General features: G+C 40.6%; 1 protein-coding gene across 4 annotated transcripts; it reads right to left on the bottom strand.

Moving 5' to 3' along the window:
* Positions 1-28652: 28652 nt before the first annotated feature.
* Positions 28653-143136, bottom strand: acyp2 (acylphosphatase 2, muscle type). 4 transcript variants are annotated; one of them, XM_043695951.2, is made up of 5 exons: positions 142950-143136; positions 137146-137162; positions 123764-123873; positions 83006-83068; positions 28653-29269 (listed from the first exon to the last, which is right to left on the bottom strand). In XM_043695951.2, the coding sequence occupies exons 1-5, from the start codon at positions 143065-143067 to the stop codon at positions 29155-29157; spliced, it is 423 nt and encodes a 140-aa protein (XP_043551886.1). In that variant the 5' UTR covers positions 143068-143136; the 3' UTR covers positions 28653-29154. The 4 variants fall into 4 exon arrangements, with proteins under 4 accessions (XP_043551886.1, XP_043551887.1, XP_043551888.1 ...); XM_043695952.2 differs by lacking the exon at positions 83006-83068 and having other exon boundaries at positions 142950-143130; XM_043695953.2 differs by lacking the exon at positions 137146-137162 and having other exon boundaries at positions 142950-143088.
* Positions 143137-144179: the final 1043 nt, after the last annotated feature.

Genomic DNA, 144179 nt, shown 5'->3' with positions numbered 1-144179 from the left:
AACTAGTCCCACTTGCTCGCATTTGGCCCATATCCCTCTAAACTTTTCCTATTCATATAACTGTCCAAATGTCTTATAAATGTTGTAACTGTACCTGCATCTACACTTCCACGTATGAATCACCCTCTGTGTTAAAAAGATGGCCCTTTGGTCCCTTTGCAATCTTTCCCCTCTCACCTTAAAAATGTGACCCTTAGTTTTGAACTCCCCCAACTGAGGGAAAAGACTTTTGTGATTCATCTTATCTATGCCATGTGTATATATGTGTGTGTAATAATATATACTATATAAGATATATAATTATAGCTTATCATTACAGTTTTCAGTTAATCCTAACTGGGATGCATGGGCTTTGGAGGAATCTTCCAAATGAAATTTTCTTGATGATCCTCAAAGAAGGAGGAAAAATAATGCTATCAACAAGTTATTGTTAAATATATAATGTAAAAATATTTTAAGATATTGTCAATCTTATTGTCATTGGCAGAGGGAAAGGAGAAATAAAAGCTGCAATTTGTGTTCTCTGGAAGCACCTTTGGAATGCAGTTACCAGATTTTCTCCTAGTCAGCAGTCATTCAAGGATATCCTATCTACTTAACTATCTTGCACTTGAAACCTCAAGCAATTTCAGAACAGTCCCCACCCTTTGTAATGTTCACGTGGTGTTTGCTGACTTACCCCATGCAGTAGTTCACACTGTAGCATTACATCTGATATGTCAGTACGTTACACAAGCAGCCTGTGCAAAAGCATCCCTGCATTACCAAGTCTGCTCTATTTCTGTTGTTACATTTGGAAGATCTGTCACCTTTTAAAACGGTTGAAGTGCATCATATTTCAGAAACGCCTCTGTGGAAGCTGTTTGATTTGCTTTGCAGAAGTTGTACAATATACAATATACAATATACAGAATATTAAAAGATATTCTGATAATATCATCACCATATCATGTCATGTTACCTAATGGTATAAAGCTCAGTCTCCACCTTACTGAGCTGTTTCCTCTTACAGCATGACATACAGAGAAGCTTGCTTCAGTAAATTTGAATTACTTTGCTTGAGCTCAGCTACACAAGTGCCTGTGATTGTCATGTCCACATATACAGATCTGTAATAAAAGTTCATGGGATTAGAATCAAAGACATCTACAGCACAGAAAAAGGCTTTTTGGTGCGTCACATCTTTGCCAGTCAAAAAAAATACATAACTATTCTTATCCCACTTTCTAGCACTTGGCCCACTGGCTTGTATGCTTTGGCATTTCAAGAGCACATCCATATACTTATTGAATCATATGAGGGTTTCTACCTCCATCTTTACGGATAGTAAGTTCCAGATTCCAAAACCCCACGGGTGAAATCTGTTAAGTCCTGATACCTTAAGGGACCGGTGGACTTGTACACCAAGGTCACTCTGATCCTTAGTACTTCCAAGGTCCTATGTTTTATTATATATTACCTTTCCTTGTTTATCCTGGTCAGGTCCATGATCTCACAATTATCTGGATTGATTTCCATTTGCCACTGATCAGCCATTCTGACCAGCCTGTCCATATACTCCTATAATCTAGGATATCCTCCTTCCAATTTACCACCTCACCAATTATTTTTATCAACTGCAAACTTACTGATCAATCCTCCTACATGCAAATCTAAATAATTTATATAAAGCACAAACATCAAGGGTCCCACTATTGACCCCATTGGACCCCATTGGACATAGATGTCCCGTAGGAGAAATATCCCTGAACCATCACTTTCTGCTTCCTGCCACTCAGCTAATTGTGAATTCAGTTTGCTAATTTACTTAGATCCCATGGTTCTTCCCTGTATTTTCAGTCTTCCATGTAGGACCTTATCAAAAGCTTTGCTGAAGTCCAAGTAGATTACATCAAGAGCATTGCCTTCATCTATACAAATGGTCACCTCTTCTAAAATTCAATCAAGGCCGGAGAACTATAGGCCGGTGGGCCTGACCTCGGTGGTGGGCAAGTTGTTGAAGGGAATCCTGAGGGACAGGATGTACATGTATTTGAAAAGGCAAGGACTGATTCGGGATAGTCAACATGGCTTTGTGTGTGGGAAATCATGTCTCAAAAACTTGATTGAGTTTTTTGAAGAAGTAACAAAGAAGATTGATGAGGGCAGAGCAGTAGATGTGATCTATATGGACTTCAGTAAGGCATTCGATAAGGTTCCTTGTCAATTAGCAAGGTTAGATCTCAGGAATACAATGAGAACTAGCCATTTGGATACAGAACTGGCTCAAAGGTAGAAGACAGAGGGTGGTGGTAGAGGGTTGTTTTTCGGACTGGAGGCCTGTGACCTGTGGAGTGCCACAAGGATCGGTTCTGGGCCCTCTACGTTTTGTCATTTACATAAATGATTTGGATGCGAGCATAAGAGGTACAGTTAGTAAGTTTGCAGATGACACCAAAATTGGAGGTGTAATGGACAGCGAAGAGGGTTACCTCAGATTACAACAGCATCTGGATCAGTTGGGCCAATGGGCTGAGAAGTGGCAGATGTAGTTTAATTCAGATAAATGCGAGGTGCTGCATTTTGGGAAAGCAAATCTTAGCAGGACTTATACACTTAATGGCAAGGTCCTAGGGAGTGTTGCTGAACAAAGAGACCTTGGCGTCCAGGTTCATAGCTCTTTGAAAGTGGAGTCGTAGGCAGATAGGATAGAGAAGATGGCGTTTGGTATGCTTTCAGTTATTGGTCAGAGTATTGAGTACAGGAGTTGGGAGGTCATAGTGCGGCTGTACAGGACATTGGTTAGGCCACTGTTGGAATATTGTATGCAATTCTGGTCTCCTTCATATCGGAAATATGTTGTGAAACTTGAAAGGGTTCAGAAAAGATTTACAAGGATGTTGCCAGGGTTGGAGGATATGAGCTATAGGGAGAGGCTGAACAGGCTGGGGCTGTTTTTCCTGGAGCATCGGAGGCTGAGGGGTGACCTTATAGAGGTTTACAAAAGTATGAGGGGCATGGATAGGATAGATGGACAATGTCTTTTCCCTGGGGTGGGGGAGTCCATAACTAGAGGGCATAGGTTTAGGGTGAGAGAGGAAAGATATAAAAGAGACCTAAGGGGCAACGTTTTCGCGCAGAGGGTGGTACATGTATGGAATGAGCTGCCAGAGGATGTGGTGGAGGCTGGTACAATTCCAACATTTAAGAGGCATTTGGATGGGTATATGAATAGGAAGGGTTTGGAGGGATATGGGCTGGGTGCTGGCAGGTGGGATTGGATTGGGTTGGCATGGTCGGCATGGACAGGTTGGACCGAAGAGTCTGTTTCCATGCTGTACATCTCTATGACTCTAAGTTGGCCTGACATGACATGCTCTTAACAAAATCATACTGACTGCTCTTGATTAATCCCTGCTTCACCAAGTGCAGATGAATTCTGTCCCTCAAAATTGCTTCCAACAATTTCCCACCACTGAGGTGGGGCTGACTGGCCTGTGGTTTCATGGTTTATTCAATGCCTCTTTCTTGAATAATGACTACCCATCTAACAACTGCCATAGATCCAGAGAGCTAACTAACCATCTAACAACTGTTGTAAATCCAGAGAGCTAATTGCACATCTAACAATTGCCAATGATCCAGAGAGCTGTCCTCCAGTCCTCTGGCACCTCACCTGTGGCCATTGAGAAATTGAAAGTTTTACAAGCATCCCCCTGCTATTTTCTCCCTTGCCTCACTCAAACCTGGGTAATATTCCATCTGGGTAAAAACAATGACTGCAGATGCTGGAAACCAGATTCTGGATCAGTGGTGCTGGAAGAGCACAGCAATTCAGGCAGCATCCGAGGACAGGCAAAATCGACGTTTCGGGCAAAAGCCCTTCATCAGGAATAAAGGCAGAGAGCCTGAAGCATGGAGAGATAAGCTAGTGGAGGGTGGGGGTGGGGAGAGAGTGGCATAGAGTACAATAGGTCAGTGGGGAAGGAGATGAAGGTGATAGGTCAGGGAGGAGAGGGTGGAGTGGATAGGTGGAAAAGGAGCGGGGCAGGTCGGACAAGTCCGGACAGGTCAGGGGATCGAGTTGCTGGAGGTTAGAAGCTAGGATGAGGTGGGGGAAGGGGAAATGAGGAAACTGTTGAAATCCACATTGATGCCCTGGGGTTGAAGTGTTCCGAGGCGGAAGATGAGGCGTTCTTCCTCCAGGCGTCTGGTGGTGAGGGAGCGGCGGTGGAGGAGGCCCAGCACCTCCATATCCTCGGCAGAGTGGGAGGGGGAGTTGAAATGTTGAGCCACTGGGCGATTTGGTTGATTGGTGCGGGTGTCTCGGAGATGTTCCCTAAAGCGCTCTGCTAGGAGGCGCCCAGTCTCCCCAATGTAGAGGAGACCGCATCGGGGGCAACGGATACAATTGATGATATTAGTGGATGTGCAGGTAAAACTTTGATGGATGTGGAAAGCTCCTTTGGGGCCTTGGATAGAGGTGAGGGAGGAGGTGTGGGCGCAGGTTTTACAGTTCCTGTGGTGGCAGGGGAAAGTGCCAGGATGGGAGGGTGGGTCGTAGGGGGGCGTGGACCTGACCAGGTAGTCACGGAGGGAACGGTCTTTGCGGAAGGCGGATTACACCTCTTCCCACCCTACCTCTTGCAAAAATGCCATCCCGTATTCCCAATTCCTCCGCCTCCGCCGTATCTGCTCCCAGGAGGAGCGGTTCCACCATAGAACACACCAGATGGCCTCCTTCTTTAGAGACCGCAATTTCCCTTCCCACGTGGTTAAAGATGCCCTCCAACGCATCTCATCCACATCCCACACCTCCGCCCTCAGACCCAACCCTTCCAACCGCAACAAGGACAGAACGCCCCTGGTGCTCACCTTCCACCCTACCAACCTTCGCATAAACCAAATCATCCGCCGACATTTCCGCCACCTCCGAACAGACCCCACCACCAGGGATATATTTCCCTCCCCACCCCTCTCCGCCTTCCGCAAAGACCGTTCCCTCCGTGACTACCTGGTCAGGTCCACGCCCCCCTACGACCCACCCTCCCATCCTGGCACTTTCCCCTGCCACCGCAGGAACTGTAAAACCTGCGCCCACACCTCCTCCCTCACCTCTATCCAAGGCCCCAAAGGAGCTTTCCACATCCATCAAAGTTTTACCTGCACATCCACTAATATCATCTATTGTATCCGTTGCTCCCGATGCGGTCTCCTCTACATTGGGGAGACTGGGCGCCTCCTAGCAGAGCGCTTTAGGGAACATCTCCGAGACACCCGCACCAATCAACCAAATCGCCCAGTGGCTCAACATTTCAACTCTCCCTCCCACTCTGCCGAGGATATGGAGGTGCTGGGCCTCCTCCACCGCCGCTCCCTCACCACCAGACGCCTGGAGGAAGAACGCCTCATCTTCCGCCTCGGAACACTTCAACCCCAGGGCATCAATGTGGATTTCAACAGTTTCCTCATTTCCCCTTCCCCCACCTCATCCTAGCTTCTAACCTCCAGCAACTCGATCCCCTGACCTGTCCGGACTTGTCCGACCTGCCCCGTTCCTTTTCCACCTATCCACTCCACCCTCTCCTCCCTGACCTATCACCTTCATCTCCTTCCCCACTGACCTATTGTACTCTATGCCACTCTCTCCCCACCCCCACCCTCCACTAGCTTATCTCTCCACGCTTCAGGCTCTCTGCCTGTATTCCTGATGAAGGGCTTTTGCCCGAAACGTCGATTTTGCCCGTCCTCGGATGCTGCCTGAATTGCTGTGCTCTTCCAGCACCACTGATCCAGAATATTCCATCTGGCCCTGGAATATGTATCCATTTTAAAGCCGACCAGAACCTCCTCTCTGTCTATGTTAACTTCTTTAATTTTATCACATATTTTCTCCCTGATTTCCATACCCATATTGTCTCTCTCTCACTAGTAAAAACCGACATAAACTATTCATTTGAACCTTACCTAAATCCAATGGCTCTACATGTACTGTTGTACTCCTTAATGGGCCCTACTCTTTCCGTTATTATCCTTTTACCCTTAATGTACCTGTAAAACAGTTTAGGATTTCCTTTATTTTACCAGCTCTCCTAATCTCCTTTTTAAGTTCCTTCTTGCACATTATATCCTTCTCTTGGACTTCTGCTGTTCTGAGCCCTTGCTATCTGACCTCCCTTTTTCTCTTAATCAAATGCTCTACATCCCTCGATATCTAGGGTTTACAGGATTTGATGGCCTCACCTTTTGTTTTTATTGGAACATGTTGGCCCTTTACTCTTCATTTTTCCTTCTTGAATGTATCCCACTGTTCTAAGACACCTGGAAGTATCTGTTCCCAGTCCACTCTGGCCAAATCATGTCTGATCTATTAAAGTTATCTTTGCCCAGTTGAGAACTTCAATTTCAAGTCCATCCTTGTCCTTTTCCATGTTGAAGTCTTCAGAACTATGTGACCAATGCCTCGTGTTTATATTATAGGAGCTAACATAAATATCATAGTGATAGTTCCAGGTCATTGCCTATCACACCTTATCATCATGTCATGGTTGTCAAGCAAAGATAAGTATCATTAGTTGCTTATAAAACTTTGCTTTTTCCCACAGATACTGCCAAGTCTATTAAGTGTCTCCACTAATTTCTGTTTTTGTTCTATATTCCCAGCATCCACAGTTCTTTTTTTAAAAGTTTTAACTCACAGTATCATCGCTTTCAGGTATACCCACTTTGAAGAGGTTTTATACCTCTCTCCGATAGGATTTCCATTCTAATCTTTTTTCCTGTTCATCATCATTACTTTTGTAGTTGCTCCTAGTGTTTGACAAGATACTTGCTAAAGCTCACTTCCACAGCCACATCTCATTCCTCAGTGACTGCTTCCATTTCAAACTCACCCCACGTGTATTCCAACTGAAGTTTTATCCTTTATGTCATGAATGAAAATTAGACAAAAGTAAAATTAACAGCCAAAAGGCTTTCTACAGATTCAAAGTGAACAGTGTTAAAGCATAACGTCAGTTTTACTATACAGCCCTTTTGTTTGAAATACATGATATTTTAAGCACTAAGGAGTGATTTTCTAATCTAGAGAGTCGATGTGCAGTGGCCAGTTAGTTTTGCTATTTTGTTTCCTTCAATGCAGCGCCAAAGCTGCTGCGATGTCATCAGCCATTATTTGGTATTCCTTTATCTCTTTATCTCTTAAAGGCACAGAAACATGTTTGGCAAACATTCCTAAAGAGGTGACAACAAGGAGAACTAAAGTAAAGCAAAAGGCGGCAATATTAAAGGACTGAACCAAGTAAAAGAAAGGAATAAACAAACTGATCAATAAAACAAAAAGGTATAGATCATCAGTAAGAAATGGAAGGCAAACATTTGGTTATGGATTGGGCTGCAAATGACACCTTCATCGAATTAAGGCTATTTTAGCTTTACTTTATAGAGCAAACCATAAGTGATCCCAAGAAGAAATCCATTAAAATATTACTTACTATCATGTAGGAAAGGCTTTGCAGAATAAGTATATCTAGTCTTCCTGAAGATCTAAAATACAGCCAGAGAAGATCTAAGAATATTGAAGGACCAAGTTCAAGGAACAAATTAACTTCCAAGTCAACAAATTCCAACACATCTTATACAGAGAGAAACCCCAAGAGTCTATTAATGACTTTGCCACCCAATTCCACAGCAAAGAGAATGAATGTGTTTCTCTGAAGAAGAACTCACACAGAGGCCAATCATGTTAGAAATCACCTCTACTCTGATACCTCCTTCTATAAAGATCTTCTGGACAAGAAAAAAGGACATATCATTGACATCTTGCTGGATGATGGAGACCAGTATGAAATAATTGCAGTTGTTCAACATCAGTTATAACTTTGGCTGCAGGCAACATAATTGCTGCAGTCAGCAAAGCATATCAAACGAGCAAGATGTATCCTAGATGAGGATTTTCATACCTCCTCAGATATTGTCCTGTGATTCTTCACATCTGCAAATCATGTGGCACCAAAGGACATTGGACACATATATATAGAAAATATGGTATCAAAATCAAAAGCAGACATGGGCTGTTTTCATTGTTGGCAACCCATTATCACTTATGGTCTTTATTATTAGCTTTTCTTTCTCTATGGCTCACTATTGTCCATCCCTTTGTCTGTATAACTGCTGTTTTCTCTCTCTCTCTCTGGGCTCCATCTGTACTTATCATGTACTCCTTTACCCCACCTCACCCTCCTGTCTTCTGCATATATACCGCCTTTTCCTAGCTCCCACTGGATGTGAATAAAGGTCACTGGACCTAAAATGTTAACTTTGCTTTTTCCCACAGATACTGCCAAGTCTATTAAGTGTCTCCACTAATTTCTGTTTTTGTTCTATATTCCCAGCATCCACAGTTCTTTTTTTAAAAGTTTTAACTCACAGTATCATCGCTTTCAGGTATACCCACTTTGAAGAGGTTTTATACCTCTCTCCGATAGGATTTCCATTCTAATCTTTTTTCCTGTTCATCATCATTACTTTTGTAGTTGCTCCTAGTGTTTGACAAGATACTTGCTAAAGCTCACTTCCACAGCCACATCTCATTCCTCAGTGACTGCTTCCATTTCAAACTCACCCCACTTGTATTCCAACTGAAGTTTTATCCTTTATGTTTCAGATCCTAGCTCATTGCACTCCTCTCATTAAAAGTGACCCAAGTGTGTGATCATTGTTCCAGTAGAGGAGATGCCAGATGTAGTCAGATGCATCATTCTTGGACACAGATAAGAATCAGGTAGGAGAAAATGAGGACTGCAAATTTGGCGACCAGAGCCAAAAACTGTGGTGCTAGAAAAGCGTAGCCTGTCAGACAGCATCTGAGGAGCAGGAGAGATGACGTTTCAAGCATTAGCTCTTCATCAGGAATGTGGGACGGGGCCAAGGGAGCTGAGATAAATGGGATGGAGTTGGGGTTGGGGGCGAGGTAGCTAGGAATGCGATAGGTAGATGAAGTTTGGCAGTAATAGTGATAGGTCAGAGTGGAGGATGGAGTGGATAGGTGAGAAGGGAGATGGACAGATAGGACGGTCCAAGATGGCGGTACCGAGTTGAAGGGTTGGATCTGGGATAAAGTGGGAGGAGGGGAGATAAGGAAACTGGTGAAATCAACATTGAGTCTGTGTGGTTGGAGGGTCCCAAGGCATCGGGTGACTAGGATTTGGCAGTGGAGGAGGCCCAGGACTTGGTGGAGTGGGAGGGGGAGTTGAAGCGATTGGCCACAGGGTGGTGGGGATGTTTAGTGCATTTGTCCCAGAGATGTTCTCCGAAACGTTCCACAAGTTGGCATCCAGTCTCCTCAATGTAGAGGAGACCACATCGAGAGCACCTTCCCTTGCCACCGCAAGTGGTGTAAAACCTGCACTCACATCTCCCTTCTCATCTCCATCCAAGGCCCCAAAGGATCCTTCTGGCAGAAATTTTCCTGCACGTCCAAACACCTCATTATTGTGTCCATTCCTCTTGATATGCCTCCTCTACATTGGGGAGACAGGACGCCAAAGTGCAAATTTTTCATAGAACACCTTGGGGACACATGCACTAAAACACCCAAATGCCCTGTGGCTGATCACTTCAACATCCTCTCCTACTCCGCCAAGGACATGCAAGTCCTGGGCCGCTTCCACCGTCAAATTTTAGTCACCCGACGCCTGGAGGAAGAACACCTCATCTTCCACGTTGGGACCCTCCAACCACAAGGAATCAATGTCGATTTCACCAGTTTCCTTATCTCCCTCTCCCACTTTATCCCAGATCCAACCCTCCAACTCAGCACCGCCCTCTTGAACTACCTGTCCATCTTCTTTCCTACCTATCCGCTCCACCCTCCATTCTGACCTATCACCATCACCCCCCCCACCTTCATCCACCTATCGCATTCCTAGCTGTCTTCCCCTGCCCCACTCCCCTCCCATTTATCTATCAGCTCCCTTGCCCCAATCCCCCACACCCCACATTCCTGATGAAGAGCTTATGTTCGAAACATCGACTCTGTTGCTCCTCAGGTGCTGCTTGACCAGCTGTGCTTTTCCAGCGCCACACATTTTGACACAGATAAAAATCAGGCTGTTCAGTTACCAAACTAAAATGCACTGCTGTCTAAAGCCATCAGAAATCACTAGCTTTTGGCAAGAGGCACTCATTTGAACAACAGGTCTCCATTTGGGACCACTAATGGTTTCTTGACCAAGGTGTAACTCCGTTAGAGGGTCTGAAAGAAAGAATTACATTTATATGATACCTGCCATCATCCTCAAGTGATTAACAGCCAATGAAGTGCTTTTAAAATGTCATTATTGTTGCAAGGTAGAAATGCAGCAGTTAATTTACACACAGCAAGAAATAGTGGATGTAGAAAATTTGAAACAAAAACAGAAATTGCTGGAGAAACTCAGCAGGTCTGACAGCATCAATGGAGGTAAAGCAGAATTAATGTTCCAAAACCAGTGACCCTTCATCGGGTCAGACCTCTATTTGTGGCTGGATTCTGACTCGCTAGCATTCCAGCAGTGACGTCAGCGAGTCGGGAAAGCATTCAACCACAATACAGACAATAAACCAGGAAGGAAACTCCTTTGAATCCCTTCACTATTAATTTTATATTTTACAGATGGTGAAATAAATGATTGGGATATATACATGGAATTAAAGGAGAAGCTAAAACATCAAAAACAAACACTTATTTACATTTGTGGAATCTATCATAATGGAGAGATCTGACATTAAGCAAATATGAAATTACTTTCTGAGCCAGTGAGGCGGATTAGCAGTAGCTATGAATTTGATATACTGTTAAAAACCCAATTACCCATCATTCAACAATGTGTAATTTTTCAAAAGTTTTTTTTACAGCATAGAAGCAGAAGTTCTCATTGATTCCGAAATGAGTACAGTCAGTTGGGACATTTCATCCACATTAATAGGTAAAATGTTCTATGACTTAATTTCACATACATGTCTGGCATGCAAAAGGAAGCTAATTGCAAAATCTCAGGCAGACTCCTTTTAGATTTCCATCCATTGATTTAAATGGGAAAATAATGGTGGGCAATATAAGTGGGATATCATAAAGTATTGTCCTTAAGTTTCTTCATTGAAGAGAAAGGTTGTTATGTTATTGCCAGAGACCAGTTAAAAAAGGTACTTTCTGTAAGAATTTAATGCACTTCAGATAATATTTGTTCATCAGAAGCAAAGCCTGATTAATTCCTTTTTATGCCACCTCAGCTACATATCTATGATAGTTGACAAATAAAAAAATCATTACCATTAGCAGCATTTTGGATTTTAAAATAAACAACCTGGTCTGTGCTGGGCAACAGTTTCAGTGGTATTGTAGCAAGCTGGGAAATGCATTAGGCAACTATAATACTGCATTAGTGCCAACATCTTGCCTGTCAAATTTTCCAAACTCACTTCTGTCTGAAATCTTAAAATGAACAGCTGTTAAATAAGGTGCAAATGACATAAAGACTTAAATGCCTCATTTTCTATCATTATTGCTCCAGTTTCACTGATGTTGATATATAACTAGTGTCAATGTTCACTGTACAGGAATGAAAAGGTAAAAAGTATATTAGTTTAATTGTTTAGTTGTCATAAAATAATTCATTGCAAGGTTTTAAAAATGCTCTTGTTTCATTCTTGCTGCTGAGAATTCCTGCACCATTAATTGTGTCCATTTTTCTGAGGTTCTCCTGTTTTAGTCGCAGCCTCTCCCATACACTTAAGATGGAGATAAGTAGGAATTTCCTCTCTCAGAGGGCGCTGGCCTTTGGAATTCTGTTCACAGTGGAAGCTGATCTATTAAAAATATCCAATCAGAGTGCAATAGATTTTTCATTGACAAGGGAGCCATGGGTTATGGAGTGGAAGGGATAGGGAGAGGCAGGAAAGTGGATTTAAAGTAACAATAAAATCAGTCATGACCTTATTGAATTGTGGGATACACTTTCGGGGCCTCTTTTGTTTTCCTTTTCGTAAATAGTTTATGAATATTATTTAATGTGACAAGAAAAAGAAAAAGATTGCTAAATTGTTCTGATACTAAAGGAGGCATCACCATATACAGATTGAATTCTACTTGACAAGGATTAGAGACTTTGCAGTTCACAGTTCATTGCAGAATTTTTTTTATTTAATCATGGAACATGGACATAGATGGCTGGCCAGCATTTATTACTTGTCCCTAGTTGCCCTTGAGAATGTGGTGGTAAGCAGCCTTCTTGAACCACTGCTGTCCACATGCTGTAGCTTGAGCCACAATGCCCTTAGGGAAGGAATTCCAGTATTTTGACCCAGTGAAGGAATGGTGATATATTTCCAAGTCAGGATAAAGGCATTCAGACTGCCAGTTAATAACTGAAAGAACTATGCTGCCTGATTTCATTCTTTAAATAAAAGCCTTTATCGTACAAGAGTCAAGCACAGTAAGAACCACTAATTTAACACTATATTAGATAAACACCTAATCTAAGTCCAAATGTCTCAGCAAGACAATTCATTTATTTCACCCAAGAGGAACTCCATTGTTCCTTAATCACCTTACGTGGGAAACCCCAAAACAAAAGGATATCTCCCTATATAGTTTATTTCATAGCAAGATGGTACAGCTCAGATATTCTAGATAGAAAATTTAAACCAATTATCTCCAACCCTCCCAACCTTCCCTTTGATCTGAAAAATAGATGAATTCTTTAAAAGATTCCTTATTTTATCAATTGCTTTCAAAAATTTCTATGATCTGTAGAAATGATATGGCTAATGCAAATGTAAACCTTAATGGGGGCAATTTTATCTGTCTCACTGGCTCCATTACAAAGTCAAGAGAGGATTAATTTTTAATACACCTCTAACTCTAATCCCTTTAAGTAAATAATGGACCACCACTGAGTTGTAGCTATCTTAGAAGTACTCACTAGGTTCCCAAATCCAGATTTTCCCATTTATCATATCTTTAAAATCTAATTTCCAAACATTATTTTCCCCAAACATATGAGTCACGAAATTACACATTCATAACACTTGCTAAATCCAATATCCATCCTATCCTGATTATATGCACTGCTCCACAAGTATCTGCAAATGTCTTGTCACCCATAAATTTTATGTTAGATATGGAATACTGGTGGATATTCACTGGAAATTCACTGGACAAACAGACACATCAAAGGAGTCACAAATGCTGTTGTATGCCAGTTCACATACTTTCCCATGGACTACTGGCAGCAGGTTGACAAAACAATGTAATTTTACCAAGTGGCAGTATTCCCCAAGATTCAGTAAGCCATAGATTGCACCCATAAGACCATCCATAATCTTTTGATCAGTCCCAGTGCCTAAATCAACAGGAAAATAAAAACCAAAAGAATTATGGATGCTGTAAATTAGAAACAAAAACAGAAATTGCTCCACAGATGCTGCCAGACCTGCTGAGCTTTTCCAGCAATTTCTGTTTTTGCCAACAGGAAAATACTTCACTTTCCAACAGATCATTTATGACCATCAGCACAATCTCACACACCTAGCAGTGACTGAATTAGATTTATATCATCAAATGATCTCAGTCTGGTCTGTGATGGTGATGAAGCATTATGTCAGATCTCATTTTATGTTTAAAATTTCAAGTGAATGAGAAAATTAAGAGGCACATAGCAAACAATATGATTATATATTGGGTGGCATGGTAGCTCAGTGGTGCTTCATAGTGCTAAGGACTCAGGTTCAATTCTAGCCTTGAGTGACTGTCTGTGTGGAGTTTACATGTTTGCTGTGTGTCTGTGTGGGTTTCCACTGGACACTCCAGATTCCTTCCAAAGTGCAGGTTAGCTGGATTGGCCATGATAAATGTGCGGCTATAGGTTAGAGCTTGGGTTTGGATGGGATGATGTTTGGAGGGTTGGTGCAGATTTGATGGGCCAAATGGCCTCTTTCCAAACTGTAGGAACTTTATGATGTGGTTAGCTGTTAAAATATATCTGAGTTCTCATGGAACTTTCCAACATAACCTTAATTTAAATAGACCAGTATATATTTTTTATTGTTGGGACTTTATGGATTTGAATTACCAATTCCAAAATGAAATCTTCGTCAAATTGAAACTGAAGCAATTACCCAACTCTGTGTAAGTTAACAATATCTCAGGCTATAACCAATTAATTTGGTAATACTGCATCAGGAACATTATTCATTATGGAGTGATACTTGGAAGTTAAACTCGATATGTTTATGATGGGTTTAAAGGAATAGCTACCAAAGCAACATTGGACAATGAAAAGAAATGGAGGCCTAATTGGTGCAATGTGTTAGGACAATGTTTCTAGCCTCTACATTTACAAATTAGATTTTTTTAAAATTCAAACAAGAACTTAGAATTATAGAATCCCTCAATGTGGAAAGAGGTCATTCAGCCCATCAAGATTACACTAACCCTCCAAAGTGCATCCCACCAAGACCCAATCCCAATATCCTGCATTTACCACGGCTAATTCACCTATCATGCACATTCCTGGACATTACAGTCAATTTTCCACAACCACATCTTTGGACTGCGGGAGGAAACCAGAGCATCCAGCAGAAATCCATGCAGACACAGGAGAACATGTAACTTCACACAGACAGCCATCTCAGGCTGGAATTGAACCCAGGTCCCCAAATCTATGAGGCAACAATGTTAATCACTGAGCCACTGTGTTGCCCAAATCAAATCATTTAATCATTTGGAACAATTTTAATCTATGTTGCAGTGAAAAAATAATCCAATACTAATTTCTCATTCTAATTTTGAGAGGCCATTATAATAGTTCAAACAATTCCATTAGTAGGAGTTATTTTCTGAAGATTTTCTAGGCAGTGACAGGGGACACTGTTGACTGTACCTCTCAGTGTGAAGACTAGCGCCATGTAATACCAGATGTCTTAGTTATCAATCACTTGTCACATTTCCTTGCTGCTTTTCGTGAAATTCAGAATCATGGGATTTACTCATGTTGTAGGATCACAAGCCATTGAATTACTTGTGACTGCAACATGCCATGTGACCATCCCATGGCTGCTGACCTCATCTATGACCTCCTGCCATGCCTTCTTGGTGAGGTTTAAAGGCCTCTTCTTTTCCCTGCCAGAGAAAAGCATTTTACATTGTGCCATTTCTGTTTAGAGGCATCATAAATCTGGCTGACATTCTTCCTCTAACTGCAGCCATTCCTTGAAATCAGCTCTTGTATATGTTACCTTTTGGCTACTGCTATTTGTGATGACTTTAAAGTGCTGCTGTTCTTTAAATATGGCAGCTCTATTTCAGCTGCCAGGATACCTGCTTAGCCATCACCCCTTCTGATTGGCCTTCACATCTGCCAGGTGCAGGCACCAAAATCCACTTCATGTCCTGCCTGAGAGGCCACACAATGTAGTTTGGGTCCTAACACCAGGACATTCTTTTTTCAAGAAAAATTCAGCCTTTTGTCTCTCAGAAGAAATATGGAATTAATATTTCACCTACATGGACAATGGGTGTTGTAAAGATTCTGCCTCCCAACCCCCCTCACCTCTACAAGGAAGTATAAGGGGCTCATGGATTTCTTCGTCACTCAGATTGAGACCATTCTTTAAGCTGCTCCTGCTGTTTTCCTCCCCTCCACTTGCCCAAACATCCTACAGTGTTCCCCTTGACTTTACCCACGTTTCTTTAGTTTCTCTCTTAAGTGCCCTCATGGCCTTTGAGCTCATGTTTCCTTCAGGCAAGTAGAAGGAAAGGAAGGCGAATAGAATTTTGGCAATTTTTTTGCAAGAGTAATAGAGTATAAAAGTAGAGAAGTTTTGGTACAACTGTACAGTGCATTAATGAGACCACTTCTGAAGTTTTGCATACAATTTTATTACTCTTACCTGTGGAGAGATGTAGTTGCATTGGATTCAGTTCAGAGGAAGTTTCTCTTGGTTGATTTCACATATGAGGATTTTTCTTTTATGAAGAGAGATTGAGCAATTTAGGCCAATAATATTTGGAGTTTAGAAGATTGAGAGGAGATCCAACTGAGGTATATAAGTTTCTAAAGGGGATTGACAAAGTAGACATAAAGAGGATGCTTCCTTGTATGGGCTAATCTGGAAGAAGAGGTCATAGTTTTAGGACAAGTGGTGGCTGATTTAAAACAGAGATGAAAACGAATTACTTCTCACAAAGGTTCATGAATCTGTGGAATTTCATTATGCCAGAACACAGTGGATGCCAGGATATTGAGTAAAATTTAGGAAGAGGTGGACAAATGTTTAATTATAAAGGGTTGAAGAATTATGGAGAGGAGGCAGGAAAGTGGAGCTGAGACTGTGATGAGATCAACCCTGATTACATTAAATAGTAGAGCAGGCTCACAGTAAAGCAGGCTCAAGGGACTGAACTATCTACTCCTGTTCTTAGTCCTTACAGCCTTATAGTTCTGCTAAATTGATCCCCCATTATTTCCTCCTGGCCTCAATCTTAGTTCATGTTGTAAATGGTTCTCTCTATTCATGTGTTATCCCTCACTCCTTTAAATCTGCTATTATAGTCTGTCTTCTCAAAAAACCAAACCTTAATTGTCTCACTGTTTTTGCAACCTAACATCCCAACTTTTATCGAGGTCACAAATATCATTCCACATAACTATTTCATCATTTAATTATTCCTTGGAGGCTACTTCTTTGACCAAGGTTTTAGTCATCTGATGTAAAATTAGCAAGAATAAAAATGGCTGAATTTTCCTGCTGTTTCACTGGAGAAAATAATGATACATTTTGAAGTGGCAGATTGACAGCATCACGACATGAAGAAGCTGAAAGAGGTCAAGCTGAGTGACATCAGGGTGAATCTGGACATTGTTATTGCCAGACAGTAGCTTGAGGGTGACAAAGTAACAACAACCACAGATAAACTAGAAGTTAAAACATCATTAGAGCTGCTGAGATTACAATTGATGAAGCAAGAGCAATGACCTCTCTGATATCTTTGGTTGTACTATCTATTCACAAGTTTTGCAAACCTTTATTTTGTTTTGCACAGCTGTGCACAAGCACAATCTTAAAGGGGATGACTTTGACCAGCCTGTGCTGTAACTCTTGGGTTGTTTCATGGTTGTGAGTACTTGTAGTTTTTAGGGAATATTGGGTAAGATGGAAAACATGCCATGTCAGGTCCTGCCCTGTGGGGCAATGGAAAACAGCCTTTGGAGAAGGGTTATGCAGTTGATTGTATCAGAAGTTACCGAGAACAGTTGACAGGAGGAAGAATGCACCCTCGTCCTCATTGAGAATATTATTTGTGGTCTTGATTAGACCTAGTTTAGTGGAGTAGGTGGCGTGGAAGGCTGAAGAGAGTGATCCTAACAGAAAAGAAACAATCTCTACACATCAGTTTTTATGAAAGTTAGAGCAAATGTTTGTCAAGCTACTAGTAAACCCATTTTAAAGTTTTTTGGAGAAAGTGAGGACTGCAGATGCTGGAGAGTCAGAGTCCAAACGTGTGGCACTAGAAAAAGCAAAGCAGGTCAGGCAGCATCTGAGGAGCAGCATCTGAGGAGCAGCATCTGAGGAGCAGGAGAGTCGATATTTCGGGCATAAGCCCTTTCTGTCGATCAGTTGTATTTAAAATACATTTTTACTTTAAATTAAACACTTTAAGTTGCTATATTTAAATTACATTAGTGTTTTGGTGAACATTTATCCACCAACCAATGTCACTAATAACAGACTAACTCTCAGGCCATTATCTTTTTGTTATTTGTGGGGCTTTGGTATGTGCAAATTGACTGCTATGTTTCCGACATTATAAAGTGATAAGGTCACATTGGCTGCAAAACGCTTTAGGCTAAGATAAAGATATCAAGGATACAATATAAAAGGCAAGTTGTTTCTATCATATAAGTCCATGTTATTGGGGTTTTAACTGCTTTTGATATCCTTTTGAAATAAGTATAAGCTGTCATATCAATATTTTTCTTCTAGTAGTAATTGGTCTAATCTCTGGCCCTCAGTTTACCTGATGCTCCATGAATCTGTGAGCTATTACTTTTATAATTCATTACCCTTTCAATAAATTTCAACATTCTAATTACCTCCCTAATCACTTGCTGTGTCTGCATAGTAATATCTTTGTGATGCAGATATCAGGACACCTGATCTCTCTGTGCAACGGAGTTCACCAATTTGTTTGCATTTAAATAGTAAACTGCTTTGCTACTCTTTCTGCAAACATGAACAAGTTCATATTTCCCCACATAATATTCCATCTGTCAAATTTTTATTTACTCACTTAACCTGCCAAATCCCTTTGCAGAATCTTTGATACTACTGACAACTTACTTTTCTACCTATTTTGGTGTAATTGGTAAATCTGCCAACCAGGCAAAAATGAGGACTGCAGATGCTGGAAATCAGAGTCGAGATTAGAGTGGTGCTGGAAAAGCACAGCAGGTCAGGCAGCATCCAAGGAGTAGGAAAATCAACGTTTCAGGCAAAAGCCCTTCATCAAGACTGAAGGCCTTCAGTCCTGATGAAGGGCTTTTGCCAGAAACATTGATTTTCCTACTCCTTGGATGCTGCCTGACCTGCTGTGCTTTTCCAGCACCACTCTAACCTAAATCTACCAACCATACATTTAGTCTCTTTATCCAAGTTATTGATATAGATTGTGAATCCTAAGGTCCTGATCCCTGCGGCACTCCATTAGACCCAGCTTGACAACCCAAAAAATACCCATTTACACCTCTTCTATACTTCTTGTTAACCAATTAATCTTTTACCTGTTATTTTTATCCATATTAATAAATGTATAAATATCTGTTATTTTTCAATACAACTTGTTGGAGCCATTTGACCAAATCCCTTTTAAATAATCGTGATCTTTAGGTAAGAAATTGCTTAGGATTGTGACTTTCTATAATTGCAGTCAATTATCTAAAAAAGTGTTGAATTTATATGCATAGCATTCACACACTCAAAACCATCTGTCAAAACTGAAGTGAAGAAAACTGTTTTCTGAGTACCCCATTAAGGTCTTTGCATTGAAGCAAATCAATCAGTGCATATTAAAGATGAATAAGGGTTAAAAGCTACAAACAGCAATCTCACAACTAGATCCAGTCATTCACAAGAAGCCTTTCACAAGAAGAGTGACCAAGATTCATCAGCAGCTCTGGGGAATGTGATGGGGAGAAGCAGTGTGGAATTAAGGTACAATCAGCTGATCAAGACCATTCACAGGCCCATTCTTATGAAAGTTAATGGCATGGGGAAGGAAATGTTATGGAAGCAATGTGCAAGGGTTACATCATTGATGGTAATGAAGGACAACAAGAATCATATTGTGCAAATTACTACATGCATGGAAAGCAATGATAAAGCAAACAAATATTGTGCACATGGAAGCATTAGGAAAGAGAAAAAAACACTCAAGGTTTATGGAGAGTTAATGGGGTGTACCTCTCCATGAACCAGTGGCAGTAGGAGCAGCATGGCTCCCCATCACAATACTAATGTCACTCAACCAGTAATCCCAAACCTCAGGTTAACATTTTGGGTACATGGGTTTGAATCCCACCATGGCAGATTATTTTTATTCATTTGTGGGATGTGAGTATCACTGGTTGGCCAGCATTTATTACCCATCCCTAGTTGCCATTAATGGTAACATTTGGATTCAACTAAAAAAACCTGATGCAATGATCAATCCAAAAATCCAGTGATGACCATGTTATCATTGCTGACTGTTGTGAAAACCCATCTGATTCATGAACGTTTTATAGGGAAGGAAATCTGCCATGCTTACCCGGTCTGGCTTTTCTGATCACAGAGCCATAACAATGTGGTTGACACTAAATTGCCCTCTGGATAATTATGAATGGACAATAAATACTGATCTAGCCAGTGATGCCCATACCCCAGAATGATAAGGGCCCAAACGTGAAGTGACTGTGTCAAGACCTTAAATGGAAAGCATCCTACCATTTTGTTACAGATCAGTACCTCCATTCCAGAGGCTAGAATTATTGAAACCAGCAGTAGTTTTAGCATTGTTGAGACTAAGAAGATAAAGAGAAAAAAGGAAGTGCTATGACAGTAGAATTGGAAACTTGAGGTGTAGGAGGCTTCAGCTGTGAATGGGGAAGTTGTGCATGAGGAGGGGAGCCAGTCTCTTAAGCATTGCAGAACAGACGACAGAGAAAGTCACGTGTACAGAGGCACTGTAGTTACCTTCAGATGTGTGAACAACAGTGTAGGAGATATCTTTGTATGATGACAGCAGCTTTTCTTTTGCCATTGGTGAAAACTGCTGCAGCAACCTCCATTCAAGTCACCTTGGTGATTCAGGATGACCTCGTGTTGCTAGCCCTGGGAAACACCACTTTCCTTGTTTCGTAGATGCCCTGCGGGAGAACACCTGAAGTGTGCAGCATTCTTCTTTTGTGTGTGTCTAAAATCACAAGGATGCATGGCAGTGGGGAGCTGAGGTCCATTGATGATCCTGGATTGCAGACCGTGAAGTGCTATCTCAGTGCCAATATAATGGCTGAAAGATCCCTGTGGACTTCAGAAATTCCTACCTGCTTGCCAGGCATTTTGCCTAAGTACAAATATATTAATAAGCTTGTATGAACCTAATTGTATGAGAAATCCATCTTGCCCCCAAGTGGAAATCCCTCCTGTTTTTTGATCTGCCTCCATACTGAGCCTCAGAATGAAAATTCCACACAATACATTTTATTACAAGTAAACATCTGATTCCTCCTTCTGTTATATTGTTTAATGTTCAGAATGTTCTATTTTATGATTGATGGGATGTCAGGATCGCTGACAAGGCCAACATTTAATCCATAATCTGAATTAGCCTTGAGAACTTGGCTGTAAGCCAGCTTCTTCAACCGTTATCGTTCTTATGATGTAGGTACACCCACAATGCTATAGGGTGGGATTTCCAAGATTGTGACCGAGCAGCAATGAAGAAGTGCCAATATATTTCCAGGATGGTGTGTTATTGGAATAAAGAACCAGGTGGTGGTGTTCCTAAATATCTATGTACATGTTCCTTTTGATGATAGTTCCTGCAGAGTTCAAAGGTACTTTGAGAAGAGCCTGAGTGAATTGCTGCATGGCATTTTGTAAATGGTATGCATGGTTAGTACTGTGGACAATGGTGCTGGAGGGGTTGAATGTTTTAGGTGGTGTATGGCATTAAGCAGACTGCTTTAGTCGAGATGGTATTGAGCCTCTTGAGTGCCGTTGGAATGGTATTTATCCAGGCAAGTGGGGAGTATTCCATTGTACTTCTCATTTCTTTGAGGAGAAAGTGAGGTCTGCAGATGCTGGAGATCAGAGCTGAAAATGTGTTGCTGGAAAAGCGCAGCAGGTCAGGCAGCATCCAGGGAACAGGAGAATCGACGTTTCGGGCATAAGCCGAAAGAAGGGCTGAAGAAGGGCTTATGCCCGAAACGTCGATTCTCCTGTTCCCTGGATGCTGCCTGACCTGCTGCGCTTTTCCAGCAACACATTTTCAGCTACTTCTCATTTCTGTCCTTTACATGGTAGAGAGAATTTGGGAAATCAAGAGGTGAATTACTCACCACAGAATTCCCAATCTTTGAACTGCATTTACAGCCACAATATTTATATAGCTGGTCCAGTTACGTTTGATAACTCCCACTCAGTTGATAGCAAGGGATTCAATGATGGTAGTGGCTATTAAACAATATAAATAAATCATACTTGTTTGTAACTGGTCTGGATTTTGCAGTCAGCAGTTAAGGAATGGCATGTCCAGATTTTGCAATTCTTGAGTGGCAGCTTGTTATCAGCACGCAGCTAATTCAACACCATATCATTTACAGGACATCTGTGGCATAGATAAAGTGGGAAAATAGCAGAATTGGTCTTCAAAATAGCAGACTGATTATTTCTCAATTGAAATACTCAAAGGATAAGTCAGGATGTGTGATTCATTACAAAATCGTACACACAAACATAAAAACATTGAAAATAGACGCATAAGTAGGTCATTCAACTCTTCAAGCCTGTTTCACCATTCAATATGATCATGGCTGATCGTTCCCACTCAGATGTAACCAGCTACTAAGTAATATATATCAAACCTGTTTATTGTTTATCTAGATTGAGCCTAGACCTTGCTGAAGACTTTGTATGGACATCCTCCCCACGTGTTATCGGTTGCTTAGACTAGTACCAGCAGTTGATTGCTGGAAGGAAAACCACACAAAGCTTCTCACTTCCATCATTACAATACAAACCACTTCAATACCCTGTACTTTTCACTGTTTATCTGTGCTCATAGTGAATGATTCTTCAACACTGCAGCCAAGTGCTTTTTGAATTAGTACACTGTTATATTACAAAATTTACATGATTATTTCAAAATTTACTTGAATGAAGTAAAATACCTTTAATGTACAGAATCAGCCTGAACTGATTTTAGACAAGCAGTGTTCTGTATTCCCAAGGTGGCAGTCTGGGACATTAGCAATCACTTAAATTAATTTTAATAGTTCTGTGATTATAAACAGACTTGAAAATATTTTAACTTTTTTGAATATTAGCAGAGATCTGATTGCCTTGTCAGTTCCTTTGATCATTAAAATGTAACTACTATTTGGCTGCACATTCCTGAGAAAATGAAGTGGATCCAGGAATATTAGCTGCATTTTACCTTATTCCATACAGGCAATGGTTTCGAGGAGAATGATGATATCTTTATTATTTTGAGCAAACGATTTGCTTGGGTTGGATTCTAAATTGAATACAGTTAAGCATTTATAATCAAAAAAGTTTCCATTTAGCCACATAGCTGTGCTTGATTATAATTAAAGACAGTGGATGGAACATAGAAATTGTGTTATAGATCTAGTAATCCAGAAAAGTGGACTGATAATCTAATGAACAGGAGAGTTGACATTTCAGGCATAAGCCCTTCATCAGGAATGTGGCTTCTGTCTGAAAAGTCAACTCTCCTGCTCCTTGGATGCTGCCTGACCAGCTCTGCTTTTCCAGCACCACAGTCTCGACTCTGATCTCCAGCATCTGCAGTCCTCATTTCCTCCTAATAATCCAGTGACATGAGTTCAAAATTCACAATGGCAACTGAGCAATTTAAATGCTGTTAATTAAATAAATCTTGAATTATAAAATTAATATCAGTAATGTGGATTTAAAGCCACCATATTTCGATAAAAATCCATTTGTTTCACTAATCTTCTTTAGGGTAAGACCTTCCCGTTTTCACCTGTTCTGGTCTTCGACTAAAATATGATTGAATTTTACATTCAGATTGAAAGGGAGAAGAATGTTTCTAAGATTAGTATATTAAACATGAAAGCTGAGTTATCTGAAGTGCACTGGACCACTATCAACAGAGATACATTTAAGAGATATTTCACAAAACTCTTATATTCCTACAATAACATAAAGAAATTAAGGAAAGCATCAAAAAAGAAAAAAAAAATTATTTCAGGTCAGTGACAAGTCAAATGATTTGCCAAAATATAAAGAATGGCAGAGAATGACTAAAAGGTTATTCAGGAAATTAGAATAGTAGAGCAAATTAGCCAGAAATGTAAAAAATGGGTAGCAAGAGTTTCTACAGGTATTTAAAAATAGAAAAGGGATAAATAAAATTAGCATTGGTTCTCTAACAATAGGAATGCAGTGTTCACAATAGATGATATGGAAATGACACATGAAATTAACAAATACTTTGCTTTTGTTTTCATTATAGAGGATACAAAACATATACCAGTAATAGCTATAAACTAGGATGTGGAAGACAGACAGAAACTTGGTGGAATTGTAATCACTAGGAATGTGGTACTGAGCAAACTAATGGAACTACAGACTGACAAGTCCCCAGGTCCTGATGGACTTCAATGAGGTAGCAATGTATTGGTATTAAACTTCCAAAATTCCCTCAATTCAGGACTGAAAGTAGGAAATATAATGCCTCTATTATTGAAGTGAGACAGACAGAAAATAAGGTAAATACAGGCCAGTTTGCTTGATGTCTGAAATAAAAGGTGTTGAATTGACCATGAAGGAGGCTATAGCTGGGTCCTTTAAAAATTCAAAGTATTCAATAAACACCAGAATACATTTGTGAAACTGTAATCATGTTTTAACAATTTTTTGGAACCTTCTGAAGGAGTAATATGTTATGTGGATAAGGGGGAGCCAATGTAAGTACACATAGACAATACTTTATCTGAAATCTGAAAAGCTCCGAAATCCAAAGTGCTTTTCGTGAAGTTTTTTTCTGCATAACAAGGTTATTTGGCGTACAAACAGTTAACCCAACTCCACAGTCACTCGACCCACATCACTCAGATGTAACGTGGCAGTGTGGCCCAGCACTGGTAGGTGTCAATCGTGTCTCAGTGCTCCTAGTAGACACACTTGTATCTGCTGCTCAGTAAGATTTTTTTAATTTCACTGTGAAAATGTCATTTATTCCAAAACCCGAAAAATTTCGAATTCTGAAAAACAGCTGGCCATGAGGATTTCAGATAAAGGATTGTGTAACCTTTCGAAGATACATTTTACATGGTGAAAAGTAAATGGTGTGCAGTATTAGGCAAGATATTAGCATGGATGGAAGGTTGACTGGCTGGCAGAAAACAGAGTATACATGAGTAGGTATTTTTCTGACTGGTAGCATTTGATGAGGATTATCCTGTATAGAGGTCTGCGTTGGGGCGTCAGTTTTTCACAAAGGCATGGTGAAGGCATGGTAGTTAAATTTGTAGACTACACAAAGATAGGTGGGAAAGTATTGTGAAGAGGATATAATAAGGTTACAGATGCATATAGATAGATTGAGCAAGTGGACAAAAATCTGGCAGAGTATAATGTGAAATTGTTCACTTTGGCAAGGCAAATAAAAAGCATTACTTAGATGGAGAGTAACAGCAGAATTTCAAGGAGCAAAGGGATCTAGTTGTTCCAGTAGATGAGTCATAGAAAGTTAGTATGTAGTTACAGCAAGTAATTAAGAAGGCACATGGAATACTATCTTACAGATTATGTACACTGCTTTGTCCTGGATACCACTGAGGTTTTGGCATGTTGTTGGAGGTGTACTTGAAGCAGAGTACATTCTGTCACATTCCTGACTTGTGCCTTGTAGATGAATGACAGAATTTGTGGAGTTAGCAGGTGAGTTACTCGCTGCAGAAATCCAAGGCTCTGACCTATTTTTGTAACCACTGTATTTTTTATGACCAATGCATTTAAATTTCTTGTCAATGTTAACTCCCAAGTTGTTGATATTGGGGATTTCAATAATGGTAATACTGTGGAATGTAAAGGGGGAGATAGTTTAATTTTCACTTTGTGATGTGCATATTACTTGCCACTTACCAGCCCAAGCCTGAATATTTTCCAGGTCTTCCCACATTTGGATACAGATTGCTTCAGTATCTGAAGGAAATGCAAATGACACTGAACCTTGTTCAATCATGAGCAAACATTCCCTTATGATGAAGGGATGCAGGGTCATGATAAGGTTAGAAAACAACCCTGAGCAACTCCTGCATTAGTGCCTGGGGCTGACGTGATGGACCTCTAATAGCAACAAGCATTTATTTTGTGCAAGATCTGAATCCAGCCAGTGGAAAATTTTCCCTTATTCCTACTGATTTCAACTTTCCAGAGCTCCTTGACCCCACTCTTGGTCATTTCAGTCATTCTCCCATCTCCTCTGGAATTTTCTTTTGTCTGAGTTTGGACCAAAGCTGTGATGAGGTCAAAGCCAAATGGCACTGATGGAACCCAGGTTAAGCATCAGTGAGCAATTGCTGAGTAACTACTGCCTTTATAATGCTGTTAATGACATGTTCCATCACTCTACATAAGACTGAGAAGCATACTGATGGTATAGTTACTCAACACCAGATTATAGTCTAACAGGTTTAATTGGAAGCACTGGCTTTCGGAGCGCTGCTCCTTCATCAGTTGGCTGTGTCCACAACCACCTGATGAAAGAGCGGCACTCCGAAAGCTAGTGCTTCCAATTAAACCTGTTGGACTATAACCTAGTGTTGTGTGATTTTTAACTTTGTACACTCTAGTCCAACACAGACATCGCCATATCAGGGATAGTTACTGGTTGATTTCAAAGCCAATTTCCTGGTAGCTGAGGTAAATGGCTGAAACTAAATGATAGAATCTCCTGCTGTGACTTAGCACAGGCATTTTTAAATAGGGGTCTATGGCCCCTGTACGACCATTAGAAGTTTCAAATGGATAGCCAAAAATACACTGTACTCTATCTGCACTTTAACCTTTCGAACAGTAATTTGTCTTCCTCTTCAGCTGCTGTTGCTGACAAACTCCAACTGTATATCTGGTATTTCTTTCATATTTGTCTTATTTTGTTCAACATGTTCTTGGATTGGCTATACATGCAAAGTGGTCACAGAACAGCTCCACATTCACATGAATTTAGCTCTTTGTGTTCATGAATGCACCATCATTGTGTAACGTGCATATAGTCAAATATGTCTCGTACTCCGTGGAACATGACAGGAGTGGAAAATTTAATCCTATGTCAGTTGTTTTCCAAAGGGAAACAGTTAATTTTATTGGCCCTGGCTAAAATACATCCCTGATTTGTGTGATACAATTGTGGACGGAATTTTAAAAATGTGACAGAGGTCTCCAAAGGTTGCCTATAAAGACCCTTCTGTAAAAATATTCAATGCAGCTGTAACCTTCAAAGACAGAGAGAGCAATCTCTCGAGGCAAATCTCAAGTCTGGCTGCAAAAGTATGCATAGCTCTGTTATGGTTTCTCTCAAGAATGTAATGGGTTAATTTCCATTTTGGATATGGGCAGAAAACTCACAGCTGCAGATCAATGAATATAATGGAAAGGAAAATCGAGTGGTATGTATGACAGACACATAGCTAATCTACAATCACCAACTTTCCTACCCTGGCCAAAGTGAGTTACCCTTTTAGTCTTCCCTGGCAACTGGTCTTCAGACTTATCCACATACAAGATCCTGGCATGGATCATATATGTGGCATTGAAAAGTAAAATCTAAAGAAGCTCTTGAAATATATTGCTAACTATGTGCAATGTCTTCTGTGATCAGAATGTGCAAATTAAATATTATGCTTATGTGGATAACTACAGACTTTCATAAATTCAGCGCACTCATTTTGCTGTAGAGACCAACTCAAATGAGAGATACTTTACAATTTCAAAAAATGTTCAACTTCAAGAAGTTTATTTATCAACAGTAATGTAGCAATGAAATAATTATACAGACAACTTCACCAGAAACAATATTGCACCTTACAGAAAAAAATACAATTGAAAGCAAGAAGCCCTTCTTGCATTGTCAGTTTGCTATACTAACAACTGGCTCTTCCAGCTTGTCCCCTTAAACTGTACTGTCTACTTCATAATATATACATCTACACCATCTCATTTCATCCAAAAGCCATGTGAGCGTCAAAAGAAAGATAAGCACCCAGTCCAATTAGGGAAGAAAAGATCTGGAAAACCACTTTCTGAATTCCTTAGGTGATAGAAACCAGTTCAAAAGACCATTCCAGCTGTAATTATGTAAATAGACACTTTGCACATGGAATGCTATTCAGGTACTCTAATCACAAAACAGGCATTCTGCATGTTCTATGTTTGAGTCTATTTGCAAGTTGATTTGTATGCAAGTTGGAACACAATACAGCACAAAATAAAATAGCCATTCATGAGTATGAGGAAATGTTCACATCAGATCTTTAAAATTAATATTAATATACCTCTGGATCGCATTTCTAACTACAAGCATTCATAAGTCAGTCATTTGTAAACTGCGAATCGCCTGTATATGTGCTTGCCTTCATTTACATGAAAACTGGGCTTTCAGGAACTTAGTACACAACTGGTGCACAGCCTGTGTACATATAAGCTGCTACTGGAACACAGGTTATATAAGGTGCTCCATTGTTTCAGTGATCTTAAATGTGTAATACGAATGTTAAAGGTTGTGTTGTTGAAACTTATTAGAGTAATGTTTAAAAATTGCACTGCTGATAGAAGCCTTATCCACCAGACATAGGTGTGGTTTCATTTGGTGATAACATTGCAATGTCAATTACATGCTGGTGGATGAGATTCTCTCCTAAGACCATAATTTTATAAAATCAGTTATCATAGGCTTTGATGCAGTTAATTAAAGACCACAGTTTAATTTTAAACTTAAACATATTATACTATTTACATTCCAATGCATCTTCCATGGTTCAGTCATTTATTGGTTTCTAAAAAATATGCTTTGCTGAGATGGTGTAACAGGTAAGGACAACCATTCATGAAAGTGAAGTATGATGACAAAACTAGCCTTGAATGAAATTCTGGAAAAGGAAAGTTGACAGACTGCTGTCACACAAGCTAAGAATGCACACACACATCTGTTCTTGATCTGCACTCAGTCAATTACTCCACTGCTGAGGGGATGGCACATACGGTGGTATGTTCAATTAAAATAGCAAATGTAATGCCTTTTGATAATGTATAAACATATGAAAAGTCCTGCAAGTTTAAAATGTTTTTGCTACTTGACCATTAGAAAGAATACTAAACACATATTGGTTTTAGTGAGTTAGAGGAATTTTTATTGCTTAAAACTCAGTTCAATGCACAATAATTTAAAAATGACTTGAATACCACAGTTGAAATTTATTTATTTTTATTTCTATTTTCTTATTTATATACTTCAATTGCACAACCAATTGGCTCATATTTTTAAAATAAACATTCTCAAATGTTTTCGAAAGACAGCATAGCACCATACCTCCATGCAAGTTTTATTTTTAATTTAAGTAAGAACTATTTAACAGAGAAAACTGAAAGAAAATTCGTCCTAAGTTTACATCTCTACAGGGAAATATCATTTTGTATATTAGTGCAATCTTTCTTATGTCACTTCTTTTCAGCAAAAAGTATTGTTTGTTTTGATAGTAAAGAGAAAACCTTTTCCGTAAGCAGCAATCACGCAAGTAAAGGCATTGGGGTGAAAATGAACATTGCTAACATAATTTCAACTGGTTGTTTCAGCTGTTAGCTGGGGAGCAATGTAAGATCATGCTATTAGTATCTGGTGGTGAAATTACTGAATTCCATTTTGGAGATCTCCTTCTCATTTGAAAAGTGTGCTCTGTCAATGCGAGAGCTTGGACTTCCCACTTTGCTTAACCAATTCTTCCTGCGGAGAGAAGGAAAGAAAAAGTATACCATTATTTAAGTGAATTCCCACCCACCCCTTTATTTATACACCTCTGCTCCATTCTGTAGATATTGATGTGAGTAGGTTCAGTCCCTCGGGCTGTGCAAATGTTGATGTAACCAAATGCTGGAAATTCATAACACCAGTTGGATTAACTTGATCATATCTTCCATCTCTCTTGACTATGTAAGAGTTTCATCATGCTTTAATCTGTTCAATTTTACAAGTGAAACTAAACAATTAATACATCACACAATACATGTCAATGATGTGACAGGGACTACCGATTTGGCTTCTATACCTGAAATGTATGAACTCAATCATCCAAATCTCTGCACTTCCACAGGTTTTACTTAAGAGAATGTTCTAATTGGTCTTTGATCGAAAGTGGATGACTTCATGGTACAATTGCAACAGTTAAAAGGCTTTTGGATGGGTGTATGAATTGGAAGGGTTTAGAGGCATATGGGCTAAATTTATTGAAGATATCTGGTCAGCATGGACGAGTTGGACTGAAGGGTCTGTTTCCGCGCTGTACATCTTTAAGACATTGAATCCATCTATTTGACCTTGGGGGCATACACAATGTCATAGTGTTAATATCACTATCCAGAGCTCCAGGTTAATGTTCTGAGAAAATGGCTTTGAATCCCACCATGGCAGATGGTAAAATTTGAAGTCATTAAAAATCTAAAGTAAAACGCTAGCCTATTGGCAACCATGTAACCACTGTGAATTGTTGTTAAAAATAATGATCAGGGAAGGAAATCTGCCATCTTTACTTACATGTACCTCCTTTAGACTCTATGACTCTAAATGTTGTTGACACTTAACTACTCACCAGGCAATTAAAGTTGGGCAATAAATATTGGCCTAGCCAGAGACACCCACACACATGATCAAACAAACCAAAATTGTTAACATTTTCCTCACTAATTTAATCTGTGATTTAAGTTGAAATTGCTTTGAATGTAAAATCCTGATCCTATCTGAACAACTTTCAGTTTTTCAAATTGGGTGCCATCGCAAACTTCAATGTACAATTCTCTATTCTTCACTTAATCATCAATGTGATCAAATACTGGGGCCCAAGTACAGATCCCTGAAACATCACTTGTCACATTCTACTAATCTGAGAATGAATACTTGACTCCTATAGTTTCACTGCTACAATTGTGACCTGTCTGTATCACAACGAATGGGTGTAGGTTCGTCATTAATCAGGCTCCTGTTGCCTGTTTACTAGCCTTACCTAACTTGTCTATGAGGGTATCAATAAAAAGTTTTTAATGACTACATATCTTGCTCATAGTATTTCCTGCAAGCATTAAGGAGTTGTTTCTAGTAACCTGCCATTTTCTAATTATTGGTTTTGATTGACAAAGGGGGCTAGAAAGGTCTTGTCCAAAATTTCCCAATTGACCTTCTTGGGTTGTATGTAATGACAGATTAATATTCTCATTCTGAATGGGGTTAACAATAGCCACATAACCTGTTCCCAGCATATTTTTTGAGAGATCGATATTGGTCAGGACACTGGGGATAATCCCCAGCTCTTCTTTAAAGTAGTGATATAAGATCTTTTACATCCATTGAGCAGGCAAATGGAGCCTCCATTTACAGTTTAGTTGAAAGTTGACACCCCCAGAATTACAGTGCTCCCTTAGTACAGGCACACAATCCTTTATCCGAAACCCTCGGAACCAGCTGGTTTTCAGAATTTTTCAGATTTTAGAATAAGTGACGATTTAATGGTGAAATGTTCAAAAATCTTACTGAACAGCAGACACACCTGTGAGTATTACGGGCCCTGAGACAGAATTGATGCCTGCCAGTGCTGACGTAAAGTGGGTCAAGTGGGTGTGGAGTTGTGTTAACTGTTTGCACGCCAAACAACCTTGCTAATGAGAAAAAAATCTTCATGAAAAGAATGGATTTCGGAGCGTTTTGGATTAAGTATTGTCTACCTTTACAGCCTGGTTTTTCTGCATTCAAGCAGGGAAGTGGGACTGGGATGATGACCTTCCAGTTCAGCTAATCTGGCAGTTGGAGAAGAATTCAGTCTGGACACTCCTATAAACAAACTATTAATGAAGAAACTCAACCAGGTTTTATTTTAAGGCCAATATAATGGTGAGCTCATTAGTGCTCAATATTAGTGTCTAAACTACCCTATAACTTGTGCTGAGGACAAAATACTCTGAAGTTTGCAAAGCCACAATTTACTGTGTAATTTGCACCATCAATCTGACTTAATAGGAGCCTCACACAATAGTTTTCCACCAGTTTCAAGCATTTGCCATATTACCTATTTAATTGCCATTAAATTTGTCATTCAAATTTAGGACTGTTAACCTGACATCTTAAATACCTTCCTCATGGCAGTTCAGAAAAAGAACAACTTAAACTATGGAGTCTCATTCCTACAGGCAGCAAAATGTTAGAAATTTAAAAAATGTTAAAATAGGGTCATAGAGTCCCGACAGTATGGAAACAGGCCCTTCGGCCCAACAAGTTCACATTGACCTCCGACAAGTAACCCACCCACACCCATTCTTCTATCCTATATTTACCCCTGACTAATGCACCTAATATCCCTGAACACTGTGGGCAATTTAGCACGGCTAATTCACCTAAGTTGCAGATCTTTGGATTGTGGGAGAAAACCGGAGCACCTGGAAGAAACCCACACAGACAGGGTGGCATTGTCAGCAAACTTGAAAATTGGAGTTGGTGCAGAATTTAGCAAAATAGTGGTGTTTGTATGATGAGTACAGTAGGGGGCTGAGTGTGCAGCCTTGCAGGGCACTAGTGTTGAGGATTATAGTGGAGGAGATGTTAGTGCCTGTCCTTCCTGTCTGCAGTCTGTTGGTCAGGAAGTCGAGAATCTGATTACAAAGCGGGGAGCAGAGACCTAGGTCCTCGAGTTTGGAGATAAGTTTGCTTGGAATTATGGTGTTGAAGGTGGAGGTGTAGTCAGTAAGTAGGGGCCTGATGTATATAGCCTTGTTGCCCAGATGTTCCAGGGATGTAGGGCATGAGATGCATTACTTCAGTAAAATCTAGAGACATTAGCAGTTTACACAACAACAGCAATGCCTGCCAAACTAAGTAAATATTGTTGCATGTTCAACTTGGAAAATAGGCATGCCAGTATAGTAGAAAAAATGTCCATCAATTGCTTTCTATTTTTCTGAAGGTTTTTTTGTTTCCCATGAAGTTGGAATATGTTGTTGCATTCATGTGCTTCAAATAGTTTTTCGCTTGAGAGCTTTTCCTTTTGAAATAAAAATGAAATGTATGTGCAAATACCACTTTTCCATGCATTGCATAAACAAAAGTGTTCAAGCCAGGTCGGACAACTTAGTTGGGAATAAACATATTGCTGTAGAAATGATTTCTTTGAACTAGGAATAGTTCCCTTAATTTGTTCTCATTCATTTTTCTGAAGGTTTCCTCCCTGTTTAGTTATACATTTATTTTTTCACTTGGAGGCTGTAAATGGTGAATGTTGTTGTTTTTATTCTCCCCAATTTTCTATTGTATGTTGTGGCAGAATCATGAAAACCTAAAATTTTCAGAATTTTGAGGCTCTTTGTCTAAAGTTAGTCCAGATAGGTGGGAGAATTCCTATAGAAATTCACCCTCTCCTCTTAATGACGTTAATGGTAAATCAATTAGATAAAGGAATTTTATGGCAGTGTCTAGTCCAATACTGCCTTTAAATATTCAACAAGGCCTAAAATGAGGGGTCATCCAGACAATTTCCACAGATTCTGGCACAGAGACACATATTTGGTTGATATATTTAAATCTTTGATTTGGGGCTCCAGTGATAGCTCAGTGGAACTAATAAATAGATCTGAAATAACTCCATGAAGACCAGTATCCCATCACCAAGTCACCAGCTATTTACACCTGCATTGTACTGACTCTGCTAGCTCAGAGCTGGCTCCTAGAGTTAGCAGAACCTCTGACATTCCTGTTTATATCTGTTAGCCAGGACTCTCTGATAGCGTCAGGTTAACAGCCCCAATCAGGGAACTCATATTTTATGAGGTACACCTGCTGATCTTGTTCCAGTCACTACAGGGTCAGAAAGTCCAGGAAATAGATGATCGATTTTGATTTGAGTACCTTGATCATAATCAGGCCAGCTGATGGAAACACTAACTGCACTCAATATCCTCATCAAAGGAAGGGAAAGATAAGGTATGTTTGTTACTTCTAATTCCTAGCAAATAGTTAAAGTGGGAACAAAACCACATGTGCTGTTGCATGAGGATGAAATCAGGCTTGGATATAATAGCCTGTTAACATTTACTTGGTGAACATGAGTACTGCAGATGCTGGAGATCAGAGTCAAGATTAGAGTGGTGCTGGAAAAGCACAGCAGGTCAGGCAGTATCCAAGGAGCAGGAAAATCAATGTTTTGGGCAAAAAACAGTCGTTGACAAAGAATGCTAATTAGGGTAAAGTATTTTTAAACAATTACAAATGTCCGAGGAGTCATACATCAGGAAGAGGCTACACCTTTTCTGTCAAATTTTCAAATTTACTTTCCAGTTTGTCACCGTGTGGAACAAGCCATAGTGCATATGGATATTGATTACTTGCATAGCACGAATAATTATCTACTCTTATCAAGGAGTCTTGGTTTTTGTCCTAAAAAGACACTTCAGCCATTTAAAAATAAATATTGCCTCCCCACGAAATGAAATACAATTGTCACATCTCAATTGTCACACAGAATTGTCTAACACATAATCCAGAACACTAATTTATTTTTGTTTTAAATTCATTCATTGATCTGAGTGTCACTGGTTATGCAAGTATTTATTGCCCATCTGTAATCCTGTCAAGAAGGAGGTGGTGGTGAGCTGACCTCTTGAATGGCTGCAATTTTTGGGATGTTGGTACACCCACAATGCTTTTAGGAAGGAAGTTCCAAGACCCAGTCGCAACGAAAGAACAGTGATATTGCTTTCAATTCTGGATGGCTTAAAGGAAAATGTGCAAGTGCTGGTATTCCCATGCACCTGCTGCCCTTGTCTCCCTAGATGGTAGAGGTTGCAAGTTTGGAATAGAACAGAATCCATATAGAAAGCAGGATGCCACAATTGTGACCATCATACTTCATGCATTTCTTCCCTCACCTCTTCCACTCTCTTTCAGAACCATAATAGGATGTTTGTCATGACCTACCATCCCACTAACACCTGTATTCAATAGATCATCCACTTCCATTTCTGTCACCTCCAATGTGAAACCACCATAAAACATATCATCCTCTTGCGGCATGGTGAAGAGACCATTTTTTAATAACTCATGCTGGATCAGTACTTATTGCCCATCAATTGTCGCTCTTGAGAAGGTGGTTTTGAGCTGCCTTCTTGAACTGCCAGATTTTATTAGTTATGGTTAGATCCAAAACCCTTTAGGGAGGGAGTTCCAGGATTTTGACCAATCAAACTGGCCACGTTGTCCTGGATGGTGTCAAGCTTCTGGAATGTTGTTGGAGTCGCACTCATCCAGGCAAGCGGACAATATGCCATCACAATAATGACTTATGCCTTGTAGATGGTGGACAGTCTTTGGGGAGACAGGAGGTGAGTTATGCCATTGAATGTTAAAGGATGATGGTTAGAGTGACTCTTGTTAGAGATGGTCATTGCTTGCCACTTGTGTGAACGTTACTTGCCAATTGTCAGCCCAAACCCGGACATTGTCCATGTTTTGCTGCATTTGGGTATGGACTGCTTCGTAGATGATGCTGAACATTACATAATCATCAGCAAACATCCCCACTTCTGGTCTTATAATGAAAGGTATTTCATTGATGAAGCAACTGATGATGGTTGGGCCTGGGACACTAACCTAAGGAATCCTTGTAAGATATCCTCTCAAAGTTGAGATGGCTGACTTCCAACAGCACAAACATCTTCTCTTGTGCCTGGTATGACTGAAGCCAATGGAGAGTTTTCCCCTAGTTCCCATTGTCTCTAGTTTTGCTCATACTCCTTTCTGCTGGTTAAGTAATCCTCAAGGAGAAAGTGAGGTCTGCAGATGCTGGAGATCCAAGTTGAAACTTTATTGCTGGAACAGCACAGCAGGTCAGGCAGCATTCAGGGAACAGGAGATTCGACGTTTCGGGCACAGGCCCTTCTTCAGGAATGAGCAGAGAGTGTTCAGCAGGAGAAGATAAAAGGTAGGGAGGAGGGACTTGGAGGAGGGGCGTTGGAAATGTGATAGGTGGAAAGAGGTCAAGGTGAGGGTGATAGGTCGGAGTAGGATGGAGGCGGAGAGGTCAAGAAGAAGACTGCAGGTCAGGAAGGCGGTGCCGGGCTGGAGGGATCCGGCTGAGACAAGGTGGGGGGAGGGGGGATGAAGAAACTGGTGAAGTCCAAGTTCATCCCCTGCGGTTGGAGGGTTCCCAGTCGGAAGATAAGACGCTCCTCCTCCGACCGTCGGGTTGTTGTGGTTTGGCGGTGGATGAGTCCAATGACCTGCATATCCTCGGTGGAGTGGGAGGGGGAGTTGAAATGCTGTGCTACAGGTTGGTTGGGTTGGTTCGTCCGGGTGGCCCAGAGGTGCTCTCTGAATCGCTCCGCAAGTAGGCGGCCTGTCTCCCCAATATAGAGGAGGCCACACCGGCTGCAGCGGATGCAGTAGATGATGTGGGTGGAGGTGCAGGTGAATCTGTGGCGGATATGGAAGTTTCCTTTGGGGCCTTGGAGAGAAGTGAGGGGGGAGGTGTGGGCGCAAGTGTTGCACCTCCTGCGGTTGCAAGGGAAGGTGCCGGGAGTGGAGGTTGGGTCGGTGGGGGGTGTGGATCTGACAAGGGAGTCGCGGAGGGAGTGGTCTCTACGGAAAGCTGATAGGGGAGGGGAGGGAAATATATCCTTGGTGCTGGGGTCTGTTTGGAGGTGGCGGAAGTGACGGCGGATGATGCGCTGTACATGGAGATTGGTGGGGTGGTAGGTGAGGACCAGTGGGGTTCTGTCCTGGTGGCGGTTGGAGGGGCGGGGCTCAAGGGCGGAGGAGCGGGAAGTGGAGGAGATGCGGTGGAGGGCACCGTCGACCACGTCGGGGGGAAATTGCGGTCCTTGAAGAAGGAGGCCATCTGTGTTGTACGTATTTTGAACTGGTCCTCCTGGGAGCAGATACGGCGGAGACGAAGGAATTGGGAGAATGGGATGGCGTTTTTACAGGGGGCAGGATGGGAGGAGGTGTAGTCCAGGTAGCTGTGGGAGTCGGTTGGTTTGTAGTAGATGTCCGTGTTGATTCGGTCGCCTGAGATAGAAACAGAAAGGTCTAGGAAGGGGAGGGAGGAGTCCGAGACTGTCCAGGTGAATTTGAGGTCGGGGTGGAAGGTGTTAGTGTAGTGGATGAACTGTTCAACCTCCTCGTGGGAGCACGAGGTAGCGCCGATACAGTCATCAATGTAGCGAAGGAAAAGATGGGGGGTGGGGCCAGTGTAGTTGCGGAAGATGGATTGTTCCACATACCCTACGAAGAGGCAGGCATAGCTGGGGCCCATGCGGGTGCCCATGGCTACTCCTTTTGTTTGGAGAAAGTGGGAGGATTGGAAAGAAAAGTTGTTCAGGGTGAGGACCAGTTCGGTCAGTCGAAGGAGGGTGTCGGTGGAAGGGTACTGGGTGGTACGGCGGGAAAGGAAGAAGCGGAGTGCTTTGAGTCCTTCGTGATGGGGGATGGAGGTGTACAGGGACTGGATGTCCATGGTGAAGATGAGGCGTTGGGGACCGGGGAAGCGGAAATAGTTAGTCCAAGAACTCCCCACCTACGTTCGTGACACCACCCACGCCCTCCACCTCCTCCAGGATTTCCGCTTCCCCGGTCCCCAACGCTTTGTCTCAGCCGGATCCCTCCAGCCCGGCACCGCCTTCCTGACCTGCAGTCTTCTTCTTGACCTCTCCGCCTCCATCCTACTCCGACCTATCACCCTCACCTTGACCTCTTTCCACCTATCACATTTCCAACGCCCCTCCTCCAAGTCCCTCCTCCCTACCTTTTATCTTCTCCTGCTGAACACTCTCTGCTCATTCCTGAAGAAGGGCCTGTGCCCGAAACGTCGAATCTCCTGTTCCCTGGATGCTGCCTGACCTGCTGTGCTGTTCCAGCAATAAAGTTTCAACTTAAGTAATCCTCAATCCATGCTACTTTTAAAAACTTTTTTTTTAGATTAGATTCCCTACAGTGTGGAAACAGGCCCTTTGGCCCAACCAGTCCACACCGACCCTCCAAGGAGTAACCCATCCAGACCCATTTAACTCTGAATAATGCACCTAACACTATGGGCAATTTAGCATGGCCAATTCACCTGACCTGCACATCTTTGGACTGTGGGAGGAAACCGGAGCACCCGGAAGAAACCCACACAGACACAGGGAGAATGTGCAAACTCCACACAGACAGTCACCCGAGGCTGGAATCGAACCTGGGACCCTGGTGCTGTGAGGCTGCAGTGCTAACCACTGAGCCTAATATATTCTAGTACTTTTCCTTCTACAATCATGAGGCTAACAGGTCTGTAGTTCTATCCTTTCTCAAGTAGAAGGTTATATTCTCAACACTGAAGTGTTTTAATGAAGTTCAACATAAATTTGAGGAACAACAGCTTATCTTCCAACTGGACATTTCTCCACTTAACAATTTTAGATCATAATTACCTCCCATCTTGTTTCATTATTCTTCTCTTGTATCTTTCTAAGTTTCTTTACTGTGTCTTTGGATGGTTGTTGTTCTTCCATTCACATCACCACAACACATAACTTTTGTTTCTTTCCTTGTCCTATCACCCCTTCCTTTGGCTTTGCACTATGAAACCTTTTGTCATTCAATCTGTCTGGCCCTCCCAAGCCATCACAGACATTTCCTTTTGGTCTTTCCACACTCCATCCTTTCATGTGCTTAAAACCTGTTCAATTTCCATCTTAGCTTAGTTTTGATGCAAGTTCACAGACCTGAAACGTAACTACATTTTTCTTTCTCCATAGCTGGGAAGAGTTTCTAGCATTTTTCTATTATCCACAGTTGTATTGCCCTTGAGGGAATTATGTTACCAGGAACCAAATCAAAAACCAAACCAGCCATCAAGTCATCCTGTCCTTTTAGCAGAAGGTCAGGAGATATTCTCCTATTGCACTGTCTAAACCCAGCAGAAAGCACTAGGTGGCCACTGGTTTGCAGTGAGATACTGGTAGCAAACACTGCAGTGAAGGAACAATCACCAACACTTGGGTAGGAAGGAGTGCTGGCAAGGCATTATGGTTGAAGCACAACACCTGGGGTTGCAAGGTCCAGTTTTTCTGGATGACTATACCTAAAGCTTCTTACAACTTTTCCTACAACTTCCAATTTCCTACAACTCTTCTGATGAAGAGTCACTGCACTTGAAATGTTAACTCTGCTTTCTTCCTACAGATACTGTCAAACCTGCTGAATTTCTCCAGAAACTTCTGTCTTTGTTTCAGATTTTCAACATCCGCAGTTCTTTGTTTTATTATGGATAAAACTCCTGTTCCTCCAGGCCAACAAGAAAGCAAATAAAATAAAACTCAGCTACCCTGTGGGTCATCTCCCCTTCACAGCTAGGTCCTGAGGACCTGGTTGGAGCCTGACCTACAATATTAAATGAATGGACCTGCTCCCTTTTAGCAGCTATTCAGAAGAGGAGGATAAAACTGCATAAAAGCAAAATACTGCAGATTCAAAAAATATAAAATAAAAACAGAAAATGTTGAAGAAAGTTAGTAAGGTCTGGCAGCATCTGTGGTGAGACAAAGAGAGTTAACATTTCAGGTGTGATATAATTCTTTTTCAGAACTGCTAAATAAAATTCCTGTGAGAAGGTAACAGAGTTGGAGAGACTAAGCCAGCACAATTATTTTAATAGCATGTCCAATTTCCAGCAGATGAGCAAGGTTAAAACCATCAGGATTGATAACAGGATTTTTATGATCTATATTGCTCAGTGCCCTATTATTTTGGGCACTTACTCAAAGCTATTGGGGTACTTTCTCTCTTGAAAGTATCTCCTCGTATGTCTCTGTGCACAGTTTGACTGCACTGTCAGAATAATGCTTTATCGCTACACGAGAAATAAGTGACCTTGCTCCTGAAGGAACATGTATTGTCTCACGAGCAGGAAAGAATGTTTCAATTATTTATCGATTGCCAGGTCTTCCGTCCATACATCTGCCCCAGTCATGCTTAGATACTGAGTACTGCGGAGCAATGATTACATTTTTATCTATATCTCAAATCTCTGAAAATAATTTTTAATGATGTCAAAATATTTTAATGATTCTACTTTCACACAAGTTTAAAATGCGTAGCAACAATTATTCATTTTGCTTAGTTTCTCTACATGTCACAAAAGAAGGAAGCAGGATACCTATACAATAAAAGCATTTACCAATGTAATCTCTTATTATTGCTGCCAATTATTGACATCTTTTAAATTCCCACTGCAGAAAATAAAGTGATAAATCAAGAATAGTTTTGAAATATCTCACATTCACAATATTCATTCCCAGTTTTAAATACTACACTATATCACGTGTTATGACTGCAGCTACAGAATCTGGCTGTGCATTTTTGGGGGGAGAAAGGCAGTATGAGAAGAAAACTTTCAGGATTGCAAGTATTTACCCCCTTCCATCCTTTGATGTTTTAAAATTTTCTTAAATCTGGTCTCTGAGATCTTAGTTGCACAGGTAATTTTCATGACATATTTACTATGTGAACTAAGAAAATCATTCCACAATGCCCAGTTGGGGCAGGAAAGCTGCTTGTGATGACCTGTCAGATTGCTGTGTTCTTAGCTATTTAGGAACTGGAATCTAATGCTTTGAAACGTGTACTGAGCAGAACTGGAATTTTAGTGAAAGTGCAGTAGGCACTTTAAAGCAAGTAAAGTTGGCTTATGGAAATTGGCTTATAATGTATCATTTTTATATTTCTTGGGTTGGGATACATTAAGCAGCAGAGAGGAGTGAGACAGCATCAGCCCTCTGAACAAGAGCGGAGAGGTCTTACTATTGTCGATGGGTCTGAAAAATGAATATTGAGAAGCACCATAGTGCCACATACTATGATAATGTCATATAAATTTGCATAGACTAGCTTAAGATCTTAAAGGAGTGAGACCTAACATTTGGTTCTCTCAAAGTCTGTGTAACAATGACTATTATATCAATGTAGCCTGTAACTAGTTACTAACCTGCAATAATCTATATCTCATTAACTGCAAGAGACTATAACAAGACCAGGAAGTGGCTTTCCTCCTCATACTAACAACTATCTGTAGTTTCCTATGCTTAAAAAGATGGATGGCAACCATCTTCATCATGAGCAGCAGCTCATATAATGTAACAAGCTGTCATGTCCATGCAAACCTTACTGGCTTCTTGAGTGAATTATGAGAATAGAAAACAGCATCAAGCATGAGAGCAGAGGGAGGAAGCAAAGGTGAGAAACTCAATCTCGAAAGGCTTCAGGCTGGTAGCACTAATAGAAACAGCACCATTGCACCTCTCACACACAATCTAACAGCCGGTAGAACCAGGAGTGAACTGAGTCATGTGGAAAAAATGAGTCAATCTGAGCTCAAATATGTGATAAAAATAGGAAGCTTATGCATTTCAGAAATGCCTTACAGATAGGTATGATGAAAATTGTGTAATGGAAGAAGTGAAACATGGAAATGTCGCATTAATAGGTCGTGTGAACGCATCCTTGAATACGAATATTAAAACATTTAGGAAACCTTTGCAAGAAAAAGCAATCCTGCGATCTCAGTATAGAACTTAGGATACAGTTTAAAGAACTGGTATTAATTTGCAATTCCATATCTGGTCATCATTACCTTTGATTGAGGCTTCCACCTTAGAACTCAGGATTATTGCAATTTCCCTAATGTTTTGTGATTTAAATCAGATACAGCTCGTTCTCCTATAATGCGTGTTTCATCAAAGCAATTAGGCTGTTTGCGATTGGTGAATTGGGGAATTATTTTTTACAACACCAAATCCGCAGGCTATTATGCGATTCCATTCATGGTCATCTGAAGTCCATCAAGGTGTTTACTTCCATAATCTCCCATGGCTCTAAACTATTCCTCACTGTGAAACCACCTCCAGTCCCCACAACCCTTCCTATCCGTGTATCTGGTGACCTCCAGATCCACATGAGTGACCAGAGTTCATCTCATCAAAGCCTTAGTTTGGAATTGTTTTTCTCATTATTTTTAAGTGGCACTTTGTGAGATGCAGGAATTGGTTTCCCAGTGGCAAGAATGAAACCTTTATCATTAACCCTGAACCATGCAGTGAAGTTTCATGGATTCTCTACAGACAGTTACTCAGAGGATTGTATAACCAGGGAATCTGAATGCAGACTGGTAGGACCTGTATTGTAACTCAGCAAACTCAGAAAGCCCATTAAAGTGTTAAATTTATTGTACTGTTTCATTAAAATATATTTTTTTAACATTTAGTTAGACTGTGCTATCATTTGGTTCAGGCTAACTATTAATTTTGTTTTGATATTTACTAATATTTTTGATGGTTCGCCCCAACCCTGTTTTTTCCCAAAGGCCCTGTTACTTCTGTTGCACGATTTTCTATAACATGAGGTCACACAAGAACGCAACTACAGCATTGTAGCAGAACAGACTGTAGGTGTGTCCAAGTGTAGCCTGATTGGATTTTAATGATGAGTTTCAACAGTTCTTTTTGAAAACACCTTTAAATATTATATTTTTAGGAAGCTGTTTGTGGTGGAAATAGCATAGTGCATATGATATTTACAGAAAAGAAATAGGCTATTGTTCCTGCAGGTCCTTGAAAGCACTTACGTTTTACATATTAGACTGGAACCAACAAGGGACTATAATAATTTGTACGATACCTCCACCAACAATTTAGTTATCCTTACTTTACAACAATTATACCTTTGAAGTCCCATCTCAACTTGATAACTTCACACCAGTAATGAGATATGGAAACAATGGATAAAGTATAGTAGGCAAAATAAAGTTCCTTCAGAGAAGCAAGTGATATTTAATTGTTTGTCTTTAAATCCAAATAATTGGTAGTTAATTACAAAGCAAGAAACATAACAAAATAAAGATATTCTAAAGAGCTCTAAAGATCTGCATATCTTAAGATGACAGATACATAAGCTGCATAAAACATAATTCAGTGGGAAATGTTTTACTTTCCCTTGATACAATACTATTTTGTGCTACTGTAAATATTTTAAGCGTAAACCAATTGCACATAGGAGGAATAATCAGAATTATGTTCTTCCCATATTCCTGAAGGATACTTCATTATGTTATGTCACAGTAATTTTTAAAGAAGTATTCCAACTATTGCAGATTGACTTCTTCAATATTTTGTTGTCATTGGAGGTGAGTGCAGATTTTCTTGTACTTGGCTTCAGTATCTGATATAAATTCTGTTCCAGGAGATACAATTAGAAGGTTCATCAGTGATAAGCCACCTTTTTATAGAGCAACATTTTATAGAGAGGGAATGGGTCTTAATTGTGCAGATGTCATGAAGCTTCTGCAATGTGATGGTATTAGTTTGCATAAAGTTAGATCTCCTGTGATTTGAGGGAGGTGGGATTAGAAATGTTTATTAGTTCTTTGTATGGCTCTTATATGACAGGAGGGCATATTTTAAGTATTTGAGGCAGCTGTTGGAAATGTTGGAATACCTTTGAAGAATTTTGAGTCTAGTAATCTAGGCCGTCCTGTAATTGACACCTCAGTTGCAAGAAGCAAGCCTGATGTTCTCAAAACATTTTGCTAGGTGTCTCAAAGCATTTCAAAGTTGTGTATGCAATGCCACTGGCAACATAGCTCAACTTGGGTTCTAGCCATTACTTCTTTATTTGCAAGTTAACAACAAAAGATTTTGTGTGAGTTAGACCTGCTGGACTGGGCATTCATATATTTGTATTGTTTTAAAATCAAACAATGGGATGTGGGCATCACTGTCTAGGCCAGTATTTATTGTACAACCCTAATTAACCAGAGTGCAGTTAAGAGTCAACCACATTGCTGTCTGAGTTCTGCTCCTTCATCAGGTTGGTTGTGGAGTATAAGATCATAGGACACAATGTAGCAAACGTTTACAGTGTTATGTAACTGACATTATATATTGAAAAATACCTGGACTGTTTGTTAAGTCATTAGTCGAACCGTTGGGTTTTTCCAACAACTGACAATGGTTTTATGGTTTATTAATTCTATTTTTTTTATTGCATTCAAATTCTATCATTTGCCATGGTAGAGATTTGAAGCCAGGTCCCCAGAATATTACCTGGGTCACCTCACATGTTCCAGTATGAAGACTGTTCTATCATCTAGAGTTAGGTAGAATCAGGCCGTCTCCTGGATAAAAGTGACAAGCTTAATTTCAGATTTTCAGGACTATCAAAGATACAGACGTTATTGCACTAGTCACTGAGATTTTTTTTGTCTATTTCATGGTCAGTCGAAATGCCTTTTTAGTTTGCACTGATAGAGTTATCTTGTCAGCTTATAGGTTCTATATTCAGTGTTCTGCTCCATTGTGTACAAACCTGTTTGCCGGCTCCATGGTGTGCTGTTTTAGATGGCTGAGCATCTATTCTTTCATGGCCATGGTCACTGGATGTTAAAGCTCATACCATAAGCAATTCTCCAAATATTAAGGTCAATGATCAGCCTTTCTATTTAAGCAGGTGATGTTGTGCTCCTGGTTTATTAGTCTCTAAGGGGGAAAGTGACATAATTATGCTCTTGACTCAGACAATCTGAACTGTTGCAATACCAGGACTGCAACTCTTTGTTGTCATTCACAACATGACATTTCAGAGATAACATAGTCCAATCCCTCTGGAGGGTTCCTAGTCTACGCTGTACCTGAACTTCCAGCTAGAGTGACAGCAAGAGGCAGGCAAATTCAGTGATTAAAATGGTTAGTATGCAGAGATTTCAGCCAGTCCTTAAATTCTACTGATTGAAATTTTACTTTATAGCAGCAGCAGATAAATCTGATCCTGCTGGCCAAATTATTGTAAACTAACGTGAAGTAAATCACAAATCACACAACACCAGGTTATAGTCCAACAGGTTTATTTGGAAGCACTAGCTTTCAGAGCACTGTTCCTTCATCAGGTGGTTGTGGAGTATACGATCGTAGGACACAGAATGTAGCAAAAGTTTACAGTGTTATGTAATTGAAATTATATATTAAAAAAGACCTGGATTGTTTGTTAAGTTTCTCATCTTTTAGAATGGGAATGTTGCTTTCAGTTCTTTAATTTCAGCACCTCTAAAAAGTGAAATGAGGACTTCATACTTAATTCATACTCAACATCTCTAATTGCAAATGATTTGGTGGAGGCTGGAAAAAAATTTGAGTGGAGCCATTGTAGTCATCGGACTGAAAAAAAAGAGAGAATCTTTGAGTCAGGAAATAAGGAGAGCTTGGGAAATGTACTTACTTCCATTTGAACTGGGAGAAGTTTTGCTGGGGAGTGCTGCACTTCTTGGTTCTCCATGATTATTTGGGTTACGTGAGGCATTTTTGGGGAGAAATCAATATCCAAGCCCATTATTCTCACTCTAGTCAGCTTGATAGGCTATGATACCATAAATTCTCCATCACACTTCAAAGTGTTTTTGCCTTTCATAAGCCTCATTAGAGATGGTCAGAAAAGCACAGATTTAACTTAAAAATACCAGCAGGGATATTCCAGTTTGAATTTGATTACAACTGGAGGTCAAAGTTGAACTCTGAAGTATTGTATATGAACTTACAAAGCATGCAAGCGTAAACCATGTAAACTATCACTTTTTTACAACCTGATAATGTTCCAGGTTTCATGGTTTTCTTTGGCACTCCTATGATATGTGACAAAAGAGCAAACCTAACTGCCAATTAGTTTCCAGTTCAGCTCTCAGTAAAACTGTTCACCACACTGTATCAAGGTGAAATATTTGTGCTGTAATGGCTGTAAAGTTTATTTTTTTTTATAAATGCAATTCAATCTAGTTGCCTTTGATTAACCAAAAATACAAACATTGCACAAGTTGAAAAGCTCTCCGTGTCTTAATTTAAACCTGTAGTTATGTTATGACATAAAAATGGCACTATAACTTTAGAGATAGATAGATAGGAAGGAAATTCATTTTGGGCAAAGTCTTCCAATTTGATGGAGAAGTTTTCACTCTCCATAAACTTAAGTTGAACCAAAATCCTGCTGCCCTATCCTATCTTAATATTAATTCTCATTCATCCATCACAATATTTCCTCGAAGGTGTGTGGCTACACAGCAACCCCAAACATTTCCATGCAGGCCACACAAAGGTAGATCCATTTAATTTACTCTATATGCACAGTTGAATTTAATATGCTTATACAAGATGCCTTCCTGAACAACTTAAAAGAATGGGTGGCTTGCCATCACCCTTTGCTTTCAGATCTAGCAATCCTGCAATGCCCTAAACTTAAAATTCTCGTCATTGGGTTCAAATCTGTCCATAGCCTCAGCCTTCCAATCTCTGTGACCTCCTTTAGCCCTATAACTGTTCTGGAAATCTGTATTTCTCCTTTCTAATCTCTTCTGCATTACTAATTTCCTTTACTCCACCAGTGGTATTTTCTGCTGTTTATGATATTTCAGTTTCTGGATTCTTCAAAACTCTGTGCCAGATAAGGTGAGTTTTAAGGAATGTCTTGAAGAGAGGAACAAAGTATGACAAAATATTTAAGAGTACATAAACATGCCATTTGGCCCAACAAGTCCCGGCTGGTACTTACGTTCTGCACAAACTTCCTTCCACCTTTCTTCAGCAAACCTATCAATATATCCTTCTATTCCTTTCTCTTTTATGAGGTCATCTACCTTTTTTTAACCTGAAATACGATGACAGTTCCACTTAGTTATCGTTAAGAGATTCCTCCTGAAGTCCTTATTGAATTACAGAAACTTGGTTCAGAGAAGGGCAGGCCTGGGAGAGTGGCATTACTGATTCAGGAGAACGTCACAGTTGCACTAAGAAAGGACATTTTGGAAGGCTCCTCCAGTGAGTACATAAGGTTAGAACTCAGGAATAAGAAAAGTGGAACCACTATGATGGGTTTAAACAATGTCTCCCACGAGCTATTGGGAGGCCTAGAGATTTATGTCGGTAGATTAGGGAAAGATGTAAAAATAACAGGTGATTTTAACTTCCCTGATATTGACTGGGACTCTCTTAATGTCAGGGGCTTAGATGGGGCAGAATTTGTTTACAGCATCCAGGGGGGTTTCTTGAAATAATATGTAGATAATCCAACTAGGGAAGGGACTATACTAAACCTTGTATTGGAAAATGAGTCTGGCCAGGTGATTGGAGCATTTTGGGAACATTACATGTCAGTGAGCCTTACATTAGTGGGAGAAATTATTGGAGGATATTGTCAGGGACAGTATTTACTCATTCACATTTGGAAAAGAATGAACTTATTAGAGATAGTCAGCATGGCTTTGTGTGGGTGACGTCTTGTCTCACAATTTGATTAAACTTTTTGTGCAAGTGATGAAGATGATTGATGAAAGTAGGGAAGTGGAAGTTATCTACATGGACTTTACTAATTAGTCTACTGTTGGAAATTAGTAAAGTTAGATCAGGGTGAGCTTGCCAACTGGATACAAAATTGGCTTGACAGTAGCAGACAAAAGATGGTGATGGAAGGTTGTTTTTTTGGATGGAGATCTATGGCCAGCAGTGCTCTACAGAATCGCTACTGGGGCACAGAGTATTAAAGTTGGCAGCAGCAGAAAACTTTAGTTGGGCCATATATGGAGTATTATGTGCAGTTTTCACCATCACATTATAGGAAGGATGTGTAGGCTTTGGAGAGGGTGCAAAAGATGTTTGCAGGATGTTACCTGAATTGGAGTATATTAGCTATGAGGAGGGGTTGGACAAACTTGGACTGATTTTACTACAGCATCAGAGGCTGAGAGGGGATTTGATGGAAGCAAATGAAATTATGAGAGGCATGAATAGAGTGGATAGTCTGAGACTTTTTCCCAGGATGGAAATATCAAATATGAGGGAGCAGAGGCTAAAGTGAGAGGGGGAAAGTTTAAAGATGTGTCAGGCAAGTTTTTTACACAGAGGATGGTAGGTGCTTGGAAAGTGCTGTCAGGAGAGGAGGTAGCAGCAGACACAATAGCAACATTTAAGAGGCATTTACATAGACACATGAACAGGCAGGGAATAAAGGGATATGGATCATCTGCAGGCAGATGGAATTAGTTTAAAATGGCATCATGGTTGACTCAGACATGATGGGCCAAAGGATTCTTCCTGTGCTGTACTGTTCTATGTCTTTAATGTGTAAGTGACTATCTTATGCTTGTGTCTGTACTTCTGGAGTTGCCCATCTTGTCTACTACGTCTATCATATTCTTTCACAATTTCAAAGAATTTTTCTTTTCTCTTTCCTAGAGATCCAGGTTGTTCAAACTTTCCTGGCTTGATGATACAAAGGCTAACTCCTGTGGAACAAAATAATCATGGCTGTTATGATCAGAGTGGGCATTCACTGACAGGGTTTTCAGGGCATGGCCATAAGCAAACTGAATGTTGATAAGATGGTAGCCTTCTCAGTTATGGAATGTGAGGCCCTAAGAGCCATGTTGCAACAATCATTTCACTTTGCATCAGCGGGAATGCTGCCAGCTTAACAAATCCATTTACCCTTTTGTTTCCCTCATTTTGCTGGTCAGTGAAAAGTTGAAAAGTATGGCACTGGGAAAGCACAGCAGGTCAGGCTGCATCCAAGGAGCAGCAGCGTTGACGTTTCAGGCATGAACCCTTCATCAATTGTAAGATATTGCACACAAATACATTTCTTCCCTTTTTTAAACAGATTTGTCACCCAGCATCATATTCACGTTGGGATTGCTGTGGTGTTTAAACATGATTTGGAGGAGCTGGCATTGGACTGGGGTGGATAAAGTTAAAAATCACACAACACCAGGTTATAGTCCAACAGGTTTATTTAGAAGCACTAATTTTCAGAACGCTGCTATTTCATCAGAAGCAGGACCATAAGACACAGTATTTATAGCAAAAGATTACAGTGCATGCAACTGAAATGATATGTTGAACAAACCTAGATTGCTGTTAAGTCTTTGACCTTTTAGAATGAGTTGCAGGTTTTGGTTCATTATTATGTAAATCCCAGAACTTCTTTTAAGCCACATTTTCAAGATAACATGAGATTTTATAAAAAAAGGTGACATCTCAGCTCAATGTATTAAAGGTGTGAGGTTAGAGTCTGTCTGTATCCCAATCTTGAGTCAGACTGGTTTGATTTCTATAGTGGAATTTACAAAATATTACATGGATTGACTGCATGCATTAACTGCCTGCAGGTTGTGCATTTTTTGAGCAAAACAAAATGTATCTGTAAATATAATTCTGTAAATACAAATTCACCCCATAGACTTATATGTGTTTACACATGCAGGAGAGAGAGAGAGAGAGAGAGAGAGAGAGAGAGAGAAAGAGAGAGAGTATGTGCACGCATGTGAGTGTGTGCATGAGAGTGAGAGTGTTTTTGCATGTGGAAGCTTGGCAAAGTGTGTGTGTGAGTGTGAAAAGGGTATAAGCCTATGAGAGGGTTCATGTGTGGGTGTGAGTGTGTGGATATGTATGTGTGTGTGTGTGTGTTTCAGAGAGAGCGTGTGTATGACAGAGGGTCTGCTTGAGTGTGCGAGTATGCAATAGTGTGTGTGAATAGGAGTGTATACTGTAATGGGGTCACCTGTAGTGTGACATGAACCCAAGGTCCCAGTTGAGGGGTCATCCCCATGGGGTACCGAACTTGGCTATCAGCCTCTGCTCGGCCACTTTGTGTTGTTGCCTGTTCCAAAGTCTGCCTTGGAGGACGGTCACCCAAAGATCCGAGGCCAAGTGTCCCTGACCGCTGAAGTGTTCCCCGACTGGGAGGGAACACCCCTGTCAGGTGATTGCTGCGTGATGTCCATTCATCTGTTGTTGTAGTGTCTGCTTGGTCTTGCCAATGTATCATGCCTCAGGGCATTCTTGCCTGCTGCCTGAGATAGACAAAGTAGGCGGAGTCACATGAGTACCTGCCGTGTACATGGTGGGTGGTGTCCCCACATGTAATGGTGGTATCTGTGTCGACATTCTGACACGTCTTGCAGTGGTTGCCATGACAGGGTTGTACAGTGTTGTGACCGACGTTGTCCTGAAGGCTGCGCAGTTTGCTGTTAACAATGATCTGTTTAAGGTTTGCTGGTTGTTAAGTGACGAGAAATGGAGGTGTCGGGAAGATCTTGGTGAGGTGCTCATCACCGATAATGTGTTGCAGGCTGCGAAGAACAAGGCTCCTGGGAAGTACTGGACAACGAAGGGTACCGTGTCTGCCTCCTGAAGAGGTCATTACGGTTTCTCACTGTGGCACATCGAAACTGGTAATTGATGAGTTGAGCATCGTACCCTGTTCTTATGAGGGCATCCTTGAGCACCTTCATGTGTCCCAGTTGGGGAACACTTCAGCAGTCGGGGACATTTGGCCTCGGATCTTTGGGTGACCGTCCTCCAAGGCGGACTTCGGGACAGGCAACAACGCAAAGTGGCCGAGCAGAGGCTGGTAGCCAAGTTCAGTGACCAAGAGGATGGCCTCAACCAGAACCTTGGATTTATGTCATACTACAGGTGACCCAACGACACTATACACTCTCTCATATACACCAACACTCTTCCATACTCACGCAGACCCTCTCTCATACACATTCTCTCAGATATACACACACACATACACATTCTCTCAGATATACACACACACATACACACCCCACACTCACACATGCACGCTCTCACAAACTTGTACCCCATCACACTCACACACAGTTTACCAAGTTTGCACACACGCAAACACTCACTCTCTTACGTGCATTCACATTCTCATGCACACACTCTCTCTCTCCTGCATGTGCATCTTCTGGTCCTGCTTCACCACTACCTGACGAAGGAGCAGTGCTTCGAAAATTAGTGCTTCCAAATAAACCTGTTGGGCTATAACCTGGTGTTGTGTGATTTTGAACATGGTTTTTAACTTAATTTATGTTCAAGTAACTGTCAAAAACATTCTGAAAATCTAGATCTATCAAGAGACAGAATTTATCTGTCTCAAAGACATTAGACAGGAGGTATTTTTAATCTAACTGTTCAGAAGGTGTTCTGACACGTCTCTTGAGCAGGCGGGACATAAACCTGGGCCAGAGGTAGGGGCATTACCACTGCACCACAATAGCCTAGAAGTCAGTAAAGATGAGCTCCACCTAAATCACGGCAGCTGTTTCTTTTTAATTGTTCCTATGTAGATAGTCCTCTAGTTCAGAATAGAATACCTTATTTTAGTAGCTATTGATTTTAAATTGAGGGCCCATTGGATTTAAAATTTAAATTTGCCTGATATTTCATTAACCTCATTTCAGTTCTGTAGCACATCACCAATGACTCCCCTCTGACAAAGTCAGTCTCCAATACATTTTATCCTTTGATCCTGGAGCTTCCTAAGACACACATTCATTGGCCCCTAAGATTTGTTAGCTTCTCCTACCTTTTGTTTTCCTAACTGATCAAATACTATATTGACCTTAAAATCCTGGATAAACTACTGATGTTAGATAATAAATGAATACTTCTACAAAATTTTAATCCAATAGTCTATTTTGTGTTCAAAATGGCTTTTATCATTTCAAGTTCTGCCTTTCCCTCTCATAGTAATGGTACTGTAAGAATCTTTTAGTACTGTGTTTAACACACTAGTCAAAGTAATTCCTGGAGTCAAACAAAAACTTCAGAAGCCGGAAACCTGTAACCAAAACAGAAAATGCTGGAATCATTCAGCAGGTCAAGTAACATTAGTGGAAAGAACAAATGAGTTAATGTTTTGGGCAGAGATGCTTTATCCAAGCAAAATGGTCAACGCCCATAATATTACTTCATGTATTCTCTCCAAAAGAGCTGTCTGAACTCATGAACGTTTCCAGCATTTTCTGTTTTTGTTCCATTTCTGGTGGGGATCCGACTTTTATTGTTTTATTCCTATCAGAACGTTCTCTTTATTTTTCTCTTTAACAACATCTGAAATACTTGCCTTTGTTCTTCTTAATGTTCATCATAAATGATCCATTGGTTTTAAAGTCTTGCATATTTATTTGTCAAGGGCAGAAGTTTAGGATCATAGATTTTTAAATTTGATCCATCCACTTAGACTTATTCTATTGCCCTTTCATTTTTAAACATATACCTACGTTCATTTTAAAAATGATCATACACTGTGCACTAAACTTATTTCTGTAGGACATTCCATATCCTAACAACATCCTTTGCTTTGTTTTGGTGACTGTAAATTTGTGTCCTTCAGTTATTGGCAATACAATGGAATTAGATCTTTCTCTGAATAACCTCATCACAGTGCCCTCTGGGTTGCCAACTGTCAGATTGATTCCAAGAGGTAACATTTGGAACCTTTGACTGTATAAGAAAAAGAAATGTGAATACTGAGTCTATCACTTACAGATGTATTTTAAAAAGAAATTCTATTCACAGGCAACTCACGTGATGACATAAAGGGGATGGGAAATCTCCTCCATGATCTTCTCACTATACTAACGTAACTCAACCCAGTGTTCTTAGGAGGTTTGGTGTTATTCACCAAAGCTGACCGCACATAACCACAACTTGTAGCTACAGCATATAGTGTCATAAAACAATTTAATGCAAATTTACTGAACATGCAAGTATTGGGCTGAATCTTAACTCCTAAAATAGGGCTGGTATCAAGTCTTGGTAAAAGGCAATCAAATCTGGAGCAGGAAATGAATTTACTACTACCAGTTTTGACACAAGTGGGATGAGGGCAGAGGCAAACATGATCATAGGAGCTTTGTTACGCATTCTACCATTATAACAAGACAGCGTGCCTTCAAATTACATTTAGTTTATTTTTAATGTGAGCTTCGGGAACTTGACAACTTAAAGGAAGAAGAGGCTGGACTCATGAAGCAAAAGAAGATGCTTGTATTTGTATAATACTTTTCAGGATCATTGGCTCTTTCCAGGGCTTTCTAGCTAAATAAGTACCTTTGAAGTTAATCATCCCTGCAATGCAGAAAATAAGACAGCTACTTCTGCACACAATAAGCCCCTCTGAACAGCACGGCGATAATGACCAGACGATCTGTTTTTGAGATGTCAACTGGAGGATAACTATTGGTCAGGACATTAGGGATAAGCCCCCTGCTATTCTTTAAAATAGTCATGTCCTTTTGTCCATTTGAGAGGGCTGACAGGACTGCAATTTAACTTCACATCTGAAGGATGACACCTCTGATAGCACAATGCTCACTTAGCGCTGCATGAGAGTGTCAGCCTTGATTACGTGCTGACATTTTGCAATAGGACCTGAATGTATAACCTTCAGACTCAAAGGCAAGAGTGCCATTAACTATACCACAGTTAAGACACACAACCTATTTTGTGTAGTAGAAGTAGAAATGTTTCCTGCAGGGTCAGTAAGCAACATAGTAAATCCCCTCCTCAGATGACCTTAGCTCCCCAATGACTATCATTCAAACTCACAAGCACCACTTTTGACTGTTGTCTAATCCTTTCCCAAAGACTAGAGGCCTTATTGTTCCCATCCAATTCCTCAATCTACTTAACTCCGCTTGTAGATTTTAGCCAATGATGTTGACCTCCAGCCCGTCATTTATGCTGCCTGTGGGTTACAATCTTAAAGAAAACAGTTTGAATAGCCTGCAGTTACATTCGGAAAACCTGCTTTTCTGGCTTTCTTGACCTCATAGCAGAATTTTTCAGTCCAGCTGCAACACTTTGGGGAGGTATGGTGGCTCAGTGGTCAGCACTGCTGCCTCACAGCGCCAAAGACCCGGGTTCAATTTCTTTCTCAGGCAACTGTCTGTGTGGAGTTTGTACATTCTCCCCATGTCTGCGTGGGTTTTCTCCGGGGCTCTAGTTTCTTCCCACAGTCTAAACAATGTGCAGGTTAGGTGAATTGGTTATGCTAAATTGCCCGTAGTGTTAGGTGGATTAGTCGGGGTAAATGTAGGGGAAAGGGTCTGGATGGGTTGCTCTTCGGAGGGTCAGTGTGGACTTGTTGGGCTGAAGGGCCTGTTTCCACACTGTACGGAATCTAATCTCTAATCTAACCAACATTCCCCACTCCTGAAGAAATCAGACAAATCTCATTGTTGTAATGAAGCAGTTTAAATAATCTGCAGATGGTGTATGCTGTGGTCTGAGGTATGCTGTGATGTATTCTGATCTCAGTAGTCATGTGAGAGAGTATCAATTGGAAGGATGGAACTGGAGCGGTCTAGGGCAGCGAGCTCTGTGGCACAATCATTACGTGTTTCATTATAATATATACTCTTCAAACAAATATCTTGAAGTTTGGCCTGATCTTACCTCCCAGAAGGAAAAATCGGTTAAACTGGGAATTGATGGACCTGGTTCAAACTGGGGTTCAGTTTTCAGGTATATGAGATGCATTCGGACCAATATCATTATTTCCAAGTCTACTGGTCATTTACTGTGTTTCTCCTTACTCACACTGAAACAATCTCCAGTCTAAAATCAATGGTTTCATTATCAAAGTTTATGTATCCATTAGCAGGCTGGAATTACAGGACTACCTGCTAAAAATAGTTATTTGGTAATACAGAACTTGAGTAATTGCTTGAAAAAAACACATTTTATTGAAGCTCGTTTGTCTTGCACTCGTCAGGACAATTTGTAAGAATACCAATTCAATGAGAGAACCTTGCAAACAAGACCTGAATCATTTATTCATTCTGCGAAACTGAGATTGAAACAGGACATATCAGAGCCATCCTGTGGCATAATGGCTACCTGGATTCAATAATCTCTCACTGCATATTATATAAGCTCTTTAAAAGTCTGCAGAGGTTTCTCTTGGTCACGAAAAGTACATGGAAGGGTATGGTATCTCAGAAGCTTGAGCGACAGATTAAGCCAGCTGTTTCGTACTTCTAATACACAGTAGAAACACCAGTGAAATTCATTGCCGCTAGGATGCTGCCATTAAGCCAAAAGATGTTCTGCCTGCTACATAAGTAAGTAATGTGGTCTATGAGTTTCAATGCCAATGAGATGCTAGGTATGTATAACCTACATTCCAAATTCTGATGGATGGTATCAAACAGCATATCTTTCGCTGTACTCAATAAACAAGGTACTGACTGTACCCAACAAGCCCATGCTTGAAAACTTCACAACTTATTGTCCAACATTAGATGTGATTCATCAATTGAACATTTGCTACATCATCCTAAGTGCAAAGAATTACTCTGACAAATAATTTAGGATTGTCAGTCTGGCTCAGAGTGTGCTGCTCACAGTATGCACTGGAAACTACATGTATTAATTGCAGGAAAGTGTTCTCTACAGAAGAAAGGTCATATGCTTGTTTGAATTCAACCAATAAATGATCGCAATTTGCTAATTTTTTTCTCAGGGCAATGTCCTGCCCAATCAAATTGGTTTAAATTTTAAACAAAGCCTGGTGGTTATCTGTCAATCATTATTAACTGATGCATTTCCGTGACAATCCCACTATCAAAATCCATTTGCCAACCAATCAGCACTCTCCTCTCATGCAGTATAAATAGTAGCATTTCCCTTGAATTGGCAGATTATAAATTTTCCTAATTAGTGCAACATAAATGTGTCTTTTGTCAAGAAATATATGTTGGCAATCAATGTCTAGGAAGGGACTTCAGCAGTGATTGCAGCAGTATTTTGAAATTGTGCAATTATCCTTCTGCTTTCAACAGATTCTGAAAATCTGCATCATAAAAGAGTCCTGAATGGAAAAGGGATCCTGTACTACAATGTTTCCTATTTTCACAGTTCCCATTTGAACTTCTTTCGTCTGTTCCTCCATACAATGGTTTAGTGTAATCTTCTCAACTCATCTTGCCAGTAGAATAAGATACCTTGCCTCTCAAAAACAACGTCTGAAGGAAACACGAATTCTCAGATTTCAGAAGCTACCTGATGGTTAGCCCATTAAATCAGAAACAGAAGGCAAGCCAACAGTACAGTAAATAATAGTTACAAAGAGGAGGAGGAAAATGAAGAGACTGACAGTGAATATCAGATCCTAAAGTTCTGAAGGAGGCTCACAGATGTGGACTTTGGACTAGATTTTCAAATGTCCTTCTGTTTGACCTTGGGTATAGATGCACTTCAAAAATAGACTTCCTGAATAGCATGTCAGTCTTCCAACATCTCTAGACTGCAACATTACATTCAAAGCAAGAATACTTGAGAGGTGTGGTGGACGGGGATGCTGGCACCTCCCATTAATGTCCTGCTGAACTCCTCAAAAAGCTTTTTAATGGGCTGCAAAGGCAGAAGAGGTTTTTAAAATTGTATGTCAGGAAAAGTGAATGTGCTGTTTTACACAAGAGGTAATTTGACATGAGCAAAGAGTAGGACCATTTGGTAATGTGCCTGATAAATAAAATGCAATGGAAAAATAGCAGGATTCAACCAGAGTGCATTAAGTGCGTTGGATTAACCATTTGGCCATCTGTATGACCTGTGATACTGCTGGCCCTGTGATCTCCTAAGGCTTCCCTGTCATGGCTGCCATGTGTCTATGAGCATTGCAATCTAGAGCAATACCCACCTGCACACAGCACCTGCCACCAGAATTGGGTGCCATGGCTCATTTTTGGCCCAATTAATAGCTGAACATTTCAAAGTAGTATTGGATTCCCTACCTAGGACTGAAAATCAAACCCATTAACTTTGTTTCTCTAACAAGATATGATGCCTGACTTACTGACAATTTTCAGATTTATCTGTTCATGTCCCATAGCTGTGACCTTATGAGTCAGAGTCAAGAGTGTGGTGCTGGAAAAGCACAGCAGGTCAGACAGCCCCTAAGCAGTAGAAGAATCGACATTTCAGGCATAAGCACTTTCACCTTATGAATCAGCTCAAAGTGTGGCTTGCTAACATATAGATTTCATATTTGTAGAGGCATTATTTCAAAAATCTCAATTTTATATTACATACATTATCAGCGGCTTGGAGAATAAATTAAATCACTAATATTCTCTTATATCTATATTTCTGTGCTGTATGGAAGGAATAATACATTGCTGGACACGCCATCTCTTAGATATGGTGTTAAGCTGCAAACAAGATAGGTGGCGCTGGTGGCGCTGCGTCCAAGCTCCTCGCCCGGCACATCATCTGCTTTATTTGTTTCTTTTTTGCTTTTGCTTTTTTCCTCCTTGAAGGCCTTTTTTTGGCATCTTTGGCAGGGTAAGAGAAGGCCTGGCCTCCAGAGCATTGGTGGCAGCAGCAGTGGGAATCAGCTCCTTGAGGAGAGCAAGCCCTTAGAGAGCTAATGGCTGCAGTGAGTGTGGACCCAGCGGTGATGGATGGTGCCGGAGCTTCGTGATTTTGATGTTCGTAGGTACAGCGCAGGACTTGAGATAGTGGTGGTGGCACCAGCTTTCAAGATGGCAGCAATGGCAAGGTGGCCTCTGCAGTCAGCGGAGAAGGCAGCATCTACAGCTGGTGTCAGTCAGCTGCGGCGGCAATGCGGTAGGCCAATCGGTACTCTTGGTCATTTTATTTATGTTTTGTATTAAATATAGGCTTGGGTGGTTCTAAGGTGATTTTCCCCTATTCATATTTGAACTAACGCCACAGAATCTATTACATTCACCTGAGAGGCCATTGAGGAATTGATTTATTGAACTGAATTGAATGATTATTGTCACTCGAGGCACTTCCGGATAACAGGACTGCTGAGGCTTAACAGTCGAAGAAATCATTACCTAATCTTCCCTCTTATCAGAGAAATCCAGAAACATGAAGCACGAGGATTCAACAGAATTAAGGAATTTTGCCCGGTCCAGGAAGCAAGTAACTGCACAATGTAGCAATGCAAATCTCTCCTTTAAACTGGAATGAGGAGCAGGAAAGAATTCCATTCTATAAATGTACAGTGTTTCTGCAGCCAACAGTACATCATGAAGTACATACTTTCAAAGATCCAGGATGGCTGTGGAGTAGGATGGTCCAGCCGGAGCTCTTTTTTTCCCCACTTAGTGTTTTTCTTCTTCTCTCGATGAGTCTTGGCTTCCAGCTTTGACAACTTCCAGCCTCAGATGATGACTTCCAGCCTTGGATAACCCCCTGTCTCCAGCGGCGACTGCTGGCCTCCAGCGACTCCCAGCCTGCCGCGGCGGCCTGCCTGCATGGCTCAGCGATCATCCTGACCTAGCGCAGAGACCTCCCTGCATGGCTCAATGATTTGCCTGGCCTGGTGCAGTAGCCTCCCCGTGTAGCTCAGTGATCCTCCCAATGCAGAGGCCTCCCTGCATGGTGTGGTGTAAAATTATGTCCCAATACATGTGTGAATCATAATGTAACACATGTATTGGGCCAAGCAGTGGAATGTGGTGTAAAATTATGTCCCAATACATGTGTCAATCATAATGTAACACATGTATTGGGCCAAGCAGTGGAATGTGGTGAAACGGTTAAAAATTATGTCCCAATACATGTGTGAATCTAACCGGAATGGAGGTGTTGCTTAGTCCCGTGTGAATCTTATTACACACCTCCCCGTGTGAATCTTCTTATCTGTATGTAACCAGAATGGAATGTGTTTTTTAGCCTTGCTCTGCTGTTCACATGAATGTTTATATCTGGAAAAGAGTATATCAGCTGGAAAAGTCTCCAGTTCGGTGAGTCTGCTCCGGGGTTACGTTTAACCGCCGAGCGTGGGTTGTTGGCAACCGCTCTACGAGAACTGACAGCTCCCAGTTCCGGTAACATGTAGAGTGAGTATAAGCCAGACCCGTTGTAAGTATGAGACCTGGTTGTGGCGACGCTGCGGGGAATAAAATGCTCATATTCTAGCAGACTCGCCTCTTGGTCGTTTGTTCTGTGTCAGACTACTCTCCTACGAACCTGACCTTGAGAATTTTTTAAAACACATGGCTCAGTGATCCTCCCAGCCTGGGGCAGAGGCCACCCCGCATGGCTCAGTGATCCTCCCAGCCGGGCGCAGAGGCCTCGCTGCGTGGCTCAGTGATCCTCCCAATGCAGAGACCTCCCTGTGTGGCTCGGTGATCCTCCCGGCCGGGCGCAGAGGCCTCCCAGCTGGGCGTGGTGAAGTACATGCATGGCATAGTGGTCTCCCCGTCTATTGTAGCGGCCTCCTGGCATGGTGTTCTCTCAGCCCAGCGTGGCGGTCTGAAGCAGTCTTGCAGCCTCATGATCCTCAAGGTGAAGCCCGGTGCTGTCTGGAGCCAGCACCCAGAAAGCTGGTGCCAGCGTGGTTTGTTGTTCTGAATTTTAATTTCTGCAACACTGGACACAACTTTATTTCTCGATTGTCTAAGATCTCGAAATTAAAGAAGCTGTACCTCGGTACCTTTGTACTGAAGATGGTGCTGTATAAACTTTTCATTATCCTTATTGAGTATATTTGTCAATAAAGGCTAATTCTAATTATAATTCCAATTTTTATCCAAGGATCTGTTTACAGCAAAGTCATCTGTCAAAGAAATCTCTGAGCCACAAGGCAATTGCTAAGTGAACAGAACAGCTGGCCAGGATTATCTAGTTCAGAATCGGCAAAGACTATACTTTTTCTCTTCCACATTTACAATCCTGTTTTCATGTGAGGCTCCATACCCTACTCAAATTAGATACTCATTTCAACCACTGAACCACTTATCCAAACAATAGAATGAGGCAATTTCTGGGCCAAAAATATATTTGCAGTGGTAGCTAACAACTGTGCAGTAACAAACAAAGGAACCAACAGTATGTCATTATCCAATGCAATTCAAATGATGAAAGAAGCAACAAAGCAACAAAAAATGGAAATGGGGAACCTAGAGTCAGATTAGATACATCAAAGAAACAAAGGGATAAAAAGTTTACATCTAACAGAAAGAAAAAAGACAGAAAACAAAAGTAACACAAAATATTAAGCTTCAAATTTGAAATACCTCTTAGTACAACCTCTTGTAGGGAGGAGGCTTAACTGTTTCAACTATACCAAGTTCGACCTCAACAAACCTCAATACTAAAAGGGCCCTTATATCACTGAACACAAGACCTAACTTATTGCGTCATGGTTAAGTTGTCTAAGTGTAAAATGCAACAACATCGTGAAACTGAAAGGGATGTTGACGTGAGCTCCAGATTTGACAATGTGGGATGGTTCATGGCAAATCTCTGTCACCAAAAAAATTTAATTTTCTTTACACACTGTTTTCAGTTTAGGTATTAAACATCATTATTTTCCCAGCAAATTCTAGACCTTCATCTCAGTTTTATCATCAAATAAAGAGGAAAAAGATATTTAATTTACTTTGCTGAAATAATTTTAAAATAATCTGGTTGTACTTGATCTTTTCTGAAATAATATTGCTTTTTCCATAATTTTGCAATCAAGTTAAGATCACATACATGGGGAGAGAGCATTTGCTTTGATTTTAAGAACACGTTAAGTTTAATGCAACTAAAACATTTAATAGATAATAGATTATTATTATTAGAAACAATGAAAACATTGTAACTGTGAAATACAGTCTGTACCTGCTATGCCTTACATTACTAAAACAAGACTATAGCTTGAACACTCCTTTCATTCCATATCTATTGTTTGACCTCCCAACCTCACAAAATATTGGCAAGAGCTCAGCAAAATCTGAACTTCGCCTCACACTGTTTCAACTTAAGTTCACAAAACAAAATCATGCGATATATATTTACTTGGAGCACCATACATTGTACATTTTAAATCAGTTTTTTTTAGAATCTAAAACAGCTGCATAAAATTAATAAGAAAACAAGGGTGTGCAATATGTAACAGAACTTTGGGAATAGGAAATAGAGCTTACTGCACTTCCATTAAATAAATTCAATGTTGTTTGCAATATAATTTACAGACCCATCTGGATTCTTTTTAGAGGGTGGTGACTGATAGTTGAGTTCCAACAGTGGTATGTAAAGCATTTCAACAAGGTCATAACATTGACACATAAACCCTTACTAATTACACCTAAACTTGTCCCACAACAACATTAAGTTATTTTTTTTTGTTTACTGCTTCCTATATAAATTTATCATGGTGCAACATTTTCTGTTTCATTTCTTATTTTCACTTTATCCTGGTGTATTGCAGAATCAAGTGAATTTGCACTGTTGACGTTAAACTACAGCGGATAGTCAAAACAAAGTTAATTGAAAACAGGCTTATATCAAGTATCTAAGCCAGTTGGATGCATGCGCACCATGAAGTAATTTGTTCAGCACCATACTGTAGCTCTGACTTACATGTGGCCCAAAAAATATATAATTCTGGAATAAAAAAATTCGTTTTGTAATTAGACATACATGAACAAGATGAAGCACTTAAACTTTTAGATTTCCCTTTATAAAATCTTATGCTTTCCAGGAAGGAAATGGCCACCTAGCAGATGCTTCATGCCAACTTTTGTAATGAGGTTCTTCTTAAATGCGGTTTCAAAATCTATAAAATAAATACTGTGGTAATTGAAGGGCTCTACATTGTGGTAAATGCGGATCTCCACTGAAATGATTCCATAGAGGCCTGTATCTCGTCACCAAGTCATACGTAGAGAGTCCTTTACTCATACATAGAGAGTCCTTGATAGTAATCCAACTCCCATGGAGCCAGCTCCCAGAGTAAACAAGATGTCTGACACTCCTATTCTTTTTCTCGCGTTTTCCTTTTTTCTCTTTTTTTTAATCAAAAGTAAACGTCTACCTGAAACAAGGGGGAGAGAATAAAGAAAACTCTCCTCCTCAGTCGGAAACCCAACAGCAGTAATAACACACTGACTATGTGGTCCAGGCAGTACAGAAGTCACTCCTCCTACTCAATACAAAATGGAGAGTCCTTCACAGTGGTCCAGCTCCATCAGAGACAGCTCCCAGGGTAAACAGGATGTCTGACACTCCTGTTTTTTTTTAAGACAAAAGGTGTATAAATCTTTATTCAATTTCCACCACCAGGAAGAAAAGAAACACCCAGGTAGCCAGTGACAAGCAGTGCCCTTCACATCAAAGGGCAATGCTGTGTGATCAAACAGTAAAGGCAGGGCAGGGATTAAATCAAAATAGAGTTGGAGGGAGAAATAATACACTCCACTCCCTGCGGTGCCCACCTCTCCCTGAACAGCTCAAGGGTGTTGGTGGAGACCTCGTACTCCTTCTCCAGAGACACCCGGGCTCTAACGTAACCGCGGAAGAGGGGCAGGCAGTCGGCCCTAACGATCCCTCCACGGCCTGCTGCCTGGACCTGTTTATGGCCAGTTTGGCCAGACCCAGGAGCAGACCCACGAGGAGGTCCTCAGATCTGCCCTCCTTCCTCCGTACCGGGTGCCCAAAGATCAGGAGCGTGGGACTGAAGTGCAACCAAAAGCAGAGGAGGAGGTTTTTCAGAAAATCAAAAAGGGAGTGCAAACGCCCACACCCAATATACACGTGGTCCACGGAGTCCACAGCACCACAGAACAAGCAGTTGGGCTGGGAGTCCGTGAACCACCGCAATCTGCGGTTGCAGGGGACTGCTGCGTGCAGCACCCTCCACCCCAGATCCCCGAGAGAAAGGGGGAGGACTCCCGCGTAGAGAGCCCTCCACTGGGGATCCCCACCGCCCGGTGGCAAATGGGCACGCCAAAGCGTGTCCGGACGGTGGATGAGGGAGAAGAGGTGGACGGAGTGCAGCAGCAGTCGATACAGGGCCTGCTGTTTTATGTCCCTAAAAGGGACAAAACTAAAATTCTGGAGGCAGCTCAGGTTGTGGGACACAGGTTCCCGAGGAAAGTACGGGATGGGGTAATACTCCTGTTCTTAAGTGTTAGCCAGGGCTCCCTGATTGGATCAACTAAGCAGCCCCGTCAGAGAACTCATTTTCTATATGAGTCCACTTGGCTAACCTTGTTACAATCACTACATCACTGAGTCTGAGTACATTGGCTGATACTTTTTTTTGTAGCTTCTCCTGGGGCATTTTAGCACCTCCGACTCTGTCTCTGACATGGATGCTGTGTAATACACAGTAGCTTGCCTCTTGCACCCGGAGCATTTTGGAAGAAATTCATTCATGTCTTCAGGAGCAAAGGTGACAATATCTGCTGTGCCCATCTCAGATTCCAAGGTATCTTCAACATTTGACAAAGAGAGAATTCATGGGATCCAGAATAGTTGGAAAAGCTTTTGAGGAGCCAGGCATGTTTTGCTCTTGCACTATTTGCAGCTTTCATATGGTCCACATGCTTATTCAAAACCGTCAAACTTTATTGTCACTGGACCTGACCTCGTGATGACTTGTGCCCCTTACTTATGCAGGGCCTTTCCTGTAGTTCCTACACCAAACTTCACCCCCTGAAGTAAACTGTCTCTCTTGGTTAGCGGAGTCTGATGCCATTTCACCCTCACCTCCAGGTCTGGGAAGTTCAAATTTAACCTGGTGCAATATTTTCTCCCCATTAGCAACATTGCTGGAGCTACTCCTGTAGTTGCAAGAGAGCAAATAGGAACCTGGACAGTTTGGTGTTTAGTAAAGCTGTAGGCTGTTTCTTTAACCTTGTCTTCAAAGTTTGGACTGCTCTTTCTTCCAGACCATTGGATGATGCATGATATGGACCTGTCCTTATTAGTTGAATACCATTCAACTTTCGGTAATACTCAAATGCACTGCTGATGAATGATGGCCTATTATCTGGGACATGCACTTCTGGGAGTCTGTGTATTACAAGAGATTCTTGCAGCTTTTCTATTCGTCATTCCTGTGTTTGACAAATGAACTCTATGCATGTCCAGCCACTTTGAGTGGGCATCCACAATGACTAAGGACGTTGAGTCCATGAAAGGACCTGCACAGTCGATTTATAACCGAGTCCAGGGTATACCAGACCATTCCGACGAATATGTGGGAGCTGCTGAACATAATTTGTGTCCTTTGAAATTCTAAATACTGCCCACCAACATGGCCATGTCGACATCCAATCCTGACTGTTAGACATCGTCAACATCTTCATTTTGGAAATCCCTCGATGACCCTGGTGGAGTTTAGTCAGTATGTGGCAGCAACCTTTGCTCGCAACAATTACTCTTGCTCCCCATAATAGGCAGTCCTCTGCTGTAATCCAGTTTCTCTGGTTCAAACAAGTTTTGATTCTGCTTGCGACAGCCCTTTGGTTTCCCCATCATCGCCAGCTGTTTCTGTTTTGCCTGGAACAGATTTTTCTGCCCTCAAAGTCTGATATTGTCAGCTGTGACTGGAAATGTTTCTAGAAAATTTAAATCCGTCACTGACTTTTCTAGTGGCAGTACCACTGGTGGTGTATCTGCCAGCGGGAGGTGGCTCAGTGCTTCCACATTTGCTATTTGGCCTCCTGGACTATGTTCCAAGTTGTAACTTTACACACGTGCTATTAGAGCTCACTGCTGAATTCAACCTGAAGCTATGGGCAGCGCTGCCTTGTCCTCTTTATTTAGACCTAGTAGGGGTTTGTGGGTCATTATTATTACAAGTGTAGGTCCATAAAGGTATTGGTGGAACCTTTCTTCTCTAACTGAATGTATTTATGCTCTGCATTAGCCAGAATCCTTAATATATACATTACTGAGCATTTCTCTCCTTTGGGCCACCTATGAGTTAATATCAGCCCAATGCCGTATGGGGAGGCATCACATGCCAAACTAGATCTTGCTTGGACTCATAGTGTGCCAACGCTTTAGAGGATGATAGCTGTTTCTTCACTTCCCTGAAAGCTATGGCTTGGCTATGCAACCATTTCCAAGGCTGACCCTTTTTAAGAGTTGATGCAAAGGTGCCAGGATGGACGCCAGGTTATGTATGAACTTTCCATGGTAATTAAATAGTCCAAGGAAAGACCTAAGCTCCAATACAAACACGGGAGCCAGGGATCGCCCTCACTTACCTTCCAACAGGTGTAATCCGGTCTTGTCAATTCTGTAGCCTAAACAAATCGCGGAGTACTTGGAACACACATTTCTCCCTTCTAATGTGTACGCCTACCTGAGAAAAATGTCTAAGAACTATGTCTAAGATCTCTAAGTTCTCCTTATTGGTCATCTTTCTAATTAGCAGGTCAACTTGATAAATAGGGACCTGGGTTGTCCACCTTATTAAATGTTCCCTATGAAAAACTGCACAGGCTGCCAATATTCCAAGCTGGCAGTCTCATATACTTGTACAAACCCTTATGGGTATTAAGTGTAGCATACTTCTGGGAATCCTCATTAACCACAATTGCAACACATGGCTCATTTCCAGTCCTCCTGCCAGCATTGTGTATAAATCCTCTATGCAAAGGACTGGGTAAAAAAAATCTGCAAAAAGCAGTTTACCATTTGTTTAAAATTCCAACAAAGGCTAACTGACTTCAGGCTTCACAATCGGTATGACCAGTGCTGCCCATTCCGCAGACTGGACTGGTTTAATGAGTCCTTCACTTTCCAGCTTTCTGATTTCTGCCTCTAGATAAGGCTGATCGTTCAGCTTTCAAACACACTCACCACCAGGACCCTCTGAGGACCATCGGAGGGATAGCTCAGAGTGAAGACGACTCAGACACCAGCAAGGCCACAGGACAGGCAAGGGACCACCTACTGCATTGACTCAGCAAAGAAGGATACAGAGGGGACACTAAAAACCCCCAATACGTGTAGTGGAGTCTATACCTTGGAGAAAGTGCAGAGTCCATGTCGTAACCATCTGTCGATGTCCAAATAGCAATGTCAATGCAACATTGCAAAGGACAAACGTGTATTAAGTCTAAAATAACCCAAGTATATCTGGGTATTTTCCTAACTTATCAGACCACAAGCTACCTATGGTCTACAAAGACCTTGACAGTTCTGTAGCTGTCTTGTACCTCAAGGACCTGGCTTACTGATTGGCTTTTGCTCAATTGCAGAATATTCTTCTGTCACTGGCTACTGGAGATGTCAGGTCCAGGGGCAAAAGGGCTGAGAAGCTATGGGCAGTACTCAGGGAGGCCTCTGCAAGGGGCCCCTAGATTTAGAAGGCTGATTCTCTCCCTCTCTCGTAGCATATATGAAGCATGATGAGCATCTGGAGGAGACTACAAATGAGTCAAAACCTTCTCCTCTTACCACTGCTGCATAGAGCTCAATGACAAGACAAATTAATGTTAAAAATCAAAACAAAAAGTAATGGAAAAGCTCAGCATCTGTGGAGAGAAAACAGAGTTTTGGATGTCAATCATTTCTGTTCCAGGACATCTCTGCCAGAATTCCTTTAACGACTGTGTTAGACCCTTCGGCCGCTTCATCAATGACCTTCCCTCCATCATAAGGACAGAACTGGAGATGTTCACTGATGATTGCACAATATTCAGCACTATTTGCGGCTCCTCAGATACTGAAGCAGCTTGAGTTTATCATGCAGCAAGATGCATAGAACATTCAGGTTCAGGCTGACAAGTGACAATTAACATTGATATCACACAAGTACCAGAACTCTCCCTAACAGCACTGTGAGTGACCCCAAAGATTGCAGTGGTTCAAGGCAGCAATTCACCATCGCCTTTTTGAGGGTAATTAGGGGTGGGTAATAAATGTTGTCTTAGAGATATTAATATCCCATTTTAAACTCCAGAGGATACAGGCCTTTGCTGGTATTAGTCCAGTAAACTCTCTCTGAACTCAATGCAAGAGGCCTAACAGGAACGGTATGGTGGCTCATTGGTTAGAACAGTTGCCTCACAGCGCCAGGCATCCGTGTTCGATTCCAGCCTCAGTCTGAGTGGAGTTTGTACATTCTCCCCGTGTCTGTGTGGATTTCCTCCAGGTGCTCCGGTTTCCTCCCACCGTCCAAAGATGAGCAGGTTAGGTAAATTGGCCACTGTGTTCCGGGATGTGTAGTCAGGTGAAATGTAGAGTAGTAAGGTCGGGAATGGGACTGGGTGGGTTACTCTTCAGAGGGTCGGTGTGGACTTGCTGGGCCAATGTGCCTGTTTCACCACTGTAGGAATTCTATGATTCTGTGAGTGAACATGTTTTTAAAATTCACACTGTGATGATTGTTGATAAGGGTAAGGTCCACAAGGATCTGTCTGTTGGATTGGGCCACAGGCTCTGGAAAAAATATTTCTGAAATTGAAAGACAAATTAAAATGCCAGTATTGGAGAGAGTGAGAAAAGCCAGTCTCAATAGTTCATTGTACATGAATGTAGGTAATAGCCTGCACTCAGATTGAAATGACCAAAGTCAATTTGAAATGGAGTCAGAAAATTCATCTAACTTGCATCTAACTTCCCTCCAGGGAAAACTTTTACCGAGAGACAGTTCTGTGCTTAATAGTTAGCTGTCTAAGAAAGGAAAAGCACGGAAACAAACCTTTGGGAGTTCAGAATCACTTCAAACTGATTCAAGATAGAGCCATTGTGAAACAAAAGGAAATAAAATGTTAGAAATATGCAGCAGTCAGCATTTTGAAAGGACAGATTAATCCTTCTTACATAAACCATTAAAACTAATGTATATAAGACAACCACAACAGACTGAAGAAAAAGAAACAAAATGAGTGGAGAAGAGAAGAAATATTGATTGAGATTTTTGGAATCTAGCAGGAATGCAGAGGCAGAACTACAAGCTGGGGCCAAGGCCCTCTTACTCTGACCTGTCATGGTGTAGTCCCACATTAGCTGGCATATTAACAACCAGTTACTGGAACTGTCAATAACTCAGCTTCTGGAGGTGGGCAGCCACATTGTCTCCTGATGTAGAAGGCAGTGCTGGCAACGTGAGCCATGAGCACTGGGCCCTGATTTAAACAAAGACCTGACATTAGCTGGCAGCCAGTAACCTGTCAAACCACCAACAATATGTGAGCCTTCCCCACAACACTATAGTAAGTTACACTGCCCTCCTGATCCCAAAAACAACCAGCAACCTGTGAACCTTTCCCCAACTCTCTGAACAGCCAGCAAAACTCATTCTGCAACAGCCAACAACTCCGACCACGTCTCTTTCCACCTCCAATCATCCAGGAGCTACTAACCACACAAAATCGTCAAGACGAAGCCATAGTAGAAATGCACTCATGGACAAGGTGAAGCAAGGTCCCAGGAGGCCTACATATACTTCAATGTCAACTTCTTGCATGTTCTACTTCAGACTATTCAGGCCAGGAAGGGAGTCCTCTCCCCGAAAGACTGAGGGAGAAGACCTCGTGCCTTAGCAAGCACTTGGATGGCAGCCATTCAGGAAGTCATGAATACTCAGGGAGGGTGTGGGCATCTTCTGGAGCACCAAGCTATTTGCAAGGGGGTCACTGACCTTGTCTGCTTTATAATGGTTAGTGATAAACCTCAATTTTCTTTCGGGGGCAGCAAATGAGCAAACAGGAAGTTAGGAATGGAGGTGAGCATAATTGTTGGTGGAAATGAATGAAGTTTACACCAGCTCCTTGAAAGCGAAGGGCTGTTGTCAGGAATGCAAGCCGAGCACTGTGGACAAATACAATTGCCTGTAAGTGGCTCAGTGCCACAAACATGCCATTGGCCACAAGTTACCTCAGGAAAGATGTATTGGCCCTTGAGCAGGTTCCGAGGAGGTTAATGAGAATTATCCCAGGAATGAAAGGCTTAACATATGAGGAATATTTGAGGACTCTGGCACTATACTTAATAGAGGTTAGAAGGATGAGGGGGTGGGGCTGACTGAAACTTTCAGGATACTATACGGCCTCGGCAGAGTGGCCATTGGGAAGATGTTTCCATTGGCAGGAAAGATGATGACCCGAGGGCACAGCCTAAAGGGAAGACCTTTTAGAATGGAAATAAGGAGAAACTCCTTTCGAGAGAGTGTGGTGAATCTGTGGAATTCATTGCCACAGAAGATTGTGGAGGCTAGGTCATTAAGAATATTTAAAACAGGGATAGATAGGTTCTTGATTACCAAAGGGATCGAAGGTTACAGGGAGAAAGTGGGAAAATGGGGTTGAAAAACCTGTCAGCCATGATTGAGTAGCGGAGCAGACTCAATGGGCCGAATGGCCTAATTTCTGCTCTTATGTCTTATGGTCTTATACTGCAGTAAGCTGGCAAAGTGGCTATACATTGCGTTTGCTGGAGTATTGGCTTTAACATTATACTCCTGTATTCCTACAAGGGAATAAGGTGTAAGAATCCAAAGACAGGGTTCAGACCAGCCTTATGTAAGAGGAGACTTTGAAGCTGACAGGGCATGAGAATGACTGATTTGTTGTGGATGGTGAGGCTGGCATTCAGTCACAGAAAACAGAGTCAACTCATCAGCAGACGTGAAAACTTCATCGGACAAGTAGAGGGGCAGAGATCACCTGTCCTCCAATGTACAGACGTCTGTGAACTGCAACCAATTCTGAGGGTTCCCATGGAAGTGAGAGAACTATTGATAGCTGTGTTTTTCCTCACAGTTTCAGAGAGCTGCCATTTCCATGAGACCTCTGAGGAGGAGAATGCAGTATTACATCATTCCCTTACATTCTCCATCAGTGCCGAAATTTTTATCTCAGTGATTATACGACTGTGATTAGATTTTGGGTCACAATGTCATTTTAGCATTACATGCACAACTGACTGGTAGTTGGAGATTATGAAAGAAGAGGCCTCTGTCAGTCTGAGGACAGTGAGAGGGAAGAAGAGAAATACTGATTGTGATTTTTGGAACCTAGCAGGGATGCAGAGGTAGAACTAGAAGCAGAGGTGAAGGCCCTTTTGCTCCGAGGATGCTTTCTCTGCTTTTCCTCACAGGGTTCTTCACCTGTGACAACTTTGACTTCATCCTACAATGGAGTTGTTTTTTCAGGCTTTCTTGTCTAAATCCTTCTTGGAACTATGGGTTGTCAAACGCACACAATTTTTGACTACTGTTTTGAAGTAAATGCTCAGTTTGTTCAATTTCAGGACATTGCAAATTTTTCTTCCACTTTATTTTGGGTATGTTTGCAATAAGCCTTTACCCTATTGCAGGACAGATTTAAATGTTACCTCCGAAGTACTCTTGGGAATGTTACAAACTTGCCATTTTCATGAACGCTGGCATTCAGTATGATGAATGCTTACAAAAAGAAGCATTTATCACAGATCATTATTAGGGCATAAAACAAGAAGCAGCTTTCATTCAAACCAAATATCTAGTGATGATGATGCCATTGCTGAATTAGTAATTCAATGATGAAATCATCCTGTGACACAAGGTTTGGCTTTGCATACAAAGCATTAAAGCAAACTGAACAATACTCGGCACAGATTCAGAAACAGTGTCTGCCTACTGTGTTTAATTATGAGCATTTTACTCAGGACCTGTCTGGAAGAAACTATGTGACAGTACAGTCTGACCACAAGTCACCTTAAAACAGATTTCTCAAACCATTTTCATCTGTTGCAAAGAATGTTACCTCATTTGCAGAGATATAATTTAAAAGTGGCATACAAGCAAGGAATGCAGATGCACAATGTCCATATGTTGTTGACAGCAGCATTCCCTTTGAAAGAAGTTGAGGATGCTAACATTGTGTGAAATCTTCCAGATTCAATGAGGAGCAATAGCATGACATGAACTGGAAGTCATTAACCTTTCAGACCCTAAATCTGAAAGACAAACATCTTATTCAGATCAAGCAAACAAGACACAATTTTCCAAGTGCTGAAGGAAGTAGTGATAAAAGGATTGCCTGAAACCATCAAGAACAGACCTGTTGCTATAAGACAGTTTTAGGCACGCAGAGATAAAAAGGATTCCTCAAGATTGCATCCTTCATAAAGGAAACAGAGTCATTATCCCAATGGAGATGTGAGAGGACATACTGAAGCACATCCATGGAAGCCAGCAAGGTGCTGAATCTAGTTTGAGGAAGACAAGAGGAATGCTCCACTAGCCAAACATGTGTAATGCGATTAAGAGCCGGTGTCAGCCAGTGCAATGCCTGTAACGAATACCAAGTTAAACATGCTAAAGAGTCACTCATGACATCCCAGATAGTGCACAGATAAAATTTGAAGTAGACCTCTTTATTCTCACAAGAACTGATTATTTTGTCATCATCAGTTAGAATCCTGACTACTAGGAGTTATATCAGCTGATGCCAACAACTAGAAGTAGCCTTGTAGAATACCTGCAAGCATACTATAGCCATTATGGCATTCCAATTTAGCAATGAGTCACAATAGCTTTAATTCACAAATGAAGAATTCAGCAGCTTTGTAAAAGAAATGGAAATTCAGTAGCACACACCATTTCCACACAATCTCCATTCAGATGGAAAGATTGAAGCCACTGTGAAAATTGTCAAAGAAATCATTAAAATATTGAGCAAATCCAGTCCAGATGTTTACAAGGCAGTCAGTGGAATAACACACCTTCTGAAAATAGTCCGGCCCAGCTACTAATATGCTGCTACTAATCTTCAAATGGCCAATAAAAAAATCTGCAGTAAGACCTACAACAAAAGTGAGTGATAAAATCAAAATAAAATGACAAAAGACACTTCACGTTGACAAAAGTGCCAAATTGTTGTTACAGTTGAGCACTGGTGAGCCAGTCAGGTGCAAACATTCATTTATCTCCACAAAAATCCGTCCACTTAGCAACTTGGATCTTTGAAGATAGAAGTTGTCATTTTGATTGGTCATAGTGAACGTAAACAAGCAGCTATATCATTAAAATTGCTGCTGTATACATACAACTGGAGAAGATGCTCCTTTATGACAGATGGCTGATGAAGAGGACGTGCTGCCACCAACTGCATAGAATACAGGCAGTCATCAGTCCCAGTGGTTAACCATTTCTCATCAAGGGCAATGGAACAGTAACAACAGTTACCACGTAATACTTACCACTAGAGTGACATTCCCTGGACAGGGAACAGCACCTCAAGATTGAGCAGATACCAGACTAACAGCCAACAACAATGCACCACAAAACATTATAAGACCTGAAATCTTTTAGGATTATGTATGCAGAGACTGATAAAAGTGGGACAGACTGCAATAAATAGCTTTTATTTTTGAGTAGTAAGTTTCTTTACAGACCAAATATACTGGATAGCTTGCGGCTGCAAATGAGTTGTCTTCTCACTTTAAGACTGAATGTGTTGCTGAAATAGCTGCTGAGAGATTTTACCTTCTGTCCAAGGTAGCCAAGGTTTCAAGCCCAGGTGTAACTAGATTTGATGTATTCCCATGTACCATACTGAACATCTATAACATTTCTTTTCCCGAACACATATGGTCAAAACCTTCAAATTATATGTAATCAGAGAATGATGGTTAGGAATCAGCAGGTTTGGCAGTATCTGTTAAGAGAGAAATGTTTCAATAGATGACTTCGCTAGTGTTCTGTTGCAAGAGCACAGATCCAAAACATTTGCCAGACTTCGGTGTTCTTGGGGAAGGAGCTCCTGGTAATCAGATGAAGATTCCTGTGAAAATCCTACATTGCTTTCGTCTGGGAGGCCTGACACAATTACAAGGTAAGCAGTTACTTACCTGTCTATGGTATGACCTCATGCCAGATTAAGTTCTCAACAAGGCAGAAACTCACCCCAAAATCTGGAAGCCAATGAGGAGCCGACAGCTTTCCATTACCAGAAACAGGGCCATGGCTGTAAACATACTGGGGCCTTCACCAGGGATCACTGCTGGATGAAAGGAAAGATAAATGGGTGGGAAAGAATCACAAGGGGATGGTTTGGTGATGAGAAAGGTGTCAGATGCAAGGGGAGAGGGATGGACCTCAGAAGATCCGTTCCCCCACTTGATGATGCTCGACTGCTTAGGTAGGCATCAAGTGCTTGTGAATGAAGGATTCTCTGTGTAGACCATTGGTAAACCCAACAAAGTTTGTTGAGAAGCTTTCTGTAGGGATGAAAGACCCATGCGTACCTCTGATAATCCTAAAGCCACCATGAAATCCCGGTGGGCTCAAAGATAATTAGTTTAAGTGGCTCCATAATGAGTCTAATTGCCTTTCTGTTGTTAGCAGATAGATTTCCCACATCAGCCCTTTCTGCCAATTACTAAGTGAGGGATAGTTTTCCTTTCTGGAGGTTGGGCGCATGACGTCTTATGTGATTCTTCTATTGCATCTGCTTTCCTGTCTGCTCCAGATGAACTCCACTAATTTCTAGTACAGTTGACTCACAGCACCATCGATCCCGGTATGATTCCAGCCTTGGGTGACTGTTCTCCCCAATGTCCATGTGGGTTTCCTCTAGGTGCTCTGGTTTCCTCCCACAGTCCAAAGACATGCAGGTTAGGCGGAGTGGCCTTGCTAAATTGCCTTGTAGTATCCATGGGTGCGCAGAGTAGGTGGATTAGCTATGAAAAATGTGGGGTTATGAGGATAGAGTGGGGTGGTGTGTCTGGGTAGAATGTTCTTTGGATGGTCAGTGCAAACACAATGGGCCGAATGATCTCTATCTGCACTGTAGGGAATTCTATGATTCTATCCGTTAACTCTGTTTTTCTCTCAAATGCTGCCGGACCTGCTCAGCATTTCCAACATCTTCATATTTCAAATTATCAGGAACTGCAATAATCTGCTTTTTCCAGACTTAATAAATATGTTGGTTACAGTGACCTCAACAACCAGATTAACACCTATGTTCCTTCAGTAATTGCCTTTCATTTTCTTCTTTCCCTTCTATTCATTGTCCATAGCTGGTAATGCAATTTTGAGCATCAGGTTTTGATTTATTAAATCCAAACAGTCACCTCCAATCTATTTTTCCTTGGAAGTTGAGCATTTATGAATTACCATCTGGACTTGCTCTTATGGTGTTGGGCACAATTGTAAGGATTGACATGACTGCCAATTTCCACCTTTGGGGATTCTGAGGCACCCAAAAGCTAAGATAAAAAAACCCAGAAAACATCTGTGATACTTTTTCCTTCTACTTCAAAATATAAATTAGAAAAATATTATTGCTGTTAGAACAAATTTCCAAATAGATAAACTTATTAGTAAATTCCATATTTTTTGGCAGCAGATCTGCTTCCCTCAATGTAAACATTAATCGATCCTTCTTATTCCTTAATTCTGGCACCATTTTATCAATTCTTGCCTGAGCAAGGTCTCTGCATCATCCACTTTGAGTTTTGTAGCTTTTTAATATCTACAAGCTGTTTCAGACACAACCCAGTTTGCATGAAAGAGAGATTTCATTAAGCCATTACTGTTGACAGGAGTCAAAGGCCTCTAAGGTTGACTAGGAGTTTATCTTCATATATTTCCACCGTTAACTTATTAATTTGTCATAAAATGTAGTAGGCTGTGTCAGGGACCACCTCTACTACCTATTCTATTTAACAAACTTGCCATGACGATAACATTTGGTAGAGAACAAGCAGCAACTTCCATCACAATTCCAGTTCATGTTACTTCTTCATCCATCTCTTCACTCCACCTCTCTTGTCGTTTCCATTTCACTTGCATCTACCCTTGTTTTCTCTCGATCCTTTTTAACTTCCTTATTCTCACTGACACAATTCTTTAATTTCTGCCTTAATGCCCTCCACCTTTGGCCTCTTACCATTCTTATTTCTTTTTGAGCCAACTTCTTTCTCTGCCCATTCCATTTCTTCTTAAAGTTATTAATACGAATGCAGTGTTTTAAATGTTTTTTGTCATTCTGGTAAAATCTTCAGATGATCAATTGCTTTGTTTCTTGAAATAATCATATATTCTGAAATATCGAATTTATAATCCAAACATAATAAAATATTGATTTAAAAAGAGCATATTCAAGCCTAATTACCTGAGGATATATGTTTCCTCTGTTCTAAATACCTTCTAGCTGTTTTTCCTTGTATGGTTTTTCATTGGTGACAATTTTGGTTCAATTTTATATTGGAGTTGTTTTTCTCAGGCTTTCTTGCCTAAATCCTTCTTTGAACTATGGATTATCAAACATGCACAGCTGCTGACTGAATATATCTGCCCAAGTACATAACATCTTAATTTATTTAATTTCCAGACATTGCAGATTTTTCTTCTACTTGATTTTGGGTGTGTTTCTTGCTTATTACTGTCACAACCATGTACCAGGCATTTCCTTAGAGTGGTCTTTGAACTAAGCAATGGTATATGCTTATAATAATTTTTTAATGTTTCAATTTAAAAATTATCAGAAGCACAGAGTTATGTTTCAAACAAGTTTAAAGGTTATTTTATTACATAACCACTGGAGTCATGGAAATATACAGCACGGAAATAGATTCTTCTGTCCAGCTTGTCCATGCCGACCAAATATCCCACATAAATCTAGTTCCACTTGCCAGCATTTGGCCCATATCCATCTAAAGCTTTCCCCTTTATATAGCCATCCAGGTGCTTTTTAAATACTGTAGTTGTACCAGCCTCCACCACTTCCTCTGGCAGCTCATTCCATATCATTCACTCTTCATGACAAAGTTGCCTCTGAGGTACCTTTTATATCTTTCCCCATTCACCTTAAAACTATGCTCTCTAGTTTTGGACTTCCCCAACCCAGGGAAAAGACCTTGCCTATTTACCCTATCCATGCTCCTCATGATTTTATAAATCTCCATAAGGTCACCCCTCAGCCTCTGACACACCAGAGAAAACAGCCCCAGCCTATTCAGCCTCTCCCTATAGCTCTACCGAAAAGTATTTAAGTAAATTATGTAGGATATTAGATAAAGTAAGTATACAAAGATTTAAAGTGAGACTAAAAGTGACATATGAAGATGAAAATGAAATCCGTCTTTAACATATTGTTGTAGGCCTGGCCGGTTTCAAGATTTTCTTTCTGAAGAAAAGGGTTTGAAATGCGAAGTCAGATTCAGCATCTGCAATGGGTTCTATTGGTAAATAGTTGGAGTTGCTCTGATAAGACGATTCAGTAAGCACAGTTAGTTTTAGGCTCCTTTGTTTCACTTCTACCTTTCTAGGTGTTGTGGCTCTTAGTAGCCTGGTACAACATAGCAGACTTCTAATTGTCTTCTTTTCATCCCACATCCTTCCCCTATCTTACTGTTGCAAACAGATTTTGTTTTAAGGTGACTTTCTCGTGGTGATCAGATGATTTGCCTCTAAATGGCAGCTCTCAACCATTTTTACCAAAATTAATCTAAATGGATGCAAGATGTTAACACTGAGAAATCAATGTTCCACAAAGCTCAATTATGCTAGAATTCCTTGTGATTTCCATCATCTGTCTCCTGTTCAACACAACCAAAAGTCTCATTCTTCACATCTTTCTGAGAGTTCATGTCCTGGAATCTTTGAATTATTTAAATACTTTGTGATTGTGAGCCAGCTCAATGCTTCAGCAGCAAGTAGATCCATAAGAGAAGTCATGCAACTTGGAGGAGCCATGTTTAAAAGCTCCCTGACAACCAATTTTAAAAAGCGAGTATAGTTTGTTACAAAACCTTTAACTGGATGTTTATGACATTACTGAAAAATTGAACAGTATTCTGCATTTTGTTGGAATTTCTAATGTAGTTTTCATTCAATCTTGTACAATAAGGTCATCCTGGATTTTTATTTATAAGATGCTCAACTCCCTCTAAATCTGAACATGAGGTCATGAATCCCATAGCTGATGTGTCCACCATTGGAAAACACTATTATTAACACTGTTATACTATTTTCAGATTTGTGATATAATGTTCTCCTGGTTTACCTGACAGTCTAGGTTTCTCTAAAGCATAATAATGGGCAAAAATTGCACTTTAAATAATTTATACTTTTAAAAGGAACAGGAAATGGTTTTAAATTACAGAGCCAAAGTACAGATCCTCTTCTTTATAATAAACAATAACTGCCTAGTTTTCAAAATGTTTATTCTGTTTCTGTATTTATCCAGCAACACAGTCACTTTTGTTTTTAAACTGATATATGAAAATTTAATTAATTATACAAAGTCCTGGTCTTAGAAAAAAAGTCTTTCATCCAACTTACTATTAGCCACAGGGTTTGAAAAGGTAATTTTTAACTATTCTAGGTCATGCGTTCATATCCTTCCTTAACAAGTTGTAAAAATGAACTCAGAAAATGTTGTTTGGGCTAACACCAAATGAAACCAACTCAGTTAATCTACCTTGTGTTTTTTAATACCGAGTCAACTAGCAATGGTCAATAAATGCTGTCTTGCCTGTGTCACTAACAATCAAGAACAAATTGCTTTTCACAAAATCAATAATTCATAACTTACAAGAATATCAGCTAGTATTAAATGAGATTTAAATATTTCAAATTACTTTGGACCTTGAATGATTAATTCATGTAAAACTACTTTAAGAATCCTGTACTTCAAATTCACCTGATAAATCGAAACCTCAAAATCCCTTTGGGGGGTGGGGTCGGGAAATGTTCATGAAATGAAAACTAAAATGAACAAACTCTTCCTTCTGTCCAAATACTGCCATGCATTGATTTTAATACTGGGCAGTTTAAACACTCACTTGATTAAGGCTGATGCCTCATTAACTTACATGAGATCTGTTGTTCGGATAGATTCTGCAGCAATTAACTAACTTGTGGGACATGGGATTGTTGTGGTTGCTCTATCCAGTGAAATTTGCAGCAGAGGTCCCAGAGTGAAAGAACAGTCATTTGTGAAGGCACAAGAAATGTAGATGTTCCACCACACCCATCTCAACTGAGTTCTAAACTTGGAAACTCTGTCAAATTTGCCCCTGCTCAAAAAAAGAATTGCCAGCAGACAGTCTTTGTGTTCTCTGATCTTTACCTTTTTGGCAGCCAGCCAACTGCCTCTTTCCGTCAATTTCCAACTGGCAGCTGCCTGGCAGACAGTTAATGAGGCCTGGCTGTTAAAATCTCTTCGTTGAGTTAAAACCTGTGGTCTGTGCTTCATACTTCATTGATGTTGGTAAAAATAAATCAAGTGCATTCATTAAGACTATGAGAAAACATTAACAGCAATTTGCATTCTTCGTATATCTAAACCCTGCACTTTATGTTACTTCTTAATCAGGGCACACGTTGTTGCCCATTCACTGCAGAATTTTCAAGTCCATCACCTTTGCTTCCTATTCAAAACTATTCTGGTACAGTTCACTGCCCTACTTTTTGTAACCTTCTTTTCAAAGTTGATGTGTGAGATTACTGAACCAACATAACACCAAAAGTGAAGGAACTTTGACAATAACTGCTCGACATATCAAACCAACTGGAAAATCTTTCTTGGCAAAATCAAGCTGAGTCTTTTAAAAAGTAGATTCAAAAATGTTAAAGCACACTAAATTTTTTATCCAATATTAAATCCCAGTCCTGTCCCCTGGAGCTAACTTTTATAGAAAACAGGACAAGTTGAAAATTGCTAAGTACAATTTGAGTGTGGGCTTTATGAAATGCTCTTCATTGAGGAGATTTTGCGAAAGGTCAGCTCTGCATGAGAGGAAGTTTGACAAATGGGCAATGTGCTGATCTTTTACTCACAGCATAGCATCAGAATTTTTAATCTTGCAACAGTGAATCAAATTACCAATTAAAGAAACAGGCTTTCATCTTTAAAATCAAAGACAAATTTAAACCTGGAGCAGCCACATGAGTTTCTGACTAAAAATAGCAACACAAATACTTCTCAGTATTTTCACTGGTTCACTCTTTTTCAAATTAATAGCTGTAAATAATAGTATATGTAAATTATATGTTATATTACTAAAAATGCTCCATCAGAAAAATCACCCTTTTAGTTTCTGCAAACAACAATTTGCCAAAACTATCGACAAAATTGTTTTCTTTCATCTCCATCTGGACTGCTTTTTTCATGCTGCTGAAACATGGGAATTTTACTGGTCCCCCAGAAGGTAGATTAGTTCCTTGGTTGGGTCCAAGCCAGAGAATCTTACTGATGACAGGAGTGGGATTGATCAGGTTGCTCAACCCAAGGTGACAAATGGCTAACTTGAATGCACAAAGATATTTTAAAGTATCACCTTGATCAGGCAGTCAGTATTTTTGTGATGCTGGATTGATCTCCTTCCCACGGAAAGGCTGCCAGACAAACAGAAGTGGCAGGAGAGGTAGTCCTTGCAATTCCCTTCGAAGGATTTCCCCTTCATGATTACAACTTAAAAAGAATTTCTTCAGCCTACTTTCTGCCTGCAGGGCCTCAGCAGTGTCTAACACTCTGAGTGATGCTACTGAGCCTCCAAAGCTACCAGCCCTCTGATTGGGCCAAAGGCTCCTGCAGATGGGCTGCTGCCACCACACCATTGCTACTGCTAGTAAACTGAAGAGGAAGTGCCCCTCAGGTATCAAATGGTCCATCCCATTGGCATGATTCTGCCCAATGCCTTTATTCGGTCAAAGTTGAATAGTGCACGGTTCTCCTTGGGAGCCTCCCAAATTCTACATCAAACAGAATGCACTCATTACCATACTTAAAGTTTCATCCCCATTATGCTTATAATTATCAAAATCCAGTGATCCATAGTATTCCAAAAGATGCTACCTTCAATTCTCACAATAGCCTAAGCTCTACATATTTCTAAATCTTCTCAAGTTATGCCCTATGCACACTCTATACTTTCTTTGAAATTGGCCTATAATTGTCTGTTCCTTCTCCCCCACATTTGGTGATCCCTTCAGACAAATTTTCTCTTAATCTGAAAAGCTTGGCCGGACAATCTTTGTCTTACCAGATTCCTCCCAAAGAATATTCTCTTTAACTGTGCTTTGGCTATTTTTACTTGGCCCTGTCTCTTTGGGGTTCAGATCACAATTAATTGCCTTATAACTCTGACCTCTCACTGTCAAAACTGAGTGTTGTGGATAGGTAAACAGTCTTATCAAGAATGTATTATTTAACAAAAATTGCTACAGCTTAATTGCATCTATTAAGAAATCTATAACAGTAGATTTTCCAGATGCATCGAGAGGAATCTTAAACTCATGGCAAAAATTGGATGGGCCGAGGGATCCTCTGATTTCCCACTCTAATCTTGCCAATTGCAATTTTAAATTGTAAGTATTCTGGATACCTAACCAAAGCTGCCAGGGTACCTGCTTGAAAAGTACAACCAGTACTCTGGCACTACAGTTTTCTACTTGATCTGAAGTAAAGCTCTTTTCAAAGCACTCATTCACAATGAGAGTGATGATAAAATGGATGACTAAGCAATGATAAACATTAAGTGTAAAAAACTGAAAACAGTTTCCTTCCCCTGAAAGGGAATAATAGTACGAGAGGTTGAGATTTTTAAATTCCAGACTGACCTAGTTGTCACTGTATTACCAAGTTAACTGAACTGTTAAGTTAAATTGTTGCTTGTTTTTCAGATGAAATACAAGAAAAGAAATTGCTTGAGATACAGAATTCATGTTTCGAGCCCAGTGATTCTTCTTCTGTTCAAGGGTCACTAAACTTGAAACATTTACTTAGTTTTCTCACTACAATGCTGCCAGACCTGCTGAGTTTCTCCAATAATTTTTGTTTTTGTTTCAGATTTCTAGCATCCCCAGTATTTTGTTTTATTATCAGATATACTCTGATATATATCTTGAAAACTTTGTACTCTCAGGCTCAGAGTTTTAATTATTTCTACATTTCACACTGTTAACAGAACTCTACCAGTGCTAATTATTTTAAGAGTACAAAGGTAAACTTCATAAAGGTTGATATTTTGTTCAGAAATAAGCTACAATAACCATGCAATTCCGCTCAATAAAAATGCTGAATTATGAAATTATTCACAAATGTTTTGACCTATCTTTGTAACAGATTGTTGCGCAAAACTCAAGTAACAAAGCGACTTTAAGAAACATTTCAAATGGGACGTTTGACAGCTAATGAAATCTGATAATTCTGTCATGTCCCAGCTGGTGACATTCTTGCCTCCAACTCAAGAGGTTTGGGGTTCAAGTTTCACGGCAAGTACTGAACAGAAAAATTAAAGCTGCACTGTTGGATGCACAATGTTCACATGAGGTATACAATCTAGGGTTCCCCGCTTCTTCACGCAGTTGCAGATCAAAGATCTCATGGCACTATTTGAAAATGAGTAGAGTGATACCCCAATATCTAGGTCCATATTTGCTCCGCAATCAAGGTCACACAAAACAAGTTATCTGATATGGAAGCTTGTTGTGAATGAGTCGCTGTTTCCCATATTACAACAGTGACCAGCCTTTCCAAAATACTTATCTGGCTTATTACAATCAGGTGAAGAGGGTTGACTGTCTCCCCTCTTTTTTTTAAACTCCTTCCCAGTTGGTCATAACAAGCAGCAGGTATCATACTTCAAGTAAAATTTGGGGGAACCTAGATCCAAATGAAGAAGGCAATTCCAAGCTTTTCTTGAGTGGAAGAATGAGCAATTTCTACTCCCCAGCAAATAATTAAAATGTGGCCTTAAACACAGTACAGGTAATAAGCTTGAAAGGGGATTCTTTATACAGACAGCAAGATTAGATTAGATTAGATTACAGTGTGGAAACAGGCCCTTCAGCCCAACAAGTCCACACCGACCCACCGAAGCGAAACCCACCCATACCCCTACATTTACCCCTTACCGAACACTACGGGAAATTTAGCTTCGCCAATTCACCTGGCCCTGCACATCTTTGGACTGTGGGAGGAAACCGGAGCACCCGGAGGAAACCCACGCAGACACGGGAAGAACGTGCAAACTCCACACAGTCAGTCGCCTGAGGCGGGAATTGAACCCGGGTCTCTGGCGCTGTGAGGCAGCAGTGCTAACCACTGTGCCACCGTGCCGCCCACAGATAAAGACATTGAAGTTTGAAGTATCCTTAAGATGCTGGATTTTAAGACTGAGCCCAGACTACTGCCTTGTTTCATCAGCACTGGCATGGTTTGTAGATCTTGAATTCTCACTGAACAGTTGCTTCAAGTTGGTAAAAACAAAGACTGCAGATGCTGGAAACCAGATTCTGGATTAGTGGTGCTGGAAGAGCACAGCAGTTCAAGCAGCGTCCGAGGAGCAGTAAAATCAACGTTTCGTGCAAAAGCCGATTCCTGATGAAGGGCTTTTGCCCAAAACGTCAATTTTACTGCTCCTCGGATGCTGCCTGAACTGCTGTGCTCTTCCAGCACCACTAATCCAAAAGTTGCTTCAAGTTACCTATTCACTGTGTGTGTTTTTTTTTTGTGAGGTTCAGATAAGGATAGAAGAGCTTTCTTATTCTTACCATTATGATTCCACAATGTTGTCTCTCATCCTTTGCTGCTGAAAGGCCTCTGTTGATAAACAGTTCTATTGTGGATTTCAAGCTGGTAGGTACAGGCAAACTTTCATCAGTCATTATATGCATCATAGAAGTGTGAGGAAAACAAGCAACGTGATCTTTTTGATGCCTCACTGAGTCTCAGGACTTCTTGGCTAAAATGGTAAATTTTGATGCAGCCTGTGTTGTATATTTCCATGTGGGTTGCCTAGACTTGTCAGGTGATCACTGCAGCCATTATATGTCATAATTGCCCTTTTCAAAATCACTTTTAGTTCATCAAAGTCTCAGGTTTTAAAATCAAATAATGACAGTTGAATATTGATTGGACATTTTCACCACTTTCAAGAAGGTTGGGGATATGTTTTATTTGTGAAAGCTGCTGTATAAATGCAAGTCTTCCCTTTTTCAAAAATGTAAATTAAAATCTATTGCCAAGATGTAAAACTCCTAAATATGCAAGTTTTCTGTAGACCTTAGTCACTTTCACTAAGGGTAAAGAGAAATGTTTTGCTTGCTTTTCATCCAGTGTTTTCCTCACGGGACATCCTGCTTCAGCATGATTTCCTGCAGCTGGAAGGGTGGAGTGCCTGTAGCTGCAAACAACTCCACATCACACTAAGGTCCTACTGCATCAATCATCAGCAACCAGATGAAATGAATGATGTCAAAGATGTTGTGTTGAGAAACCTTAGTTGCATTCAGTGATATGAAACTGTTAGTACATGTTGCTCATCAAGAAGCTGTAGTGGCTTTACAGTACTCTGAAAAAAGAACATTTTGTCCACAATATTCAATACGGCCAAAGGTTTTCTTTAAAATAGAACATGAAACCAACTGAAGTGAGAGACAGTGTTAACACATAAGCTTAGAAATAAGGGTATGCAGGATACAATCACTGATTTAAACGGTAACATTCAAAGTGCACCCCATATTAGATCTCTGGTCTCGTTATCAACATGACCAGCTAGTCTGAAGTGAAAGGCTTTGTGGGCAAAGATCCAAGATAGAACCCATGGCTCTTGAGGTGAGCAAACATATCACTGGCTTCAGGAATGTTTGGGGCAAATGGCCGGTCATTAGCTGGGTAGATTGTTGGGTGGTGGTGATAGCATGAATGGCAAACTAATATTCAGAGACCTGACTGTAAAATATGGCTCCATAGTGAACAGAATCTATGCAATATATGTAGGTACCACGCTGGAGAAAGTTAGCTAGGGTGTAAAACAGGAGGTCCATGATGATATATTAGGTGGAGATGTCCTCTGAAGATGTATTTACTGAGCTTGAAAGTTAGTAAACTTCTTGTGATGCTCATACCAGGTCCTGGAGGTCAGACTCTGGAAGTTGATCACCTTGGTCACCTGTTCCAGGCTTCCTGACCTGAAAAAAAAATAGTTCCTTACCACCTGTTCAGCTCCACAACCAAAGCATCCAGTTCCACAGTCATGAATCTCTCTGTCTTGGTGCTCCATGATCCTAATCTGCAATTGCGGCACAATCAATCAGCAACAGTCTCCTTTCAATTAATGTAGCTTCCATTTAAGAATGAAGTTGGCCTTTATAAGCTGGAGGCCAGTTGAAGACTCATGGAATCATAAAATTCTTATAGTGTAGAAGCAGGCCATTCAGCCTATGAAACTCACACCAACTCTCCAAAGAGCATCCTAACCAAACCCATATACCTGTAACCCTGCATTTCCCATGGGTAGCTGAAAATGTGTTGCTGGAAAAGTGCAGCAGGTCAGGCAGCATCCAAGGAGCAGGAAAATCGACGTTTTGGGCATGAGCCCTTCTTCAGGAATCCCATGGGTAATCCACCTATCCTGCACATCCCTGGACACTATGGGCAATTAGCATGGCCAATCCATCTAACCTGCAAACCTTTAGGCTGTGAGTGGAAACCAGAGCATCCGGAAGAAACCCACCCAGACACAGGGAGCATGTACAAATTCCACACAGAAAGTTGCCTGAGGCTGGAATCGATCCCGGGTCCCTGGCAACAGTGAAAACCATTGAGCCACTGTGTCACATCACTGGAAAGTGCCAGCCTTAAAACTCTTTAACCCCCTTTTGAGCATGCCGTCAAGCAAGGGGTGTGGGTCATGTTGGAATTATACAAAAGACAAGTCAGATGAAGTCTGTCCTTGACTTACTGTAATAGGAATTGCCACAGGCAGACCAAAGTCATAGCCGTGTACCTGAGAATGGGTGTCAATGAATTTTAAACTCTAACCATTTTCCTCTTTTACCTGTCTCCTCAGTTATATCATAAAATCAACAACTAAATACTGCCTACTACCAGATTGCCGATCTGTAATAGCTAGACATGACATTAGAATTCTCACTGATTTTTTTATTATTTGCATTTTTACATTTTTAATTAATTTTGGTTTAGAGCTGTGAACTACAAACGGCGAACTTAGAGGAAACCTTTGGATTATGAGCAGCATTTGTGTTAAGAGAACAAACAAGCTATTAATTGCTTTTGAAGCCAGGTTGAAAGTTAATTACAGATTGTTCTTGATTAAAAATCCATAGACTCTTCGACTGTGGAGTGATAGTATGCTTAAACAGACAGTAGATGTTTGGCCACTAATGAGGTGAAAATCTGGAAATTGGTTTCAGTAAGTCTGGGAGAGAACATGATGATCAAACAGAGAGCAGGGCCAGAGATTTTTTGAAGTGCTTGAACTGAGGAGGGGGGGCATTTTGCAAGAAGTTTGGTTATTGTTACAGCATGAAGATTTGAAAGTTCCCTATCTATCCTCCAATTGTCAGCTATTGGAATTTCAGAAAATAGAAACTAAGTTAAAAGTGTTACTGAATCTCCAGAGTGAACGGGAAAGGTGGCACTGATTGATGTCTTCAGAAAACCTATACACCCATGAATCAGTATAGCGTGTAAACTGCTTCAGTAATCTAACCAGTTTTATAGAACATTACAGCGCAGTACAGGCCCTTCGGCCCTCGATGTTGCGCTGATCTGTGAAACCAATCTGAAGCCCATCTAACCTACACTATTCCATTATTATCCATATGTTTATCAAGTTTTGTTATTTTTCTTTTAATTTATCTCTCAACTGTATTTGTTTCTCTGCCAGCTTTTTGTGTGAATGGGGCTGACAACAAAGGTTATTGGGTTCACATTGTAGACATTAATTAGATTACCTTATTGTTTCACTTTGCTCTGTTATTATTAATAAGTTGTTACATCTTTTTTTTAAAGCTGTAAACTTGGTGTCTAATGTCGATTATTCACAAAGTCTGGCACTGGTTATTTAGAAAAATTCTGCTCAGGAACAATTTTGGGGTCAACATGGAGGCTCACTGAATATTCTAATTTTTCTATGTTGCGAATACAGAGGTAGGAAGGCTGATTCGATTTGGCTGTCTGTTTCTGAATTGTAACAATGGTTAAACAAAAAGGTCTTGAATCCAAGATCAATATTTCCCATTCTAGCAATGAATAGTTTGAGTCACTAACTTCCATTCCACAGTGAAAGCCCTGTTACATCATAAGCACATCAGGTCATTGCACCATTCTTCTTGCAGTGTTTTGAATAATTCACACGTGATATTCCAACCACCTCAAATAATTTATCTACCATACAATAAAAATTTAAAAGTAAATGATAGAAAAAATAAGAAATTCAATAAGAAATTATACTTTTCCTAAAAATAGTTCCTATCAACTTTAAAATTATTATTTTCTTTATTTTGGTACAATTGTACAGGTCGCACGGTGGCTCAGTGGTTAGCATTGCTGTCTCACAGCGCCAGGGATTCGGGTTCGAATCCAGCCTCGGACAACTGTCTGCGTGGAGTTTGCACATTCTTCCTGTGTCTGCGTGGGTTTCCTCCGGGTGCGCCGGTTTCCTCCCACAATCCAAAGATGTGCAGGTCAAGTGAATTGGCCATGCTAAATTGCCCGTAGTGTTAGGTGCATTAGTAGGGGAATGGGTCATGGGTGGGTTACTCTTCGGAGGGTCAGTGTGGACTTGTTGGGCTGAAGGGCCTGTTTCCATACTGTAGGGAATCGAATCTAATTGTACAGGTCATTATTGTGACCACATCTGGAGCATTGAGCATAGGTTTGGTCTCCTTATTTAAAAAAAAGATACAAATGCATTAGAAAATATTCAGAGAAGGTTTACTCAACTGATACTTGGGATTGAGGGATTAGGAGTTTATTTTATGAGGAAAGTTTGGACAGACTGGACTGTCTGCATAATATTGTGGTGTTGCAGTTCCTGTATCCTTTGAGATTTAGAAGAATAAGAGATAATCTTATTAAGATATATAAGGTCCTGAGAATCATCTAAGATCCTGAATGCATCAAGGATGTTTACTCTTGTAGGAGGGACGAGAACTAAGGGACATATATTGTTTAAAAATAAGGGATTTTCTACCATTGTGATGAGGAGAAGATCTTTTGCATACATGGTTGAGAGTCTTTGGTACTCTCTTTCCCAGAGAATGATGGAGACAGAGTCATTGAATATTTTTAAGGTAGAAGTAGATAGATTCTTGACTACCAAGAGAATCAAAGGTTATTGATGAGAATGTGGAGTTTAGCTGCAATCAGATTAGTTATGATCTTATTCAAAGGTGGAGTAGGCTCCACGGATTCCTACTCCCGCTCTTAGTCTGTATCTTCCTATGTCCATTGATGTCAGATTATGAGGAAGAATAAAAAGTATATTTAAAAATAAACCACTGGTTTTGGAGTTACTGCTTTTATTTACTTCATAAATTATGAATTATTTTATACAATGCGTAAATACGTGCCCTTCTTGTTTTATTTTCTTATTATTCCTTTCTGTAGGATCCATTTACATTTACAGGTTACAGGTACCATTCATTCCCTTAGTATGTGATCATCTTCATGTGTAAGCAATAAAGGCTGGTGAGCTATTCAAATATGAAACATCACTCTTGGCTATAATTCGGTTCCCAACCAATATCTATCAAAGTGTTTTACACAACAGGTGCAGCAGACGGACGTTGCTGCACAATCTTCCGATGTAGCGGTCCTTGTAAATTTTATCCATTGAAGCACAGAGTTACTGAAGATAAGTGTATTGTCTGAACTGCTGCTTTCATCTGAGCTAACTCAGAGAAAACACTAATCAAGAAATTCAAAAATCTGATCAAATTTCAATAGCCTCAATGATAACTTCCCAGCGAGCTGTAATGACAATATCAGAAGGCCCAGCATGAGAACATTTTAAATTCAGTCACAATACTCTGTTACTAACCTGCAACTGTTGTTTTGCTGGATAATCTGCCATTTGTTTCAAAATGCAGTGCAGTAATTACTGAACTTGTTTAAACAGGAAAAGCATTGTAACCTTTCAATAATTTCATTGAAGTACCATTTCTAAACAAAAGTTTTCTAACATTTCAACAGTCTCTAATGAAATCAATTCCTGTTCTACTTGGAAACTTAATTGGATTTTAAAAAATAAAACACCTATGCTTGAATTCGTTAGAATACATCTGGGATTTCTCAACACTGGAAAGAATGATGTCACAAATGTATCAGCTCAGAGACTAACTGGCTGAAGTTTGTCAATAGACAGCGAGAACATGTTTTGTTCCCAGCTGAATGACAAAGGGAAACAATGAGATTTTGTTTGAATACTTGGATCTTGGCATTTGGGAAACACTGACAATGCCCGATTCATTGCCTAGTATTACTGAACGGAGAAAGTGATGACTGTCCTTCTCTTTGCAAAGCTCCACATTCTCAAGAGTAATTAGAGTTGGGCAACAAATGCTAGCTCTCCCCATGAAAGAATAAGAAATATTCTTGCGCTGGCAGTGCTCTCACAATGGAATATAGGATAGCAACTTAACAAGAGCAAAGGGATGGAAGTAAAGTCTGAATGATGAGTAACTCAGAAGCAAAGTTATTTCCATGACACTGTTACTCTTCCCCCTGCAAGAGATTTTGGTAGGTGGGGGAAGGGGGCTTGAAATTAAGCTGTGTCAAAGTAACCTGAGTGATTTGTTTCAGTGCATGCTGTAAATTGTACATACTGCATTGGCACTGCATCAGTGAAAGAGTGGATGGATATAAGTAAGCATTTTTCCATTAATCTTATACTCCATCTGCTAATTTATTACCTTGCATTTTCTAACACTTAAGCAGCTTTTGTTAGTTGTTACACAGATGACTTGTACGTTAATGACGTTCACTGACCATTGCTCCAGTGATTAAACAGCCTTGCTTAAATATAAATTCATATTTAATCTAATATTTCCTTCTCTCTTTTTGGAGAAGGAAATAAAAGCAAGAATGACTGCAAAGTCCATGTGTGATAGATTCCTAGAATCCAAAGGGAATTTTTGATCTCCATTCTGAGCAACGGCAAATGTGGAGATGGGTTCAGGCAAGCCTGCTGAGTCTGATATGTGTTTGGAATACAAAACATTCTGAGTAACAAATATTCCAGGAGTCCAAATTGGCTTCAATCTTAGTACAATATAAAAGAGCATTATTAAACTCTGGAGATTTGTGGACATAACCAGATGGAGCAACATGCATTCCAGAAGTCCCCCAGTATAATCACAATGCCAGCAGCTGCTAGTTTCTGGGTGTGACCAGGAGCTTTCAGAACCAAATGTCACATACGTAAGACACAAGCAGCTGCTCTTCGTGTTTAAGATGATTGATCTTGTTTTCTTACTATCAGCCTTATTTTCCAATCATCATTATCATTCCTACACTTGAAGCTTTGACTTTAAAAGTGTCAGGTGTCTTCAACAGTCACACAGCTTTTGACACTTCGTGAAAATAACTTAGATATCTCTGGACAGAGAACAGATATAAAGGCCTAACGCAGCACTAATAGGAATTCTAAGCACTAACTGAAGTATATTTTATTGATTAGGTCAAGTACAGACTAATAGCTGTCCAAAGTTAATGGGCCAAAGGCACAGTGGATTGAATATTAAACTATGAAGTTTCAATTTCTGGTTACAGAAAATAGCTTGGTTTTTACTCTGTCATTACATGGACTTAAAAATGAAAGATTCTTTACCATTTCAATGAATATGAATCTGAGAGAAGAACCTGAAGCTGTGGAAATTGTATAAGTTAACCTACCTGTATATTATATACTAGCTGAAAAATCAGGAAGGCAGTCAAAAAAGGTGATTTGAACATCTAATTATCCAATGCAATTAAAATGCACATTTAGTGCAGAGAAGGTACCTTTACTGCAGTGATTTTGTTAAAACAAACAGCATCTTTTTGCCCCTCTGGCGATATCACCTAAATGTCAGTTCAGAAATAACAATGAGGTATGCCTACAAGGAAGTCACCTGCCTACCCCTTCAACCATGGTATTGGTATGGGTGCAAAATATGAAATAATCTACCAAAATCATCTTGAACATGCTACGTCAGGAGCTTCAAAAATTAATGTCTCATATGTCAGTTTGGCCATCTATTAATTTAAATGCTGTCCTCGTTCAAACCCCTGCATACATTGTCCCTCCATATTTTTTAAACTCCTTCTGTCCAGAGTTCTCCAAGATCTCTGTAATTTAGAGAAGATGGTGCTGGACTGAGGTGCACAAAGTTAAAAATCACACAACACCAGGTTATAGCCCAATAGATTTTTTTGGAAGCACTAGTTTTCACAGCGTTGCCTGATGAAGGAGCAGTGCTCCAAAAGCTAGTGCTTCCACATAAACCTGCTGGACTATAACCTAATGTTATGTGATTTTTAAGATCTCTGTGATCCTCCAACTGCTGCCTTTTGCACATCCCCATAATATTGCCCATCATTGGTGGCCATACTTTCAGCCGACTAGGTGCTAACTCTGCATTTCTTTCCTAAAGCTCACTGTCGCACTTCTCCTTTAAAGTGCCTCTTAAAACCCACATGTTTGGCCCTTCTTTTAATTAGTTAATAATTCTTTATATGCTTTTTGTATCAAAGATGTCTGATCTTGGGTCCTGTAAAGCATCGGAGGACAAAGCTGACTGATTAGTGCCCCATCCATCACCTTACTATTCACTTCCTTATCACCAACGAACTATGGTTGCACGGAGTACCATCTACAAATTGCACTACAGTAATTCACCAAGGTTCCTTTGATAGCACCTTCTAAACCTGTCACATCTATTATATAAACAATGCAAAGTACACATGCAAACATTTTAATTAGAAGCAGAAGTGTGCTCTGCAACTCAATAAGATCATAGTTCATCTGGTTACACCTAGGAGAAAGTGAAGACTGCAGATGCTAGAGATCAGAGCTGAAAATGTGTTGCTGGAAAAGCGCAGCAGGTCAGGCAGCATCCAAGGAGCAAGAGAATCGACGTTTCGGGCATGAGCCCTTCTTCATTCCTGAAGAAGGGCTCATGCCCAAAACATCGATTCTCCTACTCCTTGGATGCTGCCTGACCTGCTGCGCTTTTCCAGCAACACATTTTCATCTGGTTACACCATCTTCTTGCCTATCTTCACTAACATTTCACCTCTTTGCTCATCCACAATCTACCTCTGCCTTAAAAATATTCAAAGACTCTGCTTCTACCACCTTGCACTTCTTTTGGGGAACAGAGTAACAGACCGACGACATTCTGGGAGAAATAAATTTTGCTTATTCCTGTCTTAAATGGGTGTCCCATAATTCTTAAACAGTGATTCCTGGTTCTAGATGCTCCTACAAGAGGAAGCATTTTTTCAAAATTCTGAAGATGTATCATTTTGAACTCAAACATTAACTATATTTCTCTGTCCATATGTGTTGTCATGCATGCCGAGCTTCTCCAGCACTTCCTGTTTTATTACTATGTAGTCCTTATCCAGGCAATCTTTGCCCATCTGTATGTAGATTAACAAATAATTATCACTGTTTCTTTCTGACAAGCTCTCTTTATTCCTTCATGTTCCATCTTACATTGTGATGACTCTTAGGGGGCCTGTACCTCATTCCTACATGTGACTTTTCTTGATAATTTTTCATCTTGATCCAAACTGCTTCCAAATCCTGATTTCCCAAACTTAGGTCATCCCTGTCAATTGTACTAATACCATGATTAATCAACACAGTCAACCTTCTAGCTTTTACAACATCTCCTTTCTGTGTCCTGTACCATTCAATATTTAGATTTTGATCTAGATCATCCTGTATCTATACCTCTGCAATGACTATCAGATGATAATTATTTATTTCTATTTATGCTATCAGTTTATCGGTTTTGTTCCAAATGCTGTATGCACTCAGACACAGAACATTTAGTTTTGTTCCATTATTATCTTGTGTAATTTGCAGCTTTTGGTTCACTTATGTACTCCTATCCAGTCACTGTCTCTTTGTTATTTCCCATAGTCATACATTTCTCACCTGCCTTTTCTCTACTCTTAGATTTACTATATCTTCTTAATTTTAATCCCTTGAACTCATTATTTAACTTAACCCTCTCTACTCCCTGACTTATGTGGCCTATCACAACACTGGCTCCAATGCATTTTAAGTATAAACTATCCCAATGGTACAGATTCCACTTTTCCCAATACTGGTGCCAATGCCCCTATGAATCAGTACCCACTTCTCCCAGGTTAGTCTTTGAGCCACACATTTACTTCTCTAATCATATTTCCCTGTGTCAATTTGCTTGTGGCTTAGGTAAAAATCCAGAGATTTCTACTTTTGAGGTTCTGCTTTTTAATTTGGTGCCCAGCTCCTCATACTTAGAAGGTAGAACCACTTTCCTTGTCTTATGATGTCATCAATATCTACATGGAGTACAACGGATCTTTACTTCCCATTGCTGGTACCTTTTGATTCATTGATATTGCAAACACTGACACTAGGAAGCATCACAGCTAAAATAACTCCGCAAAGGCCAGTATCTGTCCCCAGGTTCTCCTAGAGTCCTTGACACTGATCAGCTCCCTCAGAGCCAGCTCTCAGAGTGAACAGGTTGTCTGACATTCCTGTTCTGATCTGTCAGCCTGAGTGGCCAGATCAGCCTCAATCAGGAAACACATATTCTATGAGGCCCACCTGACTGACCTTGTCACAATCACTGCATTCTTCCACCTCTGACTCTGAGGACAGAGGCCAGACCCTTTTTTTTGTAGCTCCTCCTGGGGCAATTTAGCATTGGGTCTGCCTCTGATACAGGGAATGTGGAATGCATGGTAGCTTGCCTCTTGCGTCCGGAATGTCTTGCAAGAAATTCATTCCCTTCTTCAGGCGGCAAAGCACTGAGGCGACAACATCCTAACATATCCATCTCAGTTTCCAAGGTATCTAAATGCTTGACTGAGAAGGAGAACCAATAGGCTCCAGAACAGCCAGAGAGGCTGTTGAGGAGTCGGATACGTTTTGCTCCCGCATCATTTGAGAGTCCGCTGCTTTCATACGGTCCATGTACTTGTTCAGGATCGTTGCACCTTCCAAACTTTATATATCACTGGACATAACCTCGCATCAACCATGCCTCTTACCTATGCAGGGTCTTCCCCATGGCTCCTACACCAACCTTTTTCCCCTGACTATCTCTCTCGCTTAGCGGAGTCTTATGTAAAACACTGGCTCTCCTGATGCTGTTTCACCCTCCCCCATATGTGAGACCAAATTTAACCTGCTGCAGCATATTCTCCCATTAGCAACTCTGCATGACCTATCCCTGTCATTTCATGAGGAGGTGGTCCTATGATCAAAAAAGAACCTGGAAAGTTTGGTATTTGGTGAAGCTGTAGACTGTATCTTGAAACCTGCCTTTGAAGTTTAGACTGGTCGTTCTGCCAGAACATTGGACGATGAATGGTATAGAGCTGTCCATATATGTCAAATGCCATTCAATTTTAGGAGATACTCAAATTTCCTGCTGGTAAACGATGGCCTGTTATCTGTGACCAACACTTCCAAGAGTCCTTGTATTGTAAAAGATGTGCGCAGTTTTTCTATCGTTGTCCCCGTATTTGACGAAAGAACTTCATGCATGTTCAGCCACTTTGAATGGACATACACAATGATTAAAAATGTTGAGCACACGAAAGGGCCAGCATAGTCAATGTGTACCTGAGTCCAGGGTTTATCCAGCACTTCCATGATTGTGGGGGAGCTTCTGGCGGTAATTTTTGTCCTTATTGGCGGTCTAAGCACGACACTGCCAACACAGCTATGTCTGCATCCAATCCCGGCCACCAGACATACATTCTCACCAATATATTCATTTTGGAAACTCCTGGATGACCCTGGTGGAGTTCATCCAGTTTCTGGCAGTGACCTTTGCTTGAACAAGCGCTCTTGGTCCCCATAACAATATGGGGACGGTGGCACAGTGGTTAGTACTGCAGCTTCACAGCGCCAGAGACCCAGGTTCAATTCCCGCCTCAGGCAACTGTCTGTGTGGAGTTTGCACATTCTCCCAGTGTCTGCATGGGTTTCCTCCGGGTGCTCCGGTTTCCTCCCACAGTCAAAAAATGTGCAGGTTAGGTGAATTGGCCATGCTAAATTGCCCGTAGTGTTAGGTGTAGGGGAATGGGTTTGGTTGGGCTGCTCTTCAGAGGGTCGGTGTGGACTTGTTGGGCCGAAGGGCCTGCTTCCACACTGTAAGTAATCTAATATGCTGTCTGCTATTGTGATTTGGGTCTCTGTGGGTCCAAAAACATTTCAATTCTGGTTAGAACATAGAACAATACAGCACAGAACAGGCCCTTCGGCCCACGATGTTGTGCCGAACATTTGTCCTAGCTTAAGCACCCATCCATGTACCTATCCAATTGCCGTTTAAAAGTCGCCAATGATTCTGACTCTGCCACTCCCACAGGCAGTGCATTCCATGCCCCCACCACTCTCTGGGTAAAGAACCTTCCCCTGAAATCCCCCCTATACCTTCCACCCTTCACCTTAAATTTATGTCCCCTTGTAACACTCTGTTGTACCCGGGGAAAAAGTTTCTGACTGTCTACTCTATCTATTCCTCTGATCATCTTATAAACCTCTATCAAGTCACCCCTCATCCTTCGCCGTTCCAATGAGAAAAGGCCTAGCACTCTCAACCTATCCTCGTATGACCTATTCTCCATTCCAGGCAACATCCTGGTAAATCTTCTCTGCACCCTCTCCAAAGCTTCCACATCCTTCCTAAAGTGAGGCGACCAGAACTGCACACAGTACTCCAAATGTCGCCTAACCAAGGTCCTGTACAGCTGCAACATCACTTCACGACTCTTGAATTCAATCCCTCTGCTAATGAACGCTAACACACCATAGGCCTTCTTACAAGCTCTATCCACCTGAGTGGCAACTTTCAAAGATCTAAGAACGTGGGCCCCAAGATCCCTCTGCTCCTCCACCTTACTAAGAACACTACCGTTAACCCTGTATTCCGCATTCTTATTTGTCCTTCCAAAATGGACAACCTCACACTTGACAGGGTTGAACTCCATCTGCCACTCCTCAGCCCAGCTCTGCATCATATCTAAGTCCCTTTGCAGCCGACAACAGGCCTCCTCACCATCCACAACTCCACCAATCTTCGTATCATCTGCAAATTTACTGACCCACCCTTCAACTCCCTCTTCCGAGTCATTAATAAAAATTACAAACAGCAGAGGACCCAGAACTGATCCGTGCGGAACTCCACTTGTAACTGGGCTCCAGGCTGAATCTTTACCATCTACCACCACTCTCTGACTTCGACCGGTTAGCCAGTTTTCTATCCAACTGGCCAAATTTCCCTCTATCCCATGCCTCCTGACTTTCCGCATAAGTCTAACATGGGGAACCTTATCAAATGCCTTACTAAAATCCATGTACACTACATCCACTGCTCTACCCTCATCTACATGCTTGGTCACCTCCTCAAAGAATTCAGTAAGACTTGTAAGGCAAGACCTACCCTTCACAAATCTGTGCTGGCTGTCCCTAATCAAGCAGTGTCTTTCCAGATACTCATAAATCCTATCCCTCAGTACCCTTTCCATTACTTTGCCGACCACCGAAGTAAGACTAACTGGCCTGTAATTCCCGGGGTTATCCCTATTCCCTTTTTTTAACAGGGGCACAACATTCGCCACTCTCCAGTCCCCTGGTACCACCCCCGTTGACAGTGAAGACGAAAAGATCATTGCCAACGGTTCTGCAATTTCCTCTCTTGCTTCCCACATAATCCTAGGATATATCCCGTCAGGCCCGGGGGACTTGTCTATCCTCAAGTTGTTCAAAATGTCCAACATATCTTCCTTCCTAACAAGTATCTCTTCTAGCTTACCAGTCCGTTTCACACTCTCCTCTTCAACAATATGGTCCCTCTCTTTTGTAAATACTGAAGAAAAGTACTCATTCAAGACCTCTTCTATCTCTTCCGACTCAATACACAGTCTCCCACTACTGTCCTTGATCGGACCTACCCTCGTTCTCGTCATTCTCATGTTTCTCACATACACATAAAATGCCTTGGGGTTATCCTTGATCCTATCCGCCAAAGATTTTTCATGCCCTCTCTTAGCTCTCCTAATCCCTTTCTTCAGCTCCCTTCTGGCTATCCTGTATCCCTCCAATGCTCTGTCTGAACCTGGTTTCCTCAACCTTACGTAAGCCTTCTTCTTCCTCTTTACAAGACATTCAACCTCCCTCGTCAACCAAGGTTCCCTCACACGACCATCTCTTTCCTGCCTGACAGGTACATACATATCAAGGACACGTCGTATCTGTTCCTTGAAAAAGTTCCACATTTCCACGACATCCTTCCCTGGCAGCCTATGCTCCTCAGATCCTGTCTTACAGCATCGTATTTACCCTTCCCCCAATTGTAAAACCTACCCTGTTGCACGCACCTATCTCTCTCCATAACCAAGGTGAAAGTCACAGAATTGTGGTCACTATCACCAAAATGTTCACCCACTAACAAGCCCATCGCTTGTCCCGGTTCGTTACCAAGTACCAAATCCAATATGGCCTCCCCTCTGGTCGGACAATCTACATACTGAGTTAGAAAAGCTTCCTGGACACACTGCGCAAACACCGCCCCATCCAATCTACTTGATCTAAAGAGTTTCCAATCAATATTTGGGAAGTTGAAATCGCCCATGACTACTACCCTGTGGCTTCTGCACCTTTCCAAAATCTGTTTCCCAATCTGTTTCTCCACATCTCTGCGGCTATTGGGGGGCCTATAGTAAACACCTAACAAGGTGACTGCTCCTTTCCTATTTCTGACTTCAGCCCATACTACCTCCAAAGGCAGATCCCCCTCGAACTGCCTTTCTGTAGCCGTTATACCATTTCTAATTAGCAACGCCACCCCCCCTCCTTTTTTACCACCCTCCCTAATCTTACTGAAACATCTGTAACCAGGAACCTCCAACAACCAGTCCTGTCCCTCTTCTATCCATGTTTCCGTGATGGCCACAACATTGTAGTCCCAGGTTGTGATAGCCCTTTGGTTTCCTCCATGACCACTAGCTTTTTCAGTTTTGCCAGGAAGTCTGATATTATCAGCTGTGACTGAAAGTGTAGCCAGAAAATTTAAAAACATTATGGACTCTTCCAGTAGCCATACCATCTGTGGTGCATCTGCTATGTTGCTTCCCAGATGGTGCTCCAACTTGTAATTAAAAGTATTTGGAGTGAGAGCCCATCGCTGAATTCAGCCTTTCCTCTTTAAGGAGATCTAGTAGGGGTTTGTGATTAGTAATTATTACAAATTTATATCTATAAAAGGTACTGGTGGAACTTCCGGATTCCAAATATGACCACCAAACCTTCCCTCTCTGTCTAGACATATTTACACTCGGCATCGGCTGAAGTTCTGGATGCACATACTATTGGGCATTTCTCTCCATTGGGCCATCCATGAGCTAATACTACCCCAATGCTGTAAGGGGAAACTTGCATGTCAATATCAGATCACACTTAGGATCATAGTGTCCCAATACTTTAGAGGATGATAGCTGTTTCTTTACTTCCTGAAAGCTATGGCTTGTCTATGCAACCATTTCCAAGGCTGACTTTTTTTTAAGAGTTGATGCAAAGGTGTCAGGATAGAGGCAAGGTTATGTATGAAACTTCCATAATAATTCACCATCCAAAGGGAAACCTTAGCTTTAGTACAGACATGGGAAGGACGGCACTTTTGTTATAACACGGGGTTAACTCTCTTAATTTAAACCAGCAACACAGAAAAAAATTATCCCGTGCAGTAATCTGTGAAAATTTGAGAGGCCAAGAACTATTTAAAGTAAAAATGAACAACTTTATTTCTTAAAGTATAACAGAGAATAATTAACTGACAACTATTTACAACTCCGTCCTCTAACCTATCTTTTACCTTCTCCTTCTGCAATATTAGTCCGATAAATCACCTGATTAAAATTTACTAAAAATTAAAGTTTTCAAAACTAGTCAGATGTTGAATCTTCTCTTCCTCAGTCTTTTCTTTTTCTTAGGAATTTCTGCTTCACAGGTTACTGATTGATAAAGGTACCATTAAGAGAGCTATTCTCCGGGCAGTCTGCAGATGCTGGTGGCTTGGCAGTTCTCCTTCAACTGTTGTGGTTTTCTGTGGTCTTACACCCCCAAAGTTTCGGATTGTGTCATTGGCTTTTAAGATTGTCAATATACTAAATTCAAATTTGATTGGAGTTTGGTATTTTTGGGGGTATAATTTAAACTGTTTGGCTGAATTTGCATTTGTTTTATCATCTCAGGCAACCCAGCTAATCTAACTTTTGACCAAGTGTTACAATGTTATCTTATTCAGAATACTTGGTGCTGTATCAGGTAGTTCTGCTGGCTTTTAACTCTCTTAAAGGTACAGTTCATCTGCAGCTTCATAACCCTTTTGATCACTCTCACTTATCTTCCAATGGGTGTAACCTGGTCTTGTTAATTCTGTAGCCCAAGTAAGTCACTTGGGATGCCTGGAATACACATTTTTCCCTTCTAAGGTATATGCCCACCTGAGAGAAAAGTCCAAATTCTCTAAGTGTTCCTTATCTGTTTTCTCATCACCTAAATAAATGGCGATCTGGGGTAGACCTTGTAAAATTATCCCTATTATCCGCTGAGCAATTGAGCAGGCTGACAATACCCCAAATGGCAGTCTTGTGTATTGGTATAAACCATTATACGTACTAATTGTAGCATATTTCTGGGAACCCTCAACTCACCGCAATTGCAAGCTCATGTCCAGTTTCATGAAGGACAGCGCCCCCTGCACGTTTTGCGTATAAAGCCATTATGTGAGGGATTGGGTCTTTAACCAGTTGTGAAAAGGAGTTTACTGTTTGTTTAAAATTCTCACAAAGGCGAAACAACCCATCGAGCTTCACAATCTGTACACCAGTGCTGCCCATTCTGCAAACTGGACTTGTCTGATGATTCCTTTGCTTTCCAGCTTCCTGATTTCTGCCTCTATTTTTGGCCATAAGGCAAATGGCACTGAGTGGGCCTTCTAGAATCATGGAAATTTTTCCTAGTCAACATGCAAGGTGCCTTGGCTCCTTTGATAGTTCCTAGATCTTCCTGAAAAAAAAAACTCCAGGGTTTTAAATAGAACTTCACTCAAGCAGCCATTTTCTAATCGAAAAATATGGAGCCAATTTAGGTAAATCTCTCTCATCCAATTTTGCTCCATCAAGCTTAGGTCCAAGTCCTTTACCACAATCAGCAATAATGAACCAGCTGCTTCTCTAAAGAGACCAGAACCAAAATTGTTCCCTTCTATAAATGTTCACTGGTATAGGTTCGCAGTCTAAGTTTAATGGAGACTTAAGGGTTGGAGTCCAGAGCGAATTTTGATAAAGACAGGTTTTGTGCTCACTGAAACCCCTCCATTACAACAGGGTGACCATTTAACTAGACATTTTTAGCAACATTCAAATCAGAACCAATTTAACTCTTCCAAAACAGATGTAGATGGACATTACAGATTATACTCCATCCTGGATACTGGCCCATGAGTTCTCTTATTCAACTTAGGTCAAATGGAACTCTTTTGTTGTCTCAAAACTGCATACCGGCAGCAAATACAATGGCTAGCTGGCCCGGATCTTGAAGAAAATTTTAATTGTTGGTTGAGGCTTGGCTTTGTTTCGGGGTTTTGCTGTGGGTTGTCCTAGAGTTCCTCTGTTCAAGATATGTCCCAAGTGAGGCTGTGCAATTGTCTTCACTGAAGTGGTGTTCCCCAAGCTCAGTCAAACTGGCGAGGATGTCTACATCCATCAAAATACCCTGCAACTCATTTCCATTTGCCACATTTTTCAATGACAAAGCCAGTTGTAGTGCCTGTGTGAAGTTCAGTTAGGCTTCAGCGAGTCGGCGCTTTTGCATGGTTTCACCATTAATCCCACTCTTGTTGCTACTGAAATAACTGCACAGAGGCCATTATTCCATCATCAAATCAACCTTTGTTTACTCACGGAGAATCTTTGACACTAATCCAGCGCCCTTAGAGTGAACAGGATGTCAGATATTCCTGTTTATAACTGTCAGCCAGGTCTCCCTGATAGGACCAGATTAACAGCCCTAATTGGGGAACTCATATTCTATGAGGACCACCTGGTTGACCTTATTACAATCACTACAACAGCCTTTTGGAAACTTGTTCTTTGCTGGAGAGAACAGTGTCAATCCGCCTCACTATACTATTCCCTACTATCACTACATTTCTTTTCACACCCTCCACTTGACTAGTTTCCGACACCCGGTGCCTGGTCAGTTGGCTCATCTGCTCTGCAGCCCTCATTTTCACTCAAACAAGTTAAAAGTACCCTAAATCTGTTGGACAACTGCAAAGGTGATGCACATCCATCTCCTAGGTCCACTACCTGTCTAACACAGTCACATCCCCTTGACCCTCACCAATGATCAATCAGATGACTTTAATTTACAAGGTGTGCCTTCCTCCTAGAATAAATTAAAATGAATTAACATGGAAATTACATCAAATAATATGTAAATTTCACTTTAACTAGCTGAATTTATGAAGACATGTCTTTATGTAATGGCAAACAGCCCCATCCCAATCCCCATCAAACCTCCTTAAGTGAGACACCACATGTAATGTCAAAATCTTGAACTCAATCTCTGGTACATGGGATCTCTCAATTTCCTACCTAACTGATTCAACTCCAAAGTTGCGTTCAATGATAGCTGTATTCATTTGAGATGCATAAGTACAGCAACACCAATAGGGTTCTTGTGGCACAATGATAATGCCCTCAGAGCTAGGAGTCCTGGACTCACATTCCACCTACTCCAGAGGTCTGACTTAACACCTCTGATCAAGTTTATTAAAAATAATTCGACTCTCAACCTAGTATATCACAAAAGTAGTCAGTAAAACTGCAAGTTACAATGCATAAAGACTCGTGTAGCACACTGGTACCATCCCTTCCTTTAAGCCATATTCAAATCCCACCTGCTCCTGAAGTGTGCAATAACATCTGTGAACAGGTTGATTTGAAAACATCTACAGCATGGTGGCTCAGTGGTTAGCACTGCTGCCTCACAGTGCCAGGGACCTGGGTTCAATTTTAGCGTTGGGCAACTTCATGGAGTTTGCACATTCTCCCTGGATCTGTATGGGTTTCTGTGGAGCACTCTAATTTCCTCCCACGGTCCAACGATCTGTAGGTTAGGTGAATTGGCCATTCTAAATTGTCCGTCGTGTTCAGGGATGGACAGGTTCGACGGATCAGCACAGTAAAGGCAGAGTTGCAGGTTGGGGTGGGATGCTTTTCGGAGGATTCGTGCAGACACGATGGGCTGGGTGGCCTTTTTCTATACTATTGGGATCCTTTGGTTCTTGAATAGAAACTGAGTTGAAGTCAGTTCAGCTTTTTTCTAAACATACCAGGAAATTGATAACTGTGCCCTGCTGCAGCAACTTATTTGTGTCTGCAATTATGCGCTGATCGCCTTCAGTTCTTCTTTGTGTCTACAATCCTATACTGTGTGCCAACTGCTCAATTCATGCTCTTAACTTCCTTCCTGTTAGTACTGCTTTCAGATTAAGAATTGCCAAGTCACATCGACAATAATTCTTATTATCCAAGAAATTAGAATTGACGCAAAACTCTTAAAAGTCATTTTCTAACATTTTAAAAAACTTTAACTGAAAGAGTCCAGAGCTATACCTTGTATTTTGATCACAACAAATATCTTGAACACTGATTATGATGAAACTAGAGGTAAATATTTGAAAGACAGCATGCGATTAAAAATGCATTTTGCATTTTACAATTGGGTTATTTCAGTGTTACATGCTTTAAGTGAATTGCAGTACAGTACCAGAAGAAAATTATCTGAGTGGCATTCGGTATTAAAGGTTACGCACACCAATTCAGGTGCTAGATACCAGCAGACTAGAAGAAAGAAGCAATGGACCTTGTTCATTAACTAGAAAGCAAAATACAGTATCTGCCCAATACCTTATGATACTGCCAGTTAATTCAGGGGCACCCAATATACGAGACACCACAGCCAAATACGACAGAAGAAACTGAGTAAACCCTGCACTTTCAAGCCATCTCTATGTAAAGAATTGTAGACAAGTCTGGAATGTCATATAATACTGAAGGAACATCATGAATAACTGTAAAACAGATAAACTCTAACCAGAAAAAGGATAACAGCAGGATCTAATTTGGTGCAAATTGATTTTGGACAGAGGACTGTATATGCCTGAAATGTAAACCATGCAAAAGCAGCATCCAAATAGCTTATACAAGATTTAAGATCTCACAAGGAAAGGGCTGCAAGTTATGTGAAGAGAACCCAGGAACTTACAGCAAAGAATCATGGTGCAAAACGAGGACAGGGATCATGGTTTGCAATTGACTTCCACTTGTAGCTTCCGATGCAGGCAATACATAGATTTGGTGCTGCCTGCTCATTTCAATGGCTTGTATGTACTGCTGAGTGGTTGTATTCTGGCACAGGGAGTGCACAACTTTAAGAAGCTGACATGACTTCAAACAAGCCTGCACTAATTAATGCCTGTTTTTACATTTTAATGTAAGAGGTGCATTTTGATTGGTGGGTAGTAATAGAAGTCAGTCTGAGAATGAGTTTGACCCTTGAAACACACAAGGAGAATGATGCAATATATTCATTAGGAGTACAAGTAGGTCACTCAGCCTTTCAACTAGGCGAAAGCGAGGACTGCAGATGCTGGAGATTAGAGTCAAAAGTGTGGTGCTGGAAAAGCACAGCAGGTCAGGCAGCATCCGAGGAGCAGAGAATTGAGGTTTCGGGCAAAAGCCCTTTATCAGGAATCAGTTCCTGATGAAGGGCTTCTGCTCAAAACATCGATTTTTCTGCTCCTCAGGTGCTGCCTGACCTGCTGTGCTTTTCCAGCATCACACTCTCAACTCAGCTTTTCAAGCGTCCTCCACCATTCAAAAAAAATGGAGGGAGGAGATTAAATATGAAGGTAAGCTAGCCAGTAAAATTATTTTCTTTAGATTTGGAAAGGGCAAAAGAGAGGCAAAAGTGGACATTGGGCCACTGGAAAATAACCCTGGAGAGATAGTAGTGGGGAACAAGAAAATGACTGATGAACTGAACAATTACCTTGCATCAGTCTCTTCACAGTAGACGACTCAAGTAATATCTCAAACATTCAAGTGGGTGAGGGGGCAGAGACGGGTATGGTGGCCATCACCTGGACCAGGTGGACCAGACCCTGGAGTTCTCAAGGTGATAGCTGAAGAGATAGTGACGGTGTTAATAGTGATCTTTTAGGAATCACTAGAATCAGGGAGGGTCCCAGAGGACTGGAAAATGGCTGAAGTGACACCCCCATTTAAAAAAAGGAGTAAGGCAAAAGACAGAAAATTACTGAATGATTAGCCTAACCCCAGGTTTGGGCAAGATCCTGCAATCCACTGTGAAGGATGAGATTTCTGAATATTTGGAGGTTTATGGTAAAATTGGGCAAAGTCAGCATGGTTTCATCAAGGGGAAGTCATGCCTGACAAATCTGGTGGAATTCTTTGAGGAAGTAACGAGCAGGCTAGACCAAGGAGAGCAAATGGATGTCATCTACCTGGACTTCATGAGGCCTTTGACAAGGTGCTGCACAGGAGGCTACCCCCTGAGTAGAAGGTACCCCATGGTGTTGGAGGAAAGGTGCTAGCGTGAATAGAAGATTGGATATCTAGCAGCAGACAGAGTGGGGATAAAAGGTCTTTCTCAGGATGGCAGCCACTGACAAGAGGTGTTCCGCGAGGTTCAGTGTTGGGACCACAACCTTTCATTTCATACATTAATGATGAAGGAACAGAGGGCATTCTGGCTAAGTTTGCAGATGATACAAAGATAGATAGAGGAACAGGTAGCATTGAGGAGGTGGGGATGCTGCAGAAGGATTTGGACAGGTTAGAGAGTGGGTAAAGAAGTGACAGATGGTGTACAACATGGGAAAGTGTGAGGTCATGCACCTTGGTAGGAAGGACAGAGGCATGGATTTTTTTTAGATTAGATTACTTACAGTGTGGAAACAGGCCCTTCGGCCCAACAAGTCCACACCGACCCGCCGAAGCGCACTCACCCAGACCCATTCCCCTACATTTAGCCCTTCACCTAACACTACGGGCAATTTAGCATGGCCAATTCACCTAACCTGCACATTTTTTTGGACTGTGGGAGGAAACCGGAGCACCCAGAGGAAACCCACGCAGACACGGGGAGAATGTGCAAACTCCACACAGTCACCTGAGGCGGGAATTGAACCCGGGTCTCTGGCGCTGTGAGGCAGCAGTGCTAACCACTGTGCCACCGTGCCGCCCATAGTTTCTACATGGGGAGAAAATTCTGAAGTCTGAAGTGCAAAGAGACTTGGAAGTTCTAGTCCAGGATTCTCTAAAGGTAGACTTGCAGAGTGAGTCAGTAGTTTCGGAAGGCATTTATTTCAAGAGGAGGCTCTATAAGGCTCTGGTTAGACCATATCTGGAGTATTGGGTGCAGTTTTGGGCCCCATATCTCAGGAAGGATGTACTGGTCCTGGAGCATGTTCAGAGGAGATTCATTTTCCGAGAATGGTCCCAGGAATGAAAAGCTTAACATATGAGGAACGCTTCAGGACTCTGGGTCTATACTCGATGGAGTTTCGAAGGTTGAGAGGGGAATCTAATTGAAACATACACAATACAGAATGGCCTGGACAGAGTAGATGTTTCCATTGGTAGGAGAGATTAGGACCTGAGGGCATTGCCTTAGAGTAAAAGGAAGACCTCTTAGAATGGAGAGGAGGAGAAATGTCTTCAGCCAGAGAGTGGTGAATCTATGGAATTCATTGCAAAAGAAATATGTGGAGGCCAGGTCATTGAGTATATTTAAGACTGAGATAGATAGGTTTTTGACTATCAAGGGGGTCAAGGCTTACGGGGAGAAAGGGGGAGAATGGGGTTGAGAAATTTATCAGCCATGATTGAATGGCGGAGCAGACTCGACGGGCTGAATGGCCTAATTGCTGCTCTTATGTCTTATTGTTTTATTGGTCATGATTGATCTGGCTGTAACCTAAAATATGAACTCCTGCCTATCCCTGATAATGTTCACACCCTTGCTTAGCAAGAACATGGCAGAAAGTACAAGCTCCGAGGTTTTCAATTGCATCACGAGAGTCTTGGTGCAGGAGATGAACAACAGAAGTGCTCCTCTACCCATGGAAAACCAGGAGGCCCAACAGATGGGCATTGCAAAGGCAAGGGGAACATTAGCCATTACAACCAATGCCACAAGATTTGCCTGAAAACCTGGATGTCATATCACATAAATTTTCATAAACTCATGACTGCTTGAGGTCAGTGCATTAAATCTTCAAAAAGGCCATGTCCTTACAATTAATCCATTAACCACTCACAATATTCAGTTCTCCACCTACTCAAGCACAAGTTGCAGCAAGCCCCATCGTCAGTAATTTTCCTCATCTAGCACCCTCATATTCTTTCTAATTACGGCTTTGAAACCGTACCAGCTATTTATCCAAGTCAAGGAACATCACTCAGCACATTTCAGCAAACTCTCAGACTCACTTCCCTTTCTCATGCAGGACAAGGTGATGCACAAACTCTGGTGGTGTTGAACTCAGAGAACAGACATGGAACATCATCACACTGATGGTGCTGACAGTGCTTACCATAATCAAATCAATTATAATTGAGGGCAGTGCTAGTAGATAAAGTGAAACAATTGTACATGACTCTGTCCTGACACTTCTCCTCTTTCTCACATTCCAGCTTCCCCTCATCTCAAACTCTCTTCTGTTTTACATGTTGCAGACGATTTATGAATGAATTCCACTTTCTCTCATTCCCCTCAATACAACCCTAATCTTGTGTCTTTCTCCTTCCAAATTCCCAGGAACTGAAAACTAGCCATGCAGTGACACAAGAGCAGAATGGAAAAGGAAGAAATGACTAACGATAATGCAACATCACCGTTCAGTCTTTCACTGGTAGCCACCAGCTCAGACACTGACAGTGCAGTGCACACACAAATGCTCAAAGCAAAGGCAGGCCTAGTGGAAAGCCTGTGGTCACAATTGAAGAGTGTGATGGAACCCAACAGCAACCTTGCACAGGTTGAACAGAGCTTGGAATCTTTACCAGCAAGGAACCAGTGGTCATCTGCGGAAATGAGGGAGGGGGTGGTTAAGAGATAGGAGGGGAGGAAATGTGATGCATGTTTGTAACATGGAGCTCTATAAATAGAAGCTTACAAATGTGCTTAAAGATCAGCTTCAGTAGTATCCTTCAGTGCCTGAGCTTCTGGAACATTATATTGCTGTCCTCTCTCAGAATGACTATGTGACACTATTAACCAACCTTATCCTACTGCTCTGAAATGCTCCGTCTGTTACATGTCAGCAAGCTGGTCCATATTCTTTCAGCCCTAAGCAGGCCTTCTAAGCCGAGAGGTGTTTGAAGTCATCCTGCAAATTGGGCCGAAGGGCCTGTTTCCACACTGTAGGGATTCTATGATTCTATCTAGAGTCTCTTTAGTATTTCAATTACGCTGCAGTCACTGGGGATCATTGAGCAGGAGCATTAGAATTGGCAAAGGCACAAGGAAGACAGACAGTAAGGGAAAGCAGAAGTAATTGACTTTGGATGGAATACTGGAGGGTATGCTTGATAAACTTGGTTTGAATGCTTGTTTATATTGCTCCAGAATTGTGGACAGGAGATCAGGTGTATAAGACGAGGTCAGATATTGTTGTTGAATGAAGAACTAGGGGTTGGGTTCACTAGTACCACAATCAAATGAGATAATCATATATCTGCTGACAACTAGCCTCATGGCGTTGAGAGTATGTGGGATGCAACAATCCACAACAAATTGAGAGAGACACTCTCAGGAGTATGCAGGGCTCCTTTAGAATGTGCCAAGAAGTTGTGTTGCTTACACAACTGAATGATCTACTAGGTGACATTTTGTGTACCAATATGGATCTTGTTTAGCCCACACTTGTGTGGGATGCATAAAATCATGAGCTACATGATTAGTACGTAGTCCTTATTTCACTGATGGTATTTCTGGACAAGTCAGATTCCAGCATGAAACCTGTTGCGAATTATCATTTTGTGAATTTTTGCTGTTATTTACCATGGCGGTGAATTACTGAAACATGTTCACATGAGGCTGCAGGTCAGCATTCTCTCCAGGCTGTTTGTACACTGCGCATGGCAATGTGGATTGCAGCACTGACTTCCACTTCCAGCAGTCATTGCTGTGCACAGACATTGGAGATCCACGAAGAAGAAAAAAAATTAGAGGGAATGCTGCTGCAGATGTTCTTTCAAACAGAACCTAAGTTTCCTGCCCAAAAGAAAACAAAATCAAATAAAGCTAGTTGTTCTAAAAGTCAAGCAGCAAAATAAATTTCAACACTTGATTCCTAACATTATCCTTTCAGACACTCAATCCCAGGGAAATATCAGTCCTATCTCAAATCTTTAACTGCCTTTTCACAATTTCTTTTCCCTTGACTGCTGAGAGTGTTTTATGAATTCTTTCCAAGTCTGCTGGCATGAAGCTCTCTCAGTTCTGATTGCTTAAACGGATTCAGTTCTTACAAGTTGTTTCTCCTGCTAGGGGAAAGCTGTTTGATCTTCTGAAGTGAAGTCAAAAGCTAAATTAATGGCATCTATTCTATTTGTAAACTCAGCAATATAAACATTCCATCTATTACCACTATAGGCACCCTGCCAGGCTCTTATCTGAAGTCACATAATTTCTTAGAAATTATGTATTTAAGTCACTGTTTCAAATAATTTCATGAACTTTAAAATAATTATCTTCCCAGAACTGACCCAAAATCCATTTGTCTCTTATAAAGTTGAAATCCAAAATTATAACATGCTATCCACCTTTTACCACAGCAATATATGGCAGATAATAATTAACTGTTCTGTGGTGGATCAATAGAATCAGAGAATTCCTTCAGTGTGGAAACAGGCCTTTTGGCCTAACAAGCCAACACCAACCCTCCAAAGAGTAACCCACCCAAACTCATTCTCCTACCCTATTACTCTACATTTACCCCTGACTATTGCACCTAATCTACACTATGGGCAATTTAGCATGGCCAATTCTCCTAAAATACACATCTTTGGATTGTGGGAGGAAAATGGAGCTCCCGTAGGAAACCCACACATACATGAGGAAAATGTGCAAACTCCACACAGACAGTCACCCGAGACTGGAATTGAATCCGGGTCCCTGGCACTGTGAGGCTGTAGTGCGAACCACTGAACCACCATGCATGAAATAGGAGAATTGTTCCCTGAAGACATGTACATAAATATGGCCTGCAGTTGAGCCCCTTTCTCCAAGCTCCATCTTTGTCTTTAATTCAATCTCCCATTGAAGTTTTAGGCAAATCAAGATATGGATCTACAGTTACAGCTAACTGGGAGCATGTGGTTTGAGCAAAATCCATGTAATGAAAATGAAGTTTTGGATGCAGCATCACTCCCTATAGGTTTTAACAACTTGAAGTTGCAATACAAACACCCAAGCAGTTCTGCTAATTCAGCAAGAGTTCGCAAAAATCAATCAACAACTGACATGAAGATGATCAATGATCCCTCTACAAGTACTGTGGGGGGCTTCTTCCTGGTGCTGAAAGCATGTTTAGATATCTGAGGTTAAGAAAGGGCATTAGAAAGGCACTGCAAAAGCCAGATTGCAAACTACAAAGATTATACATAGAATGTATACTACTTCATATATTGAATTCAAACTTTGCAGTTTGCTATTTTATTCCAATGTACAAAGGAGTTCTTTTCAACATTTACATGGAAGTTGTTCTGGTATGTGTACAATAATATTTAACACAGTTTCATGTGAGTCACTTAAATATTTCTTGATCATGTGGCTGAATATGCAGAAAGTGACTCAAGACCCACCTAAATAAGGTTTAGAATAATGGTGAACCTTTTCTTCCAGAGGCATTAATGTATGAGCGTAAAGTAAAAATATAATTTGAATACAAGTCTCCCAACTGCCAAGTGTTTACAACGGATAACATTCCAAATGTAACTTGACTGAATTTTTTTCCTCAATATTCTAAAGTGCCTCACCCAGTCTGCTTGGACTCTGGGTTCCTTCTTCCTGTAGTCTCACACCCTGGATTATGTTACCTCCAATTCAGAGCTCATTTCCCTCTTCCACAATAGAGGAAACCATTTCTCAATGACTTAATGGTAAAAAGCCCAATCTCTCCAAATATTTGAGGACTTTCTGGTCACAAAATTCTCCTAAGTATCATTGTTACTTTAAAGTGCTTTGCTACTTCATTTATTAGAGTTGATGTAAACTGATTTTTCATGTGTCTCAAATTATATTAAGGGCCAAAAGATAAAATTGACTGTACTGAAGTTTTTCTAACTCCACCCTGAACTTTCAATACTCGTGTTCAAGTCAGTACACTTGGCAATCATTTATCCACATCTGTCATGGGGATGTTCATAAATTCAACCTATTCTCTGCTGTTATAAGAACAAGACTAGAACATTCTGTAAGAAATCACAAATAATAAACCGTAAGGGGCCTCTCTAATCCTAAACAGACTGATTTCCAGATTTTGTTTAAAAAATGTTTGCCCGTTTCCTAATAAATGCTCCCTTAGCAAACAATGACCTATGAATGAACCATTTTTCTTGGAGAGAAGTGTATGGCCTGTGCTTGTCACTGCTGTGTTAAGGCATTTTTAAAAGATGCAATGTATAGCAAGAACATCACTGCAGACAGACTGTTCATAGCTCTGCATGAAACTCCAGCTCTGTTGAGCAGGGATTGTACATGGCATGAAAAAGCAATGAATATGCCAAAATAATTATTTTAGCCAGTGATTTCTTAATTTACTTCCTGTCCAATTTTGAACATTACATACTTAAATTCCAAACACATATTTCCATTTAAGTTAACCTTTGTGAAACATCAGTTTTTCTTTTACTTTTTCCTCTGGAGTGACATGTTAAAAATTTTCTTATTTTTCCTGTCTCCATCTTCACTGGTACCTAGAAATGTGGATGGTAATCTGCTTCCAGACCTTCATTAGTATTCTCTGAAACAGACACCAAGAATGAAAAAAAACACACGGAGGTGATTTTCTTATGATTTCCCTAGTATTCTCTTCGTGGAGATGGTGCCTGCTCTCCATTCAGAATGTTTCAAAAATTGCATTGTAGAGGTTGGAAATTCGACAAAAAAAATCCATTGCACAAAAGCTGATCCTCAAATGTCCAGTATATCACACCAGTCATTCATAGCTTTTTCTTCACTGAAGCATTCTACAACTCCAACATATAATGCAATAGTGTAAAACTGAATGATTTAACATATACATCTGCAATATGTATTCTGAGCACAAGTAGTTGAATTGTGTATTTGTGGAAGTATATCCAATGGTATTTACCAACCATGCAGTGCTAAGAAAGACCAGTTTAAGTTCAATAAACTGTTCAGCTAAGAAAATCAGGGCAAACTGTACAGCAAGTCTGCTTTTCAAGAGCGACTGTGCTGAGGAACATCACAGAAGAGCAGCTATCCAGATACCCCTTCTTGATATTTGAATGAAAAAAAAGCTCGTGTTCGAATTCCACACAATGGAACACAAACTTTGGAGGTGATCTGTGACAGGATATACTGCATGTTAGATCCGGCCCTCTGTTGAGATTCCAGGCCAAGCTGTTTCTTCACAGAAAGTGGAAGGAAAAAATGAGAGTCAACTGGCTCTGTTGGAGCTAGTTTAGATTAGTGTTTGTTTTAAACTGCAGCCATGCAAATTGCATTATATTGAAAAGAAAGACCCAAAACTCTCAGTGCTATTTGATTCTGGATTTGGACTTAGAGGTGGATAACAGTTCATCTGGAAGCTCATTCTGTAAAGGATTGTCAAATCTTATCAAAAACTATGGAAAATCTGTAACTTGTCCATTGGCAACCCTGGTTTTATTTTCCCAAGGTCTTACTGCCTTCCAGTAATTACACAGATCACACTAGGAAAACATGAGTCTTTATTGCAGACGCACCCAGCTGGATTCTGTTATATCATTTATTATTCAAACAAAAAAAGAGTAATCAGTGAGGGAGTCACCAAGACTGAATGAGTGTACTTCTGATGATCAGCTTAACATTATCACAGAAGGGAGAAAATGATTAGCTACATGATTTACAAAATGAGAAATCTTATTTGAAAATAAGGCTTTGTTTGTGGCCAACGCCACCAGTGGACCCAACATGCACAATAGTTTCTCCCTTGTCTCAACTTTTGTTTATTTTTAACTGCATTTCTGTGAAGTTCCTTGGGATATTTTCTGGGTTAAAGGTGAAATATAAAGTTTTTTACTGTTTGTGCAAGGAAATCATCGAAATTCCTTATCTCCATTGTAAAGCTGAAAAAAAGTACAGGGGGAAAAGTTCAGAGAACCCGGCTTATAACAATGATTACTTGTGAATAAAATTTTTGTTATTTGTGCAAGGACAATGGTTTGGTTTCTAATCAGCTGAATCAGTTTTGTGACTCCAGCAGAACATTTGTATATAGAAAATTTGCCCTTCTTTCTCATTGAAATGAATGAGTTGAATCTTCTGAGTTAGAAGCTTACAAGGACAGAAAATGGGGGCTGATGTGAGATCATGGGCGCAACTGCACATGTGCAGATAGATCATGGTCCCATATTTGCATTCAAACTGTTATGTTATGTTTCAAAAAAGATACAGCTAGAATTACACATAAAATCAGTGGGATTTGGTAAGGAGTGCTCACTCAAATTAAAACTAACCAAATAATTACCCACTTTTAAATTTTTGAAAAGCAAAGAACATAATACAATGTCTCAATGTGCATCAAAGGAGTGTCATAAAGCAAAACTAAACATTGAGTGTCTAACTGAATGACCATTGGTGATTTGCAAAATAGGATCAGAATTTTAAAATCTAAGTGTTGCTTGTCTTTGGGACAATACTGATTAACAAGCAGAGGAGTGATAGGTGAACAAGACCTCATGCAAGATTATGGACAGCAGGATTGTGAATGACCTTAGGTTTACAGAAAGCAGAGTACATTGAACTAGTCACGTCCTGAGGTAACAATGATATGAATGAGGGTTTCAATAGCAGATGAGCAGGGTTGAAGTTACACAACATAACCCAAGTGAAAATAGGTGAACTTAGTGATAGCGTGAGTATGTGTTTGGATGGACTTCTCAGAGTCAAGTATACTGCGAGAACTGTCTAGTCTCCCGTAGACAATTAGTTACAGGGAGATGAATGGATTTGGTAGTTAGAGATTGGTGTTTGCAATATGTATTGAAGACAAAGCCTTCAGTCTTCCCAATACTTAATCAGAGGAAATTTCTCCCCAACCATTCCTGGATGTCAAAGAGCTTTATAATTTAGCACACTGAGGGAATTGAGGGAAATAGCAGTGAAGTAGAACTTGTCACCAGTGAGGACTTGAAAAGTAATGCTGTTTTTAGGCAACATCATGCAAGGGCAACATAGATGCAAACTAGCTAGTGACCAGGGATAAAACCTTGGGGGAACACCAAAGTTAACATTCTTACAGTAGAAAAAGGAACCATTTTATGTCATACAGTCATTCTGACACAGGAGGAGAACATTAATCTAAGTCCATCTGGGTGATGCTCTGGTTATGATTAAATATTTTAGAATGGAATCAGGTGAATTAGTGCCAACAAGTTAGATGACAGTCGAAAGGCAATGCAGTAAATGGTGTGGTCATCCATTACAGAGACTGCGGACAGGATTTCCCTTTGTCATTAACACAGGATGTCATTTGTGATTTGGTAAGGGCTTTAAAAAACTGAAGGGCCTTAAAAAACTGAAGGGCCAAAACCAATAAAAAGCATGTGCTGGAAAATGAAGTGATTGGCAGAGAAGCTGCAACATATTTAAATGCTTCAGTTTTAACAGTTTGAGGAAGGGAAACCTGAAGAATTTAAAGGTGTATACTTTAAATAAAGAGTTAGCAGATAATAGCAGTCTATTAGCAGACATGAGTGTAGATCAGTAGGACAGCATAGTGGAGAGTAGAAAGTGAATGAAGCATACCATATTATAAAGTTCTCTCAGTATCTATGACTCAGTTTGAAAAAAAACATTGTCAGTGCAAATTTTTAAAAACTTGAACACTCAAACCAAGGACTGTACTCTGGCATTTATTCACATCCTTTTGATCAGTTGAGCATGTATTTGTGATGCCATAGCATCATCACAATGGTGGTAGGTGGCAGTACAGGAAGCTAAGCCATGTGAATACAGGCTGATTGTCTAATGACAATCTGTCGTGCACATATAACACTATAACACTGTTTCTGATTTTGTTTGGCACCTGCAAATGTCAAATTCCCAAATTCAAACTGTGTGTGTTGTACATCTCAAAAATCAAGACTCGAGACTTAAACAGAGAAGAGGATTTCATATTCCCAAAACATCAGGATGAATTCTGAAGCAATAGGAACTACTCAGAAGTAGAAGATCATCTGAATCAGACAGTTATCAATGCCCTTAGGTTAATTTGCAGAGAAAATGCTGGAAATACCTAGCCATGTGGCATTTTCTGTTTTCATTTCAGATTTTCAGCATCCACGGTATTTAAGAAAGGAGAACTTAGAGATGAGAACAGGGCAAGCAAAATAGATGGAACAATATGGAAGATATTGTGATTTTGATAAGATCTTAGGGCAGTAAATTAAGTACAAGGATATAATCATAAGAAAATGTAAGAATTATTTAAAAAAGGGTGGACTGAAAATGAAGTGAGGATAAAAATGTCCTTAAATTCGGTTCAAATGTGTCTTGGGGTTAAATTCTGATATCAATAGATTTCTTTCAAATTTCATCTCTCAATAAATGTGAACATCAATGAAAAGGCCAGCATTTGTTGCTATTGTTAGTTAGTCTTGAGAAGGTGCTAGTGACTTGCTTTCTTAAGCCATTACAGTCCACAGTGCTGTTAGTGAGGGAGTTCCACTACTTTGAATCAACAACAGTGAAGATATGAGCCCAGGTCAGAACAATATGTGGTTTGGAACAGAATGTACAGGTTGTGGCATTCCCATGCGCCTACCACTCTTGTTGACAGAGGTCATTGGTTTTGAAGATATTGTTGAAGGAGGCCTGATGTGTTGCTACAATCCATAATGTACAATATGTGCACTGCTGCCACTATGCTGGTGATGGAGGCGAGTGAATACTGAAGGTGGTGAATGGCGAGTTGATCAAGTGGGCTACTTTGTCCTGGATTGTGTTGAGCTTTCAGTTGTTGAATTGCACACAACCATCAAAATCAAGTATATCCCATTATACCCTGATTTGTGATTTGCAGATGTTGATTAGGCTTTGGGAAATCAGGAAGAGTTACATACTTCAGAATTTTCAGCCTCTGAACTGCCCTGTAGCCACAGATTTGATATGCCGGAACCAGTTCAATCTTCTTGTCAACATTCACTACACTCTATCTATGACAATAACATACTTCCTGAGGCACAGAGATCAAAACTATGCATACTACTCCAGATGCAGTCTAATCAACTTTGATACAATTAAAGCCAGACTTTGTTACACCTGTACTCAAGTCCTCTTGCAATAAAGACTAACACTCTAGCTTTACTAACAGCCTGCTGCACCAGCCCGTTAGCCTTCAGCGACTTACTGACAAGGTCCCTTTGTACATCTATACTTTCCAATTTCTTGCCATTTAAGAAACACTCTGTACATCTGTTCCTTCTAACAAAGTGAATAACCTCACTTTTCCACATAAAATTCCATTTTCCATGTTCTTGCCCACTAACTAAGCCTATCCAAAACCTCCTGAAAACTCTTAACATCATCTTTACAATACGCATTCCTACGAAGCTTTGCGCCATTGGTAATTCTGGAAATATTAGACTTGGTTTCCATGTTAGGGTAGTATTTCTGGAAACTTAAGCATGTCTTCTAAAGATCAGTTTGTAGATGAGGAACAGCAAAAGGTCAAGGAATATCATTTAGGATAAACAAAAGATTATGGTTCAGAGGTGGGAAGATAAATCAATGTTGAAGCACTCGATGACTAGATCGGCATAAGTGGAGTCAAAAAGGGTGGCACTGGAAAAGCACAGTAGGTCAGGCAGCATCCTAGGAGCAGGAGAGTAGACATTTCAGGCAACAGCCCTTCATTGGCTTATGCCCAAAACGTCAACTCTCCTGCTCCTCAGATGATGCCGAACCTGTTGTACTTTTCGACTCTGACTCCACAGCATCTGAGGTCCTCACTTTCTCCTAGGCATAAGTGGAACCAAGCAAAATATGTGGGGGTCAACAATGTCAAAGGAGCAGAGAGATCGAGATGAATTAGGAGAGAAGATTGCACTCCAGTCTCAGAGGAGTAACTTCAATTAGTGTCATTTCAGCTTTGAGGTAGGAGCAAAAACCTGACCGGAGAGATTTAAACAGAGTTTTGAGAATTATTACCAAGATTTAAGACAATTTACTCACACATTTTGGAGAGAATTGGGAGGTCAGAGGTGATTTAGGAGCTGATGTACACCACTCAGCCACTGAGTCTGCTCTGCCATTCAAAGAGATCTTGACTCATCTGTTGATCTTCTACTTCCTTTTCCTGGTTTGACCCATAACCCTAATTCCCTCAAATGATTAAAAATCTTTCTATCTCAGCCATGAATATACTTAATGACCCAGCCTCTGCAACTCTCACTACACACAGAAGAAATTTCTCCTTGTCTCTTACATCTACCCTGTCAAGTACTTTCAGAATCTTGCATGATTCAATAAAGTCCCTCTCACTCTTATAAACACCAATGAATATAGGCCCAATCTACTTAACCTCTCCTCATAAGAGTTCCTCCATACCCAGGATCAACCAGACAGCCTTTTATGGATAGCCTCTTGTGCCAATATATCTTTCCTTGGGTAAACAAATCAAAACTGTTCACAATATTCCAGTTATGGATTTAATTTGATTTTTGTCATGTGTACCAAGGTCTTTTGTGCTTTACAGGCAGATTTTTAATAAAGAAAATGCATCAGGATTACAGAACAGAGTGCAGGACACAATGTTACAGCTGCCAAGAGGGTGCAGAGAGGAAGATCAACAATAACATTAAAGAGATCCATTCAAAAGTTTGATAACAGCGAGGAAGAAGCTGTTCTTGAATCTGTTCGTACGTGCAAAAAACTTTTATACCTTTTGCCTGACAGAAAAGGGTGGAAGAGTATAACTGGGTTGGGAGGAGTCTGGTGCTTAGCATAATTTCAGCGAGACCTCCTTATTTTTATACTCCGTTCTCTTTGAAATAAAGTCCAACATTTCATTAGCTTTCTCTATTACCTGTTAAATTATATTTTGAAATTCATGCACAAGGACTCCCAAATTTCTCTGTGCTATAGACTTCTGCATTTTTTCTCATTTAAATAATGTTCAACTCCTCTATGCTTCCTGCCAAAGTTTATAACCACACATTTCCCACATTATATTCCACCTGCCAAGTTTTTGTCCACTGGCTTAGCCTGCCGATATCTCTTTGCAGACTCTTCATCAGCACATGCCTTCCCATCTATTTTTCAAATATCTGCAAACTTGACTGTAATACATTCACTTTACTCATCCAAGTCTTTCTAAGTAAATAATTGCAGCCCCAGCATTGATCCCTGTGGTACTCCACTAGTTGCAGGTTGCCACTCTGAAACTGCCGCCCTTTATCCCAACTCTGTTTTCGATTGATTAGGTGGACGTGGGTACTGCAGATTATAATCAAGATTATAATGGTGCTGGAAAAGCACAGCAGGTCAGCCAGCATTCGAGGAACAGGAAGATCGACATTTCGGGCAAAATCCGTTCATCAGGAATGAGGCTGGGAGCCTCAGGGGTTGTGGTGAAAGGGTTAAAATTGTGTCCCAATACATGTGTGAATCTAACCGAAAATGGAAGGTGTCGCTTAGTCCCGTGTGAATCTTATTATACACCTTCCCGTGTGAATCTTCCTATCTGTATGTAACCAGAATGGAATGTGTTTTTTAGCCTTGCTCTGCTGTTCACATGCATGTTTATATCTGGACAAGAGTATATCAGCTGGAAAAGTCTCCAGTTCGGTAGAGTCTGCTCCGGGGTTGCATTTAACCGCCGAGCGTGGGTTGTTGGCAACCGCTCTACGAGAACTGACGGCTTCCAGTTCCGGTAACACGTAGAGTGAGTATAAACCAGACCCGTTGTAAGTACGAGACTGGTTGTGGCGACACTGCGGGGAATAAAACACTTATATTCTAGCAGACTCGCCTCTTGGCTGTTTGTTCTGTGTCAGACTACTTTCCTGCGAGCCTGGTCCTTGACCTTGAGAATTTTTTAAAACAGGGGTGGAGAGATAAATGGGAGGGGGGGTGGGGATGGGACTGTGGAGAAACTAGGTGAGAGTGCAATAGGTGGATGGAGGTGGGGGTAAAGGTGATAGGTCAGAGAGGAGAGTGGAGCGGGTAGGTGGGAAGGAAGATTCACAGGTGGGACAGGTCATGAGGATGGTGCTGAACTGGAAAGTTGAACTGGGGTAAGGTGGGAGGGGGGAAGGGAAATGAGGAAACTGGTGAAGTCCAGATTGATGCCATAGGTTGAAGGGTCCCGAGGTGGAAGATGAGGCGTTCTTCCTCCAGGTGTCAGGTGGTGAGGGAGTGGTAATCGAGAAGGCCCAGGACCTGCATTTCAATTGATTAGCCAATCCTATAAAGCAAGAGCGATATTTTAACTAACACTTTTTGAAAATTCAAATATATTACATCCATTGCTTCCGCTTTACCTATCCTGCTTGTTGCTTCTTCAAAGAATTCTAATAACTTTGTCAGACATGATTTACCCTTCATGAACTATGCTGACTCTGCTTGACTATACAGTATTATGCTTCTCTAAATGCTCTGCTATTAGATCTTTTCTCACAGATTGTTCCATCTTCCCAATAACAGATTTTAAGCTAACTGGCCAATATTACTTGTGAGTTTACATCCAAAGCTTATCTTCTCCCTCTAGATTACTTTTGGACACCTTTTATTATAGAGTCATAGAATCATGCAGCACAGAAACAGATCCTTCAGTCCAACTCATCCATGCCAACCAAGTTTCCCAAACTAACCTAATCCCACTTATCTCTGTTTGGTCCATATCCCTCTGAACTTTTCCTATTCATTTAACTGTCCAAATGTCTTTTACGTTTTGCAAGTGTACCAGCATCTACTACTTCCTCTGGCAGTTCATTCCACATACAAACCACCCAGCGTGAAAAGATTGCCCCTCACGTCCCTTTGAACTCTTTCTCCTCTCACCTTAAACCTATGTTCCCTAGTTTTGAACTCCCCTACCCTAGGGAAAAGATCTTTGTTATTCATCATACTTATGCCCCTCATGACTTTAAAACCCTCTATACAGTTACTTCTCAACCTCCTACGGTCCAGGGAAACTAGCCCCAGTCTATTCCGCCTCTCCTTGTAACTCAAACCCTCCAGTCCCATCAACATCCTGATAAATCTTTTCTGAACCCTCTTCAACTTTCCCACAGGGCGACCAGAACTGCACACAGTACTCCAAAAATGGCCTCACCAACAACCTCAATATGAATTCCTAAACTCAATGCTCTGAGCAATGAAGGCTAGCATGCTAAATGCCTTCTTGGCCACACAGTCTACCTGTGATGCAATAATCCTCAGGCTTACCACTAATCTTTCCCACATTATACATTTTGGCTTTCAAGGCTGATAGTCCTTGAAGCAATCCAAACATATGGAGTTAAATGACAAAACCTGTTGTGCACAGAGGTATTCAAGTATTCAGCTTTGGGGCTTGAGGGAGTGAATGTGTGACCACATCAAGAGGAAAGACAGCCAGGCTTTACTGAAGACAAGGATGTCAAAGGTAGAGGTGAATAAATGATTAAGCAGATCAACATCTGCATGAGTAAACTGGTAAAGTGTAGGTATTTACAAGTATGAATATGTAATTGCCCTATTTCTAGATTCTCCCAGAAGAGGAACGATCCAGTCCAAATGCATCTGGTCAAGTCTCCTCAGATCGTATATGTTTCAATTACGTGGCCTCTGACTCTTCTGTCTAGTCTTTATTCATAAAGCAACTTTATTATTGGTGTACTCCATAACAACATGTTATATATTATGTTTGTTCTTGCATTCAAGGCACCTTAATAAGCTGCAAACTAATTAAGCAAGCACATCAATTGTTATCAAATTTTAACTGCAATTATGATACAAAATAGAGATTATTAATTGACCAACTCATAAACTTTGAATTTTGGGTTTGATAGAAAAAATAGCTAGAAATGAGCTAGGAAATGTAAAAATTGCCTCAAAAATAGCCAACCTCTCTGGAAGATACAAAGAAATATCTAATGGCTGGGACTCACTCCCATTTCTAGAAAAGGTTCTCGTAGTAATTACCTAGACAGTAAAAATTAATCATCTTGAATAAATAGCTCACAATGAGGCCTTCAAAAGTCTCTGCATTGGTTCAAGGCTTCTTGACTACAAGTATTGCTGGAACAAAACTTAAATTTGATACTTTTTGGGCAACTGTGTTTGAAACCCCACCCCACTTACATCAAAGGATAACAGGGGAATTCTGACAATGGACCTTCAAAACACTTTGTAAAAATAGACTGCCTCTATTATGAGCCTACAGATAGGTTTACACCCATACAAACCTATCACAATCTCACAAAGACATTACAAATGCCAAGTTCTGAACATTTACACAATGAACGTCACAACAGACCTACACTTTGCAAGGAGATTCCAAGAGCATTTTTAATTAATCAAAAATAATCTGCTGTCTCTATTTTCTGTCTCTGAAAAAGTTGACAACTGATGCTACAGAAATGGCTACAGCAAAAACTTAAGGGACTGAGAATTTCCAATAATTACAACATTCACTACAACTGACTGCTAAACCAGCTAATCAACATGAGCCTCAGGTTAAAAGCTTATATTTAAAAGACAAGGAGCTCTAAATGATATATTCTTTGCATACTTCCTTTTTAACTTTGTACATGGCACATTAGCACCCTCATCTGGAATTATATATAGCAAACACAATTTAAACTGAATATGGAGTAAATGTATTGCTGATAGATAATGTGTCTGAATCAATTACATTCTGTAAATAACTACAAATTTAATTAAATATTGAGATAAAATTAAAATAATCCAAAATTGACAGGATAAAAAAAGTAAGGGAGTACATGATGAATGGTAGGACCTGATGGAGCACAAGGATCAGAGGGACTTTAGTGTACATGTAGACTGGTCCCTTAAAGGCATCTGGCCAAGAGGATAAAGTTGTTAAGAGACACATGGAATATTTGCTTTTATTTGCCAAGGCATAGAGTTTAAGAGCAGGGAGGTTATGCTGAAACTGGATAAAATGTTAGTTAGGCCACAGCTAGAGTATTGTATGCACTTCTAGAATCCACATTATTAGAGAAATGTGATAATACTGTAGAGGGTACAGAGAATATTTACCAGGATCATGCCTGGTCTGGAGAGTTTTAGTTACAAAAAGAGATTAGGCTGACTAGGGTTATTTTCCTCAGAGTGGAAGAGATTGAAAGGGGACAAGAATGAAATGTATAAAATTATGAGGGGATTATAAAATTTGAGGAGATGCAAGGAAAATGTTTTTTACCTAGAGGGTGATGAGAATCTGGAACTCATTACTTGTAAGGGTGGCAGAGATAGAAACACTCATAACACTTAGGGAGTATTTAGATGTGTACTTACTATGTCAACACATACAAGGCTATGGGCCAAGATCTAGAAAGTAGGACTAGAATAGTTAGGTAGCTGTTTGTGACCAGGGCAGATGTGATGGGCCAAAGGGCCTTTTTCTGTGCTGTAGATCTCTATGACTCTAACTGTGTCTGTCAGTCTACATATGTAAGTGGGAAGTTTGGGTTTGAATCATGCACATTAGATTACCTTGTTGTTTAGCTTTGCTCTCAAGTTACAGTATTGATAATAAACTGTTAACTTTTTTGTTTAAGCTGTAAATGTGATGCCTGATGTCTATTATCCTTCACTTCTAGTTAGGAACAATTGGACAATTTTGAGGGTCATCAAATGTTTTAATTTCACTGTTCTGTGAATCCACTGCTAGCAAATCTGATTTAGTCTGTCTCATTATCCCTGTGTCGTAACATCAGAAAAATTACAGAATGTCAGTGACCTCTAGAGGTCAAAACAAGTAGTAGATTAATTGTATCTGCTTGTCAGACTCAAGAAGAGTCATAGAGACATACAGCATGGAAACAGACCCTTCGGTCTAACAGGGCCAAAACGACTAGATATCCTAAACAAATCTAGTCTCATTTGCCAGCACATGGCCCATATCCCTCTCAATCCTTCCTATTCATAGACCCATCTTGACGCCTTTGAAAATATTGTAATTGAACCAGCTTCCACCACTTCCTCTGGCAGCTCATCCCATACATGCACCAGCCTATCCGTGAAAACGTTGCCCCTGAGGTCCCTTTTAACTCTTTCCCCTGTCACCCTAATCCTACATTTTCTTGTTCTGGACTCCCCCACGCCAGAGAAAAGATCTTGTCTATTTACCCTGTCCATGCCCCTCATGATTTTATAAATCTCTATAAGGTCACCCCTCAGCCTCAGAAGCTCCAGGGAAAATAGCCCCAGCCTATTCAGCATTTCCCTATTGCTCAAACCCTTGAATCCTGGCAACATGCTTGTAAATCTTTTCTCAACTCTTTCATGTTTCACAACATCCTTCCAATAGGAGGGAGACCAGAATTGCACACGGTATTCCAAAAGTGGCCTAACCAATGTCCCGTACAGCCACATGACCTCCCGACTCCTATAAAACTGACCAATAAAGGAATACCAAACGCCTTCTTCACTATCCTATCGACCTGTGACTCCACTTTTAAGGAGCTATGAACCTGCACTCCAAGGTCTCTTTGTTCAGCAACATTCCCCAGGACCTTATCATTAAGTGTATAAGTCCTGCCCTGATTTGCCTTACTATAATGCAGCACCTCACATTTATTTAAATTAAACTCCATTTGTCACTTCCCAATAGACTAAAAAATTGAAAAACCCAGTTTAATGATTTAATCACAAGTGAAAACCACTAAGCCATGGGTGGTTAGACTAATCCTCAGTAATAGAAGTGGGTGGCTGTGGTCACTGATTAGAAGTTGGCTTTTCTGCTGTTTTTTATGCTGCCTGCTGTTTTTTATGATTTGCTGCATGCTGTTGACGCTAACCTTGTTGTTCTTGGCTACAATAATCAGTAGAGACCTGAAATTGTGAAAGCTTGCTACTTACTTAGAGGTAGTCTGTTTTTCTTTACGGGAGATACATTGTACCCCAAAAACTCTTTGACAGGAATTGTTTGAAAACTGAATCAGTGTTGTGTTCCATTTTACAGAATGCCAGAATGCAGTGACAGAGATGTACTAATGTTGACGTGAAAAGCACTCCAGGCATTGGTGTGAGAGAAGAAACTTCCTGTTTCAGCAACAGAGGTGGCAGCCCTCAAGGCATATGCAAATAGACACACAGAAAAAGTAGCAGCAAGGAGTGCATCACTGTGAGGAGTACATCCACAAAAACCATCGAAACAGCATGGGAAAACATTTACTCATCTGTCACATGTCATCACAGTGTTTCCAATCATAAAGCACATCAAAACTACATCTCTATGCTCAACTCACTAACCACCATCCACCTACTGACAATATCAAGCAATCTTGTACTACACCCTCAGATATTTAGAATTGTTGCTTGCTCCACCAACAACTCTTTAATTCTGGCTGCTATTCAACCATGATAACTACATCACCCATACATACTGCAGGAAATTCACTGATACACTTCCCTCTCCTTTGCAGAAGGTGGAGCATAACCAAAGGCAGCAAGAAACTGGAGAAAGGCATAAGTACTGACACATTCTAACCCCGGAGGAGGAAATAATGCTGCCATCATGAGAATAGTCATTGCTCAGCCATGGCAATTGGTAGTGCGTGAGGGTTCAATAATGAGGATCTCTTCATTCCTAATCCATCGTTCCAGCTGCCAGTTCTCTTCCATCCTATATTTTAAACTACAACACTGTTTCACCTTCACCCAAAATGCAAACAAAGACCAGGAGTAGGCTATTCAACTCCTTGAGCTTGCTTTGCCACTCAAAAGTATCATGACCGAGTTGACTTTAACCTCAAATCTATATTCCTACCTACGCTGGCAACCTTTCATCCCCTTGCTCAATAAAAATCTATCTCTGCCTTAAAATATTTAAAGAACTCTTGAACCTTTTGAAAAGGTGATGGAAGCAACAGCAGTGATAATCAACCTCTGAGTTTTAAAACTGTGGCCCAGTTCTACAGTCTTCCATTAAAGGAAACACCCTTTCCACAGCTACCCTGTCAAGACCCCTCAGGATCTTAAATAAAAACAAAAAGCGCTGTAGTAACTCAATAGGTCTGGCAGTATCTGGAGAGAGAAAGAACAGTTAATATTTTGAGTCCAAAACCTTCTTTAGAACCCTCAGGATCTGTATTTTCAATCAAGTTATTTCTTCCTTTTCTAAACCCCAGTGGGTACAAGCCTGCCTGTCCGATCTTTTCCTGTAAGGCTATCCACTCATTCCAGATATTAGTCTGATAAACCTTCTCTAAATGTTTCCAGTGCATTATATTGTTCCATAAATACAGTCACAAATACTTAGCAGTACTCCAGATGTGGTCTCAAAAGTGCCATGTACAATTGAAACATGACCATAATTTGATCTTATGCTCACAGCCTTTGTACATTTTGGAGGATAGGAAAGAGGAAATATCACTGTTCACATAATTTTGGACTTTAAAAATATCAGCTGCCAAATCATAAGCTAACTTAAAAGTTCGTCTGCTCCTTTATTTTCAAAAGTCCAAATTCCAAAGCTGATGATAATGTATTATCCATATTTGTCACACTATGCTCCTGAGAAGGGGTTCTCCGATTACAGCTGACATTGCTGATAGAAGAGCAATTCAGTTAGAAGTGACCATATTCCAATTCTGATCAGTTCCTGGTACAAAGTCAGGCAGATGGTCCAACAAAGCATGGGAGGCCACCCACACTGAGTATACTCCCTTCTCATAGAGTTTTTTAAAAAACGTTTTCCCATCACATTGATATTTCTTGTAAATTATGCCGGCGAGTGCAAAACAAAAAGGTTTGTCAAAATATGTCTTTTTCAAAGATTTTCAATATTGAACAAGCAAAAGTGACTGATGACTACAACTTGTTTAACCAAGCAAGTCTATACTCAACTTTCAACACAAGAAAGAATTTTGTTTAAAAATCTTAGCTCCCTGTAATAATGTTCAAACAATATGAAGAGAAGTTAAACAAATACAGACAACATAAAATTCACACTAACATTTTTCAAAATGCTCTTTGTGCTTGGAGATCAATTCTTTTTATAGTCGTCATTATGATACTTTTGGCAAAACAAATATTTCATTAATTTGCAATAAATATATAAATAGAATGAAATACTTACATTGAGTTCACAAGTTCCTCTTTCCCTTGCACTTGTCCCTCTACAGTTCCCCTCCTAGTATTTCGAACCCATCCCACCACTCCAAGTTTTCTAGCCTGATCCTCTGTGTACTGAAATAAAATTAATCAATTAAAACTGTGTTCAATTGCTTTTAATTTGGATCATCTGGTTACTGTACATAGGTTTCTAAAAAAATACAGTTTGAAACTACATTGCTGTTTTGAAGCAAAGCCTACCATTTGATCTGCAATGGTGTGAACTGAATACCCCTGTATACAAATATTAATAGCTACATCAGGGTAGAATTAGAACCTTTCCATTTGAAAGAATAAAAAAAGAGAGATTGAGAGAAAAATACAACTTTATATTGTGGTTTTCATGACTACCATATGTTTCAAAGCATGTTATAATACTTACAATACTTATTGAATTGTAGTCATTGTTGTTACTATAGGAAATGTAGAAGCTAATTTGCACGAAGCAAACTCACAAACAAATAACAGTATGGGTTTCTTTTTTAAAAAAACATTTACCAATCAGTCAGATACCTAAAAACATCTTTTAATAATTTAGTGCTTTTATGTTATGATTTTCAATAGTTTAAAAAGTAAAATAATTATGCAATATACTGCTATTCAAGAGTGCTGCAGCTTGTGTGCCACATATTTGCACCATTGCGAAATAGATATCCTTGCTTAATGATGATGTAATCTATTCTATGCAGGTCATGCCCACAGCAGCCAACATATGCAGAGTACTCTCAAAGTCACTTGTCCTTTTTTATTATCCTTTGAAAACTTATACAATATGAATGCACAATAAGATCTTGTAACAATCATTATCAATGACAGAATCGTTTCCAGAATGCATTGCAGGCTTTAGAAGCTATAGTACTGAAAGCTGAATTTTAAATCATCTCATTACATGAAGCATTTTAAGAGGGTTTTTTTTTCACCTGAGGTAAGGTTTGGTGTCCTCCTTCAAGTGAAATAATTATTTAACCTCTCTTCTTGTTCAATCCACAACACAAAGCTGTCCACAAATATTAATTTATTACGACCAGGCCGAAGGGTGGCTGATGTGAAATCAAAGATTTATTTGATTTAGTAAAAATCTTCCTGAGGTTACATATTCCAGAATGATACAGTACAGAAGGATCACATTCAGCCTATTTAGAGACTGCCAATTCTTTGAAACAGCTGTCCGATTATTCTCACACTCTTTCTACACAGTCCTATACATTTTCCACGTAAATATTTATCTAGTTCAATTTTTTTTGAAGGTCACTATTAAACCTCATTCCACCACCCTTTCAATTCATACATTCCTGATGATAATTCCACCACACTGCATCAGATTTTTTCATGTTACATGCAGAAATACTATAAATTATTTTAAATCTATGTTAATTGTGCACCCTTCAGAATTGTTTCCATATCTTTTAATACATTCCTTACTTCATCTGCCATGTGACTACATCTTTTACCAATCTTTATCCTCCTGAAGTCTGTTGCTATCCCCCGATTGAGCAAAGTGGAAAATCTGGAGTAGCACTGAACAGAAAGCTTCCTGTTTATCCAGAGGATTCAAGATCACTTGTGTTATCCTCATCTGTTTGGTACTGCAGTCAAATCTCTGAACTAAACTGCTCAATTTGCAGCACAAGAGATGCTAATCTATGTTACTGACTTAGAATTCTCATTGGGACATGATTAAAAAAAAGAAATTGTACAATCTAGCTATTGCTTAATTATTACTAATTAATTACTGAATTAATCGGCCACTTGTGGCACATTGTTAGTGTCCCTACCCCTAGCACAGGGAGGCCTGGGTTCATACCACTTGATCCAGAGGTGTATAAAACATCTCTGAATAGGTTGATTAGAAAAACAGGCTAATCTGCAGATTTGGTAATAGCCCGTTTAGCATTAATAAAGTTAGTATTGAGACAAAAAAACTCCAGATGCTCGAATCCCCACTTCACCACCTTGCCCTCACCACCCCCTGTATCTGCAGCGCTCCCCCCGCCTCCACACCCTGTTCTGAAGAAGGGATGCAGCTGAAACTTCCCATCGCTCTCAGCCTTCCATGGGGGCCGTTCCTCCGACAGTCATTGGTTCACACCACCCCTGCCACCGGGCCCCCAGCTGCCTTCCCCCCGCACCAGGAAGGGTGCAATGCCTGCTGGTTCACCACCCCTCTCGCCTCCAACTGGAGTCCCGGGCTATCCTTCCAGGTGGGGTTCACCTGACTCTCTTCCATTGCATTGGGTGCTCCTGGTGTGGTCTTCTCTGCAGTCGGGGAGACCAGGCATGTACTTGAAGGGCGGCTCACTTGAAAGCTGGGTCTGCAGGGCCAACCAGTCCTCACTGTCGGCACCCATTTCAGTTCCCCCAACTTCTCCCTTTCAGGCGTGACTATCCTTGGCCTCCTCCATTGCCAGGACGGGCTGCAGCGCCTATTGGGGGGGGGGGGGGGGGGGGGGAAAAGAGGGCACCCTACCTTCTGCCTGGGCACCCTGCAGCCCGTGTGACCCAGCTTTGAGTTCTCCAGTTTCAGGTGGCCTCCCTCCCCCTCACTGCCACTGTATTCATTCCTCCCATTGACCAATGAGGTCATACCCTCTACCTGCCTCCACCTATAGCCATTTCACCAGCCTGCCCTCTCACCCCCTATATCTGTAGCTCCCCTCTCACCCACCCCAAGTCCTGAAGAAGGGTTACACCCGAAACATCAACTTATTCACCTCCTGATGCTGCCTGGCTTGTTGTCTTCTTCTAGCATTATAAAATTGGCACACAACCAATCATGATAAGTAAAACCACACAGGATTGCCTCAATGACATCTTCTAACAATTTAACAGTTTGTGTTGGCGAAGTTGCAGCAATGGATTAAGAGTGCTGCAATGTCCTTTTCCAACTCATCGGTCTTAAGATCACATCTTGAGGAGGCCACTGATCTGTGATGGTTACTAGGTTTGATCAGTGGCAGATATTGGTATTATTCCGCTACTGTAGCATGAAGGCTCTTCACCAATACTAGCAGTCATGTCTTCAGTGGGCAACTGTTGACCCTGAAGATCTATCACTAAAGGCATATTAGGGTTGGAACAGCAATGCTATCTAGGACAGTTGAAGTAGGCATGCATCATAACTACACCGAGGAATTTAGAGTCACATCCGCACAATGCACTTTTTGTCGGTTACCGACCAGTTGAACGTTGATGGAGTTGACTGTCTTCTATGAAAGCCTCTGGGTGGTCCCAAAGACCTTGATGGCCACACACATATAAGTGGGGAATCCAATGACGGCCTTGAAGCTGATGACCTCTCTGCCTGCCAGGACTGGTCTGGAAATGCATAGTTAGCAGCCCTCTTAATTAAGATATTGGTCAACTCCTTGATTTAGCAATGAACTATTCATTAGGAGATCCCACACTTATCCCAGTGAACTGGGAGGTGCCTGATTAATAATAGTTCAGTGCAACAAGAGTTATAAGACCATAAGACATAGGAACAGAAATTAGGCCATTCAATCATGGCTGATAGGTTTCTCAACCTCCTTCTCCTGCTTCCTCCCCTTAAGCCTTGATGCCCTTGACAGTCAAGAACCTATCTATCTCCGTCTTAAATTTACTCAATGACCTGACCTCCACAGCCTTCTGTGGCAATGAATTCCATTGATTCACCACTCACTGGCTGAAGAAGATTCTCCTTATCTCCGTAACTAAAAGGTCTTCCCTTTACTCTAAGGCTGTACCCTCAGGTCCTAGTCTCTCCTACCAATGGAAACATCTTCCTTACATCTACTCTGTCTAAGCCATGCAGTAGTCTGTATGGTTCAATTCATCCTTCTAAACTCCATCGAGCATAGACCCAGAGTCCTCAAATGCTCCTCATATGTTAAGCTTTTCAGTCCTGGGACCATTCTCGTGAACCTCCACTGAACATGCTCCAGGGTCAGTACATCCTTCCTGAGATATGGGGCCCAAAACTGCACATAATATTCCAAATGTGGTCTGATCAGAGCCTTATAGTACCTCAGAAGTACATCCTTGCTTTTATATTCAAGTCCTCTCAAAATAAATGCCATCATTGCATTTGCCTTCCTAACTACTGACTCAACCTGCAAGTTTACTTTGAGATAATCTTGGACTAGAACTCCCAAGTCTCTTTGCACTTCAGATTTCTGAATTTTCTCCCCATTTAGAAAATAGTCCATCCTTCCATTCTTCTTACCAAAGTGCCTGACCTCACACCTTCCCACAATGTACTTCATCTGCCACTTCTTTACCCACTCTCCTAACCTGTCCAAATGAGTCTCCCCGCTTCCTCAATACTACGTGTCCATCTATCTTTGTCATCTGCAAACGTAGCCAGAATGCCCTCAGTTCATTAATTGTTAATGTATAAAGTGAAAAGTTGTGGTCCCAATACTGAGCCTTGCGGAACACCTCTCGACACTGACTGCCATCCTGAGAAGGACCCTTTTATCCCCACTCTCTGCTTTCTACCAGACAGTCAAGCTTCTATCCATGCTAGCACCTTACCTTTAACACCATGGGTCCTTATCTTACTCAGTAGCCTTCTGTATGGCACCCTGTCAAAGACCTTCTTGAAGTCCAGGTTGATAACATCCATTAGCTCTCCTTGGTCTAACCTGCTCGTTACTTCCTCAAAGACTTCCACCAGATTTGTCAGGCATGACTTTCCCTTGATGAAACCATGTTGACTTTGCCTTATTGTACCATACATTTCTAAGTATTCATAAATCTCATCTTTCAAAATGGATTCCAGGATCTTATCTACAATCGAAGTTAGGCTAATTTGTCTGTAATTTTCCATCTTTTGCCTTACTCCCTTTTTAAACAGGGGTATCTTCAAAGCCACAGGCACTGCGTGTCCATTGAGGCCCATAGGTCACAGTTTATCATTTAGCATGATGTGCAAATCCAAGACAGCCTTCCTCACCAGCCACAATCTTCTTTAACACTGACATCCTGACACCTACAGTTCTAGTCTACACCTAGTTGCGTACAGCACACTTCTGGCTCCAGTTGAATCTTTCTTGGTGTGGTGATCTACTGTCAGTTTATTCTGTACCCTTCTTCACCATGCCCAGACAAAGGGTGGCCCTCCTGATACTTTTTTATTTCTGAATCTTAGTCCTCCCTCCACCCATTAATGCTCTCCCCTTCCAGAGGAGAAATACTGGTGACAGTCCCAGGCCAAAAGGTTGTCCCTCTCTCACATGCTGTCTTTGGAGGGGATCCTTCAATTCTTCTCTGGTCATTTACCTTTTACCCAACAATAATGAGTGTCAGTGTGCTTTGCTAAGAGGTCACCACCAATCCTCCTTGAGTCAACAGCAGGTTACCATCCCCTTTTAGAGCCCGGCTGCCACTGATTACCAATGGCCTCCTCTACCATCTGTTCCACTTATTATCAAAGATTAATGAAATCAAATACTCTATGACTGACTTCCAATGACACACTTACGGCCTTGCCTCATCGCTGCCAGTCTAACCCTAAACTACCTTGACAATGAACCCAATGGTTTTGTTGCCTGAGCAAAGCAGCAACGCCACCTTGGAGCAGTTGAGAGGCTGATTCTGTTTGAATTCCAGAGCGGTACATTTTCTGTGTCAAATATACCTTTAATGCTTAATTTTAAACATTTTTGTGCTTAAACCCTACAGATATTTTCCAATTCCAGATCTTTCAGCTATATCCAGAAATGATGTGGGAATACTTCCATATAACTACACAAAATAATTCATAATCAGATCTGTGAATAATAATACAGATGTATTACATATGTAAAAATTAAAGGAGAAATGGATAAATATTTAAGCAAAAATTTAAAAGGGTATAAAGGGAAATGACCATGGGGCTAAATTGACAGTACTACATGAAAGCTGACATAATGGGCTGAATCGTCACATTCCACCCTGTTGAACTGCATACAATAAAAAGGGTATGAACTATAGTTCTGTTGGAAACTTTTGAGTAAGACAGTCATGGATTCAAACCGTACTCCAGGACAAGCACAAAATCTGCCAGTACTCCATTACTGAAAGTACCATCTTTAAACAAGATTTTTAAATGGCCTCCTATCTGCTCCCTGCACATTCACAAATTTGGCATCAGGAATATTTAAAGCGAGATGTGCTTTATTGCAGCTCTGCTTAAGCACTGAATTATGCAATCCTTTTTGCAAACTGGTGTCTTATAACTACCGCATTTCCAACAAAAGTCAGTAAATGAAAGAGGTTGCAATTATTCAGAAAACAACCTTCTTAACATTCAAGTTCTTTGGTAACCATAAATTCTTTTCCCCGCCCCCACACCAAAGCAAAGTTGCAATATTAACCAGGCCTTTTTAATTATACAACCGCACTTTTATTTGGGTTTTTTTGCCTTTTAAATTACTACAATAGCTATTCTTGTTCTCATGATTTAAAAAAAGGTTTATCCCAACATAACTAGCTTGTGAAATATATGTCAATTTTGCAGAATCCACTGACAGTTCCATGAGAGAATCTGTATATGCAGCTGTGGTCACAGTGCATTCTAACCATTCCTGCATGTTTTTGGTTGGTTTCAGGAGTTAGTAGTAAAAGATAGCATGCATCTCTTGATTCCCACAGACCAAAAATATCTCTACCTCAGCCTTAAACATATTTAAGAATGGCTCGGTCAAAACCATGGGGGGCTGGGGGGGGCACCTTTGATATGCTGCTGGTTTCTTTACTTCTGATGGTCAGGAAGAATAAACTGGCAGTTATGTACTAGAAAATTTGAGTTAATTAAAACAAACACTGCTGAACTTTTGTTAAATCTATTTTGTCATTTTCTTAAAAAAAATTACAATGACCACAATTTTAAACTGATATCCATTTTCACTTGCCAGAACATTAGTTGATCTAAACCATGATCCTTGTTTAAAACAAAAGCAGAGCTGTATCATTGACAGTTAAGAAATTAAGTGATCCTCTCATCTCGGACTGGTTCCCTAAAATACAAGGTTCCTCAGTCACTGAAAGAAATGCTTGTTCTCCTAGAAAGTACTGTGTTAGGGATGGTATAGTGGGAGGATCAGTGCTGAAGTTAAAAAGTAGGAACAACTTGATTCATAGCAAAGTGGAAAAGAGAGCAGAAGGAGAGGAGCTTGGAACTGAGGAACGACATGACACAATATGTTCCTCAACTCAGAAACAAGGAGCACAAGACAACAAATTAAAATGCAACTGAATCAAACTGACATTGAGTGTTCAGATACTGCCATCTAGGGTCCTAAAATGATGGACTGAGAATAGCACAAATCTTGCAGCTGCACCTTGCAGACTAATTTCTAGATTTACTTCTAGATTTCTTACAGTTATTACATTTCATTGGTATAAGATTTTTATTCGGATGTATATCTGATTCTTTTACAGTCAAAAATGCAAAAAAAAACAAAACATGCGTGTGATTCTTTTTCCAAGAGTTCTGTTACTAGACCATTTGGAAACGCCTCCATGTGGACAGCTCAGCTTTTCTTCTGTAAAATTATATGCAAAAATTTTTTAAAGTTGCAGAGGAGAACTTTTTTTTTTAAATAGTTGCGTTTACAGAGTTTTTGGAGAAGTCTACATATGGATGGCTCGGGAGTACATTTTTTTATATCAGAAGACTGGAAACTAACTGTTTGCTGGACAACTTGGGGGAGGGGGGTTAAATTCGATTATTCAGATAAGTAGTTAATTTCTTTTTAAGATTTCTTTTATTTTTTTTGCTTACTTAATATTAATTCTTTGGGTAAGGAAAGGTAGTTTATTTTGCATATAAGGTTCTATTGTAAACTGCTTCTTTTTAGGCTTAATATCGTTTAGGGCATACAAGAGACACAGAATTAGATGGCGAGTAGCTTTAGAGAAGTGAATACGTCGCGGATCAGTCAGATCGATGGGTGACTGTCAGAAAAGATAAAACGGTAGTTCAGAAGTCTCCTGTGGCTATTCCTCGCTCAGCTACAGATACTTAATTTTGGGTACTGTTAAAAAAGGATAGCGTCCCAGAGGACTACAGAACAGGCAGTGAGATCTTGGGCACTAAGAATGAATCTTCTGTTAAACAGGGTTTCACAAAATTTGAAAGAATTGTTGTTATAAGAAGTTTTCCTGTCAAGGACACAAACAGGAGATTCTGCGACAATAAACATGAATCGAGGATAGTATGTTGCTTGCTTTCCTGGTGCCAGGATTAAGCACATTTCAAAACATTTGAAGCACGGTGGCTCAGTGGTTAGCACTGCTGCCTCACAGCACCAGGGTCCCAGGTTCGATTCCAGCCTTGGGTGACTGTGTGGAATTTGCACATTCTCCCTGTGTCTGTGTGGGTTTCCTCTGGGTGCTCCGGTTTCCTCCCACGGTCCAAAGATGTGCAGGTCAGGTGAATTGGCCATGGTAAATTACCGTAGTGTTGGGGGCATTGGTCGGAGGGAGATGGGTCTGGGAGGGTTGCTCTTCGCAGGGTTGGTGTGGACTGGTTGGGCCGAAGGGCCTGTTTCCACTCTAGGGAATCTAATCTAATCTAATCATTAAGGGGAGAGTGAGAAACCTCAAGTTACTGCACACATCGGTGGGAAGGACATCGTTAAGGAAAAAAATTAAGGCATTACGGATTAAATATAAGAGATTAAGTAGAAGATTACAAAACAGAACCTCAAAGGTAGTAATCTCCTGGTGCCAAGACTGAATGAGGGAAAGAATAAAAAGAATAAAGAAGATAAATCAATGGCTGAGGAGATGGTGTAATGTTCTGGGATTCAAGTTCTTGGATGATTGGGATCACTTCTGGGGAAAAAAAAAGCACCTGTTCAAAAGGATGGTTTTACCAGGATTGGAAAGGGACCAATTTCCTAGCAGGAAGATTTGCTCATTCTATTAAGGGTGACTGTAAACTACTAGAGAGGGTGGGTGGGGCAGTGCTGGTGGTGAAGGGATCCCAAGTAGCAGAGTAGATAGAAAAATGGATGAGAATGGTTTTGAATGTGAAAAGAACAAGTTAATTAGAAAAGACAGACAAGAGCAAGACAGAGAACAAAGTAAATCTGAAGAATTAAATTACATTTATTTCAATGCAAGAGGTCTTACACGCAAGGCTGATGAAGTCAGGGCACATTTGGGAACATGGGATTGGGATGTCATAGCTATTACAGAAACTTGGCTGAGGGATGCACAGAATTGGCAGTTCAATGTTCTGGGTTTTGGATATCATAGCAAGGACAGAAAGGGAAGCAAAAGAGGAGAGGGGAGTGGCATTTTTGATTAAAGAAAACATTACTGTTGTAATCAGAGAAGATATTTCTGAAAACTTGTCCAGTGAAAATATATGGGTTGGAATTAGAAATAAAAAAGAAATGGGATTAATGGGATTGTACTATAATGGGATTGTACTATATGGGATTGTACTATACCTTAATGGGATTGTACTATAGACCCCCCCAATAGTCAGAGGGAAATTGAGGAACAAATATCTAGAGAGATCTCAGATATATATAAGAATAATAAGGTTATAATAGTAGGTGATTTTAGTTTAGATTAGATTACTTACAGTGTGGAAACAGGCCCTTCGGCCCAACCAGTCCACACCGACCCGCCAAAGTGCAACCCACCCATACCCCCACATTTACCCCTTCACCTAACACTACGGGCAATTTATTATGGCCAATTCACCTGACCTGCACATCTTTCGACTGTGGGAGGAAACCGGAGCACCCGGAGGAAACCCACGCAGACACGGGGAGAATGTGCAAACTCCACACAGTCAGTCGCCTGAGGTGGGATTTGAACCTGGGTCTCTGGTGCTGTGAGGCAGCAGTGCTAACCACTGTGCCACCGTGCCGCCCATAAAACAGCTGAGGCTCCTTCGAGCCGGAATTGAACCGGCGACCTATGGATGACAGATTTGCGACACACTACAGTCCTCCGCTATACCAGCTGAGCTATCGAAGGAGAGCCCGAACATTGTTTTCCAAACATTGACTGGGACTACCACAGTGTTGAAGGTTTAGATGGTGAAGAATTTGTTACATGTGTTCAAAAGAATTTTCTTTATCAATATGTGAATGTTCCCACTAGGGAAAGAACAAAACTTGACCTTCCATGGGTAATAAAACAGGGCATGTGATTGAAGTGATAATAGGGGAATGCTTTGGGTCGAGTGAGTGACACGGCATGTGACTGAAGTGATAATTAGGTAAACGCTTTGGGCCTAGAGATCACAATTCTATTTGTTTTAAGTAGTTATGGAAGAGGAGAAACTTTCCATAAGTGCTAAATGCTTTTAATTGTGGAGTAAGGTAAATTTTAAATGGTATGAGACAAGAAATTTCACAAAGTGACGGGAGTTGACTGTTAGCAGATAAAGGGATGTCTGATAAGTGGGAGGCTTCCAAAAGTGTGATAATGAGAGTTCAGAGTCATTGTGTTCCTTTTCGAGTAAAAGGTAAGGCTGACAGGCTATCAGACAACAATGGCTGAATAAAGATATTGAAGTTTTAGCCAAAAATTTAAAAAGTCATATATTTGACAGACAACTGGGTTTGAATGAATCGCTTGAACAGTATAATGTGTGCAGGGAAATTCTTGAGGGAGATCAGGAAGGCAAAAAGATATGAGATAACCTTGGCAAATAATGTTAAAGATAATCCAAAGACATTCGACAAGTACATTAAGAGCAAGAGACCAGAGACCAATTAGAGAGAGAGTAGGGCCCCTTAAAGATCAAATAAATCATTTTTGTGTTGATGTCAGCAGATGGGAGAGATATTAAATGAATATTATGCATCAGTTTTTACTGTAGAGAAGGAAGTGGGTGTGAGAGAACTCAGAGAAACAAATAGCAATGTCTCGACAACAGTTCACATTACAAAAGAGGAAGTGCTGGAGGTCTTATAAAATATAAAGTTGGTTAACTCTCTGGGACCTGACCTATTGCATCCAGGATATTGTGGGAAGCTAGGGAGGAAATTGCAGAAATATTTGTATCATTTGTAACTACAGGTGAGGTGCCAGATTACTGGATACCAGCTAATGTTTGTGTTTTTGTTTAAGAAACAATCTACGGAGAAGACTAGGAACTATTGACCTGAGAGCCCGACTTTGATGGTGCGTATGTTGTTGGAAGTGATTCTGAAAAGCAGATTTTTTTGAGCATTTGGAGAGGCAAGGAATGATTAGGAATAGCCAGCATGATTTGTGTGAGGACAGTTGAGTCTCACAAACTTGATTGACTTTTTTGAGAAAGTAACCAGGGAGATGATGAGGCCAAAGCAGCAGACATTGTTTATATGGAAGTTAGTGAAACCTTTGACAAAGTTCTGCAATACAGACTAATTAGTAAAGTTAGGATACATGGAAGTCAGAGTGAGCTTGCCAACTGGATACAAAATTGATTAATGGCAGGAGATAGTGTGATGGTGGAGGGTTGTTTTTAAGACTGGAGACTTAAGACCAGCAGTGTTTTATAGGGATTGGTGCTGGGTCCACTTTTGTTTGTAATTTATATAAATGATTTAGAAGAGAATATAGATGGTGTGGTTAGTAAGTTTACATATAACACCAAAATGTATTGTGGACATTGAAAAAGATTATCTAAGATTACAAAGAGATTGTGATCAATTGGGCCAATGGGTTGAAGAGTGGCAGATGGAGTTTAATTTGGATAGATACAAGGTATTGCAAGCTTAGTAATACCTCTCCTATAGTAGGGCAACTAGAAGAGGCCTCCCCTCATGTCTGACACAATGTCCTAACTACTATACTCAAAGGCCTGAGCAATGAAGGGAAGCGTGCTAAATGCCTCCTTAAGCACTCTACCTATAAGTGACACAAACTTCAAAGAATTATGTGCCTGAACCCCTAGATCTCTCTGTTCTATAATACTACTCAAGGCCCTACATTTAATTCTCTAAGTTGTGCCCTTGTTTGTTTTCTCAAAATGCTATAGGTGGGATATTATTAACCTGGAAAGGGCTCAGGAGAGAATTACCAAGATGTTGCAGGAATGGAGGGTTTGAGTCATGAAGAGAAGCTGAAACTTTTCTCACTTGAGCAAAGGAGGCTGAGGGGTGACCTTATATAGGTTTATAAAATTATGAGGGATATAAAATTATGAGGTGGCTTTTGCGTAGGATGGGGGACTCCAAGACTAGGGAGCATATTTTTAAGGTGAGGAGAACGATTTAAAACGACATGAAGGACAATTCTTTTAAGAAAACACAGTGGTCTATATGTGGAATGAACTTCCAGAGGAAGTGGTGAATGCGAGTACAGTTACAATGTTTTAAAGACACCTAGGTAAGTACATGAATAAAAAATGTTTGGAGGAATATGGACCAAGCTCAGACAGGTGGGACTAGTTTAGTTTGGGTTATGGTCGGCATGGACTGGCTGGACCAAAGGGTCTATTTCCGAGCTGTATGACTCTATGACTACGACTCTATCTGGCTATCACCTTGGTATCAGTGTGTGTTGAACAGTGGAGGTGATGTGTTATGAAGATGAAGGTGTGTACTATACCTTTAAGAGGGAATGAATGCTGTTTTGCAATGAGAGTTTACAAGCACCTGTCACATGACTGGCTAGCAGTCTTAGAGTGTACTGGAAAATTGAAAATATACACCATTTCACTGTGAAATAGATCCCAGAGTTGTTTTGACAACAATTATATCCCAGGATACAAAAACCAAATTGAGTTTGAATTTATTGTTTTTGCCAACCTTGAACCAATGAGATGATCTGATGTTGGGGGATAAAGAAGCAAACATTTGAAAGTTAGACAGAGAGTAAGCTTCCATTCAAAACACTCTCTGTCAAAGGTACCTTTTTCATATGAAACACCTTTGCAGCAAAAGACCGAGGCTCAGGGAGATCTTCAGCCAGAGGAAGATAGACATAGATGACAACTGCCACTGCGTTAATTTGGTGTAATTTTAATAAGGGTTTTTATGGGAATGGAATATTGTTATAGAGTTGGAGGCAGATAACAAGCATTTAAGAGAAAGGAGGCATAGAATTGTAAGTGGTTGTTGTTTAATGTTCACTGTTGGAGTTATAGAATAAATTGATATTTTTTTTCTTTAAATAGTGGAATTTGGGAGTTCTCTGTCACACATTCTTTAACAGGTTACGAGGCGAGGTCAGCTTTTCTGTGTGTTTGGTTTAATTAACAGAAGCGTTCACCATTGTGTCGTAACAGAAGCAACAACAGGTGTTATTTATTAAAAGAATTAGAAGTTACCCATAAATTCAAAAAAATGTTTATCCCAACAAATTACAAACCTCTGCTTTACTGATTTTTAAGAATATTAAATGATTCCGCAGCAGTCATCTTACCATTCTGAAACAGACCCCTGTGGAAAAAGAAAAAGTATAGATCAACCATGTAATCCCACTAAAACAAAAAGCCAGTGTAATAAATTAGATGATTTCATATCAGGTTGGTTTCAAGCACATAGAATTAAACATCTGCAAATGGCCTCTGCCTGCTTTTCACCAATGTTATTTCCTAAATTTTACATTACTTTTTCCACAAGTTGTGGACATCACTGACTGGGCCAGTTTTTATTGCATTTTCCTAATGACTGTTGAGATGGTGGCTATTAGCTGCTTTCTTGAATATTCCAATTGTTTTCATGTTGACTTAAAATCATAAAACTTCCTAATTAAACCTTTGAAAAATCCTTTGTAAACATTTTATAATTGGAAACTCTAAAATTACAAGGGATTCATAATAAATATTCCATACACACAATGAAAACACCCAATTTTTTCAAAAGTATTTCCCAGATTTTCCTCCAACTTAAAATTTCTGTAATGGAAACTTCAATTCCCCATGCACAAGTGACAGCTAAATGGAGTTTGTGGCTGGTTCCTTCTTAGCCCTAACTTAAAATGTCTGATATTTCAAATGGATAAGGTATCCATTTGAGTCAGGCCATTTGAATTAGAGTCCAATTGGTATCATGAGAACATGGACTTAATTTGCAGCAGATGATGAGCGGGGTTTACTTTAATCAACTGATTAGCAACAACCATGATTGAAGACAGAGGTTAGTACAGTTAGATTTTCCTTTATGTGATAATGAGGAATCTGAGTGTTTCTCTGGACTTTATAACGAACGTACAATTCTCTCGTCACAAATAGTTCCCACCTTGCAAACTGCTGGTTATTCCAGATATTTCCATATCTCCCCCTTTTCTGGCATTAAATGTCTTTCAAACCAAATTCATTAGTTTACAAACTTTCTGGACAAAGCCCTGCCAAAAAAAATTAGCCTCTCTAAATAAGGGAATGGCACTGACAGACTTAAAAAAAAAACTGACTTTCTGTTCCTTTGATGATATCTCTCTTTTCTTCCACATCTGTATCTGTCTTGTGGAGATGCTAGCCCTTTATCTGGTTACACTTCCTACATTTTTTTTACCCTCTTCCCTCCCAGAATAACGGACTTTAGGAAATTTTATTTCTTTTCACTCTCCTTTTTCATCTTCCACGATGCCCTCTTTCACAAGTTGGCAAGCCAAAAGCATGTCAAGCTGACAAATGGATCAATAAATAGATTGACAACTTGGGCTGAACAGATCAGCTTGGGGTATCTTCATGGCAAGAAGCAAAAAGGACAAGCAGGGAATGGTTGTAGTGTGGGGCTTTCATGGCAAATGCCTGCATAGAAAATATTTGGGCTAAAAGTATAAACTGTATTTGAAGCAGGTAGGCCAGAAGTCAATGGAGCAAGCAAACACTCAGGAGAAGTGGATAGTCAAGCAAGCATTCAGAAAAGGCCATTGGGATATCTTTGAAACCCAAGTTGCTTCCTACCCCTCAGTGCCTGCTTCCCAAGATCTGCAAACAAAACTGTCTTGGTAAATAGTGTTTTCAGCCTGTTCTTGGCCCACCAAGCTAAGCTTTTCTACTTGCCTTTCCTTTTCCTTCCTCGTCTCTCGCTCTTCATCCCTCCACCAACCCTCATATCTGCAACATTTTAATGCCTTCTAATACATTGTCCTTTTCCAGCTTCCAAGCCCTAACAGTCTCCATTTCTCCCATGATGCTTGGGACTTTGAAACCTCCAATTTCTACCAGGACACTTCTGTGAGGCTTCCTCATCTTCTTGGAATGGAGGCCCAAACAATTCCCATCCACCACACTCTTGTCACCAAACTAAGACTTATTCTTATACTGAATAGAAACTATTGTGTTGAGGAAGCAGGGAGGCTGTACAAGGGATTTGTCCACACTCCCAGCCTGTCTAAGTGGTGGCTGATGGAACACAATGTGGGAAAGTGAGAGATTGTGCACCTTGGTAGAAAAAATAGACATGTTGTGGAAGTGCCAATGTTGGACTGTAATAGATAAAGTTAAAAATCACACAACACCAGGTTATAGTCCAACAGGTTTATTTGGAAGTACAAGCTTTTGGAGCACTGCTCCTTCAACACGTAGAATAGAGGCACAGACTATTTTCTAAGTGGGGAAAACGTTTGGAAATCTGAAGCACAAAGGGACTAAGGAGTCCTATTTCAGCATTCTCTAAGTTAACATGCAGGTTTATTTGGTGATTAGAAAGGCAAATGCAATGTTAGTAATCATTTCATGAGGTCCACAATACAAGGGCAGACATGTACTACTGAGACTATCCAATGTTGTCATCTGACCACATTTAGAATATTGTGAGTGGTTACAGGTCCCGTATCTAAGGAAGGATATGCTGGCCTTCAAAAGCTTTTCAGAGGAGGCTTACAACAATGATCCCTGGGATGAAAGCTTATCATGAGGACTCTGGGTCTGAACGTGTTGGAATTTAGAAGGATTGGGGTAGGGAAGGCAGATCATAGTACAACTTACACCAGAATACTTAAAGGCCTGGATAGAATAGATATGGAGAAGATATTTCCACTAGTAGGAGAGACTTGTACCCGAGGGCACAGCCTCAGAATGAAAGGACAACATTTTAAGAATTGAGATGAGGAAGAATTTCTTCAGCCAAAGGGTGATGTATATATGGAATAACTTGTCACAAACGGCTCTGGAGACCAAGTTGAGTGTATTTATGACACAGACAATCAGATTCATACAGTACAGAACCAGACACTTCAGTCCAACCCGTCCAGACCAACCAGACATCCCAATCTGATCTAGTCCAATTTGCCAGAATTTGGCCTATACCCCTCAAAACCATCACTATTTGTATACCCATCCAGACACCTTTAAAATATTTAATTATATACACCTCCACCATTTCCTCTGGCAGTTCTTTCCGTACATGCACTCTCTGCATGCAAATGTTACCCCTCAAGTCCTTTTAAATCTTTCCCCTCTCACCTTAAACCTTATGCCATCTAGGTTTGGACTCCACCACCCTAGGAAAAAGATCTTGCCTATTCACCTATCCATGCCCCTTATGAGTTTGTAGACCTCTGTCAGGTCAGCCCTCAAGGTCTTGATTAGTAAGGGGATCAAATGTTACAAGGAGAATGCAGGAATGTGGGGTTGAAAAACATATCACCCCTGATCCAGTAGCAGAGCAAACTTGATGGGCCAGATGGCCTTATTCTGCTCCGGCATCTTATGATCCTTTCCTTTCATCTAATCCAAATAAGTATAAGATGGAAAACCATTTGAGTCCTGACTATGCCCATTTTTTCATGGAATACATTCTTCATTCTAATTCTACTCAGGTCCACTCTCTCCATTTCATAACTTTTTGGTATTGCTTATTGCTGTCACTCAGAACTGGAAAAAGTAATCATCTTGGTTTCAATTTTTCACTCATTTTGCTTTAACGTGGTCCATTTCCAACTCTCCTCATCCTTCCCTGGACTTCTCTATCATCATTCCGGAGGATTGACTATAACCAAAAGCGACTACTTTCTTCCCCCAAACTTCCTGAAATGTCTCTCCACCATTCTCCCAGTTTCTCCATCTCATGTTCTTACAATGCCAACTTACACAGCAGTGGTTCCAATTTATTTTCCTTTTCCACAACCCTTCAAGCTTATTTGCAAGGGCCATGAACTGTAATTCTTCAATTTTTGCTCTCACGCTGTCCTTTCCCTTCAAGAATCAAGTGTGTTTTCCTTTCCACCTCACCAGTCTCCACATTCACAGATTGTCCTCCATTATTTTCACTGCTCAGAGTGAACAAAATTCAAACACATCTTCCCTTCTTTTTTAGCATTCCAAATCTGCTATTCCCTTAATTACTTGCCCACTTCTCTATCAAACACCTTCAAGCCTTCCACCACACCTTTCCACGCAAACACAGAAGTAAAAAAAACTACCATATGCTTCCTCCCTTCACTCCATCTGGTACCCCAATCACTCCTCACAAGAGAAATGGCAATTTACTCAAATTTTAAAATTTAATATATTGTATTTACTGCTCATGACCAAAGCCTGTAATTGGTGTTGCGGCTTCAACAGCCTGCTCGCCAGAGAAGCAGTCTCCAAGTCAATTAAGAGTTCATGCATGCAAAAATGTGAACTTGAAACAGATTTGCACTAAGGCAAACCCAGTGCCCAAAATACTCAGGACTCCTGTTCCCCAGCTCCATTGGGAAAGTTCAGCCCATTACCTCTGCTTCGCTTTCCACAAATAGTGCCTGGTCTCCAGTGTTTCCAGCATTCCCCCCACCCACCAACCTTCTGTGTCAGAAATATGCAGTCCTGCATTTTTTCTGTGAATGAAAATGCAGTGGATGGCAACAAACTGGAAATCAATGTAACTATTCTTCACATTTCTTAAGACTTAGGGACTACAAGTAACCAAATCCAGACCTAGACACAAAATAAAAGACAAATCAGAGTTATAGTCTTCAGATAATGCAGTAAATGTTATCACTGAGATTTGGGAGAAGTGAGCAAAATTTGTAGAATGGAGGGTTTATATGACTTTATATTTCAATTCCGAAGCTAATGAACACTGTTTAGAATGCAAGTGGCTTGCTTCAACTGTTCTGAGGAAACTGATTAAAGTGGGAAGAAAATGGCAATTTTAGAATTAAAGATAGTACAGGAAGAGTGTTTAATCATTCTATGTGGAATATAACTTTGCAGTATTTTAATGAAATATTTATAATTGAACACAAGTTTATTGACAGAATGTTTAATTCAGAAAGCATTTTCAGTAATTGTTAACTATCTTTCTTTTAATTGTTAATCACCTGACTTACTATTCATCACCACCGGGTTTTCAAAAGCTTACTAGGTGCTGCTGTGCTTTTTTGAAAAAAACCTCTAAATTTTGTCTCCAATTTTTATTTTCAGCCAAAAGAATATTATTAAAAGGAAAATAATCATAGCAAGGAGAAATTGTCTTGTACAAACAAGACCTTCACTACATTTTAGACTATTACAGAAAATACTGGAAATATTCAGGTTTGGTATCAACTTTTAGAGAAAGCAAGTTAACGTTTGAGGGTCGGTATAAAAAGGTCACCTAAACCTGAAAAGGGTACTTTTTTTTTCTATTTTCAGCAACAGTACCATACCTGAATATTTTCCGTTTTATTTCAGTTTCTAGCATCTGTGCAATAGATGACTGGATACGTCTGCAAATACGCTGGAGGATCACGTGACACCCCCAAATGTTAAAGGTCTCTGACAGTCGCCAGCGACCAGAATAGAAATCATTGACTGTAAACTTGTACATACACTTTCGGCCTGAGCTGCTGTACAAAAATACTTATTTGTGACGCATTGTTCACAGCTTTCAGCTGGTCCGGAAACATGCCAGTTCCCAGGTTGCTATTCTCAATTTTGCTTCTCAAAGTCCGACTTTCACAATAGAAAAATATCTCGCGCCCGCTGGCCTTGTCAAACGTGAAAGTGTTGCATTTTCTGCACTGTCTTAACATTCGGTCTCGACCAAAAAGAGTCTTGTCATTTTTCAGCCAGCACTTTGCAAAGTCCCGGCCTTTCTCTGTTCGTGTAGGAGGGGCGTTAGGTACCATAATCCTAACCCTTTTCTTATTTTAGATACAAAATAAAACCTCCTGGTTGTAATGAAATTCGGCTGCGAATGTATTGCACCGCAATTTCTTAAACAATAAATGATAAATACCGCGTTCGAGAGAGGGTGCGCGGCGATGTGTCCTGAACACATGTTTAAGGGTCTATTTATATTCCCCACACTTACCCTGTACTCGGCCATTAATTTCATAATCTATCGATTTGAATCGCGCTGCCACTGACCCCACCTTTGACATTATCAACAATAAACCGAAACAAATCGTTAGTTTAGCCGCACTGCACATCCAACAGCAGAGAGCGAGAGCACCGGCACAAGCCGTCAACACAGCCCGCTCCAAGCTTCCCTAATCCTCCCCTCACCACCTACACCGGATATGCTCCGTTCCAGCTTTTTCTTGATCCACTCCGGTCATCTGGAAGCAGCTATTCCGCAAGATGCGAATCATAATCTGGAGGTACTGCTGTTGGGCTGGGGTGTACAAAGTTAAAAATCACACAACACCAGGTTATAGTCCAACAGGTTTATTTGGACGCACTAGCTTTCGAAGCGTCATTTCTTCATCAGGTGGTTGTGGAGCATAAGATGGTAAGACACAGAATTTATGGCAAAGGTTTACAAATTATATATTGAAGAAGACCTGGATTGTTTAAGTCTCTCATTTTTTGGAATGACCATGTTGGTTTCAGTTCTTTCATATGTAAATCCCAGAACTTTTTTATAAGGTTACATACACTCACACAGACCCTCTCTCATACGCTCACGCACACACCTCCCCCAATACTCACACCCACACCCTCTCACAGACTTCTACCCCTTTACACTCACACTCATACACGTACACTGTCTCACAGACACTCATCCCCCCATCCCCCACCACACACACATATATGTTTGTGGGGTGAATTTGTACTTGCAGAATTACTTTTTATTTTGCTCAAAAACTGCATGGCTCCATGTAAGATTCTGTAAATCCTTTTTTTAGAATACAATCAGTCTGAACATTGGGAAACAGACAGACAGATTTTAACCTTATACCTTCAATGCATTATCTATGCTGACGTGACACCTATTGTTAAAGTTCACTTGAGAATGTAACTTTTTTTAAAAAGTTCTGGGTTTACATGGGAAAGAACTGAAACCAACATGATTTGGAGGTGCCGGTGTTGGACTGGGGTGTACAAAGTTAAAAATCACACAACACCACCTTATAGTCCAACAGGTTTATTTGGAAGCACTAGCTTTCGGAGCGCTGCTCCTTCATCATCCAATTAAACCTGTTGGACTATAACCTGGTGTTGTGTGATTTTTGACTTTGAATCCAACATAGTCATTGTAAAATATGACAGACTTAACAAACAATCCAGATCTTTTTCAATATAACATTTCAGTTGCATC

This window comes from Chiloscyllium plagiosum, unplaced genomic scaffold (assembly GCF_037043375.1).
Source record: "Chiloscyllium plagiosum isolate Xiang-an unplaced genomic scaffold, Cpla_swu_hap1 HiC_scaffold_10, whole genome shotgun sequence".
Taxonomy (NCBI): domain Eukaryota; kingdom Metazoa; phylum Chordata; class Chondrichthyes; order Orectolobiformes; family Hemiscylliidae; genus Chiloscyllium; species Chiloscyllium plagiosum.
The sequence above is the reverse complement of the archived record's forward strand: the minus strand, read 5'-3'. Positions and strand labels throughout refer to the sequence as shown.

Bases quoted from the DNA above. Each gene is read 5' to 3' on its own strand.
- acyp2 (XM_043695951.2), bottom strand. From the start codon at position 143,067: ATGTGCAGTGCGGCTAAACTAACGATTTGTTTCGGTTTATTGTTGATA. The intron at 83,069-123,763 runs GTAAGTATTTCA...TTTTTTTTTCAG, and splicing joins GAGGAACTTGTGAACTCAAT to GTCAGGAAGCCTGGAACAGG. The intron at 29,270-83,005 runs GTATGAGCATCA...TTCTCTCCGCAG, and splicing joins AGTCTGACCTCCAGGACCTG to GAAGAATTGGTTAAGCAAAG.